General features: G+C 43.0%; 3 protein-coding genes across 5 annotated transcripts; all 3 read right to left on the bottom strand.

Moving 5' to 3' along the window:
* Window positions 1-17,805: 17,805 nt before the first annotated feature.
* On the bottom strand, window positions 17,806-70,066 carry LOC115482451 (telomerase-binding protein EST1A-like). The gene is given in 9 exon segments (XM_030222211.1): window positions 17,806-17,820; window positions 28,379-28,457; window positions 28,905-29,010; window positions 29,671-29,717; window positions 29,720-29,780; window positions 35,987-36,179; window positions 36,455-38,090; window positions 40,274-40,419; window positions 69,969-70,066. Coding segments are annotated over 6 exon segments (2,040 nt in total). The 5' UTR covers window positions 38,077-38,090; window positions 40,274-40,419; window positions 69,969-70,066; the 3' UTR covers window positions 17,806-17,820; window positions 28,379-28,446.
* A 4,656-nt stretch (window positions 70,067-74,722) lies between these two features.
* On the bottom strand, window positions 74,723-83,998 carry TSR1 (TSR1 ribosome maturation factor). The gene is made up of 15 exons (XM_030222182.1): window positions 83,869-83,998; window positions 82,360-82,463; window positions 81,931-82,147; window positions 81,642-81,776; window positions 80,084-80,514; window positions 79,511-79,670; window positions 79,091-79,245; window positions 78,556-78,761; window positions 78,235-78,397; window positions 78,032-78,142; window positions 77,814-77,946; window positions 76,969-77,085; window positions 76,521-76,661; window positions 76,130-76,204; window positions 74,723-75,211 (listed from the first exon to the last, which is right to left on the bottom strand). The coding sequence occupies exons 1-15, from the start codon at window positions 83,984-83,986 to the stop codon at window positions 75,033-75,035; spliced, it is 2,445 nt and encodes an 814-aa protein (XP_030078042.1). The 5' UTR covers window positions 83,987-83,998; the 3' UTR covers window positions 74,723-75,032.
* A 9,266-nt stretch (window positions 83,999-93,264) lies between these two features.
* LOC115482438 (fibroblast growth factor receptor homolog 1-like) lies at window positions 93,265-124,386 on the bottom strand. 3 transcript variants are annotated; one of them, XM_030222184.1, is made up of 12 exons: window positions 124,313-124,386; window positions 123,509-123,626; window positions 123,107-123,200; window positions 116,068-116,263; window positions 115,674-115,839; window positions 112,061-112,159; window positions 104,961-105,121; window positions 103,657-103,782; window positions 95,712-95,823; window positions 95,451-95,550; window positions 95,138-95,237; window positions 93,265-95,045 (listed from the first exon to the last, which is right to left on the bottom strand). In XM_030222184.1, the coding sequence occupies exons 2-12, from the start codon at window positions 123,603-123,605 to the stop codon at window positions 94,992-94,994; spliced, it is 1,305 nt and encodes a 434-aa protein (XP_030078044.1). In that variant the 5' UTR covers window positions 123,606-123,626; window positions 124,313-124,386; the 3' UTR covers window positions 93,265-94,991. The 3 variants fall into 3 exon arrangements, with proteins under 3 accessions (XP_030078044.1, XP_030078043.1, XP_030078045.1); XM_030222183.1 differs by having other exon boundaries at window positions 93,265-95,237; XM_030222185.1 differs by lacking the exons at window positions 123,509-123,626; window positions 124,313-124,386 and having other exon boundaries at window positions 93,265-95,237; window positions 123,103-123,181.
* Between the last annotated feature and the right edge of the window lie 6,445 nt (window positions 124,387-130,831).

Here is a 130,831-nt window from a genome sequence, read left to right as displayed (position 1 = left end):
CCTGCTCTGTGTAGGGGGAGGGGAAGAGAAGACAGGAAATAGGGAACAGAAGTGTCTCTCTTTAGTAAAAAAAAAAGCAGTTTTGGATTGGGAAGAGGGAGAGGACAAAGAGGGTCTCTATCTCAAAAGCAGGGAAGCAGTCTGTCTCTATCATATAAGGCAATACGTTTCTCTTCAGAAAGAGGGATGAGAATTTAACACATATGGCTCAGGGAGTTTTTCTGTCTGAGGTACAGCTGCATTCTCTCTCCCCGTTGTAAGTGGGGTAGATCCTATTTTCTTCCAAAGTACAGAAGCATTCTTTTTGCTACACAGCCCCTGCTATGCTGGCCTACAAATTCTCACATAGGTTCTAAAATAAAAAGCAGCCAAGGTGGTCTGTAGTTCTGTAGTCAAGCAACAGAAATAGTTCTCACTAGCCAAAATCTCGCTCGGCTGTCCTATCGAACAGCAAAAGTCACACACAGGTCACACCACAAACCGAAGCCTGGCTATAAGTAAGCTTGTAATGTCATGTACGAGTGCAAGAGGTCTTAAGAACAGATACACTGGATCAAACAAGTGACTAAAACTGTTCTGGTTCTATTTGAGAAGTACTAAATAAAATAAAATGTGGGTTAAGCAGAAGCAGGCCAGAGGGTGAATGTGGCTGCCGAGGTGAGAGCCAGGGGCTGATGCATGGCTTATGTCACGTCGCAGGCCCTGAGATGCTGGGAATGTGGTTTTGGTGTTTAACCAGCCCCAGCTGCACCCTGGCACCCTCTGCTTCCTCCTCACAAAACCTTTTACTGAAAGCGGAAGAAACCTGCCTCAGCTCTAGAAATGAGGCACTCGGGGAAGGAAGGCACTAAAGTGGTTTTAAGACCAAGGTCACACAGCAAATTGATGAGGTCACCAAGCAAGAAGGCAAGGGGGGGAACACTGCCACCCTGGGAACATGTTCAAAAGCACTGTAAAAGATTAAAAGCAGCAGCAGAAGCAAAGAATAAAAGCTGAGCTGGCATGAGCAAGTTTGTTAAAGATTGTTATACACATCTCCTGACCCCATCACCAGGCAGAACACCACTTGCTGCTGAAATGACCAAATGAAAAACAAAGCAAGATTCCAGCACAACCCTAAACCTCCCAAAATAATAAGCAGTAATAAAAGGAGCTACTGCAGTCCCAGTCTTTTCATCCAGTACAAATACACAACTGGGTATGGACTTCCCCATTCACAGTAGAATACAGAAGTTTGAAGGCTGGTTATTTTAGATTGACATTACTTCATTATTCAAAGTCTGAGATGCGGAAAGTGATGTTAGCAGTGGCATGCCAGAAGGATTGGAGTTCTTAGTGTGGTTCTTTTTAACATCAATAAATGTATGGACAACTCCATCCTTCCTACCACCAACTTCCAGTCATCCAAAATTGAACTATAAAGTCTCAGCAGCACCAAAGACTCAAATCTATGACCATCAAAGTAAGAACAATACACTCTTGGACTCTACAGGAAATAATGGACGATTTCTATGCTTTATTTTCACCCCTCGATCAGACTGTCAATTTCCATTTAAATTTATTTGCACATTTATACCCCACGTTTTTCCCACAGTCTTCAAGAATCCACTTATCACCTAATCCGAACTACCTATGATATCTATGACACAGTGCAGCAGCAGCTATTTCTGCAGATCGAAGAGCTTGGCTAAGAGCAGCTGGTCTCAGAGACGACTTTCACAATGGGTGATAAACCTTTTAGAGAAAAAGTTGAAGATGCAGTATCTCAAGTTAAAGATCATTCTTCAACAATTAGAGAACTTTCTGCTCAACCTCAGGATATTGGAGCACAAGCTAATTAGAATCACCAATAGCAATACAGAAAACCCTTTCAATACCAGTTTTTCCAACCATTCTATCCCAGGAAAAGGTACCAGCCATATACAAAACAACAGCTTCAAAGGCAACCTCAGTAAATATATCCTCACAGACAACATTCAAGAGAGCAGAAGCTACAAAGTTCTCTCAGGAGCCCAATCGGTGAAACCTTCCCCCCTGAGTTTTGATTCTTTTCCCGAGGGGTCACAGGCTCTAACATTTGTTCAATAGTGGCAGACCATCACAATAAATTTGCTGGACTCTCACAAATTATTTTACAGGGTTACGGACTAAATTTCATCAGCAATCCTCCATCCCAAACACCCTCATGGGACCCAATCCCACTTAACCCATCATCTTGCTGTACCACAGGAGGAAATATCACCATTGTCGTGGGCAAACACAATTGAGGAAGTCCCACACTACAACATCAAAGCAAAAGATTCATCCCCAAAACGTCAGGTGGTCTTCATCCCATCCTAAACCTGCGTGACCTTAATTTCTTCCTGAAGAAGATCAAAACGAGCCCCTTTATCCTTCCTCTGCTGAATCAGAATGATTGGCTTGCTGCCCTAAACCTCAAAGATGCCTACACCCACATACCAATTCAGTCACTGGCAGTTCTTAAGAATCATTTTCCTTCAGCAATACTTCAAGTACAGAGTTTTCCATTTGGCTTATCCTCGGTTACTCAAGTTTTCATAAAACATATAGCTATTGTAGCCACAGCTCTCAGAAAGTAAGGCCACTATTTCTTTCCATATCTAGATGACTGGCTCATCTCTGCAACTACCCATTTTGCTGTGCTGTGTTCTTTAAGCACCAACATAGACATGCTTCAGTATCTAGGCTTCCTTATCAATATACAAAAGTTCACACTGAGCCCAACTCAAACTTTATTTATTTTTAGCACTTGATATACTGCAAGAGATCCCTGAGGAGACTATGTGGTTTACAATTTCTATTACAGGTACTGTGCACTGTCCCTAATGGGCTCACAATCTAAGTTATATATTGTATCTGGGTCAATGGAGGGCTAAGTGACTTACCCAGGGTCACATGAAGCTGCAGAGGGAATTGAACCTGGTACCCCAGCAAGGGCTCTGTTTGGGTGAGGGGGGGAGGGGAGGGGGTAAGGGGGGACTGAGTAGCATTACTACTGTCTAGCCTATGTTCTGGTTGTTTAGCTTTGATTGTATGTTATATTCAATTTCTTTTTTTTCAATTAAAAAAAGAAAGACAAAGAACCTGGTTCCCCAGGATCTCAACCTACTGCCAACTGTCAGGCAGCAGCGGGAATTGAACCTGTTTCCCTAGGATCTCAACCTACTGCCAACTATCAGGCAGTGGAGGGAATTGAACCTGGTTCCCCAGGTCCACAACCCATTGCACTAACCATTAGGCTACTCCTCTCTACTCCTTTACAGTTCACTGGGGACTATCAGGATAGAGTGGAAGTGAAAACCTTTTCATCAGAGGACATATTACAGACCACCACAGTCATATGCAGACGTACAACCTTGGCCCACACATTTCTACGGCTCCTACAACACATGGTGGCCACCATATATGATGCATGTGAATTCTGGCTAACTACAACTACAATGGCATCTGAAATTATATTGGAATCAGCATTTTCAGTCTCTTAACAAGAGTTTCTCTCAACAGATCTGTCCAACTTTCCCTTCACTGGTGGCTACATTGAACCAATCTAGTTTTGGAATGTCCTTTTCAGTCTTCACTACCTCAGCTAATCTTAACCATAGATGCCTCCAAAATAGGTTAGAGGAGGGCCCACTTGCTGCAATGGCGAACTCAAGGTTACTGAAGCCCAAGAGGAAGCTAATAGGCAGAGCTCTGGAGTCTCAATGCATGGATGAGGCGATGGAGCAGGGAGGAGGGTTTTAGATTTGTAAGGAACTGGGCAACATGCTGGTGAAGGGGGAGCCTATTCCGGAATGATGGGCTCCACCTTAACCAGGGAGGGACGAGGCTGCTGGCATCAGCGTTTAGAAAAGAGACATAGCAGCTTTTAAACTAGAAACTGGGGGAAGGCTGACAGTCATTCAAAAAGCGCATGGTTTGGAACAAGGTATCTTTCAAAGATATCACCAAAACAGGGATGACAGGGTATCCCGATAAAAGAGGTTGCAATAGAGACCATAGTAGACCAAGTGTCTTTAAATAAAAATCAGACAAAAAGATTGCAAATTAACACTGTCAACTAATGAGCAAGATGTAAATAGGAACAAACCATAGTTTGAAATGTCTATATGTGAATGCCAGAAGAATAAGAAATAAGATGGGAGAGTTAGAATATATTGCACTAAATGAAGAATTAGATATAATAGGCATCTCTGAGACCTGGTGGAAGGAGGATAACCAGTGGGACACTGTCATACCGGGGTACAAATTATATAGTAGTGATAGGGTGGATTGAATTGATGGAGGGATAGCATTGTATGTTAAGGAGGGCCTTGAAAACAGAACACATCTTGGAATCCCTATGGATTGAAATTCCATGTGTAAAAGGGAAAAGGATAGTGATAGGAGAGTACTACCGTCCACCTGGCCAGGATGAACAGACAGATGTAAAAATGTTATCAAAAATTAGGGAGGATAACAAAATGGGGAAACAAAATAATAATGAGTGATTTCAATTACCTCTATATTGACTGGGTAAACGTAACATCAGGACATGCTAGGGAGGTAAAATTCCTTGACAAAATCAAGGACTGCTTTATAAAGCAGCTGGTACAGGAGCCAACAAGAGGAGGAAAAATTCTAGACCTAGTCCTTAGTGGAGCGCATGATCTGGTGCAGGAGGTAATGGTGATGAGGCTGCTTGATAGCAGGTATCATAATATGATCAGATTTGATATTGGCTTTGGAGTTAATACACACACACAGGAAATCCAATACATTAGCATTTAACTTTCAAAAAGGAGACTACGATAAAATGAGAAGAATGGTGCAAAGATTAAAAAATTTACATCAGGCATGGATGCTGTTCAAAAATACCATCCTGGAAGCCCAGGCCAAACATATTCCATGTATTAAAAAAGGAGGAAGGAAGACCAAATGACAGCCAGCATGGTTAAAAAGTGAGGTGAAGGAAGCTATTAGAGCTAAAAGAAAATCCTTCAGAAAATGGAAGGATCCAACTGAAAATAGTAAGAAACAACATAAGGAATAGTAAGTCAAATGCTGATAAGGAAGGCAAACAGGGACTTTGAAAAAAAGATTGTGTTGGAGGCAAAAACACTAAGTAAACATTTTTTTAGGTATATTAAAAGTAAGAAGCCGGCAAAAGAATCGGTGGGACAAAGTCATAGCGGAGAGATTAAATGAATTATTTGCTTCGGTCTTCACCGAGGAAGATTTGGGAGAGATACCGGTACCAGAAATGATATTCAATGCTGACAAGTCAGAGAAACTAAATAGAATCTCTATAAACCTGGAGGATGTAATGGCGCAATTTGACAAATTGAAGAGTAGCAAATCGCCTGGACCGAATGGTATTCATCCCAGAGTACTGATAGAATTGAAAATTGAACTTGCAGAACTAGTGTTAGTAATATGAAATTTACCTTTAAAATCAAGCATGGTACCGGAAGATTGGATGGTCAATGTAATGTCAATTTTTAAAAAAGGTTCCAGATGTGATCCGGAAAATTATAGATCGGTGAACCGGATGTCGATGCCGGGCAAAATGGTAGAGACTATTATAAAGACCAAAATTACAGAGAATATTCAAAAACATGGATTAATGAGACAAAACAAACATGGATTTAGTGAAGGGAAATGTTGTCTCACCAATCTACTACATTTTTTTGAAGGGGTGAACAAACATGTGGATAAAGGTGAGCCAGTCGATATTGTGTATCCAGATTTTCAAAAGGCATTTGACACAGTACCTCATGAAAGACACCAGAAGAAATTGGAGAGTGATGGGATAGGAGGTAATGTTCTATTGTGGATTAAAAACTGGTTAAAAGATAGAAAACAGAGAGTAGAGTTAAATGGTCAGTATTCTCAATGGAGAAGAGTAGATAGTGGGGTTTCCCAGGGGTCTGTGCTGGGACCGCTGCTTTTTAACATATTTATAAATGATAAAGAGATGGGAGTAACTAGTGAGGTAATTAAATTTGCTGACGACACAAAGTTATTCAAAGTTGTTAAATCGCAAGAGGATTGTGAAATATTACAAGAGGACCTTACGAGTCTGGGAGACTGGGCATCCAAATGGCAGACGACGTTTAATGTGAGCAAGGGCAAAGTGATGCATGTGGGAAAGAGGAACCCGAATTACAGCTACGTAATGCAAGATTCCACGTTGAGTCACTGACCAGGAAAGAGATCTAGGCGTCATTGTTGAAGATACTTTGAAACCCTTTGCCTAGTGTGTGGAGGTGGCTAAGAAAACAAATAGAATGTTAGGTATTATTAGGAAAGGAATGAAAAACAAGAATGAGGATGTTATAATGCCTTTGTATCGCTCCATGGTGCAACCGCACCTTTGAATATTGTGTGCAATTCTGGTCACCACGTCTCAAAACAGATACAGCGGAATTAGAAAAGGTATAGAGAAGGGCGATGAAAATGATAAAGGGGATGGGACTACATCCCTATGAAGAAAGGCTAAAGCGGATAGGGCTCTTCAGCTTGGAGAAAAGACAGCTGAGGGGAGATATAATACAGGTCTATAAAATGAGTGGAATGGGTAGATGAGAATCGTTTGTTTACTCTTTCCAAAAATATTAGGACTAGGGGGCACGTAAAGAAGCTACAAAATAGTAAATTTAAAATGAATCGTAGAAAATATTTTTTCACTCAACGTGTAATTAAACTCTGGAATTCGTTACCAGAGAATGTAGTAAAAGCTGTTGGCTTAGCAGGGTTTAAAAAAGGTTTGGATAGGTTCCTAAAAGAAAAGTCCATCAGCCATTATTAAAATGGACTTGGGGAAAATCCACTGCTTATTTCTAGGATAAGCAGCAGTACTGTTTGGGATCTTGCCAGGTACTTTGAACTTTGATTGGCCACTGTTGGAAACAGGATGCTGGGCTTGATGGACCTTTGGTCTGTCCCAGAATGGCAATACTTATGTACTTATGAATGCACCTTCCACATAAACCTATTACAACTCAGGACAGTGTACAATGCTCTTCAAATTGTTTTCTCAGTGGCTTTGATCCCAAGTTCTTCTCATTAGGACAGAAAATATAGTAACCATGTTCTATATAAACAAACAAGGAAGATCAGGTTCCTCAGTCTCTTTGAGCAGGGACTGTCTTTCTTCTATGTTTGTGCAGCGCTGCGTATGCCTTGTAGCGCTATAGAAATGCTAAATAGTAGTAGTAGTAGTCTATGGCAAGCAGCTCTAAAGATTTGGAATCTAGCAGTATCATTAAAACATCAATCTTCAAGCAACATACTTTCCAGGTCAGCTAAACCAGAGAGCAGAATCACTCAGTCACATCAGTGGGCTCTAGATCCTAAGATATAACTAGCACTTTACAATCATTGAGGAACTCCTGTGATAAATCCTTTGCATCTCAGGACAACGCTCAATATTCCCTCTTTTGCACCAATCATCCAAACCCCAACAAAATAATGTCAGATGCACTCGTGATTCACTGAAAGCAGGGTCTTCTCTTAGTTTTTTCCCCCTTCCCTCTGCTGTCCAAAATCCTTTAGAAGATCTCTGCAGACAAGGCACAAATTATCCTGGTTGCTCCTCACTGACTCAGGCAAATTTGGTTTCTGCATCTTCTCTCTCAACAGATTATCGCATTCTTTCTAGGCAGTCACCCATCTCTGCTAGCACAGAATCAAGGACACATTTTGCACCCCAGTCTCAACACTTTCCTTTACAGCTTGGAGGTTGAGCAGAACTTAAGAGAAACAAAAACTTTATCTGAACAAGTACAACAAGTGCTCCTAGCATCCAGAAAGCTATCCATATGCAAATGTTATCATTGCAGATGTTGACGTTTTCCGGTTTGGGCTCAGTTGCAAAACAAAGATACCTTTTTCATGCTCTGCAACGATAAGTACATAAGCATCGCCATGCTGGGACAGACCAAGGGTCCATCGAGCCTAGCACCCTGTCACCGACAGCGGCCAAAAGAACAAGCAATTTGTCCCGCCCATCCTAGAAATACTGTATTATTCCCTCGTCCATTCAATAACATTCTATGGTTTTTTCCTCCGGGAAGCAGTTCAACCCTTTTTTGAAGTCCGCTAAGTTAACCGCCTTAACCACCTTTTCCGGCAGCGAATTCCAGAGTTTAACTACGCATTGAGTGAAGAAACATTTCCTCCGATTCGTTTTAAATTTACCACACTGCAACTTCATCACATGCCCCCTTGTCCTAGTATTTTTGGAAAGCGTAAACAGACGCTCCACATCGACCTGTTCCATTCCACTCATTACCTTATAGACCTCTTATCATATCTCCCCTCAGCCGCCTCTTCTCCAAGCTGAAGAGCCCCAGCCTCTTCAGCCTATCCTGATAGGGAAGTCGTCCCATACCCTGTATCATCTTTGTCGCCCTTCTCTGCACCTTTTCCAATTCTGCTATGTCTTTTTTGAGGTGCCGCGACCAGAATTGAACACAATACTCAAGGTACGGTAGCACCATGGAGCGATACAATGGCAGAATAATATCTTAATTTTGTTTTCAATCCATTCCTAATGATACCCAACATTCTATTTGCTTTCCTAGCCGCAGCAGCACATTGAGCAGAAGTTTTCAATGTATCATCAACAATGACACCTAGATCCCTTTCTTGGTCCGTGACTCCCAACACTGAACCTTGCATGACGTAGTTATTATTATTATTTGTTACATTTTTTATCCCACATTTTCCCACATATTTGCAGGCTCAATGTGGCTTACATAATACCGTGAAGGCATTCGCCAAATCCGGTACGGGATAGATACAAAATGTTGTATTGGGATAGGGAGGATAGGTTGTATTGGGATAGGGAAGATAAGATTCAATCAAGTTGGTTGAGGTAAAAGAGTTCATTAATGTTATAGTTTGGGTTCCTCTTTCCCACATGCATCACTTTGCACTTGTTCACATTAAACGTCATCTGCCATTTAGACGCCCAGTCTCCCAGTCTCGTAAGGTCCTCTTGTAGTTTTTCACAATCTTCCTGCGATTTGACTACTTTGAATAACTTTGTGTCATCGGCAAATTTGATTACCTCGATAGTTACCCCGATCTCTAGGTCATTTATGAATATGTTAAAAAGCAGAGGTCCCAGCACCGATCCCTGGGGGACCCCGCTAACTACCCTTCTCCATTGCGAATATTGACCTTTTAATCCTACTCTCTGTTTCCTATCTTTCAACTAGTTTTTAATCCACAGTAAGACGATTATTCTTTTCTACTTATTTCATCTCTGAGAACTGAGACTTCAGACTTCTTCAATTCGTATCAATCTAGCTGCAATCAAACCTATCACTCCCTTCATTAAGGAAATACTCTGGCTATGCTTCCTATTGTCTCCTGCTTCATGAGAGGACTCATGAATGTAAGACCACCAGTCAGATCACCACCTCCAGCATGGGGCCTCAACGCTATCCTTGCCAGACTCATGGATCACCCTTTCAAGTCTATGGCATCAGCCTCATTAAAGCATCTCAATTGGAAAGTATTTTTCCTAATTGCTATAACAGCAGCACAAAGAATTAGTGAATTAAAAGCATTAGTTCACAATCCACCCTACACACAATTCTTTCATAACATAGTAAATGACGGCAGATAAACACCTGTACGGTCCATCCAGTCTGCTCAACAAGATAAACTCATTTACATAGTATGTGATACTTATATGTATACCAAAGTTTGATTTGTCCCTGCCTCTCTCAGGGCACAGACCGTAGAAGTCTACCCAGCATTGTTCTTGTACTAAGTTCTGGAGCTAACGTCAAAGCCCCTTAAAATTTACACTTCAGCCCATCCCTATCTATTCAGTCACAAATGTACTCATCCAAACTTCATCCCCAAAATAGTTTCAGAAACTACCTATAATATTGCCCAACTTCTTTCTTCCACCTAACTCATCCAAGGCCAAGATGTTCCTTCATTCATTGGACTACAGGAGAGTGTTCTTAAATTACCTTCATCATACAAAAGACATCTGAAAAAACTCACAACTTTTTGTGTCATATAATCCAAACAATCCGCATACCTGTTTGAAAATGAACTTTATCAATTTGGATCTCTGAGTATATTTCCTTTTGTAATACAACCTCAGACCTTCCATTGCCTGGTCATATTGGTCCACATAAGCTCAGAGCAAAAGCAGCATCTATAGCAAATGTCAAAGCAGCATCCATCACAGATATCTGTAGAGCAAACACATGGGCTTCTATTCACAATCACTAAACATTACTGCCTGGACCGCTCATCAGCACAGAATGCAGCATTTGGACAAGCATATCTCTTTGACAGTATCTCAATTCCTTCACAGGCCTTTGTGCATATACAGGCTACTGATTTCCATAAATTTAGAGTGGCCCTAAGATAGAGACTCAAAGCAGAGTGTGCCTGCATTTCCCTGCCTGAATCTATGGAGAAAGCAAAGTTGCTTAACCTTAGCAGAGGCTCCCCATAGACGACAGAGAAATGCAGCCACATGCACCCTCCCCCATCTAAAAAAAAAAAAAAACCTTGCACTTCAGCTCTGTTATGGACTGAGGAGAAGAGCAAGACCAAGGCAGCGTGGGAACCCTCGAATATGCTCAGGCACCTTTTTAGACCATTCTGAGATAAAGAACTGGTCCGTCACCTGAGGCTCCTTCGATGATGTCACCTCAGAGTGCGGCTGCATTTCCCTACCATCTACGGAGAACCCTTGTTACAGGTAAGCAACTTTGCTATCTCTATAGGAGAGAAAGGGATAGGAGATGGTATGGATGGGCAGACTGGACAGGCTATATGATCTGTGTTTGCCATCATTTTCTATGTTTCTAAGTAGACACAAAGCAATGAATGTACCTAACTGTGAAATGAAGGGAAAGTGTATGGGATGTCCATGAGCCTCAAAATTTGTTGTACTACTGTTTATCTGACAAAATAACAGCAGAAGCCCAGATATCATCTACAAGATAAAGATGGTAGATATAGATGCTACATACCCTTCACACTGCTTTATCCTCTTATCATACCAACCACTGGCATGTCACACCCCAGGATGCTGTTCTCTCAGGCTTGCCAATCCCTGGCATGCTGTTTTCCCCCCTCCAACAGGCCACTCTCAACCCACAGTATTTCCTCTCTGGACTGCCTACCCTTCAGCATGCCAACCCCTGGCATACTGCTCCCTGTTTCAGAACACAAAATCTACTACTACTACTACTACTTAACATTTCTAGAGCGCTACTAGGGTTACGCAGCGCTGTACAATTTAACAAAGAGAGACAGTCCCTGCTCAAAGAGCTTACAATCTAATAGACAAGTGAACGGTCGGTCCGATCGGGGCAGTCAAATTGGGGCAGTCTGGATTCACTGAACGGTAAGGGTTAGGTGCCGAACGCAGCATTGAAGAGGTGGGCTTTAAGCAAAGACTTGCTGTTCACCAATCTGACACGCCATCTATAGAATACTGTTCCTCCCTCCAACATGCTGCTTGTCCTCTGACACATTAACCACCTAGCCTGACAGACTACTCAATCTAAAAGGGTTACATACGCAACAACAACATATTACCAAGCTGGCAGAAAACAACAAATGATGCACTGGGTTTTGATGCTTACATTGAGAAATTCTAAGACTGTTTCCATTGTTGTACCTATCTGAGCAACTTAATATGCATGCTGCTCCCACAGCAAAGACACAAATGGTAATAACTTAGCAACACAATGCAGCTATCTGCATATCCTGAAGTGACATCAGACATGTATGCTTAGAGAAACAGCACCACACAGTGGCAATATGGAGAAACACACCAATCACTGAAAGTATAGGAAAGCAGATTTCAAATCATGAAATACAATAACAGCAACTTCAAATCTAAATGAGACAATCATTAGAATTAAGGGTTAAGGGACCAATATTCAGTGAGTCTCAGTCTGATTAAAGATAACAGAATGTCTTTAGGAGAATTTTCAGCCAACTTATACACTGCTGACTCTGCATTCCTACAAATAAGTTACCTGATTTGTTACGTAAATCAGGTAACTTATTTATAGGAATGCAGAGTCAGCAGTGTATAAGTTGGCTTATATGAATTTTGGCACTATCCAATAATGAGCTTTTAGATCCTCCCTGCCCCTGGAATGCCTCCCAAACCGCCTCCATATTAATCACATAACTTTTGGATGTCCAGACGAAAGTTACACAGTTGGCAGGCTCAATAGTCAAAGACAATGATTTATGCAGTCAATTCCATATTTAGCCACATATTGACTTCTACATTTTTAAAACTCTTTATATACTGCTGACTTGTGGCGGTGCTTTGTGCTTATGCCTCTTCTTTATCTTATGACCTGTCTGAAAATCTTTCAAAATCCATTAACAACTTGAAGCTGATACCTTGGAAACTAGTGAATTAGGTACATGTAGGGTTACCGTATTTGCTCCCTCAAAAAAGAGAACACATGCCCCGCCCCACCACACCCTCCCATGCCCCATCCAGTCCCCTTTCACACCCCGCCCCTTTCACCCCTGCCCCCATCATCACACCCCTAAGGGTGTCCTATCCTCCCCTCCCCTTACCTTACTATACTACCCTGAGCGCCTGCATACTGTTCCTTGCTGACTCCAGTCCCGGCGCTGATTCAAAATGGCCGAGAGTTGAAGCGGCCTAGCAAGACTTCAACTCTCGGCAGCCATTCTGAAACGGTGCCGGGACCGTCAGCAAGGAACAGTATGCAGGCGCTGGGAGTAGGAAAGAGGGAGCTCTTTCCTGCCCCGAAGAGGTCACTAGACTACCAGGGCAGTATAGTAAGGTAAGGGGAATGGACGATAGGACACCACTAGGCCCGCCCGCCTGTTTGTCTGGAAATTCGGACAAACGGGCAGGATGGCAAAACACCCCCGGTTGCCCGGCGGACATATGGTTACCCTAGGTACATGTTACTGTAGATGAGACAGTGTGGGAACAGAAATAAGGTGAAGTAAAAGGTAGGAAGTTCCATGAAAAGAAAAGGAGAGCTAGAGAAACAGCACTGTGAGCAAAGAAAGGAAGCAACAGACAGTACGGCAATACTAAAGAGATAAGCAGGAAGAGAGATACAATTTTAGCCTTTGACCTAATGAGAGCAATGCAAAGATTATTTAAAGCATAGGTGCAAGGGAAATTAATGTAAAAATAGTATCTGCTAGTCATTTTACAGCCTGTAAGTCACTCACATCACTTGGGCTGAGGTTCCCCAGGTCATTGTCCTGATCTGAGTCCCGTCCAGAACCACTGCCCTGAGAAGAGGGGGGGTGTGAAGGGTGTATCCAGATTTCTAATCGAGTAGTGTCTTCTACAGATGGTCGAAAGGTGAATTTCTTCCCCTTCCCCCACATGCTGGGGCTGAGCTCCACTTCTCGCTGCTTCTTGTGCTCCATTTGCTCAGCCTGAAATCAAAGAAATACGGAAACGCTGTACACTGCAACAATGAAAACTATATGCTCTAGGCGCACAGTGAGGTAGACACAATGGAACCTGTGCAAAGTTAGGATGGGTCTGGACTTATGTACATACTTTTGGATTTTCAAGAAAATATTGCACATCCTACATATCAGGTGTAAATATGTACAATATTTTCAGTAGAATAATTTTCAAAGGGAAGTTATGTATGTATTTTCGCTTTGAAAATTTTAGGAAAGGGGAAGTTCTTAAGCTGGCTTCCCCATTTCTCTAGAAACTGATGAGCGAGAGGCATAAGGAAGAAAATCCTCGTTTATCTTGTCTACTTCAAGCACATTTCAAAGAAACAAAATAACCTCTCCCCCTATGCCCCGTTCTTCCACCCCCTAGGAAAGCTAAAATGATGATCAAGTTCCCATTCTGCAAAACAAAATCCACAGCAGATTTCAAACAGACTAAACCACCCCCCCACACACACACACACACACACCCGGGGCATCAGGAAGAGACACTAGATCCCCCACTAGAGGCAGAAAGCCAAGAGGATCAACCATAGGAAAAGAAGGCTAGCATTTTCTAAAGCTTTACGGTTAGATCTATAATTGGATAAGGAGGACAAAACAGTCCAGTTAAAGGAAGCAACTGAAGCTGCCATTAAATTGACAAAAGAGGTGCTGTGAGAGGACTTCTTGAGAGGAAGAAAACTTCACTGGTATTTTATTTGTAGGTAAATTGCACTTAAACTTGGGAAAGATAGAATTAAATAGGTAAATATTATCAAAGCCTAACATATAACCCACAATCTTTGGGGACTTCAGTTTATATATTCCTACGCCATTGGAAAACTTAATTAACTCACCAATACCAAGTTGCAGGCAGCAATCCAGCAGTGAGATGGAGGCTATCCAGTCTTTTGCACTGAGCATCACATGTTTGATTATATCCCAGCTGGTCAGAGGTCCTGTGTGTGTACTCAGTGCAAAGAGCTCCTAGCACTCAGGGAATGGGTCCAATCCCTGGAGGATAGGGTAGCAGACTTAAAGGAGCTGAGGCAGACAGAGAGGTATATAAAGAAGGCCTACAGGCACAAAATAGAGAAGACCCACCTCCAGTCTGGCAACCTCTGTGCTGCCACGGAGGACAAAGGTCACCTGAAGGGATAGAATCACCTTAGAGAGGCAGGAAGTGGTGGACATGTGATGAACAGAATGCCTGAACCCGTGAGAGCTACTGACCATTGCCCATTAAACAGCATTTTATGGCATACTGACTATTTGCTTGGTCGGGGGGCTGCATTGGGTGACATATTACGGAGGACACAGTGGAGCTGAAGTATTGGTCAGCTACAGCTAGTATATCCAACAAAGCACATATCACTGACTCAAAGATAGTGGCTGAGAAGAAAATAAAAGTTAAAAAAACGGTAGTTCTCCTTGGCCAGATGATCTTGCAGCCACACAAGTGAAGTGACTCTTTGGTGACGTCACTGATCCGGAATCAAAGCTAAAAAGCTTCTATAATAAAAATTAAAAGGCACATGCGTGGGGCTTCCTGCCTTAGAACATACTGTATAATGTACTGTAGTAACTGCCCCTTTCAGTTTGTAAGAGCTGGTGGCAACGACGAGAGGGTTGGGAGCAGTGGTGTGCTGGAGCAGGCTCTCACAGGCTCGCAAGAGCCAGTTGTTAAGTTTTTAAGAATTTTGGGAGCCGGTTGTTAAAGTAAGGCCCTCCATGGCTACTTTAACAACTGGCTCCCAAAATGTGGGCTTGGGCCCCCTGCTGAATTCTCTTTTACTTTGCTGGTGGAGATGCTGAGCCCTGCCAGCCAAGTAAATAGACTACTGCTGCTCCCCGCTCCTTGTTTCCAGGCTGAAACTTCTAGAGCATGTGAGAGAAGTTCCAGCATGCTGCTCAGAGCAAGACGTTGGGAGTGGTGGCTGCCAGCAAAGGTATGCCTAGCGTGCCCACACCAGGGGCGTAGCTACAGGTGGGCCTGGGTGGGCCCAGGCCCACCCAATTTCAGCTCCAGCCCGCCCACCCACTCTTCCTCAAGGCCCGCGCCAGCCCCAGCTCCCACTGCTGCTTTTCCTGATGAGCAGCAGGGCCGGCGCTACAAAAAGAAGCGCTCAGCTGACTGAGCTGAGTGCCAACGCGACGAGGAAAAAATGTTTAAAAAAAACGCGGCACCGCAGGCAGCCTCGAAGCATTGGCTGCTGGCTCTGCAGGCTCCTCCCGTCTCTTACATCACTGCCCCTGCTTCGCTCCCTTCCTCAGAATGTTGCCCAGTTGCTAACAAATCTAAAACCTTTCTCCCTGCACCATTGTCTCATCCACGCAATGAGAATCCGGACCTCTGCCTGTCTCTTGGGCCCTGTGCGTGTACCACTTCAGAAAATGCTACCCTAGAGGTTCTAGATTTGAGCTTTCTACTAAGAACTCTCTCCCTAATTTTCCTACGTCATTGGTACCCACATGTACCAAGACAACTGGCTCCTCCCCAGCACTATCTAAAATCCTATCTAGGTGACATGTGAGGTCCGCCACCTTTGCACTAGGCAGGTAAGTCACCAGGCGATCCTCATGTCCACAAGCCACCCAACTATCTATATGTCTAATGATCGAATCACCAAATACAACAGCTGTCCTAACCCTTCCCTCCTGGGCAGAACTTGGAGACATAACCTCAGAGCAAGAGGATAGTACATCCCCTGGTGGGCAGGTCCTGGCTACAGGAGTACTTCCTACTTCACCAGGATGATGCACTCCTTCTAGGAGACCTCCCTCTCCCAAGCTTGCTCACCTTTTTTGGAGAACCAGAAAACAGATCACTGAATCACAACCCGAAGGAGTCCCCTTTACCAAGTTGCTCCTTCTGGCTTGTTTTAGTTTCTTTTTTTAAGTCCTGTTGCTGGTAGCATACAAGGATCTCAATGTATCCCTTGCAATGTGAGGAAGGAAAGCTGAGGCTACCGCCTCAGCCCCACCTGGACCCAGGCAGGGGATTAGTAATGGGAGGGGGGGATGACCCACTTGGGTGTTACATCACCTGGCCAAGAAGATGTCCCCTTGAACCTCTTCCCCACCAGGCAGGTGCCTCAAAGCAAGGAAAAGAACAAAGAGAGGGAGAGAATTCTTTTTTTTTTTTTTTAATCAAATAGTGAAACATAATCGAGGCCCCCTGGTACCCCACAGAGACCCCCAGGCCCTTTAGACTAATCCTGAGTGCACAGTTTTACCATGTCCACCATCTACCAAGTGACTAAGAAATACTGACTAAACCAAGACTGCACAGGACAGCTATAGGGTAGTCAGAAGTGTATAACTCAAGTGTCTAGAGGGATGCCAAGGAAGCCACAATCTTTGCAGTAAGTGCTGCTGAAGTAAATTTCACTTTATGTAGCTTTCTTTGGTCTCCATCAGTTGTTGAGAGTTTTGACACAGATTTTGACTGTGCTTGCTTCTCTATGCTTTTACAGTGGTTTACAAAACTATTCCACGCATGTTTGGCATTATTTAAGCCCACAGGTGTTCATCTAGAGCCCCTTAAGGTATTCTCCAAATTTACAGCCAAAGTGTTTTTACTTGTTGCTATCTTTGGGTTTGACTGATTCAGAGACTCCTCTTTTTTTTTTTTAAAGAGAAAAGCAGTGAATGTCCATTTACTAGAGCAGATGAAATAGACCAACTCGACAAACACATCAGAATAAACAAGCCAGTGCTCAACTGAAAAACTAGTTAGAAACCAAGTCAGATGCACAGTTAGTCCATCATCTATGGTGCCACAGAAGGAAGGAGGGGGGGGGGGGGGTCTGAGAACATACCGCCGAAAAACACCCACAAGCTAGGCAAAGCCTGGTGCTGCCAAATTGAGCACAAAGAGAGAATGCACTGCCACACCAGAGATTTTGCTCTTTTTGTTTTGGGTTTGCTACACTGTACAAAGCTGAGGCTCACCTCCCAGGCACGCAAGGCCCTTAGGTAGCACAAGGAGCACCTCCAGAAGCAAAAAGAATCCCTCAGGGTATGATATTTTTGATCCCATCAAGCATACTCCCCATCGATTGAACCTTTCTTCTTCTCCACCTAATCATGCACACTTCCCATCCTGATGCTGCCTGCTTCCCATTCATGTCTCTCTTCGGTTCGACTCCAACACCCAGATCATGCATGCGTCTCACCCCGATCCCACCTGCCTCCCCCATTTGTCGCCTACCCTTCAACCTGCACACCAGCATTCACCAGACTACCCACCTTGCGCTTGGTTTCCTCAAATAGGCTGATGAGGCTCTCCTTGGCAGTAAGGATGGGATTGCTGGCAGCCAGGCTGCGCATATAATAATACACAGCATCCAGTTTCCTTCTCTACAGTAAAAGAAAGAGGTGGTATTAATGGATACTTTCTCACAGGATATGTACATTTATAGATTCTAATGAAGATGAAAAGCAGGACAGGGAGGCGGGGGATAGGATACCCATCAAGGGGGCCAATACACAAAGTAAACTGGGAAAGCTAACAGTGTGCTTGGTTGCATCAGTAAAGCATCATCTTCAAGATAAAGGAGATAAAACAGCCTTTGTATAGACACCACCTTCAGTACTATGGTCCGTTCTGCAGTCCATATCTTCACAAGATTGAGAGCATAGGAGCAACTCAGAAAGGAGCTACTAAAACAGGCCTGCAACACTCAAAATGCACTCACTTGAGGAAAGAAGGGGGAAGATGATAGAAACATCAGTATTTGAAAGGCTTTAACAAAATAAAGAAAGGTGAAATTTTCCATACAAAATGAAATGTAGGGACAAAGGGTCATAATATGAAATTACAGGGTAGAAGATTCACAGAATTTACTATTACATTCTTTGCTTATTGTTTGTAATATTGCATACTTTTCTTTAATTGTACTCTGACAACTGAATAATAAAGTGGAAAAAAAAAGATTCATAGAAAGCGTGAGAAAATGTTTCTTAACTGAGGTGATGGCAGATGTATGGAAAAAAAAAGGTAACAAACCAATATTGTAACAGAATGGAATAGATATAGAGGACAGTTGTAGGAAAAGGGTTGGGGGGCTTACAATATTTCAAAAGCCCAACCTTTATTTCCTCAACACCAGTCAAGGAGAGAGAGACACAGAGAAAACAAGCCGAGGATAAAGAAGATACAAACTAGTGACATCAAACTCCATGACATAGACAGGTAGGAAGCATCAAGCTATAGCTCCCCAGGAACCAACCACGTTGATTCTGGCAGGTTGATGGTGGCCAAATATCATCCAGCAAGGCCATGGAACAGAGAAGGCTCAATATCAGTGCAACAGCCATGCTAGTTTTAATAACTGTTTAGATTACAATTTTGTAGAAAGACATGGGGAATATGGAAAACTTTGGTTGTCTACCATTCCTGATAGATGAGTATAAAGAGGAAGACAAAAACAGACATCTATGAGGAGTGATAGCCTATAAGCAGTTAAGACTGTACAGCTGGAAGCTAGGATACATCTTTCACCTCGAAGACCAGAATAACTGGAAAAACTGAACTGGATGGCCCAACTAGTGTCTATCAATCATTATGTACTATGTATGATCCAAGATTCATTTCTAAACCTTCTTGAAGAAGAAGACGACTAAAGTCTGCATTGTACTAACTGAAACCCAAAGAACAGGGAATCCAATATTAAACAGTACAAAGTATAGTAGAACGACCACCCGAGAATCCAGACCCTTTAAAAATTTACCTGCTGACTGAACGAGAATCCAGACTCCTTCCCCCTCACCACATAACTTCTCTCCCTCTGTTCCCGCTACACACTTGCTTTCCTCACTCTCCCAGGTCCTCAAGGCCCCCCTGGCAACGACTCCCTTTCCCTCACTTCCTACAAGGTCCAGCGTCTTTCCCCCCACTCCTGGCCCTGCCCGTTTCCTCTTTGTTACCTTTCCTGAAGTCTTCGGTGCTGCAGCACCAGTGGCAGCCTTACTTGCTGGCTGTCTCCGGCATGCAGCAGGCCTTTCCCCTCTGACCTGTCCCACCCTTCCAACAAAAGGAAGTTATATCGGAAGGTGTCAGACGGATCACAGGGGAAAGGCCCGGGTACATGCCAGAGGCAGCCAATGAGTAAGGCTGCTGCTGACGCTGCAGCACCTAAGACTTCAAGAAAGATAACAAACAGCAAGCGCAGGGCAGGGAATGGTGGGAAGGGAGGGAGGTAAAGCCACGGGGAGAGGAGGCCTGGGAGAGTGGAAGGTGCTGGCTGCTGGGTAAATCATGGTAAAACAAATACTGCTTGAGAATCTGGAAGGGTCCCAATCCACGAGCAGTCCGGATTTTTGGACTTCTACTGTACATTCAAAAATCATTACTAGTGCAGTAAAACCAGGACAGCATAATACAAATCCTTAAAAAATGAATGATATTACTGATGGATTCCAATGCAGGAACATATCAGCTAGATTCATCTATAAGCTTCTGAGAAGGCTCACTGTGCATGCACATTACTTCCCACCTGTCGCTGTCATGTGGGACCACTTAAGTCCTTATATAAGCTTATATGAGAATATAACTGCTTGGGTACGTCGGAGGGTACATGAAGTTCTCCTACTTCCATGAAGACCTGCTACAGGTAAACTAATTTGGTTATATCTGAGGACAAGAAGGATAGTACATATATATATATATATATATATATATATATATACACATACACACACAGGATAGTTACAACATGGGACACTCTAGCAACAGACTGCCTTCAACAGAAAAAAGGGAGAAATGATCACATTCAAGATTCAAGGTGCTGCAACAAGTTAAACAGTGAGGTATTTCTGGCAGCAACTAACCTATTTTCTTCCCCCTCCCCCCAAAGGCAGCTTGGAAATTAAGAGAAAAGGGTCCAGGGGGGATGAAGTAGAATCCTAATCCTCAAAGAGATTCTGGAGGATTGACTGTTGAATCAGGAATTTCTTTCTAGGCAAGAGTGTGGTATGGACCGAAGTCCAAGTTGCAGCTTTGCAAATTTCCTCCATGAAGGTTAATCTCAATTAAGCTACCATCACAACAATAACTCTGACATTCTGAGATCTGACATGACCCTCAAAAGTTAAGCTTGCCTGGGAATAAGTGAAGAAAATACAGTCTACTAGCCAACTGGACAGTGTGTGTTTACTAATGGCAACTCCCAGTTTATCAGGGTCAAAAGAAAGTTGGGTGAACTTTCTAAGGGCTTTAGTCTGCACCAAGTAGAAGACTAAGGCTCTCTTGCCATCCAATGTGGGAAAGGAGAAATTAGGTCTTACCTGATCATTTTCTTTCCATTAGTCCTTCACATTATTCCAGAACATGTGGGATAGTTGTGTCCATCAACCAACAAGTGGAGATAGAAAACTGAAAACTGAGCTGAGACAACACTCTCTTGACATCTAGTCCAGCTCCTCAGTACTCACGTAGACAAGCAGTAAGAATAAACACAACAACCTTAAACAATTTGCTAACCTAACACTAACCAGACAAGCAAACATATGTGGACTTCTCTCGTCTCTGGACAACTTGAAGAGAACAAGAGACATGCAGGAAGCACCATGCAAGGTGACAGTTATTTTGATCCATTACTTCACATCGAGTAAACATCTCAGAAATCTTAGCGATCCTCTGGAATAGCAGGAAGGACTGACAAAAAGAAAATTATCAGTTAAGGCCTAATTTCTCCTTCCATTACACAGCTTTCCATTATTCCAGAACCTGTGGGATGTTCAAAAGCAATCCCTAGAGTAGGTGGGATCCTGGCACCACTGCTCCAAAGCTGGCTTCCGAGCGTGCCACAACATCCACCCAGTAGTGCTTGGAACAGGTATGCTGCGTCGACCATGTCAACTAGACCAGGAGCAAAGTACTCAGAACCAGAGGCTGAAAAGTGTGTCCATCCACCTGCTGGAGATAGAAAATACTGAGGTGCCGGACTGAGCGCCAAGAGAGATATGTCTGAGCTCACTTTTCAGTTCTTTATTTCCACCTGCTGGTTGATGGACACAACTATCGCACAGGTTGGAATTTATTTATTTATTGTGAACATGTATATCCCACATAATCCCACCAAGGCAGGCTCTATGTGGCTTACAGCGTTTGAGGAAAAGTTCAGCATAACAATACTAGTGCAAATCAGGGTAGAAAAAGTAGATGAGGGGAAAAGAGGGAAACAGCAGGGGAGAGGGATGCGGGGATGCAGAGGATCAAGCAGTAGAGGAGTAACATTGATCACACAGGTAGGTCTTTAGAGATTTCTTAAACAACGTGTGATCAGTTGTCTCTTTTAACGTTGATGGTACAGCGTTCCAGAAACGGGGACACGTGAAGCAAAAAGAAGAGGCGAAGAGCAGCTTGTATCTTAAGTTCCTGCAATTAGGGAAGTAGAGATTGAGATAGGTGCGGGACGACTTATCGGAATTCCTTGGCGGGGGGTCGATAAGGCTGAACATATAAGCTGGAGCGTTCCCGTAGACAATCTTGTGGGCAAGAGCACAGACTTGGAATTCAATACGTTCCTTGATCGGGAGCCAGTGGAGCTTCTCACGAAGGGGCTTTGCTGCCTCAAACCGCGATTTGCCAAATAGCAGTATCGCCGCCGTGTTCTGCGCTGTCTGGAGTTTTTTTAAGGGCGTGTTCTTTGCAGCCGGCGTAAATTCCATTGCAGTAGTCGAAGTGGCTCAAGACGAGGGAATGGAGTAGTGTCCTGAACAGGTCAAATGGCAAGAACTGCTTGATACGCTAAGGGACCTCATGGAAGGAACATTTGCTTCGTAATAGACAAAACTTGAAGCTCAAGAGTCAAATGGGGATCCAGAACAACCCCAAGGAGTTTCAACTTCCTGCGACAGGAATGGTGAGGTTCTGCGCAGTAACCCTGCCCAGTATAGACTTTTTGAACTAGGAGGAGCGGATGAGGCACTGCGTTTTTTCCTGATTAAGCTTAAACTTAAATATGTTAGCCCAATTGTCCATGATGGCGAGACTTTTATAAATTTCTGCTGAGATTTCGGCTACGGAAGAACGAAAGGGGATGTAAATGGTCACGTCGTCAGCATAGATGTAGGGATTCAGGCCATGGTTGTGAAGGGCCGTAGTGAGAGGAGACATCATGATGTTGAACAGGGTAGGCGAAAGGGGAGAGCCTTGAGGAACCCCACAGCAAGATCGACAAGATGGCGAAACAGAGGACTGGACTTTGACCCGATAGGATCGGCATGATAGAAATTCCCTAAACCAATCCAAGACAGTACCTCCAACACCATTTTCAGCTAGTAACATAAGGAAGAGATTGTGGTAAACCATGTCGAAAGCGCTTGACATATCAAATTGAAGAAGCAAGATGTTTTTTCCAAAAGACAGCTCCTTTCTAAAGTTGGACAGGAGGGTGACCAGTACTGTCTCGGTACTGTGGTGAGGCCGGAAACCAGATTGGGATGCATGAAGAATCGAGAATTTGTCCAAAAAATCAGAGAGCTGTGAATTCACCAAGCTTTCCATAGTCTTAACAAGCAATGGGATTGCAGCAACAGGGCGGCAGTTACTAATAATACTAGGTTCACACTTCGGGTCCTTCAGGATTGGTGTCAGGAGAATATGGCCGTGATCAGCGGGGAAGCGCCCGTGCTGGAGCATGAAGTTAAGATAGGATGAAAAGTCAGCAACAAAACAGTCCGGCACTGATTGCAGTAGGTCCCTGAGACAGATAAATGCAGAGTGACACCGCCCCCTTTTCAGTTAGTATAACAGCTGGCGGCAACTTCAGGGAGGGTTGGGAGGGATTGTGTAGCTGCAAGATCATCTGTCCAAGGAGAACTAACGTTACAGGTAAGCAACTTCTATTTCTCCCTGGACAGAGAATCTTGCAGCCACACAAGTGAAGACTCCCAAGCTACACAGGTAACAGATTAAGAATAACTCATGCATATTGAAAGAAAAACTGGTACCTGTGCGAGGAGGAGGTGGTAGTTGACGCCTCACAGAACAGAAGACAACACGGCCTGTCCGAAAACTGCTTCAGCAGAGGAAGTAGTATCGATGCAGTAATGCTTGGTAAAGTGTGCATCGTTGACCATGTAGCTGCTCTGCAGATGTCTTGCAGAGGAGTTCTTTGTAGGTTAGCCGTTGTGGCTGCCATGGCCCTGAGATTGTGGGCTGTAACATGAGGAATGTCTGAGGGATGAGATGATTGTGCCAACTGGTAGCACAAAGCAATACAGTTTGCAATCCACTGAGATAATGTTCCCTTTGTCACCGGTTGTGGATGCAGAGTAGACCGAAGAGAAGAAATAATTGAGACGGTCTATCTGTAAAGTTCTCCAAGTCTCCCACCTCACAGTCCTCCAAACCTACGCCATAGCAAGCTGAATCATTGGAAGTGGCAAAGGGAAGGTCCCCAGGGCCAGACAGAAGCAGACTGTCCTTTATCATTGCCAGTGACCCACCACAGGATTGTAGGACCAGGGGAAGGGGAAGTTGGAATAATGGGAAACTACATAATGGAATGCACTTTTAACTTTACAGGCATGAGGCCTGGGGAAAAATATTGGAATGACAACTGACTAATTAAGTTAACACTACCCTTAAGAAGGAACTCTCAGCAGTTAACTCTTCCAAAGTACCTATGGATCCTATTCCAACATCTCTGGTTAAATGTTTTCATATTTTTTGCTTCCCTTCTTTTATTCCATAATTGTCATGAGCCTTTGTATTGGAATATTCCCTCAAAATAGAAAATGGCTCCTTTATTCCATATTTGAAGAATGAAAAACTAATCTCACAGATCCTCTTCACTACAGACTTATTTCCCAATTACCACTTCTTTCCAAGCTTACAGAGAAGCTGGAGCTCATCAGCTTCATTTATATCTGGAAAAGACAAATACTTTACATCCTAGGCAGACAGGTTTCAGGCCTCATTATTGTACTGAACATGCTCTTTTGTCAAGCACATAGTAACATAGTAAATGACGGCAGAAAAAGACCTGCATGGTCCATCCAGTCTGCCCAACAAGATAAATTCATATGTGCTACTTTTTGTGTATAACTTACCTTGATTTGTACCTGTCCTTTTCAGGGCACAGACCGTGTAAGTCTGCCCAGCACTATCCCCGCCTTCCAACCACCAGCCCCGCCTCCCACCACCGGCTCTGGCACAGACCGTATAAGTCTGCCCAGCTCTGTCCCCGCCTCCCGCCACCGGCTCTGCCACCCAATCTCGGCTAAGCTCCTTAGGATTCATTCCTTCTGAACAGGAATGAATACTAAGGAGCTTAGCTTAGCCGAGATTATTTATCTTAATCAAGATCAATGCCATGATGTGCTTCCAATCTCTTTAGATGTCTCTGCAGCATTCAGCTTGGTCAACCCATAACATCCTCTTGCAGAGATTGATAAAGGGATTAAAGGCACTGTTCTGACACGGTTTCAATCATACTTGTACAACAGACTGTACAATACTCTCTCTCAGCTGATTCAGCTGTTATACTTGTGGAGTATCCCAGGGCTCTGCCCTTGGGCCTATCCTTTTTAAAACATTTCTAGCTCTGTTTGCTTTTATGGCACAATCTCTGGAAATCCTATTTTTATGCAGAAGACATTCATTATTATTACCTCTTGAAACCTGCTCTAATGCTATTCTGACATTTCCAACAAATTAGCCCTATTGGCAGACTAGATTGTATGTAATGGACTTAAATTAAATATCTTTTAAAGTCTGCAACCTTACTTTTTTCTTGACTGGTTTCTCTACTCAGCTTACCTACTATCTGGGAACTTCTATTCCACTACAAACTGTAAAAAGTTTAGCTATCACAACTGGCACTGACCCGTCACTTTTATTACTCATCTCTAAGTAATTTTTTTACACTGTGTCAGCTTCACTCTGTTTGCTAATCTCTTAGCATTACTTTACTGTGTTTGCTTATTCATTCCTCAGGTACATCCCAATTGGACTACTGCAATTCTCTTTTGCAAGGCCTGCCCAATACCAGATTAGGAGCATATAGCTGTTATAGAATACCACAATGAAGTTCATATTTGGTGCAAATGAGGAACACTGCCTCCCCCACCGCATTTTCAAATCTCCTTTAAAATTCTTATATTTGTACATCAGGTATTCTACACTGGTGTCCTATCTTTCCCTTTTAGCTCTTTGGTCACTTATGTTCCTGTTTGTTCCCTTAGGCCTTCGCAAGAGAATCTTGTCGTCGTTCCCTCTCATCAGCATATATGTTAAGATTCCACTAGCACTCTTGCTTTAAGGTTGTGGCACCCACTTTTTGGAATGCCCTACCTGTTGATCTTTGCCTAGAAAAATATTTTGTAAAATTTTAAGGCTGCCTTAAAAATCTATTATTTTACACAGGCTTTTCTCTCCCCTATAGATTATTAGCTTCCCATTGCTCAGGGCCCTGATCTCTCTGCAGCAGTTACCCCTGTTACACCGTCTTTTGCCCTTTACACTTTCTTCCTTCCTGTTGTATCTTAGGGTAATATTGAAAATATCTGTGTAATTGTAGTATAGGCATCCTTGGATAGTTCTCATTCTCCTCCCCCTTCTTGATTAATCATTGTAAAGTACTCAGATATTGTGGTATAGCAAATAAAGTTGAAATGTGATGAAAGTGCAGAAGTACCCTGTTGTAAAATAGTCTATATATATTTTTTTCACCTCCCCCACGTCACAGTCCTCCAAACGTACGCCCATAGCAAGCTGAATCATTGGAAATGGCAAAGGGAAGGTCCCCAGGGCCAGACAGAAGCAGACTGTCTTTATCATTGCCAGTGACCCACCATAGGATTGTAGGACCAGGGGAAGGGGAAGTGAAAAGAAAATATGGTGGACCTAGGAAGGGATGGGAACAGAGTAAAACGATGAAAGAGAGAGAGACTGGACCCAGAAGAGGGGAGGACTGGATCATCAGGGGAAGGGACAGAGATGCCGCACTGTGGGAGGACATCAGGGGATAGAGAAGGAGATGCTGGCTCCGAGGTAAGGGATGTAGGGGAAGGGAAAAGACAAGGGAAGAGGGGAAAAGCTGGCTATAAGAGAGATGTAGAGGATGGAGGGCGCTCAGGGACACAAGAGGAGGGAATAGAGACACAGAAGGGAGATGCTGAATATGGGGGAAGAATAGGGACACCAAGAGGGCAGATGCCTGAACATGGAGGGACAGGGACACAGAGGGGAGATTCTGAACAGGATGGATAGGGGTGCAGATGGAAGATGGACATGGAGAGAGAAGAAATGTCAAATAGCCAGGAGACCCTGAAAGAAGAGTTCAGGGGAAAAGAAACAGAAAAAAAAGCAGAAGATAACTGGGACCACAGCAAATGTAAAAAAAAAAAAAAAAAACAACCTCAGACAATAAAGGAAGACTATTTTATTCTGAAATGTATTAATTAGAATGTGTCAGTTCTGGGAAAAATGAATTTCTGATATTTTACTACTACTTAACATTTCCTAGAGCGCTACTAGGGTTACGCAGCGCTGTACAGTTTAACAAGAAGGACAGTCCCTGCTTGAAGAAGCTTACAATCTAAAGGATGAAATGTCAAGTTGGGGCAGTCAAGATTTCCTCAATAGAGGTGTAGTGGTTAGGTACCGAAGGCGACATTGAAGAGGTGGGCTTTGAGCACGGATCTGAAGATGGGCAGGGAGGGGGCCTGGCGTATGGGCTCAGGGAGTTTATTTTGCATTTCAATTTCTATTTCTCTAGTCTTGCTGTACATGCAGAGTCTGACTTCTTAAGGTTTCCAGTTCTGTTTTTTGCCTTCATGACTCTAATACTGATCTGTGGTCCCTAGTTTCTATATTTGTGAGGTGTCTGTTTTGCGGACATGACCAAGACATGATATTGTGCTAGAATATAATTTTTGTGTAAAGATCTGCAGCAGTTTTGTTTTTTTCTGTTTTCTCACTAGGTGGTGTATTAGTGTGTTACAACCCGGTATAAATTTATAGGATAAGGATGTTGCTCATTGAGTCCTGGGAGTTAGTGCTGTTCTGTTTCTCCAGAGTTGCATTACATTCAGACTTCTCAGAGTTCCCAATTCTAGTAGTAGTAGTTGCTTAGTCTATATTCTACAGGAGTGATAGAAGTGAGGTTTCTGCTAGCATTCAGTTTTCAAGAAGGGATCTTTAGCAATTTGACTAATGTTTTTCCAGCAGGAAGTATACTGGTATCCTAGGGTGCTGTCCTTTATAGGTAGGGTTGTTAATATTTGAGTTCTGGACATTGGGTTTTCTATATAGGCCTGAAATGTGTCTGTCTTTTGCAGGGTTTGGTTACTGGAGCTCTGAAGTGTCTCTCCTCCTCAGCCCCTCTACATTGGAAGAGATAGTGTTATAGGAGGCCAGATTAATTTTTCCACCCTGGGCCCATTCTGTCCTAGCTATGCCGCTGTTTCCAAGCCACCTCCACATCCAAGGACCACTAGGGTGGTTGATGTAAACAATTCAGCTCGGTGTTGTCCTTCCTGACAGGTGCATGACTCCAAGGCTCAAACCTATAAGAGACAGCCCAATTTCACATTCCATTGGTGATGGAGTGTCCATCTGCATGGGAATCCCCAGCCCAGTCTGGAAGCACCAGTCATGGACACTATTTAGAATAGTGGAATTTGGAAGAAGTGTCTTGCTAAACTCAGTTTGGGAAGCTCTGTCTTATGTGCAACTCTATGTGTAGCAAAGGACACAGTGTTCCCAATGAAAATAAAATCCCTGTCCTCACTGTCAAAGGGCCCCATTAGATTCTGTGCCCTGACAGTAGCATTTCAGCATCAGGTCTCACTTTGTCAGAGTGCAGTGTGTTCCCAACAGTCTATGTCTTGATTGGTCTGGCTCTCAGGGTGCAATGTGTTTCCACTGCTTTCACGTGCCATAAAAACAGGTTGCTGAACTTACCGTATAGATGGCCAGAAGTGCCAGCTGATTGTAGGGACGTCCATTCTTGGGGGCAATCTGCTGAGCCTTCAGATACCAGCTAAGGAGCAACAAGAGGGTGCTCATCAGAGAAAAATATGCACAATCACAGGTAGAAGCTATGTAGCACTGTAAACGGAAGCAGTGTCTGCTGATAGTGGCTACTAAGAAACCACAAAGGACCATGGTTAGGCCCTTCTTCCTTAAGACAACCTCCATGAAGATCACACCCATCCTCACACTTCTACAGGAACTTGGGTTATGCAAGCTATTAAATTTAGAAAACTCAGTTCTGTTACCCCAGAATTAGTGTACCGCTAGATCATGACTGCTGGAAGATGGAAGAGTCTGATAGAGGAAATATATAAGAAGCAGGGCTATGAACAGAGTTGGCCATCCCCATGGCGTTCTACTGTGTGCCACTATTGGAGTCAAGATGGACCTTTTGTCTAAGCAAGTTTGTTTCTTATGATGGGAAGAGGAAATGGGAGACAACTATGCAAAATACCTTCTGCTTTCCCATAATTTGTGCTGTCACTGGCCTGCTCCCGGTATCTGGCAATGTCTCCCTGGCAGATCATGCACCGCTGTGCGCTGATTAAGGCATACTTCACCTAACAACAGAAATAACACAGGTGTCAAGAGACCAAGCAAGACTTGCAGCAATATTTCATTTGAATATTGTCAACAACTCCTTTTCTGCCTCTAGCATACTCTTAATTTTATCTTACATTCTCATCAGAAGAGTGGTCCATCTGGTCAACACAATTCAACTTTCTCTCTGATTTCCTCATGCTGCTGTTTTGTTGACAGAGTGCTGCCCGTCAGAGAAGCAGGAAATCAAAACTAAGATTTCTCTCTGAATTCCTCTGCCACTTGAAAACAACAAATCAGGACCAAGCAATAAGAAGGAAAGGACAACATGTAAAAGTAATAGCAGGGATGGGTCTGAAGTATCAAGCACTGTCCGTATTCCAGGCCCAATGAACACTGGTCTGCCTTCATATTAGAGTGCCTAGAAAGATACAGCGAAGTTACTTACCTGTAGCAGGTATTCTCCGAGGACAGCAGACTGATTGTTCCCACATGTGAGAACAAGCAGCCTGCTTGTCCTCGGAGAAAAGTATATACCCACTTCAGAATATGCTAAAGCAACCTATATTACTGTGGATTCAGGCCCAGGTAGGATGTCAGAATTAAGCCAACAGGAAAATACAAGAGACGTGTTATTACAACCTCAAACTTATAAGAGAGAGAGAGAGAACACAGCATACTGTCTTCCGCAGAGGCTTGCTACGAATAGCCCTTCCATCCATGTATCCTCCAGTTTAAACTGATAAGTGACCTGCAGCTTCTGAAGTAAAGCATCGAAGAAAGTACTGCCCTGCAGGAATTAAAAAAAAAAATTAAAAAAAGAATGTTACATCAAAATATTACCAGATTACAGCAGGGTATCCCAACTCTGTCCTGGTGATCCCAAAAGTATGAAGACAATAAACCTGCATCACTGGAGACAAAGCATATGCAAATTTATTTCATGCACATTCATATCAGATAATCTGAAAACCTCACTAGTAGCTGGGTCACCAGGACAGGTTTGGGAACCTGTGGTTAGCTATATACACACAGGCTAAGAGATCATGAATGTGGTATCAGTTCATTCAGACCCAGAGTTCTACAAGCTAAAATCTGGGAAGTGGCAATTCCCATTACTTTCAAGGTCCTCCATGGACCTACTCCTATCCACTTATCATCTACCTCATCTATTGCTTCCCAACTCCTCTCCTCTTCCTTCTCTTCTACCTGTTGTTATGGTATCTTTCTGCCCTTACATGCAGCATTCTGATTTTAAGTGCAGCAGAGATGAACATTGACTTACATTCCTCTGACCTGCCGGAAGAAAGTGGTGTTGAGGATACTGAAGATTAAATGGGGTTCTTCTGTCTTGCAAGAATACAACGAAAGTATATGTTTATCGAGCACTGCAATATTGCTCCAGTACAGTATAATACTGATATGTGCTTCCAGGACTGATAACTGTATTGAAATATATGTTGTCAACTAATCAGAAGAGGAACTATACTTGATAAAAGGAGCAACAATTTAATATGATGAACGTTATAGCGGTTCTTGATAACGTATTCAGTGGAATGATATTACTTGTATTGTGATTTGATATTTTGTAATTTTGCATAATGGTGTTGTATGAATGGTGGAATGAGTGGTTTATGAAAGTGGATTTTTATGTTTGTATATCGAACAATAATGTGAAAGATTAAAAATTAGAGCTGCATTTCAATTAAAAATTTAATCGCAATTAGTTATGTTTTGGTGCAAAAGACCAATGTCTCCCTCTCTCCTACCCCAGGTCCAACTTCTCCCTTTCTCCCTCCCATGTGTGTAGTATCTCTTCTCCCTTCCCTCCACTAGCAGGACCATTATCTCTCCTATTCTTCCTTCTCTCCCAGAAGAGGAGAGAAGGAGAATAGGAGACTAGAGAGATTGAAAGAGAGAGGATAGTCAAAAAGAAAGGGAAAAGACCTGAACTCATCCGGGTACTCCCCAGGGACAAGCAGTTAGTTCCAACCCTGACCCCTGATTGATCTCAAATGAATTACCAGTTAGGGGTCCAGGAGTTCCAAACAGGCAGTCACCTATCAGAGCACCAGTATGCTCATCTACCATCCGCTGGAGACAGAGAAATACTGAGGAGCATAAGGTGGCATGGCGCCCCATACAGAATGCAGCTTACAAGCTTTTTATCTTCTTTTTCCATCAGGTGGTAGAAAGAGTTTCACCCATCTGTTCTGGACTGGTCTGATGGAAGAAAAGCAAGATTCCATAGACATTTTTAATTATTTGGAATAACAACATAGTTATATTTGTATCAAGATATCTGTTATTTAACTCACAAGTTCTTCTGTCTCTACCTTTGCAGCACTAACTCATACTGAAGGCTTGGACACTTTCCCCAGTATCCTCTGCAAGCTGTATTGTTGTAACATTCTGCAGTGTCATTGGTAGGAAGAGAGATCATTTTAGACTATTAAGTCCACTAGAGTAGTGTTCTTACAACCACACACTGCTATGGACAGCAGACTGTAGCCTGAGGCTGGGGGTTTCAAAGGATTGCTTGGGCAAGGATTCCATTGCCCTAGCGACCTTAAAGTTACCCATTCAGCATGTCTCACTACACCAAGTAAAAAATGAGAAGAGCCTAAAGTCTGTTTGAGGATTCCTATCAGAATAAGGATATTCCTTAAGTTTCTCCTAGATCTGTTCCTCCATAATATCCAGAAAACTGACTACACTGCCTGGACTCTCTGAAGTGGAGGAGAGAATGGCTATGTCCATGGGTCCACTCTGCAATGGCTCCAAGGGCAAGAAAGAGCGAAAACTCATGCTGACACTTCTGAACTGCTATTTGGCCTGGTTTCAAAATGTCTGCCCTTCATCACTACATAGTCGAATGACTGCATCCTGAGCCAACTCACAGCTGATTTCTGTGCAGAAGTAGCAGGGCAGTGCACTGAGGTATCCCCACTACCAGCATTATTTGCAGTCTTTCCCCAAGGGTGGTATAAATAGTTGAATATATATAAATATAGAGTGCACTGTTAACGTGGGTAAAAGAGCTAGAGGAAGAAAGCAGAATATTGCACAAAATGAGCAAAATCAATTGTTGGGTGTAACACAAAACATTTTGGCACATAATCTGTGAAACCCATAACAACCCCCCCCCCACCCCCCCATAGTAACATAGTAAATGACGGCAGAAAAGACCTGCATGGTCCATCCAGTCTGTCCAACAGATAAGGCATATATATAAACATATAAACTGCAAAGGACTCAAATACAAAGCAACCTAGGCAATCCAGCTTCTCCTATAAAAGCACAAAACTATGGAACTCGCTGCCAAAAGCTGTGAAAACAACCTACGATCATCTAAACGTCAGGAAATCACTAAAAACCAACCTGTTCAAAAAGGCATGTACCCTACTGACCCAACATAAATGCCTACACTCTGCAACACAGCAAAACCAAAGCTCTTAATGGACACTATATAACCTCCTCCTCTCTTCGATCCCATTGTGCCTGAACCTTAATTGACCACATCACCACCATGTATTTGTTTCTCCACTGGACTTGGCGAACGCCTTTACAGTACTACATAAGCCACATTGAGCCTGCAAGTAAGTGGGAAAATATGGGATACAAATGTAACAAATATATATATATATATATACATATATATATATATATATATATACACATACACACAGTGCACTCCATTTAAGCTCACGTCGGATAAGGGCATGCTCTGTTTAACTGCATGCTGTACTTCGGTCCCGTTTTTGGCGCCATCAATTTCTATGGGGACAAACTTCAGTTTAGCGTACCACTGATAAGTGCAAGATTTGCTTATATGCATGGTTTAAGACCACTCCTCTGCAGGAAAGACTCCACATAAGCGCGCGCACGGAATATGGAAGCCGATTGGTGCGTGACAACCAATGAGATTTCAAATTTACCGCCCCTTTAACTGCCACAGGCAGAATAAGTGAAAGAATGTTGTTAGAGTGTACACTGGGGTCGTTGCGCAACTGTAAAACTTTAACACAAGCTGAACGAATAGAAGTTCTTAAAAAATTAGAAAACAAACAAAGTCAAGCATCTATTGCTAAAGAATATGGTGTCAATCCCAGTCAAATTTCACATATCTTGAAGCAGAAAGACCAACTTCTGGAAGACTGGCAAAACAATACAAATCCACAACGGAAACGAAAACGGGCAGGAAAAGCTGAGGAGGTAGAAGATGCTCTTCTTCAGTGGGTTTCTCAACAGGAGCAAACAGTTTCCTGTCAGTGGTCCACTGCTTATGGAGAAAGCTAATCAGCTAGCTGAAAGTCTTTGACTAACTGAATTCAAGGCCACTGTGGATGGTTGGAAAGATGGAAGGAGAGGAACAACATAAAATTCAAGAAACAGCATGGTGAAAAAACAAGACGCTGATGACTTTTGTGCTGAAAATTGGGTTGTTTCAGTTCTTCCTACTATCCTGAACAAGTTTGCACCTCGTGACATTTTCAATGCTGATGAAAACGGTCTCTACTGGCGAGCGATTCCTGATGGAACACTTGCATTCAAACAAGCCGAAACTACAGGAGGTAAAACGTTGAAGGACCGACTGACAATCCTCTTTTGCTGCAATATGGATGGGAGTGAGAAGCTGCAACCACTTGTCACTGGAAAGAGCAAACAGCCCTGTTGCTTCAAGAATGTTAAGCGACTTCCTGTGTCATACGAGGCTAACGCAAATTCATGGATGACTGGGGAAATTTGGAAGCAGTGGCTAAAGAAGTTAGACACTAGAATGTGGGCACAAAAAGCATCAGATTTTGTTGCTTTGTGATAATTGTGTTGCACACAACGATGATGTCAGGCTGTCTAACGTCAAGGTGGTCTTCCTGTCATCAAACACTACCTCTCTGATCCAACCTATGGATCAGGGCATAATAGCCAATTTCAAACAACATTATCTGGCTCTTGTGCTACGTCATCTGATGAGCGTTATGGATGACCAGACTGGCAAGGATAAACGTGCTGTTGAACTGACTCGTAATCTATCACTGCTGGATTCCCTACATATGCAGAAAGAAGCCTGGAATCATGTTACACAGGCAACCACTGTGAACTGCTACAAGCGGGCAAGCTTTGTTAGGGATGTGGAGAGGGACGAAACAGATGCAGCTGTTGCAAACGTGTAAGATGAACAGGCTATTAACATTCCAGCCTGTGTTACTGAAGGGAAGTTTCATCACTACGTAGCTGTTGATTACGAAGAGCTGATGACAGCACTGATGTCCAGATATGTGCCTACACGCAGGCAACGGCTGCTGCTGATGAAACAGATGATGAAATGAGCAGCGAGGCACATGCTGACGAAATTCAATAACCTCCTGTCACTTTTGCAAGAGCGCTGGAGAGTCTCACTACCATGCGGGCCTATCTGGAGGCCACTGGATGTCAGTGCTATGACAGTTTTTACTGTCTGGCAGACGTAGTCTATGGAACTCACAGACACAAGAGTGTACAGAGGACTATGACTGATTACTTCAAGTAAGCCTAACGTCAGTTAACGGAGACTGTATACTATACGTATAATAAGCAGTACTGTACATATATTTATCAGATGTCAAGCTTCTTTGTGTCACAACGGTCAAGTGCACGCTCTGGTTAACTGCATGTATTTCTTTGGTCCCAGACCCTTGCACTTAAGCGGATATACACACACACACACCCCTTTTTTTTTTTTTTTTACAGGCTGCTTCTTCGGCTTCACCTGGTCAGAAACCTAGTGCCTTCTTATCAAACCATATTGCAGTCCCATCCTACACCCCTACTGGACTGTTGACCTGAAGCCTCTTTGGACTTCAGCTAGACTCACTGGAGATCTGGGGGGAGGGGAGAGTATCAAACTCTATCCCCAGCCTCTTTCCATCCTGCTGCACTAGCTCATCTGTTGAAGTCAGAGAAATACCAGCTAGATTCTGAGCAGCACAAGTCTTATGAGGAGAAGACAATAAGGAGAACAATCAATGAATCTTCAAAAAAAAAAAAAAAAAAAAAACACCCTTGAATGTTTAACAGATGTTAGAGAGAAATTAAGGAATGAAGCAGGACAGAGCTGGAGTGTGATTTTTCTAAAATTTTGATCTGAGCTGTTCAGTTAGGATAATAATTGCAAAACTGTCAAAACATGAAGTGAAAAATTTCTCCCCCTGCAAATTTAACATTGGGGCCAATATTCACCCTGTGGCAGTAAGAACCTTATAAGCCGCTTCCAGCTGTGGGCAGACCGAACACCAGATATTCACTGCCGCGGACAAGCGCAGCTCCCAGCACTGAATATTCGAGTATAACTGCTGACCAAAGATGTTAACCGGGCACTGGCTAATATTCAGACCGGTGCTCAGTTAACTCAGCACATAAAATTAGGACAACCCCAACCTAGTGAGTTAAGGGATGGTTGATTAGTGGTGATATTCAGTGGCACTACCCAGTTAAGTGTTGCTCAATACTGGCAGCCAGCTAGCTCAGCAGGGTTTAACCAAGCAGGCATCTCTCCTGCTGGTTAAAACCTTTTGAATACTGACCCCATTATATTTGCAATAAGCCATGCTGGCTCAAAGTTAACACATACTGTGTGTAGGAAACTACAGTATACAGTCAAGTACAGACATAGTACCCCACCCACATCTACTCTAACAGGCATAAGTGTAGCAAGGTGGGTCGCCAGGGGAGCAACCACTCCCCCAAACGGACTTCCAATGGCACCTATTTTTGACACGATCTATCATGTTTAAAATATGTGCCGGCGCCATTGGCAGTCCGCTCTCTGCTCCCCCCATGCCCCTAACCTGGCTACACGTCTGCTAATAGGAGGTAACCCACCAATCCATCCCTACTAGGCTAACAGACTGCAAGATCTCAAGATTATCAAATGAATAATGTTTCTAACTGCAGAAATAGAAGAACTCTTCTCCATTAGCAGGCACCAAAAAATGCTCCCATTTAATTACTACTTACCTCATCCAAGAGCTCCAGAAGTTTCCTGCGAATTCCCTCCGCATTCTCACTTGCCGGATCCTTCAGGAACTGACGGAATTTCTCAATCACCCGATAAAAGGCATGTTTCCAAAGAATTTGATCTACATTCTGGGAATCTGAGAATTCAATGTCACTCAGGATGCATCGTTCATACAACTGAAGAAGCTCCACTCTGCAAAAAGACAAGATCACTGGCTAACCAGAGAAAGGGATAGTAATGAACAGGTAAAACAACCCTGTCAGGGGATGCCAGGGGATATACTTATTTTATTTAAAAGTTTTAAATATCATTTTACTGATGAAATGTCATTCAAAACAGCTCACAAAGTAATAAAAACAATAAAAGATTGAAAACAAAACAAGAACCAGAACTAACAGCAAATAATACTGTGGAACGAGGACAGGGGTTTCACCCTTATGTTTCCCTCCACCTTGGATGATTCCTACCTGAGTAGGGTCATCTTCTCCAGACCTTCAGGGCTGATCCTGTCCCTGGAAAGCAGGTTACTGAGCTGCAGTTCCTGGTTATCTGCCAACCGCAAAAGACGTGAAAGCTCTTGCTGCTGCATGTTCCGCACCTGCTGTTCCATCTCCTCAGGACTCAAGGGGCTGCTAGGAAAATAGTGTCCTGCAGAAGGGGGGTACCCTGGATAACATGATCCTGGGTATATGCTATTATTTGGCCCCATTTGATACTGCAGGGAATAAGCTCCATATGGATACTGGGGACTGGAATTTGAGCCAGTATTCCTGTGATAGTAATATGGGTTGTCAGAGCTCTGAAACCTGTAGAAAGGGGCAGAGGTGAGTCGAGGACCGGACTGGGAGCTATCGCCTGGTGTCACAGGGCTTGTTTCATCATCTGTATCCAGAAAATGCAGTGCATGAGCTGCATTTCTCAGAGCAGGCTTTTGTTCTGGATTGTTTGGGTCCCAGAGGCGGCGGTTCATGCCCCCACGGCCTCTTCCCCAAGCTGCCTTGCTGGTAAGTTTTGGTGCCGATTGGACAGTTTCTGGTATTCCCCCAGAGCTGGCACAGAGATCAGTATTCGCAGGGAGAATCAGTATCCCGCGACCCCTCCGCCCACTTTCCTGGCTGCTGAGATTTGAGCCTCCCCTCTGGGTACTGTCACCGTGGGAAGGGAGAGAAGGGCTGTCCTGGTTTTCTTTCACACTGTCCCCTTTGCTTGTCTTGTTCTTGCGAGTATAATAATGCTGGTGCTGCTGCTGCTGCTGTCGTCTCTTGCCTGGGCTCCTGAGAGGTGCTGAATGTTCAGTTTCTGCCCTTTGTTCATCATCTAGAGAGTCAGTGGAGGAGTCGCACATCTGTTTTTTACTGCAGTTCCTCTCCTGCCCTCTCATGTCCCCTTCAGCTGGCATCAGGCCTTCGCTGCTGTTACTGCCAGCTGAGCTGCTGCTACATGTGCGAGCTCGAGTCCTGCGTTTGTCCGAGTGGGAATAACGCTTTGTGGAGACCAGCCTCCTTTGGTCCTTCAGCAATCTCCCCTGATTTGTATCCTCACTGGCTTTTCTGCTCCGTTCTCTCTCTGCCTTCCTCCCTTTATCTCCTTTCCCAGATTTTCCTCCTTCACTTGTTGGAGCTCCCTCTCTACTTCTTGGATCTTTGCCGCTGGTTTGGTTTCTTTCTTTATCTCCCACAACGCTCAGCTGCTCTACTTTCTGGATCAAGTCCTCGCCTGCTCCTGGGCTAGCTGGCTCCTTCAATGAACCCCACAGTCGTTTGCCAGGCTCATAAATCTGCCTGTCTGGTTTCTTAATTCTCCTGGTGACCCTGAGGCAGCCATCTGCCTCATCACCCAAGGAACCATCTCTGCTGGCCACCTCTCCATTTTTTGTAGACATGCCATTCCTTCGGCAATGACCATCACTAGAGGGAGTCAGCTCCTTGTCACTAGTGGCTTCATCCCGGGACTCCTCAGATTGGTTCCCCTCACTCCCTGAAGTATCCTGTTTTACTTCCTTATGTTTGTTTCTCAGTCGTGAAAGCCGGGGTTTGTAGAGCTCCAGATCTGGTCGCCTGTTATCTCTCCGCTGCCTGGGCTCCTTCATCTCTTTCAGATTCTCTGTGAGGAAGGGGGTGGGGGGGGGGGGGGGGGGGAGAAAAAAACAAGCTCAGGAAAAGAGAAGCAAGCAAATAAGCGCATACTCTCTCAATGAAAATCAGGAAATTTGACGTTTTAGCCCAGAACAGTGTATTTATCATGCTATGTTCTTTTTTCTTTTTGAATGTATTATCCCTGGACACATATCTATAGTAACTAGCAACTCCAGAAAAAGGAGCTACACCCAGTGGTGTGCTGGAGCCGGCTCGCACCGGCTCGCAAAAGCCGGTTGTTTAAATGTATTGGCATCTTGCGAGCCGGTTGTTGGCCCCTGCGAGCCGGCTCGCCTCTGCTCCCCTGGTCATCCATCATCCGTCTGCAGCTCTGCGAGTCCCCGATAGCCGTTTCCTTCTTACGCCGCACCCCTACCTTTAAAAATTTTATTTTCCCTCGAGGCGCACCGGCGTTGAAGGCTTGAAGCGAAGGCAGCAGGCTCAGCTTGGTTCCAGGCCTTCCCTTCGCATCATGGCTCCGCCCTCGCCTGACGTATTTCCTGTTTGCGCGAGGGCGGAGCCATGATGCGAAAGGAAGGCCTGGAACCAAGCTGAGCCTGCTGCCTTCGCTTCAAGTCTTCAACGCCGGCGCGCCTCGAGGGAAAATAAAATTCTTAAAGGTAGGGGTGCAGCGTAAGAAGGAAACGGCTATCGGGGACTCGCAGAGCTGCAGAGGGCATACGGATAATGGACGACCAGGGGAGCGGGGGGGCTGGAAGAAGGCAGATGGAGGGGAGGAGGGCAGGGGGGAGACGAGGGTTGCTAGACATTGGTGGGTGGATGGAGGGCAGGGGAAAGCAGGGCTGCTGGACATGGGTGGGTGGATGGAGGGCAGGGGAAAGCAGGGCTGCTGGACATGGGTGGGTGGATGGAGGGCAGGGGAGAGGAGGGTTGCTGGACATGGGTGGGTGGATGGAGGGCAGGGGAGAGGAGGGTTGCTGGACATGGGTGGAGGAGAGGGAAGGGAGAGAGAAGACATACTGGACATGGATGGAGGGGAGGGAAGAGTGAGGAAGGAGATGAGAAGAAGGAAAAGGAAGAGAGGAGAATAACTGCACATGGATGATAGGCAGAAGCTGAGGACCAGAAATGAAGAAGAAAGGAGGAAAGAAAGAAATGGAAAGGAAGCCCTGGAAACGGAGTTAAGAGGACAGATAGCAGCAGAATCGGATACTGGGCCAGCATGATCAGAAAAACAGTCACCAGACAACAAAGGTAGAAAAAAACTCATTTTATTTTCATTATAGACAGTGTTTGGAATATGTTCACTTTGAGAATCAGGTGCTCAACATTAGAAGTTTATATTTATTTATTTATGGCATTTTATCCCACATTAAACATGAATTAGATTGGAACCTGGGATCATTTAATAGTTTTTTCCTGGAGAGAGTAATGCATTGCCCCCCGCCCCCCCCCCCCCCCGGGTATAGCCAGCTCTGCAATTTTGGGGGGGCGCAGAGGTGGACCGGGGAGAGAGCCTGTTGTTAAAAATTTACCAGCACACCACTGGCTACACCCAACAGGTAGAGTGCGCCAGTCACTTTGCAGGCAGAGTACGCCTGTCACTTACCCTGAAGAGCTCAGGATCCTTCAACCAGAGGGTCTGAGCGGCTCTTAGGTGCTACATTAAAGACAGCACAGATTATGTAAACAGTTTTGTTCTCTGTGAGATCCATGGATCTGCTGGTTCTGGTGTTCCTTTAAGAATTCTGTACCCAGTGTTCTATAGAATCTTCTTTATTTGCTCACACTAAGTTTCTTTCAAACTGTACAGGTAAACAATAGAACCTAGGATCTGGACCATCTTTCTGACATGGAGTAGCAGCTTAGTGGTTACAAAGGTGGGATAAGAAGCAGGGAGCCAGAAATCAAATCTGGCTTTGCACACTGATGCTTTTTGGGACCTTAGGCAAGTCACTTCACTTTCCACTGACATAAATGAGTAAAAACAGACCACATCATCTACTACTCTGGAGGACCAGATGCTAACTTCAGATCAGAAACATCTGCAGCCCCAGAGAGAGGGACAAAGAGACAGGCAGACTAGGGTGACAGGGCACAGAAATGGGCTCTAAACTCAAAGGCATATTAAAGTAGAACGGGTAATTTTTTTGCAATTAATCTGGTATATGAAGTGACATTTGGACTTACCTGTTTCCTTTCCTTGAATCCTGCCTAACCAGTCCGACGACGAGTGGGGTTATGTCCTCCTGCAGATGGAGGCAGATAACTTCTACCCAAAGCCTGAAGTCCTGGTATAATACAGATTGCAGCCCAATCAGATATCCAGTATTCGTCTGTCAAAGGTAACATAAATACATTAAGTAAAATCTTTACATGTAGTTTCAAACCCTTTTTTAAAATCACTCCCCATTAATGATTCTTTCCCCCACTTATCATGCTCATTGTGTTGATTGAGGGGGAGAATCACTTGAGCTGAAGAATATCCCAGAAAAATGCCCCATTCTTACTCTCCCTAACCGAGTAACTGCCCCAAGCAGACAATCTACAATCACCTTGAATAGTAGCAAAGAGCCCTTTTCGAACCAGCACTTACTGAACCACTAAATGTATGCTGGCATTCCTGAGCTGGGCTGGCAGGATTCAAAGAAAGAAAATTAACAGGTAAGTCTAAATTTCACCTTCTTTATCATGCAAGACATACCAAACCGCCCTAATCTGGGGGCTCCTGTCTCAAAAGAAGGGTAGACCTGCAATGTTTGGGAAGACCAACACAGAAAGGCCCATGCTGTCACCTTGTATGTGTCTTCCAGAGCCAGACCTCCACTTTCTACTTTATTTTACAAAATTTGATTTCTCACTTCACCAATTAACCCCAAGTTTCAACACAGTAATAAACATACACTCTTCATAACAACCCAGAAAACATCCAAGTTACTCAAGGTAGATCAATATATATGCAACCATGATAGCCCAAAGACCACCTGACCAATCCATCTAATCACTCCCCTTTTATGAGAATATTAAAATCCTTTTGATAAAATGTTTTAAAACATTTATTAATGATAGAAAAGACTAAACTTTTCTTATATTAAGAGGGATTGAATTCCATAAAGTTGGACCTATAACTCTGAATGCTATAAGATGCGTAATTTGTAGTTTCACCCTAATCAGTATGTCTAATAATTCCAACTAAGATTATCTCAGACTTCTATAAGGTACATAAGATTTAAACACTCTAATAAATATACAGAGCCTTCTTGAAGTGTTAAAAATAAATACGTTACTTATTGAACAGCTAATTCAGTTAATAATTGTCTCATATGATCCTGCATCTTCTTCTTTCCCAGCAACAATCTAGCAGCTGTATTTTGGATCAACTGAGTAACTGGAAGGCTACTATAGAATGAATTACAATAGTCTATTCTCAAAAAAACAAGTACATATCTAAATCTTTGTGATCTAATAAAGATCACAATTAAAAGAAATATTAATTAGTAAATGCTGCAAGCAACTCAGCTAAAATTTGGTCATTGAATGACAAATCCTTATCAACAATGATCCCCAGATTCCTAACAACTGACATCTCTGTTATTAATAGCCCATCAATAGCAGGGTCATGTTCAAGTTTTATTCCTCCTAGTAAACCACATATACTATGTTCAGCTTATTCTTGCTGTATACCGCCTTGGGTGAATTTCTTCAAAAAGGAAATAAAAAATCCTAAAGAAATCTACTATATATATTATATTTTGTATGTACGTGTGTCTATATGTCCGAAGTTGGCTCCTGAACTGTTGAAGCTAGGGAGATGAAACTTGGTGCACAGGTATATTATGGTCCAGCAGTGGCTCCTAGATAGGTTCCAACACCGGTGCCCTGAAATGGAGGCATATCCAATTTGCATACACTGAATAGAGTGAAAAAGACACGTACAGAGGTGGTAGGCAAAAAACAAACACAGCACAAACAGATTATTAGTAGCTGACCAAATTAGGCACACAGAAAATCAAAGACGCAGAGAATGAAGAAAACAGGAATAGCAGCTAACTGTACACAAAATACTGAACATCATGAGGTGGAGAATGACAGAAGTAGGGCAAGACGATTAGAAGCTAATGGAACACGAAATACAGAGTACGGTTATAAAATGCCTCCACTTAAGAGGCAGTCAATTGGAAGACGAGCAAGTGACACCAAGAAGGTGAAGAAAACCTGACAGCATAAAAGAAGTAAAAATATTTATACTATTCAAAAACATTCTGGGAAACACAATACTACTGAGTATGCAGAACTTCAGAAGGGTCACTTGAACTACTCTAAATGACCTAGCATAATTTTATAAAATGCTTGTAGTTTTTCAAGTTTTAGAAAACACTAAGTTTTCATGTTGTTGAAAAACGCCATTAAAAACATCAAGATGTGTTTTCAACTTATCATAAAACTTAAAAAAATGGTGAGGTTAGAAAAAATGATCTTGAAAAATATTGAAATTCTGAAAAATAGATTAATAAAAGTGTTTCTGTATTATATCACTAACAGAAATGGGCAGCACAGCTGGTTAATAAAGTCTTATTCAAATTCAATTTTAATTTGACTAGCCAAAACTAATCAGAAATCTCACACAAACATTGGTCCATGGATAAGACCTTACCATGATCTTCAACCACTTCTACCCACAGCTGATCATCAGCATATAAGTGATATGAAATTCAAAATTTACTCATTACAGGAACTAAAGACCTTAAATATATAAGGCAACTCGTCTTAAATAGTTGAAAGTGTGGATATAAATCATTTAATAATAACAATAAGGGCTTGGCCACTGTTGGAAACAGGATACTGGGCTTGATGGACCTTCAGTCTGTCTGAGGTGTCTTAGCAATGTTGTGTGTCCGTAAAAGAGATGAAGTGCCCTCACTTCCTTCCACTACCCAACTTACAAAAGTAAGGGGCCAAATCCCTGTTTCAAGTGCGACAGTGATGATACTGCTTGGATAGAGAGACGGTCCTCAGGCACCCAAGATATGGATCACCGAAGAAAGGGCTTGCAACTCCAATATCCTTGGAGCCAAACCAACAGCCCCTATAAGACACAGTCTTCAAAGCTAATTCGTTTATTGATGCATGACTCAAGGGCTCCAAATGGCTTGAGGGTGGGAGGGCCTGTAGAACCAGCCTTAGGTCCTAAGATGACATGGCTTTCCTGGGAATGACCTCCAGACTATCACAGTTCCAGGGCAAAGCTGAATGCGATGATCCATGGATAAAACACCAGAGAGGAAAACTTCCACATGTTTTCATCATGATTTCTACAGGGAAATAGTAAGCCTGGTCCATGGTCTCCCAGTCTTTACAAACCTGTTAGGCCTCTCTCATTACAACATGGTCAGGTTTTGGATGGCTCTGCAAGGGCGAAGGCCCTGGTGAACTTTAGTATATCTGCCAGAAGCGACAATTTCTGGAAACTGTTTAGAACATTGGTTGTGACTTTCATTAATACTACTGATAGAAATATGTTACTTAAACATTATTTTAGATCTAAAGAGAAGTCATTTATGGGAAAAAGAGACTTTGGTTTTCCTGGATGTATCATGTAAAACATAGAAAAGGCAAAAGCAATTTTTGCTACTTAGACCAGAAGTGCTTCAGTTGGGCGCCTACTTTTATCTAAAGTTTCCTTGCAAATGTATTGTACACTATCAGTCAAATAAATATATTTTCTGGGAACCATCTCATTTGACTTCATTTTTAGCAACTAAGGGATTGTCTATAAAGGGCTCCTTGGGTGGGTCTGCTAAAGGGGTCTAATGGAATAGTTGTTCTCCATAATCTTTTCATAGTCTGCTAAATTCTTTAATGTTATAGACTTTCCTTTTTTAACCTCCATTGTCAGTATTGGATTTCCTTTGTTGTGGACTAAAGCTGGATGATTATCTTGAGAGAGAGATTTATTTTTCTCAGTTTGTTTCTTCTTAATTTTTAACTTTTACAGCTTTCTGTACAAATAGATTTATTTAGTTGTAATTTGAAACATAAATAAAAAAATAATAAAAAGTGCACACCTTTCATTCTAAAACAAAATATACCATAAAATAGAAAAAATAAGAACGGAAACAGAAACAAGACCAAACAAGGAAGTAACAGAGCTAACAAACAAGTTGCTATTTTCTTTTATAAAACTTATTTCATACCGACAGATGGTGCATATCTCCACCAGTATACAGTAATAAAGATGAGGTAAACAAGGCAGCATATCAAGAGACCCAATATAATTAGAGACTGGATCAACAAAAGGTTTACATAACTCACATACTCAACTATGAGCCTTCTCTGCATTCCCGATATGTCCCACACATAGTTTTCATTTCATTTCTTTCATGGCACACAATTTTCTCTTAAATATAGCACTAGACGCAGATATATATCATTGCAAAAATCTTCTTATCAAAACATGTATATGAATGTGTCCTACTCTTTAAATCTCACAAATCAAACATACTCACTCTCACCACTCACACATAACTGTTTAATCTTGCATAAATATATCAGCAAATCATCAATAGATGTTATAACATCATTTAGGTTGCATCATGTCATTAACGACGTTCCTGGTCAAAAAGTTGGTATTAACCACCATAGCGATCTACCAAACATTGCTTTCATAGAGAGCTAATAGCAGTCTGTTGCCAAAACGTTACCACTTCCTTTATACGTTGATGACCTTGTAAACAGCAAAACAATCCAAATGTCAATGGCGTTAGTGTTCTGTCTCTCTTGAAAAATTCCACCAGCTATCTTTCTTCCTGTGAAATTTTCTCTACTGCCAGTGTCGTATCTACATGAATTCTAGTTGCATTCAGAAGCTTGTGCAATTCTTCTGATAATTGTATCCCATATCACTCACTTTGACCCTACATGGTGCCACAACGGAAGGTATGGCAGGTGCAAGCGCCCCTAATACCGATGCACACCACTGAATGAGGCTTTCAGCAGCTCTGGAAGCAAGGGCCAGATGCACTCATCGAGGGCCGACACCAGGAAAAGCTGGGGTGCCGGCTGAGGTGCAGGTTGCAGAATTGCTGGGGTCGACGTGGGAGCAGAATCTCGGCTGCTTGGAGACAGGTGCATCGGCACCTCCTGTATGGAAGAAGAGTGATCCTCCCGGCACCGACACTTCTCAGGTGCCAAATCCTTCGATGCCCCAGAGCTCCTGGCACCATGTGTCAAAGGTGACTGATGACTATGCTTCTTGGCCTTCACCCGGTGTGTCATCAAGGCTCCTCAGTGCCAACGAGGACAACGTTGAATCCTCTCATCGCCTCAGGGTCAGGTCCGACGATGGATGGTCCCGGGGAGCCTGAACAGAAGGAGGCCTCGAGACAGGTGGAGACCCACTCGATGCCTCACTGCTCCCAGTGTCTAAGGGTCTAGCAGCAGCCATGCTTACCGATGCTCCCGATACCGGTGCGATGCTTGACGTCAATGCATCTAGAACCGGACCTGACTCCAAAAATCCTCTCTCGTTGATCCTCTTGAGAAACCTGGGTCCTCTTCTTCATACGAAGACAGAGAACACAGTTGGGCCCAAGACACTGCAGACAGCAAGAATGGGTGTCCTTTCCCGAGATAGTCCAAATGCACCGAGTACAGCGCTTGAAGCCACTGGAAATCTTCGTTGACATGGACAGAAAAACTTTGTCGGCTAAATTAAATGACTCGATGGTGCCGGAAAAAGGGGAAAGGCCCGGAGAAAAATAAAGGGAAAAACCCAACCGAAGTCAGGGCCTAAAAACGGCCTGATGATGTCGGAAAATAAAAAAAAAACTTAAACCTAGGCAAAATAAAACTAAGTAAAATAAAAGACAGGTTTGTAAGGCCCAAGAAAAGAAGTAAAAAAAAGACCGAAAGGCACTAACAGCTCTCAAAAAAAAAAAAAAAAAACAGATGAGTGAAAAGAGGACAAAAATAAGCACCTTCTCACATGGAAAAAAGAGAACTGAGGAGACTGCGTCTGCACGACGGGCAGAAAGGCACTCGTGTATGCGCGGCGGAGCGCGGCCCACGCTTCACAAAGCTCTCTCTTTTTTTACAATGGCAAAAGCCGAACTGGGCAACGCGGATCGGCGTCACCCACTTGTGAGAAGATAGAAGCCTGCTTGTCCTTGAAGAATGTAGAATACATGTTTTGAGGAAACTGAACTCCACAGGACCCAATCTCTAATCTTCGAGAATGCTTGCCTAACTTGAAAATACGAACACTATGACTTCATCCCAATATGAAACTTCTCCTGCAGTTGGGAGAAGGGGACTCCTTCCACAACTGCCACACATGCTGCAACCCATGAGTCTTCTAATGTCCAATCTCAGTGAAGAATATTCAGTAAGCAGCTTTATTTTTTTAAATTAAAATTTTAATCTACAACAATGCCACACATTCAGGAAGAAAGGAAAATATACCAAGTTACAGAAAATAAAATCTTGAAACAATCTGCATTAGAAATAAGGTATAGCTCAAGTCAAGAGAAGAAAAGAAAAATACAATAAAAATACCTTGAAACAGAAATTAAGCAAGAGGCAATTCCTAAATCTCACAATATTATAGCCAAATATATCTTCAAGGACTTGAACCCCACTAACCTAGCTTATAATCATACTGATTTATCCAACAAAAATCTTTCTAAATGAGATGGGTCAAAAAGACAGTGCTTTCTTTGCCAAGTTATCAAACATTTATGGGGGAACGTTAAAAAAGGGTACCTCCTAATGTTAATACTTTAGAACGCAAAGCAAGAAAAGGTTTCCTTCTTAACTGTGTGGCAAGAGCCACATCAGGAACACCTGAATTTTTTGGCCACAGAATAAGTATCTTTGTTCTTAAAGTAAGACTGCAACACCAACAGTTTATCTTTCGGTGAAGGTGACATATAAGGTGGCTCTACTTGAGATATATTATCAGAGGAACTCTCTAAGAAACTAGTCCTCCTTCCAGGGAGTCAAGGGCTCCCTCAGTCATATTCTCAACACAAGAGCAATTTGGAATATAATAAGATGAAGAAATATGAATATCTTCAGAATTTGAGAGAACAAGAACCTACTTAAAATATTTTAATAACAGAACCTCAGAAGAAAGCAATCAACATAAAATTTAAAAACCTCAGACTTCTGGACCTCTGTGAATTTTTAAGCCTCTCAATCTATAAACAGACTAAGACTATCTTTAATCACTAAGGGATCCTTTTACAAAGCGGCGGTAAGCCAAACGTGGGCTTACCACTCGCTAAAAGAGAAGTACCGCTGGGCTACTGCAGCAGCCTGGCGGTAGTTAACATACCCAGCGTGCGTCATATCTGGCACAACAAAAATATTTTAAATTTTGTGAGTACTAGGCGGTAATCGGGCAGTGCCGGATGCTGCATTATCAACACCTCAATGGGGAGTGCTTCCTCCCCCTCCCAAAATGGCCACGCAGCAAGCGTTTCACTTGCCGCATGGCCATTTCCTGAAAAAACCCAAAGACCTGCCTTTTACCTGCTACAGTAAAAGGGGGTCTCAGTGCGCATCAAACACATGCACCGATGCCAGTGCAGGCCCCCTTTTGCCGCAGCTTCGTAAAAAGGGCCCTAAGGTACCAAAAGTCTGCAAGGAGGAAATTTGGGGCTCCACACACTGGAGGGTTTTTTTTTCCATCAAAGAAAAATACTTCTCTACCCAATCCAAAGCCTTCACCATTTCCTGGCATAAAAAGGCACAGCTGGCTCACTGTCTTCTTGATCATGGCTTCAGTTTGGGTAACAACTGTCCATATGTCTTGTATATTAGTACTACAGCTATGAGCCTTGGTTCAAGGTCTGACTTTGGTTCAGGATCCAAAATGAGAGAAAACCTTGCAGGCCTGTGACTCTGACTTGAACTCCAGTGTTGCTCAAAGGCTCATGAGCTATTGAGACACTGCAGAGGAAGCAGACATCTGCAAGAATAAGGAAGGGCGAGGGTCTAGCTTGCAGAGTTGCATGGATGTGGCAATAGATGTTCAGAAATACAGAACTGGATAATTCCACAGGAAGATGACCAGGTGCCACAGAAAGTGTTTTGAGAAAGATATGGTCAAAAATATAGAACTGAGTGGTCTTGCAAGAAGATGACTTAGATTTCCAGTAAAAGCTAGTCTAGTCTATTGTTGGCCTTTCCAGTAAATATTAACCAACTCATTAGAATAGCCAGTGTTAACCATTATATTAGCATAGATCCAATAAGATGTGATTACTGTCATATTACATGTATCCTGAATGGACATATAAAAATGAGTGTACTTCCTACTTCAAGCCAGAGAGGCAGCCACAGAGCTGCTCTCTCATGAGAAACCAATTAATTGTATCCATGAATTGGCAAGTAACCCAATTGCTTTCTCATAAGTAACTTTGAGTCTTTTATATCTACTAATTGGTTTTTGAGTTGTAAAACAAAACATTAAAGACTCAGGGCCAGATGCACTAAACTTAACGAGCTATCAACAAGCAAGTAGTAAACCCTGGCATGCACTAAAGGCTTCTCCGAGCCATTTTCCAACGATGGTAACAGCTAATGAAAACGGAATGCAGATGAGCAAATTGTGTAGAAACTCTATTGTAATGAGATGCACTAACGTTTTCCCGATTGACTTAACGCTGGAAAATCTAATGAGAGGTCTGTTCCTCTTGTTGGGGCTGCGCAACAATGCCCAAGTGCTCATCAAAAAAAACAAACAAAAAAATAGCACTCCACTTCAAAAAAGGCGTCCTTTTTGGCCGTCATTCCCCCCCCCCCCCCCCCAATAATAAAAACGTCCTTTTTGGACGTGCTTAGCAGCAGCGCGCAGCTCCTCCGTGCGCTTGGTATCCAGTGGATTTATTTACAAACAGCAAAAATATTTAGGATACGCTGCTTACTTACAAAAGCATAATAGCATCGGAGTGCTGGAGGGCGGTTGCTTCTCTTTTCTACGGCTGTGGAACACATTCGCCTCGCTTGTGGGGGATGTCCTCTAGCTCTTCGGTCTGTCAGCCAATCACAGCGCGTTTAGCTGTGATACGCGTGCTGTGATTGGTTGAGAGACAGACCGGGACATAAACAGAAAATAAACAAGGTTCCCACGAGGGGAGAAGGGCTCCGATCGCCTGTGTGAGCTGCGAAGAAGTTACAGGAGATGTTTCTTTTTTTTTTTTCTTTGCAGCTCATCCCGGCAGGCAGGCAGTCTGAGCAACTACCTGGGGGGAGCTAACCATGCTTCTGGGACTTTTGAAAGGCTTTGAAACGGATCGGGTGAGTGTGTCCTTGTTTGAAAGGCTTTGAAACTGATCGGATGAGTTTTTTTTGTTGTTGTTTTTTGAGTGAAGGACGTCCATTAAGGACGTCCTTGGCATGCGCAGAGCAGCCAGTATAACGCTTGGTTGCTCTGCGCATGCTCGACCGGCCGACTGGCCGAGACCGATAGAATAGAGAATGCAAGTGAGCTACAACGAGCAGCTCATTTGCATTCCCTTTCCTTAATGCATGCCCGTTCCTTACCGATTCGCTAAGGGAATCGGTAAGGGAATGGCTCTAACGATTTTTTAGTGCATCTGGGCCTCAGACCCAGAGAACACTTATGTGTAGCTGGGGTATTATATTCCCATAACCAATTGATTGCACATGTTACTTGCATAGTCTTTGGAGTCTCAGATATAGAGATAATTTTATGTAGCAATATTCTGTACCCCCAGTGAGATATCACTGATCTGTTAATTGTACAAATACTTGATGAGGTATCTAATAAAGAACAAACTGATGCAGCCTTGGGTGGTTTATTTCTTCCTAAGTATTAGTGGGTGGTCCACTATATTGGGAGGGATAAATACAAAGTAAAAGTAATATCATGTAGAGTCCACTGCTAAACTAGTTGCATCCAGAGCTGGGCAGTAAGACCTTAGAACCCCCAACCCAAAGAGGGTACGGGAGTAATAGCTGCCCTACTTATTGTCCCCATCCAGAGATGCCTTGTTTGAAGATGGATCAAAGGAGGAACTAGGCATAGGAAGGGGAGTCCTTTCAGTGGAGCTTACTGACATATGCTTGTGAGGAGGAGCAGTTCCTCCAGGAACAAGATGTTTGTCCATGGGACCCAGAAGGGGGTGCTAAGAGCAGGAGCACTTTTGGGCTTAGCTTTCCTTTTCTCCATTACCGGGCGATAATTCAAAAGAGAAAGAAAAGGAAAGTAACATTTACAAGTCCAAAGGAGAGAGATCATATTTCCAATAAGTTCTCATCTGCTGGGCAAGGTATGTCCTTTGGTGCTCCAAGGGATTCCCAAAGGGACTAGCATGCCCCTTAGGGCTGCTCTGCAGTTGTTCCGGGCAGAGTGTGATAATGTCAGACGCTGTGACCGGTATTCAGGGCTCTCACTGCCACTGTTCTGGCAGGGGTGCTTGCTTCCACCTTTCTCCCGGCACCAATAATAAAGTTTGACATCAGGGAGATCCATACCCCAATAGATATAGGTGCACAAACTGTCTTCAGGATTAATAAACTTCACAGGACCCCTATGGTGCCAAACAAAGCTAGATATCATTCTATTAAATAAATTAAACACCGACAAAGGAACGTTGTATGGTTCCCCACAAATTCAAACTTAGTGGGTGTGACCTGATTCTCTGTTAGAGGGGCAGCCTTCTATACCAGTTTTTCTTGAGAAATCCATCTTTTTTACAGATTAACTGGCTGTGCTGCAGCTCTGTCTGTACATTTTAGACTTAGCAGCTCTGTCTCTGAATCTCCCCCACAAATTCAAACTTAGTGGGTGTGACCTGATTCTCTGTTAGAGGGGCAGCCTTCTATACCAGTTTTTCTTGAGAAATCCATCTTTTTTACAGATTAACTGGCTGTGCTGCAGCTCTGTCTGTACATTTTAGACTTAGCAGCTCTGTCTCTGAATCTCCCCCACAAATTCAAACTTAGTGGGTGTGACCTGATTCTCTGTTAGAGGGGCAGCCTTCTATACCAGTTTTTCTTGAGAAATCCATCTTTTTTACAGATTAACTGGCTGTGCTGCAGCTCTGTCTGTACATTTTAGACTTAGATCCCTCCCACCCACCCCTCTACCCACCCACCCCTAGGGTGATAGTTCTTATATACCCTCCCAAGCAACCTAATCTGCCTGCAGATAACTGCTCTGTCTCTGTGTTCAGGCTCTTCACCTCCTTTCCTCCCACATTTTTCAAACATAGTGGGTGTGACTTGTTCTTACTGGGCAGTGCCTACCTGCCTGCTGCCTACCATTCCAGTTTTAAGCCTCTAATCCAGCTCTGCCGTTCTATCTATCGCTTAACACCTCAGTCACTACATATATACCCATAACACCTCAGTTACTACTTATGGCCCCTTTACACATTCTCTTCCTTGCCCTGTCCCTTCCTAATCTTTTTCCCCTCCCCCTACCGCTGTCTACCACTGGAACTCACTGCCCACCCATGTCCTCTCCCATCTTGCTCACTACTGCAATACCCTACTCACCCCCGTCCCTCACCACCTCACCATCTCTCCTGTCCCCCTCCTCCTTCCTAGCTCTCAACCTTCAACACTTCCTTCCTGCCATTAACCCATCCCCATTCCTCCTAAGCGCATCCCGTCTTCGTCGCCTTCGTCGCCCTACCTCCCCCACCCTCCTCCGCACTCTCTTGCTCCTCCTCCTGCTCCTGCTATCCGCAGGAGACATCAATCCCAATCCAGGTCCCCCACACCTGTCTTCGTCCTATCCATGCAAACGTTTCCGGGATGTCTCCAATCTCATATCTATTCCCCTCCTCCCCCCCTCTTCCCTCCCCTTCTCATGTGCACTGTGGAATGCCCACTCGGTCTGCAACAAACTTCCCTTCACCCACGATCTCTTCATCTCTCATTCCCTTCACCTGCTTGCCCTAACTGAAACCTGGCTCTCCCCTGACGACTCTGCCTCAGTTGCGGCTCTATGCCATGGAGGCTATCTCTTCTCCCATACTCCCCGCCTATTTGGCCGTGGAGGAGGCGTCGGGTTACTACTCTCGCCCTCCTGTAGCTTCCAACCCCTCCTCCTACCACAGTCTCACTGCTTCTCATCCTTTGAAGTCCACTCCATCCGTCTATTCTACCCGTTGCCACTCAGAGTGGCAGTCATTTACCGCCCCCCTGATAAATCCCTCCCTTCCTTCCTCACCGACTTCGATGCCTGGCTTTCTGTTTTTCTTGAACCCTCATCTCCATCCCTCATTCTCGGAGACTTCAACATACACGTTGATGACCTGTCCAACTCTCACGCTTCTCAGTTCCTCACTCTAACATCATCCTTCAACCTCCAGCTTTGTTCCACCACCCCTACTCACCGTGATGGCCATTGCCTTGACCTCGTCCTCTCCTCTTCCGGCTCACCCTCCAATTTCCACACCTCAGCTCTTCCTGTCTCTGATCATCACCTGATCACCTTCACACTTCTTCACCCTCCCCCTCAGCCCCGCCCAACATTAACCACTACTTCCAGGAATCTCCAGATTATTGACCCTCCCACCTTATCATCTAGTATTTCTAATCTCCTCCCCTCCATCATGTCCTCCGAGTCTGTTGACGAGGCTGTCTCCGCTTACAATGCCACTCTCTCCTCTGCTCTGGACACCCTTGCACCATCCACCTCCCGTCCCACAAGGCGTACTAATCCCCAGCCCTGGCTGACCCCTTGCATCCGTTACCTTCGCTCCTGCGCCCGATCTGCTGAACGCCTCTGGAGGAAATCTCGCACCCATTCAGATTTCCTTCACTACAAATTCATGCTATCCTCCTTCCAGTCCTCACTATTCCTTGCCAAACAGGACTATTACACCCAATTGACTAATTCTCTCAGCTCTAACCCTCGTCGTCTCTTCGCCACCCTTAACTCCCTCCTCAAAGTGCCCTCCGCTCCCACCCCCCGTCACTCTCTCCTCAATCACTGGCTGACTACTTCCGCGACAAGGTGCAAAAGATCAACCTTGAGTTCACTACCAAGCCACCTCCTCCTCTTCACCCTTCAACCCTCTCCCTCAACCAACCAACCCAGACCTCTTTCTCCTCCTTTCCTGATATCTCCGAGGAGGAAACCGCCCGCCTTCTTTCCTCCTCAAAATGCACCACTTGTTCCTCTGATCCCATCCCCACCAACTTACTTAACACCATATCTCCTACTATCACCCCCTCCATCTGTCATATCCTCAACCTCTCTCTCTCCACTGCAACTGTCCCCGACACCTTCAAGCATGCTGTAGTCACGCCACTCCTCAAAAAACCATCACTAGACCCTACCTGTCCCTCCAACTACCGCCCCATCTCCCTCCTACCCTTCCTCTCCAAGACACTTGAGCGCGCAGTCCACAGCCGCTGCCTTGATTTTCTCTCCTCTCATGCCATCCTTGATCCGCTTCAATCCGGTTTTCGCCCTCTTCACTCGACAGAAACAGCACTTTCTAAAGTCTGTAATGACCTGTTCCTTGCCAAATCCAGAGGCCACTACTCCATCCTCATCCTCCTGGATCTATCCGCTGCTTTTGACACTGTCAATCATGACTTACTTCTTGCCACACTGTCCTCATTTGGGTTCCAGGGCTCTGTCCTCTCCTGGTTCTCCTCCTATCTCTCCCACCGCACCTTCAAAGTTCACTCTCATGGATCTTCCTCCACCCCCATCCCCTTATCTGTTGGTGTTCCCCAGGGATCGGTCCTTGGACCCCTTCTCTTCTCAATCTACACCTCTTCCCTGGGCTCCCTGATCTCATCTCATGGTTTCCAGTATCATCTCTATGCTGATGACACCCAACTGTATCTCTCCACACCAGACATCACCGCGGAGACCCAGGCAAAGGTATCGGCCTGCTTATCCGACATTGCTGCCTGGATGTCCAACCGCCACCTGAAACTGAACATGTCCAAGACCGAGCTTATCGTCTTTCCACCAAAACCCACTTCTCCTCTTCCTCCACTTTCTATCTCAGTTGATAACACCCTCATCCTCCCCGTCTCATCTGCCCGCAACCTCGGAGTCATCTTTGACTCCTCTCTTTCCTTCTCTGCGCATATCCAGCAGATAGCCAAGACCTGTCGCTTCTTCCTCTTTAACATCAGCAAAATTCGCCCTTTCCTCTCTGAACACACCACCCGAACTCTCGTCCACGCTCTCATTACCTCTCGCCTGGACTACTGCAACTTACTCCTCACCGGCCTCCCACTTAGCCATCTATCCCCCCTTCAGTCTGTTCAGAACTCTGCTGCACGTCTCATATTCCGCCAGAACCGATATACTCATATCACCCCTCTCCTCAGGTCACTTCACTGGCTTCCGATCAGATACCGCATTCAATTCAAGCTTCTCCTTCTTACCTACAAATGCACTCAGTCTGCTGCCCCTCACTACCTCTCTACCCTCATCTCCCCTTACGTTCCCGCCCGTAACCTCCGTTCACAGGATAAATCCCTCCTCTCAGTACCCTTCTCCACCACCGCCAACTCCAGGCTCCGCTCATTCTGCCTCGCCTCACCCTATGCTTGGAACAACCTTCCTGAACCCTTACGCCAAGCCCCCTCCCTGCCCATCTTCAAGTCTTTGCTTAAAGCCCACCTCTTCAATGCTGCGTTCGGCACCTAACCCTTACCGTTCAGTGAATCCAGACTGCCCCAATTTGACTGCCCCGATCGGACCGACCGTTCACTTGTCTATTAGATTGTAAGCTCTTTGAGCAGGGACTGTCTCTCTTTGTTAAATTGTACAGCGCTGCGTAACCCTAGTAGCGCTCTAGAAATGTTAAGTAGTAGTAGTAGTAGTAGTATATACTGATGATAAAATTAAAGCCAAGAGAAAATATTCATCTAAATTATATTTATATGCCCAGCATATGAAACAGAATTCAACCAATCAAATTTCTTTTAGTCTTAGTTATTACATGGTTGTTAATCACCTTGAATAGATTCCACAAACCTGAAAGAATAGCAATACCACACAAAACCCTCCTCCAGCCAAAAATCTCCTATTATTACAGCAGTATGCATAACAAGGCCTGGTGAATACTAGCATGATTCATGCCAGAGCTGCCCAAGTGCTCAGGATGTTACTGGCATAAATCGCGACAAAGAGAAGGGTCCTGATTGGCACGAGACACCCAGCAACAGGGGAGGAAGAAGGAGCAAGTGCCTTGGATGTTTGCCACACTAGCACGCACACAGGACTATACAAACTGAGAGTCTGTAGGCAGCATGGATCAAGCCGTTGTTATCGTGGCTGCATAAATTAATGCTTCAGTGCACTGACAAATATTTGGGAAGGCAGAGTAAGAGCAAGATACAGTTCAGTGGAGCAGAAGAGAGAGAGATGGAGGTACTGGTCAGCTCAGGAGCAAATCATGCTAGCGTTCACTGGTCCTCTCTACCCTATCATGCATGTGCATGACTGCTAATTGCACAAATGTGAATGGCAACACTTCCACGGAACTGAAGACTGCCGTGGTACTGGACCTCACCAGTGCTTTTCCTCCAGCACTGAGGAGTCAGCATGAATCCCGGAGTGCTTCCTATTAAAACACGGGAGTACTTCCGGGTCACGGGCACCCACAGCTCCACCAAACTCTGCCAGCCCCCCCTGTGAACATAAACTTGTTTTTCAGCCTGCTTACATATGTAGACCTAGCTGTTTCAAGTATAGCAAAATATCAGCATACAAGCATAATTTATACTTTAAAAAATAAAACACTAGTATTTAATTAATTTCACACTTTTTCTGCCAGTGGTTCCACTGCAAAGTCAAACTGCAGTGGTGACAATAGGGTATCCTTGCCTCATGCTACTAAAGAAGGAAGAAGTGAGTGTGCCATTAAGAAGAATACAAGATGGGAAGCCAGAACACCAAGCTGTTATGCAGCCTGTAAATCCTCATGGGAATCCTTACCTATCTAGAATCACAACGAGAAATGGACTGATCAACTTGGTAAGGACCTTATTAGTGTCTAAATCGAAAAATTAGATCTTACCTGCTAATGTTTTCCTATAGTCCCACCGGACCAGTCCAGAACCCGTGGGCTGTGTCTGCCAACCAGCATATGGAAACTGAGAAAGTAAAAAGTCCTGTGTATTTTGCCCTATAAGGGCTCCATGCAGCATCAGATCTTCAATATTTCAAATTACAAAGCAGTGTACTACTCGTTTCCTGATTTCCGTTGAAATGTCATAACAGCAATTCCATTGACATGTCATAACAATGGCCATCCTATTGTTGATACAGCAGCATTGAGATGCCATAACAACAGGAATTCTGTGGAGATGTGATAATAATATCAGCTCTACTGCTGATACTCTAGTACTGAATGGTCACCCTGCTGGTGAAATTTCATTGTTGAACCTGAGAGAAATCATTACAAATTGCAGCCAGAAGAAAGGAACAAAATTACTACATATCAAGTGACAAAAAACTGATGATATAATAAGAAAGGGAACCTGTACTGGTCTGGTGAGACTAAAGGAAAGAAAATGAGCAGGTAAGATCTAATTTCTCCTTCCTTAGTATCCACACCAGACCAGTCCAAAATCAGTGGAATGTAGTAAAGCACTTCTCAAAAAAAGGGTGGGAATATGAATCCCTGTTAAAATAACTTTAGCACTGATCAACACTAGCAGACATGCTCATACCCTGAACGTAACCAACTTAAAAAATAACGAAAAGAGGTAGCAAGTCAGCTCTTGTTGAAATGTGAGTTCTCTCCCGAGAACTGTGCTGATGAGGCTGAAAGAGTTCAGGTATAAAAAAAATCTCTGAACTCAAAGGAAACAGCACAGTATTCATCAAGATTGTTTCTCTACGTGAGGTTGAATTATCAAGAAATATGACCTGCATTAGTCTTGAACTTCATTAAACAGTTCTAAATTCCTGCCCAAGAAACTACAGATACCCAAAAGATAAGGAATCTGAAAATATCAATTCCTAAAAAAGATAGTACCACCATGTAAGAAGTAGAGAGAAAAGTGTTGAAGGAGAACTGTAGGATCCAATAAAAGCAAAAAGTGAGAGAAAAAAAAGGCTGTAACACATAAATCTTCAATCCAAAAAGTCCATTAGGTGAAACTTCCTGAGAGAAACAAACTTAAAAAGGCTAAAAAATGATGGCATGGAGCCCGAAGCCGATGCTGAAAAACCATGCAATGAACTCCAAACTGGAGAGGAAATAATGAAGGAGAACCCGTGAGAAACCTCACAGAAACTCCCAACATTTGGGAAAACTACTAGAACTTTTAGAGAGATGTGCAAGATGGTTATTAATCACAAGTTGGTACCTGGGGTTTCAAGAACATCAAATATGGCCTCACTTGGATTCATTCATTCTGAAGAAAACTAGAGATAAGCATTCAAGAGAGAGAAAGGAAGAACCTTCCTCCTGTCTCTACACCTCAGGGCTCACTGAGGAGACAAAAATCAATAGATGCAGGACACCTGAGAGAGAGAGAGAGAGAAGGAAACATAGTAAGAACCTTCTACTACATTCCTAGGAGTTTCAAGCTCATATGCCCCAGAAGGAAGCGAAGAGAGACTACAATGGAAGGTTTTATAGTGGAATTAGAAAAGGTACAGAAAAGGGTGATGAAAATGATACAGGGGATGGGACAACTTCCCTATGAGGAAAGGCTAAAGTGGTTAGGGCTCTTCAGCTTGGAGAAAAGATGGCTAAGGAGAGACATGATAGAGGTCTATAAAATAGTGAGTGGAGTGGAACGAGTAGACATGAATCGCTTGTTTATTCTTTCCAAAAATACTAGGAGTAGGGGGAACGTAATGATGCTACAAAGTAGTAAATTTAAAACGAATTGTAGAAAATATTTCTTCACTCAACGTGTAATTAAACGCTGGAATTTGTTGCCAGAGAATGTAGTAAAAGCAGTTAGCTTAGTGTGGTTTTAAAAAAGGTTTGGATGGCTTCCTAAAGGAAAAGTCCATAGACCAAGTATTAAAATGGACTTGGGGAAAATCCAATGCTTATTTTTAGGATAAGCATCATATTGGCCACTGATGGAAACAGGATGTTGGGCTTGATAGACCTTCGGTCTGTCAAAGTATGGCAACACTTACGTACTTAAATCAGGATGTCCTGGTCTGCAAGGTATATCAGAATTACTCACCTGAGAGAAAGTAATATAATAGCCCAAATATGGAATTTCAAGAGAGGAGGACCTATATCCAGAATCTTTCTTAAACAGGAAGACTGTATAACTGACCATGAAACTTCTAGACAGATGGGCTTACATCCAGGATCTTCCTTAAAGGGGAAAACTGCATAACAGACAATGTAGCTTTGAGAGGTAGGCCTATGTCCAGGAGCTTTGTTAAATAGGAAGACTGTATAATTGCAGCCAGATATTAAACCGGTTTCCTCTGTGTGGACTGAATGTTTCTGAAAATTCCGTACTATTAGACACACTGCTGATGGATGTAGTATCTCCCTTCTAGCTCCAAGCCTGCAGATGTGCAGCTTACTGAGCAATATAGCGCTTGTGATGCCCTCTATAGCAGTGGTTCCCAAACCTGATCCTCAAGGCACCCCAGCCAGTCAGGTTTTGAGGATATCTACAATGAATATTCATGAGAGAGATTAGCATGCAGTGGAGGCAGTGCATACAAATCTCTCTCATGAATATTCATTGTGGATATCCTCAAAACCTGACTGGCTGGGATGCCTCCAGGACCAGGTTTGGGAACCACTGCTCTCTATACAGCAGCAGAAGCAATTAACAGCATGTGGAAACACTCCCATTGCTCTTCCCCACAAATAAGAGGCAAAGGCTTAATGTGGACAATAAATGTCTTCAGATGAAAAGAAAACATAACATACATAGTAAATGACGGCATATAAAGACCTGAACGGTCCACCCAGTCTGCCTAACAAGATAAAAACAAGAAGGAGAAGGATTCTCCAGCTGATACGAAAACTTCCATGCTGACTAAAAGTAACAGATAGCACTTTAGCCCAAAAAATGGCATCTGAAGAAGATTTGGAGCAGTTTGATGAACTGAATGTAGCATGCCTGATACTGCTGTTACAGACATATAAGATGACAGATGAATCTATGGGAGTGAGACAACTAGCGAGAGAACTGAAAGCCAAGAGATTAGACTACGTGTAGTGCTCAAAGCCTGAACTGTCCAGGACTCCTATGTGCCAGATTCTACAAATGAGATTAAGGTTTGTTATGGCCTGAGCTAGGATAGGAGAAGCATCCTTGAATTTATTTATTTCACTTAGCACGCCTAAAACCCAAGCAGGTTCCAATCTTAAAACACACACACAAAAAAATCATACATATAAAACAAACCAACAACTATTGCTACCACATATCACATACAAAAAAAAAATCCTCTCTCTCTTCACATTCCTCCCCTTTCCCCCACACATAACTGTGTCAAACTGCCAGAAAGCTTTGGCAAATAAGTTGGTTTTCAACAATTACTTTAGGTCAGATAAATTTGAATGCACTGCTTCCACTGAACAGAAGATATCAATGTTATCATCCACGATGACACCTAAATCTTTTTCTTGGGTGGCAACTCCTGATGTGGAACCCAACATCATTTAGCTATAATTTGGGCTGAAAAGAAAAAAAAATCATCTGCTATTTGGATGCTCAGTTTTCCAATCTCATAAGGTCATCCTGTAATTTCTCACAGTCAGCATGAGATTTACAACATGGCATAGTTTTATGTCATCTGCAGTTTTAATCACTTCACTTGTTGTTCTCATTTCCAGATAAGTATGTTGAAAAGCATTAGTTCCAGAACAGCCTTACGCCCTATTATACATATAACATACAAAAGGGAACCATCTCCCCCTAAAATTAAATAATTGTTACTTCAGCCCGATGGGTATAGAAAATGGGGTGCAGATATTTTGGGTTCACAGAAAAATACTCTGGCACTGAAAGGGAATGACGACTTTCCTCCGGGGATGTGTGGCATGGGGTTTAGTGCATGGATAATCAAAGGGATCCATAGGGTGCAGCATTTCAAAGAGAAGGGGCAGATGAGGTAATAAGAGCAACTTATCAACTGGAAGGTAGGGATAAATATCAGTATTTCCAAGCGCATCATTATATGAACGAGATTTTGACCCAACACTCTGCAGCATGGGATAATGAAGAATTTGATAAATTTGGCCACAGGAGGGGGGGGGGGGGGGGGGGGGAGGAAAGAGGGCTAATAGGAAACTACTACAATATATAAATATATGCTTTAGTGGGGGGGCGAGGGTAAATGCTGGTTTATAGTTTGCCAGGGAGCATCAGAAACCCTAGTGCTGGCCTTGGCATTGGGCCAGTTTTGGGGGCAGCTTAGTTCAATGGACCACATCTGGCCCATTTTAAAACCCAATGTGTCTTTCCTCTAGTTTTTCCACCATGTCAAACTTTGTTACCATTCCATTATATTTTTGGAGAATTATTTTGCCCTAGATAGAAATTCTTATGTTTCTTTATTTACTGGGATTTATTATCTACCTTTATGAACAATTTCACCTAAGATGGAGTGTATATATAATTACAGTATTTCCAAAGTTGGGTTGGAAAGAATAAAAAGAATATATAGCACCACCCTCCCCCACACACACATTCTGTGCTATTTATTTATTGGGATTTATTAACTGTTTTTATGAAGAAAACGAAAATCACTAACTACCGTCCAGTAAAATCTATCCCGTTGTTGGTCAAACTGATGGAAAGCATGGTAACCAAACAACTTACAGATTACATAAACAAATTCTCAATATTACACGAATCACAGTCAAGCTTTTGCCCCCTCCACAGCACGTTAACAGTATTACTCTTCTAGCCAAATTCAAGCAGGAAATAGCAACAGGCAAAAACATCCTTCTCCTCCAATTCGACATGTCTAATGCATTCGACATGGTAAACCATAATATATTAATAAGATTACTAGATAAGTTCAGGATTGGTGGAAACATACTTAACTGGATCAAGAGCTTCCTAACCACAAGAACATATCAAGTAAAATCTAATTCAAACACATCATCACCATGGAAAGCAGACTGTGGCGTATCGCAAGGATTGCCGCTATCACCGATCCTATTCAATTTAATGATGACCCCACTTGCCAAGTCCTTATCCCTTTCATCTATGCAGATGATGTCACAATATACATTCCTTATAATACCAAACTGACAGAAATCACCAACGAAATCAAGCTCGGCCTGAACATCATGGATTCACGGGCAAATGCATTTCAACTAAAACTCAATAAAGAAAAAACTCATTGTCTCATCCTCTCATCCCAACACAATGCTGACATCCCCACAAGTATCAACACCCCAGATCACACCCTTCCTATCTCAGACAGCTTGAAAATCCTCAGCATTACAATGGAACGTAACTTAACACTAGAGAACCAAGTGGCATCCACAACAAAGAAAATGTTCCACTCAATGTGGAAACTGAAATGAGTGAAGCAATTCTTCTCAAGGGAAACATTTCGTAACCTGATACAATCAATGGTACTAAGCCACTTAGATTACTGCAATGGAATTTATGCGGGATGTAAAGAACAAACCGTAAAGAAACTTCTGACTGCTCAAAACATGGCAGCTAGGCTTATATTTGGTAAAACACGATTTGAAAGTGGAAAACCCCTCCGCGAAAAAGGACACTGGCTCCCAATCAAAGAACGCATCGCCTCCAAAATCTGCACCCCGGTTCACAAAATCATCTACAGAGAAGCCCCAAGTTACATGACAGACTTGATCGACTTACCAATTAGAAATACATCCGAATCAACACAATCTGAAAATGACGTACGACCACCTAAACTTCCGGAAATCACTAAAAACCAACCTGTTTAAAAGGGCATACCCTACCGATCCAACTTAAATGCCTAATCTCTGCAACACAACCAAACTAAAGCACGTAATGAACATAACACAACTCTTCCGTTCTCCAATTCCCTAATGTGGGCTGTGCCACTTGAACTTGATCTTATAAGTACATAAGCACTGCCACGCTGGGAAAAGACCAAAGGTCCATCAAGCCTAGCACTCTGTCTCCGACAGCAGCCAATCCAGGCCCCAAGAACCTGGCAAAAACCCAGAATTTAATAACGATCAATGGACTTTTCCTTCAGGAATCTGTCCAGACCCCCTTTAAACTCAGCAAGGCCAGCTGCTGTCACTACCTTCTCCGGCAATGAGTTCCAGAGTCTAACCACACGCTGAGTAAAGAAAAACTTTCTCCAATTTGTTTTAAACCTACCACATTCTAATTTCATCTTGTGTCCCCTAGTTCTATTATTGTTAGAAAGCGTAAACAAACGCTTCACATCTGTCCGCTCTACCCCACTCATTATTTTGTAGACCTCTATCATATCACCCCTCAGCTGCCTTTTCTCCAGGCTAAAGAGTCCTAGCTGTCTTAACCTCTGCTCATAAGGTAGTTGTCCCATCCCTTTTATCATTTTCGTCGCCCTTCTCTGCACCTTCTCCAATTCCTTTATATCTTTTTTGAGATGAGGCGACCAGAACTGAACACAATACTGCAGGTGCGGTCGCACCATGGAGCGATATAACAGCATTATAACATCCTCATGCTTGTTTTCCATCCCTTTTCTAATAATACTCAACATTCTGTTCGCCTTCTTAGCTGCCGCAGCACATTGAGCGGAAGATTTCAACGTTCTATCCACGATGACTCCCAGATCATCACCCTGTATTTGCTCACACCGGAGGCTGCAAAGGCCTCTCCGGTACTATGTAAGCTACACTGAGCCTACAAATAGGTGGGAAAATGTGGGATACAAATGTAACAAATAAATATTCCTCAGATAAAGACAACTCGTAGAACACCAAGGGTTTATTTCACCTCCTATGCCAGACATGAAGAAAACAAAATTGTAACTGTTCAGCAGATAAACATTTTAATAGCATAGCTACTGTCATTTAAAATCTTCCCAGTACATACAAAGAAAGTTCTATTTCAGGGCTTACCAGAACTAGTCAGGTTTTCAGGATATGTACAATAAATATGCACGAGATCAATTTGCATTCAGCTAGGTCCCCCAGTCACTGCAAATTCATCTCATGTGTATTCATGGTGGGTTTCCTGAAAATCTGATTGACCTCAGGATCCCCAGAAGACATTTGGAAAGGCCTGAAATATTCTTCTATTTTATTCTCAGAAACTCAAAGCCAACCTTCAGGAACTAATTAGGTCATATAAAATTATTTAGCAAATACTTAAATTACTAAAAATTCCCATATTTGGTAGACTGACCCACCTCAGTGCATTCCAGAATGCATTGTGTGGGGTCAGGGGCCACCATTTTTCAAGATAGTGATGCAGAGGCAGGAAGGTTTAAGTTGTGGGAGGGGGCTGAGTCAGGTCAGGAGGGAGGAAGGGGGCCACTAGATTACAAGGGGTGTTGGGGTCAGTGCAAAAATCTATGTCAGAGGATCTCCTTATCCTTCTACAATATCTCAGTCCTGGCAGTACATTTCTTAGGCTGTGCTTGCCCAGTAGACATCAGCACTTAGCTTTAAAAGTTCTCTGCACTGCTGTAGATTAATAGCCTACTTACCACACTTTTTAATATGCTATGCGCTGATGTCTACCACATCAGTTAACTGAACTCAAAAGAAACTTTCTGCATCACGCGGCCAGTAACAAGTGCATAGACTTCTCATTAATCATGTGTTTCTGCCTGTGATAACTCCATAGGAGCGTCTTTCTAACAGAGGCTGATATTCACAAAAGTTATCGCAGTAACTTTGGGAGTTACCAAGACAAATCTTCATTTCTGAATTCTCCCCTCCCACCCCACCTGCATAAATCTTGTCCAGTCTACTAGCTGGCTCATAATAATTTATCCAGTTATCATGGGGTGGGTTGACATGGTTTTAGACTTGCTTGATAGTGCTGAATATCAGGGGTAATCTAAGTTAACCAGGTAAGTCAGACTATCAAAATAGGTGTCCTAAACTTATCCAGATAACTTATCTCAACAACGTTAACCAGTCACCATCCCACTGGTGACTGGTTAAATATTGGCCCCATAGTAAATGAGGGCAAAAGAAAAAGTCCATCCAGTTTGCCCAGCTGTCAATTTTGCATCCCAGCTTCCAGCCACAGGGCATAACTATCTACAAGTTATCTCCTTACTGAGTCAGTCTATGTTTTTCTCCTCCTAAACTACTGCTACTTATTTCTAGAGTGCTATCAGGCATTCACAGCACTGTATAAACACATACAAAAAGACAGCTCCTGTCCACAGAGTTTACAATCTAGTCAAAATAAACAAACATGTCAAACAAGAGATTCTAGGAAATGTATTATAGAGACATAGTCAAAATATAAAAGTAACTTTAAGAAGGAGAGCTTCTAGGCTGGATCAAGTATAAGCTCTTCCAGTTTATACATATGGCCAGAGAGGAAGCATGAAACAAAGATTCAGAGGTCTGTTCTGGACAAACCACCCAGTAAAGCTGAAAGAGCAGAGACAGGACTTACCAAGGGAGGAAAACCGCACAAACAGGAATGATTTTCCAAATGAATGGCATGCATGAAGAAGTGTGTAAAGAGAGAGAAGTAATGAAGAGCAGCAGACTGAATACATTTGTGGATAAGCCTCGATTCCATTACTGACTGGCAGAGGGCCCATCAGTTCATTTTGAACACTGAGAAAACCACTGTCTGCTGGTTCACTGGCCAACCCTTTCAACCATCCTTCAATCTTTCTATTCTCGGCACTGCAATAACCCCTATTGATTCATTTCATTATCTTACCCTCAATTATCAACTCTCTTTCCTGCAAGAAGTAGCTTCTATATGTAAAACAGGTTTCTTCATTTTGAGACAATTACGTGCTGTTTGAACTTACTTTAACCATGATTCCTTTCATTATCTTATTCTCTCTCTTTTAGTGTCTCGTCTTGTCTATTGTAATGTTGTCTACTCTGGTCTCCACCTATCCACGCTGAAAAGATTAAAAACTCTCCAAAATACGGCCATGTGGCTTTTATGCCACTTGTGTAAGTCAAATCATAAAACACCTTCACTTTGAGTGCATCATTGGTGTCCCATTGAATTTCATATTAAATTTAAAATCCTCCTTACTTTTAAAGCATTTAGAATGGGCATTCCCTAATATCTAAACTCTCTAACTATACCCTACACTTTCACGCCTCTTGAGATCATAGTAACATAGTAAATGACGACAGATACAGATCTAAATGGTCCATCCAGTCTGCCCAATAGTCACACTTACTATCAAGTCATCATTAAAACAATGAATGTGATGTAAAATACTTGACCATTGTCTCTCTTTGGCATTTCTGAGACATAGCCCATTGAAGTCTGCCCAGTTTCTTGTTCTTAGTTTCTAACTATTATTGAATGACCATTGCTTGGTACTCCCCGAACCCCGGTCTGCTCACTATGAGTTCACCTGCAAGTCAATGTTTTTGTTTATTGCTCCTCAGTTATGGAAAAGTTTATCCCTTTCTGTGCAGAGTGAATTATCCCTTAAACTATTTAAAGCTGAGACAAAGGCTTGGCTTTTTCAACAAGCTTACCCCCACTAACGTTCAACACTGAGATCCAGTCCAGTCTCACATCAGTGTTTCTGTTTGTGCCTTCTCTTTGTGTTTGACTCTTGTGTTTACTACTCATTGTGCGGCTGAGTTTTGAATAATTATCTTTACTATCATACTTTGTAGCTCTTTTCTACTATTATGTTTTAGACTGTAGATGGCCTAGTCTTGCTAGTCAGATCTGTGCAGTATACATATAGTAACATAGTAGATGGCGGCGGCAGATAAAGACCAGCATGGTCCATCTAGTCTGCCCAACAAGATAATTACATATGGTATGAAGTGATACATCATATGTATACCTGATCTTGATTTATCCTTGCCTTTTTTAGGGTATATATCGTAGAAGTCTGCCTAGCACTGGTCTTGTTCTAAAAATTCTGAAGTTGTTGTCATAGCCCCTGAAAAGCTCTCCAGTCCATCCAAGTCTATTCAGCCTCGATCAGGGCACAGACTGTAGAAGTCTGCCCACTGGCTTTCCTACCTAATCTCCCCTAAGCTTCTTTGGATCAGATCCTTGTAAAAAGGATTCCTTTGTGTTTGTCCCACGCATTTTTTAATTCTGTTACTGTTTTCATCTCTACCACCTCCAACGGGAGGGCATTCCAGTATAGTAAATTCTGAATGAATGAATGTATAAATAAATAGAAGTTTGAACTGCATGCGGAAGCATATGGGCCGCCAACATGATGACTTAAGGAGACAGCTTATAGGCCACAGTGAGAGTGAAAACCAAGTCATACAGCTTCATTTTGAACACACTGCAGTGGGGAAAGATGGCTCTGCAGGAGCCGCACAAGGAGTAGGTTGCAGAAATGTATTTTATTTTAAGTTTTTTTTTATTTATTAAAGATAGTAATCCTAGAAACAGAAATTACAAAACATTGTCCACAGGTGCTGTAAAACTGACCAATGGAGATCACCTTTCAACAAATGTATCCCAATGTCCGCCCTTTTTAACTATATAAGCCTCAAAAACAATATGTTAAACAAAACAACTTCCATCACTTTTGATAAGTAACCTGCGATAGATCTTTCCAATAGCCTAATACAATTTTAATAGCAATCAATAGTAAAATATCAAACAAATAAGAACTATAGTCATCAAGTTGCTGCTGGTATAATAATAATTTTAAAATAACCTAATAGGAAATACCTGCATGAAGCAGGAAGGTTGCAAAAACCTAAACAGAGGTACTGAAAGAGTACACGAGCATTTTGGTACCATACTCAGAAAGGAAGATGTAGGTTTTAGCAATGTTGAAAAAGAAAAAAGTAACATGCTTTAGCAATGTTATGGATATTTGTAGAGAAAGAAAGAGAAGCATCTTGACAATGTTAAGCTTACGGTGACAGCAGGACTTCCAAAAAGATATGTCAGGCAAGCAGTCTGATATCTAAGATTGGATTCTTGGAGGGTTCTGGTGTAGAGAGAAAGATCTGGGAGTCGTTAGCATAAAAATGGTATTGAAAGCCGTGAGAAGAAATTAAATCACCAAGGGAACAAAAGTACACAGAAAAGAGAAGAGGGCTAGAACCAAACCTTAGTACATAAGTATTGCCATACTGGGACAGACCAAAGGTCCGTCAAGCCCAGCATTCTGTTTCCAACAGTGGCCAATCCAGGTCACAAATACCTGGCAAGATCCCAAAAACGTACAAAAAGCAGTATAAAAAATACAAAACATTTTATACTGCTTATCCCAGAAATAATGGATTTTTTCCCCAAGTCCAATCCACCAACCAACAGAAACGGAAGAACCACCACCAAAGGAACACTGGGAGAAATAAGAAAACTAAGGAGCAGAGTCCAGAAATACAATTTAGAACACAGTGCAAAGGAGAAAGTGATGATCAACACTGTCAAAAGATGCAGATACAGTAGGTACATGAGGAAGACGACAGGGTAAAAGACTTTTGGCTTTATCTATAAAGGGGTCAATGGAGACTTTGGCAAGAGCAGTTTCTGTGGAACATGGAGGATAAAAGAAAGGCTTCAATCTGAGATTAGAAGTCAGCAGAACAGATGTGAATGGCACTTTTGAAGAGTTTTAGATACAAATGGGAGAAGGGAGATAGGATAATAGTAAGGCTGGTAGGATTCAATAAACGTTTGAGTAAAATAATCACAGTGCGGGAAATTCTATAAATCGTGCTCAAAATTGGGCATTGGAAAAAATCAACACTAAGCACAATTCTGTAAAGGATGTGTCCTCCTTTATAGAATAGTGCCTAGTGCCGGTTTTCCGCTCAACTCTGGGTGCAAGACTTACGCCTGCTGAAAGAACTAGTATTCTGTAATACAGTGCACAAATTTTTGAAAAGTCCATGACCCTGCCCTCTTTTGGACTGCTATGGGACTTAGGCACTAAATATTATAAAACAGTGCACAGCTAGATGTGCACACAAATCCTAATCAGTGCCAATTATCAATAACTGGCTGTCAGCCAGCAATTATTATTAATAGTTAATGGCTTATTAGGCAATTAAGTTGCGCACACATCTCGGCAGCGTGACCAAATTTGAGTACCATATATAGAATCCAGGGGAGAAGGAACATTTGTAATGGCACTCACATTTCTCCCACGCCTAACCACAAAGCTCTATAATAACCTAAACAACCAGCAATATTAGCATAGCCATTTGCAAATAGGTAGCCTCCTAGGTCCCTCACATGGTCTATCGGACAAACCTAGCTGCAGTATTTTCACTATGATTTACTTTCAGTCTGACAAACAAACACCTGCTACTCAGTTCTATTATCACAATCTCAGATAACCCAGCCAGCTATCCAAGGGGTCCTTTTACCAAGCCATGCTAAAACGTGGCTGGCACTGGTGTCAGCATGTGGGTTCCACACATTCCAGCCAATTTTAAAACAGCGGTAAAACAGCCACCGTGCCATATTTTTTGGTAATGGCCATGCGCTAGTTTCTCCATTAGCCCATAGCCATTACTCCTATTTTGGAAGCAGTAAGGGCTTCCGCGCTAATCAGGTAGTGCGCATGTGCCCATGCTACCCGATTAGCACAGGCACACCTACTCTCCGCCCATGGGAGCGCCTCCCGCACCAGAAGCTAAAAAAATATTTTTCAGTGTGGGATTAGCGTGCGCTGAGCAGGAAACTACTGCGGGATGCCTCAGCACATCCCACATTAGGCCTGCCATGCCTTAGGAAAAAGGCCCCTAACTGTATTACTATTAGGATTCTAAACTGCATACTTCAGCCTTAAAGAGGCTAAACTTATGGCAAACAGAAGGCAGGTCTTCTCTTGAATTGGCCCTAAATTTTGGAATAAACCCCTAAGGGATTTGAAAGCTTGCCTTTTGGGGAGGGGGAGGGTTGTTGATAAATATTATTGGTGACCAGATTTATTTAAATTTTTTTTGCATGTATCTCAAGGCAAATTAGATTTAGGTACAGTATATAATCATTTAGAGGGTTTGTGTTTCAGTATATAAACTCATTCATGGTTTTATATTTTATTACTATGTATTTTCTCAATGTACTGTGCTTTATTACACGATTATGTTGTTGTATATGGCTTTGATTGTTTGTACACCTATACTTCTGCTTTGAAAGTCACTCAAAACCACTCTGATGAGAATATTCTAATTAAGAAGCCCTTTTACTACTAGGCATTAAACGCTAACACATGCTTGCTTAATGCTGGAAAAATGGCTTAACTCAGGATGCAATAATGCATTCTGTGTTAGTTTTGCCATTTATACACATAGTATTTATTTTTGGGGAGGGACATGTGAGGGGCAGAGAATGGTTAGTGAGTCCATAACACAAGTGTCCTTTGCGCCTCCTAAACTGGAGGCAGTAAACACTCCCATGTTAATATTTTAAACAGCAAACAGCCAGAAATTCAACAAATTGAAAATTACCCATTTTAAAGGTGCACTAGAAATGGACACAGAATACAGGAAAGCCCCAAGTTAGGACGTGCTAAGCCCATTTAAAAGTACAGCTCAGTAAAAAGGCCCCTAAGTAAATAAACCAATTAAAGCACTTCGTATACACTCCTCCAGAGCCAACACTCAACTTTTAAATGATGTTACCCTTTCCAATATGCCAAGTCACACGCATTCGGCAGTACTCACACTGTCACACACCGAACACCCCTCCTCACACGCATTCGAGGATCGGGGGACCGGTCTCCCCTCCCCATGATCTGCCATCTCTAGCTTCAACTCTCCTCCTCCCTCTCCCTCAAACATTCCCCCACCCCCCACAGTCAAACTCATACCTGAGGTCGCCCACTAACAATCTCATAGCTTTCCTTCTCCGGTGCCCCGTCCCCTTATGATATACACAACTTCTCTCTCCCTCTGTAGCCCGCCTTACCGGAAACAGGAAGTCACGTCACAGGAGGAGAGCGTACAGCGCACCACTGGTCCGAAAGTGGAGTCGAGCGGGCGAGCAGGCAGGCAGGCAGCAGCATCGATGCAGTAGCGCTCCGTAGAAGTATGCAAGGATACCCGTATAGCTGTTTTACAGATATCTAGCGGGGAAGCTCTGTGAAGATGCGCTTTTGTACTAGCCATAGTCCGAAGACGATGAGCCGTGTCATGAGGAATCTGCATTTTCATAGTTGAAGAAGATACAAGTCGCTATCTATTGCGACAAAGTACGTTTTGTGACTGCCGCTCCCGTAGAGAAAGAAATAACAGAGGTGGGGGTGGGGGGCTGGGGATGTTCTGCAAGTTAAATAAATGGTAAGTGCTCGCGCACAATCTGAAGTATGCAATCGACGTTGGTTAGCATCAGTATGAGCTGGTTTTATGGATTGATTTAGGAAGAAATGTTGGGTGTGGTCGCTTATGCAATATTTGAGTATATAATATGGCTCATAGTGTACCAACGCTTGAATCTCACCAATACAACGTGCTGATGTGATAGTAATCCCACACTTGCTTTCTGCCGGTGCTGATGCAGCGAGGCTTATAGTAGTATACCAGGTTGCCAGATGTCAAAGACTTTTCCAGCCCAAAAGTAGTGCAAAAAGGCCAAAAATAGTCCAGTATTAATAGTCAATATTTATGAGGTCAATATTGATATTGTAATCAGCATCATAATTATAATCAACATCATCCAGTGGTGTACCTACTGGGGACCTGGGCCCCCCCCAAAAAAAAAAAAAAAAAAAAAATTTGGCTCCAGGACCCCTGCCAGCCAAGGTATGTGAAAGGAGGCGGCGGTGGCAGGGGTCCACTTTAGTCTGTGGACCCCATACATGTCAAGGTCTGGCTACGCCACTGGCATAATCAGAACACAGTTTATACCTAATTATGCAACCACCCTAAGGATTCACCTTTAATGATTTACAATTAGAACTAATTACTACTCTAACCAATGAAACCAATACTTCTTCTCTGTACATCCATATGCTGTACCAGCATGTTTGAAATATTAGCAAGATCAAATAAAAATGCTACCAACAATAAAGAGCACCGTGGATAGCACAACTGGGTGAACAGGGAAGATGGCAGCTGAACACGCGGACTCTGCAGAGAAGGAAAGGAAGAAATAAAAATTGGAGAATAACTTGTGCTGCTAGCAGATACGGCAGGCCCAGGGACCCGACAGGCCTCTCACGCACACTCAGTGGATCCCTTGCACGGGCTGCTGTCTCCCGTCTGTCTCCCATGCGCTGCCCTCCAGTCCTCACTGTGACTAACGGTGGATGTGGGGCTGTGAGAGGCAGGGCTAAAGAAGAGTTAACTTCGAAAGCTAATCAAAAGATGTATTAAGTTAGTCCAATAAAAAAGGTATCATCTTATTTTCTTTTCTCTGTTTTGATTTATTTCTATTACCTTTAAAAGTGGACTAACACGGCTACCACACCACTTTACTCATATGTAGATATAAATATCATGAAGTAAAAATAATATCACTAAAACAGCTTGAAAACCTGACTGGCTGAGGTGCCTCCAGGACCAGGCTTGGGAACCACTGCTCTATGCTTTTCTCATACTCCCTTAAAAACTTAACACGCCGACTCAAAGATACCAAGTCACACACATTCAACTACGCTCGCACACAGAGCACCCCTCTTCACACACATTTGGGAACCATCCCATCAACTCCCCCATGGATCTGCCATCTCTCCCTCGCTCTTCGGCTCTCCATGATACAGCAAGTCTTCCCATCCGCGACCCTGCACCTGTCTCTTAATCTCAAGATCCCATCCCACCCTCACAGTCTACCTGAGGTCGCCCACCACTGGCCCCACCAATTTCCTTCTCCAATACTCCGTCCCCATTGATGCAACTTCACTCTCTCAGCACGTTCCGCCCAACCAGAAACAGGAAGTTGCATCAGAGGGGACAGGCCACTGGAGAAGGGGGGGGGGGTGGAATCTCAGAACGTTTGGGGCCCAGGGGAACCTCTCGCTAAAGTGTTCAAAGACTGGTGGTTTAACCTTCTTGAAAGATTTGTTCAAACTTCTTCTACTAACCTATAAATGTATTCACTCTGCTGCTCCCCAGTATCTCTCCACACTCGTCCTTCCCTACACCCCTTCCCGTGCACTCCGCTCCATGGATAAATCCTTCTTATCTGTTCCCTTCTCCACTACTGCCAACTCCAGACTTCGCGCCTTCTATCTCGCTGCACCCTATGCCTGGAATAAACTTCCTGAGCCCCTACGTCTTGCCCCATCCTTGGCCACCTTTAAATCTAGACTGAAAACCCACCTCTTTAACATTGCTTTTGACTCGTAACCACTTGTAACCACTCGCCTCCACCTACCCTCCTCTCTTCCTTCCCGTTCACATTAATTGATTTGATTTGCTTACTTTATTTATTTTTTGTCTATTAGATTGTAAGCTCTTTGAGCAGGGACTGTCTTTCTTCTATGTTTGTACAGCGCTGTGTATGCCTTGTAGCGCTATAGAAATGCTAAATAGTAGTAGTAGTAGTAGTAGTAGACCTGGGGAGGGGAGTTTGAGAATGAGGGAGAGATGCTGGACTGGGGCTGCGGGTTTGGGTTTGTAAGAAAGGAAGAGATACCAGAGGGAGAGGATAGTGTGTGAGTTGTAGTCTCTGCTTCTTTTGTTTTGCTTTTCACGTTGATACCTCAGGCTGTCTTCAGCCTTGCTGATGTCCCTCTGGTGGAGTTGTCAGGGAGCTAGTTACCTAGAGAAGGGGGCACAGGATCCGTCCTTAGAAATCCCTAAAGAGAGAGCTTCCGTCTCGTCACAAGCCACAGTTTGCCATAAGCCTTGTGTGGTCTCCTAGATTCCTGCATCACTCAAATTAACCTACAGGTCCACGGACTTACAGCCTTAGAATATGTAAGTGTGTGAAGGTATAGTGCAAAACTTTTCTATGCCCTGTGGCTTTATTTTATTGTTGTTGCAACTTGGAAAAATAATTTTCCCTTTTAACCAATTTGAATATATTTTCCATTTTCTGTGCGAGTGTTTCTTCATATGGAAATAGCTTTTATAAAAGTGTGTGGCTGTGTATGCATGTATAAGGACATGTGCCAACAAGAGCAAGTATACTTTTAAGAGGTTTGCTTGTAGGTGATTTGAGGTCTGCATTTGGGTAGAGCTGTGTGTGAGAGCATTTGTGTACTGCTAGGGATTACTGTAGGAGCTAAATGCATAACTTATCTTTATAAAATACTTGTGGGTTGATTATTTCCCACATGTATTACTTTAGTAACATGTCAGACAAAGGTTGTCTCAATCTGTAAAGGACGTTCCTCCTTTCTTGATGGGCTTAATATATTTTCTTCTCTTTTATGATGTGTTAGAAGTTTATTACTATATTTGTATAACATTAGATGTTGCCTTTATTGTACACCACGCTGAACCCTAATTGTGGGAAAGCAGTGGTCAAGAAGTATAACATTGACATGACTGCATTAACAGCTGCCCTAGTCTAGTGGAGGTGATGTGCCATGGTGAACTAGGTAAAGTCCCTGAAATGGAACAATAGTGCATTTAATAAAATTAGGTGAAATGTCTCTGAATCTTAAAATAACTGGAAAAGAGATGAATTTAAATAAATCTGAAATTTTTGTTTAGTAAAAGAGTACTCTTTGTTGTCCAGTTAGACAGGGGTGGGCAAAGCTGCAGCCCAACAAAGAATTTTACGTGGCCTGCAACCAGATCTCCCTTTTTCCTTCCGGTCCTGTGAGACTTAAGAAAAGTATGTGCCCCAGCCCAGTAAGTGAATAACTTCAATGCGGAGAAACCTTGGTGCCCGCTGAAGGTAATTATTTATTTATTTATTTTTGTACCCCGCACTTTCCCACTCATGGCAGGCTCAATGCGGCTTACATGGGGCAATGGAGGGTTAAGTGACTTGCCCAGAGTCACAAGGAGCTGCCTGTGCCTGAAGTGGGAATTGAACTCAGTTCCTCAGGACCAAAGTCCACCACCCTAACCACTAGGCCACTCCTCCACCCAGTATTGCCAGTATTGGGCGGGCTGGACCAGGCACTTTTCTTCGGCCCCCATGGGACCAGAAGGGAGACAGAGGAGAACTGTGGCACATGGATGGATGGAGGGGAAGGAAGAGAGGGGGGAGCTACTGCATGTGGGTGCCAAGACTCCTCAGTGCTGAAGTTAATTGCTTTTGCTGGGCCAGGTACTCTTCTTTGCTCCCATGGGCCTGGAAGGGAGAGGGAAGATCAGTTGCAGTGAGGGAGAGAGAAACAAGAGGCAATGATGGGATCAGGGGAGAGGGCACCACAGTGGGAGGAGAGTCCTGAATGTTCCCACTAAAAAAAAAAGTTTGCTTCTATACCGCAACTGTATGGAACAGTAGTTGATCGTTATTCTTTCTGACTGATGGTTAAGTATGGCTGGAGTTCTGCCCCAGTTCATCACTAGAAGAATGGAGAATATATATGGTGTGCTTTTCAGAAGAAATGTAGAACTTCATCTAGAAGCCAGACAATGTCTTGCCCTGCCTCATTCTCTGAACCATTGTAGAGACTTTTGTGTTTATTAGCCAACAACATGAAGCTTCACTTTGCTCATAAAGTGCAGTTTACTATGATCCCATAAATCGTTTCACATAACTGCAATCTGCAGCACTCACTTCCCAAAAGTTCAGTAAAAACTTATTTTACACTGCCAGGATTGGAAATACTTTTTCTTTAATGAAGATCAGTATTAACTGCTCTGTAAATAAATATAAAAGCTGAATAAATGAAGGTCAATTCCACTGGAAACATATGGAGCTGGGGCAGCTGTACCTGTCCCTTCCCCCCCCCCCCCCCCTCACATGTCCTGAGTCCACTATAGCAGATTGGTTTCTTCTGCTTCCATTTGATTCAGCAGCCAGGTAAAGGTCACTCCATTTCTACTTCCTGAACATCCTTCAAACTCTCGCTCCTCAACCATGGCACCGGTTCCGGCACATATGGCTCATATGTCCATTTAGGAAAGACACGCTTGTATAGATTCATCAGAACAGTGTCCTGTGACTTCAGCTGTCTGTTGAAAAAGCACTTCATATGTCCATGGGTACCTGTTTAAAAAAAAACCCATAACATGCTATAACAAAAGCAAATCTTCAGCACACTCAAGTAGTTCCTCCCAACCATCCCATCAGTCAGTTGCCTCTCCATCCCTTCCCTCTGCTCAGCTACTCACTCCCCAACAACAGTCTCTCCCTCCCTTGCTCGCCCTCAACCAGTTACTTCTCTATCGTTTACCTCTGCCTCTTTGTCTACCCCTAAAAAAGAAAGATAAAAGACATAAGATCTGCAGTGCAAACACAGTAGAACAAATAGCAGACCAACACAGCTTGGAAGTATTTGCAAAAAGCTGGAGATTCTCCTGAGCAGTTGCTTCAGGATTAATTCCCTTTGCATGTTATACTAGAGAGAAGTGTATATTTAACTTTGCCTCTCAAGTTTTGCCGCTGAAGCAGCCTTTTGGCAAAACATGGCCACGTCAGGCATAAGTATTTTGGGTTTAATGAAAGGTCTTGCAACTACTTCCAGCGGGTGTTTGTCTGCTGTTTTTCTTTACCCCTGACAGACCATCCTGTCTTCTCCACCCTGCTTCAGCCAGCTATTTTCCCTTTTCCAAATCTTGCCCCTCTCTCTCCATCCTCTCCTTCCCTGTGCACTGGTTGGTGGTAAAAAGCTGAAAGAGAACTAGAGGTAAAAGAGTTCAAGTCATGGGGTCAGAGCTTAAAGTGACGTGAAGCAGGCTGAGAACCAGGGAAGCTAGCTTTCACATCTCAATGATGTTCTGTGGCAAATCACTTAAACCCTCATTGCCTCAGGTACAAACTTAGATTGCAAACTCTCTGGGGACAGGGAAATGCCAAGTGTACTTTAATGTTACTTGCCTTAAGCTACTACTGAAAAGGCACAAGCTAAATCCTAATAATATGCTGCACCAAAGACATGTATGGGAATGATGCATCCCAACTTACCTAAAGGCTCCTTAATGTGACCTCTGCAGCCCCATTTTGTTCGTAGCTCGACTAATTTAAACCACAGTATATCCTCTTACATAAGACAAAGAAAAAGATGAAGCAAGACATTAAAAAAAAAACCAAGTTCCTAGATACAAATGAAAAAAGAACAGTTTACAAATGTATAATCAGCAGTAGTAATCAAACCCTCCTGTCTTTATAGACATGGCTCTGAGTTTACAGTGCTAAAAGTTGTACCCTGCACATGTGAATTTCCCATCTCACTGCTCTGCAGGAAGCACAAAGTCACAGTATCTTAGCAGATGAAAATCAGTAAGTCTTTTGGGGTGTGGTGATTATGATGACCCCAAAGCTTTCACCTCCTCACTCTATTGCCCTCCCAGCTTACCTCTATTAAAAAACATGTAGCGGACTACTGCTGTTTTCTTTAAGATTTTGAATGGGTGTCCACTCAGAATAATTCTCTTAATGATAATCCTGTCTGGGTCCACTGTCAATAAAGAGCCGGTGGCTACCAAGTCATGCATACCTGTAGAAGAGGGGCAAATGTCATTGCATTTGTTACCTGGCTAGCAGATTCTGTCAATCACACTGCAATCAATGGTTGGGGAAGCAAAGATAAAGCCAAAGTAGACTCTGCAGTATTAAGGGAATCCAGTAAAATGGATGGACCTGAAGGTCATTATCTGCTGTCATATTCTCTTTCTATTAATAAAACATCCTTTTTGTGGTGCTAGTATAAAGACATAATTATGCTGTAAATCTCACTCTGTCATAGGTGCACATACACAAAAACAGCAATTTCAGTCTGAACTGCAAATGTCTGCTGTACTCACCATTACTCCGCTGCCTAAACATCAGCACTGAGGCAGGAGGAAACATAATAGGGGAATACACTGTTGCAACCACAGCAGTGTCAGGGCGCAGGAAGCATTCAGCCTTGTGCTTATCAGCTGAAACAGAAAAATCACCAAACAGATGCTGAAGTAGGATTCTCCTGGTATGCTTTGCTTCCCAGACAGTTCATGGCCAAAATATGGCCCTGAAGAAGCAGATGTACTAGAGATGCAGTTTCTTTAAGAGTCAATAAGCAACAACAATCCAAATCAATAAGACCTTTTAACTTGTTCCAATGGATCTCTCAGTCCTATGGAAGGAAGTATTTGTAAAGTTTCTGACTCATCCTTTCACTTTTGGGAATGCTTAGGCAGAGCCCCCTTGTCTTCTGCAATTCTGAAGCAAGGGCAGCAAAATTCAGCTGCTATAGTGGATCTGCAACAACTGGGGGCCTTTCAAAATTACACTGATAAACAAAGCATGAGAAAATGTGCAAGTGATGAAAAAACTTGGAGGGAAATTTTACAGATCAGGATCTGAAGTGCACAGTGAAAACAAAAATAACAAACAAAGACAAAAGTGAACAGAAATGAAGCAGACAATTTGATAGCGTTGAAAAAGGGATCTGGCACCAAAATAGAGTATGCAGGAATACAGGATTTCAGCTCGCTCCCAGTTGTTCTAACCTGAAGATTTTCTGGAATTATAGAAAAGGGGATGGAAGGGTACTTTGCTCACGGCAGTGCTGACCCAGGGTTTGCAAGGAACACAGAAAGCCTGGTTTGCTCTAGTACTAATTCCAGAACATTGGTATTACAAGAAACTATTTCCCTACAATATTCACCTGAGGTATGCTGGGAGTACAGGGGTTTAGCTTGAAAACGTCTGAAACCACAGTGGACTATCATCTCTTCTTTGGCTTTCACTGGTGTGCTATTCCCGAGATGTCTTCTTACCAGCAAATTCAATACAGACATCTGCAGAAATAAAGTGTCAACATCCCAAACCCTGGAAATCAACTCATGAGAATCTAGGAACCAATCAGATGGCTAGGATATGTACCTTCTGTTCATACGGGAGCAGAGAGAAGAGGACTAGAGGTGCTCCCCGCTGAAAACTCTCCAGCACAGAAATAGGAACAGCACAGACATGAACTGTAACATACCAACCAACCTGAATAGGAAAAAAAAAAAAAAAAAATAGTTATCACTTCACAACCTCCCCCAAAAAAGTATAGACAGGGGTAACCTATGCAACATGGGTACCATTGCGCCTTCCATCTCCTCCACCTCCCGCTCTCTGAGGATACGCTTCCGGGTTCTTGAGAAGTTGTGGAACTGGAAAATACGAGCATAATCCGTGGGAAGATTTTCTTTTGCATCCCATGGAGATGTACGGAAACTCTGTAGCCCCCGATATTTCTGGAATCTGAACAACACGGAAATTCATGAAAGAGAGTCATCCCAAACAGTGCTTAAGCATTCTGTCAACTTTAGTCATACTTATACTGTCACTCCAGGCACTATCCAACTCTGCATTCCTTTGGAGCATTGCTATATCACTGGGTGGGATGGGCTGACACTCACCGGACTCTGCAAAGCCCATCCTGAGGTGTGTCCACCTCATCTGGGAACATCTCATCCTGCCTTTGTTGCCTGTATTTCTCCAGCATCTGCTGATCCTCTCTCTCATCAATATTCTCATCATAGCGTTCATCACATGCACTTTCAACAATGCTCATAGCCTCCAAATCTTCCTCTTCCTGCTCTTCATCATCTTCCTCATTCTCATCCTCAAAACAGGACATTAAACAAAATTGCATAAAAAAGTGTGTAAACTTGTGTACATACAATTTGCATATGAAATACAGATACATAAGTTAAAAGTGTGTATTCACCCATAAGGCACACCCTAAATCACACCACCTACTCAAAATGTAAAAAGTAGCAAAACAAACATAATTACACATCCCTTTCCCTTTTATACTCATGCCTCATTTCTGAATGCACACATGTAAACAGTTACTTTCCAAGGCAGATCAGGCTTTGCATATGATGCAAACTGCTTCCAGGGATCAGACACAGGTTTTTTTCCCTCCTGCATAGTATGACCTGCACTTACCCCAGAAACAGATTCATCCATCATATCTTTCTTTTCCATGCCATCCTCGCTGTCTTCTTCCTCTCCACTTTCATCATCCACAATCCATGCAGCCTGGTAACTAGATGTTCCTTTTGGGACCTTCTTGACTACCGTCCCCTTGTTTGTCAGGGACTCTACAAAATGCCCATCATAATGAGAAAATGAAACACTTGGACTCAGCAAAGGGAGCCCAGACCATCAGCATGCACACAGCAAGGGCAGAATGTGGAAACCTCAGTTCTGGCTCTCTAAAGTATAATCAATACATTTGTGTTGAATTTCTCTCTTTTCCCAATAAACTCAGGTAATCTACCTGTGCCAATATCACAATAGCAGTGAAAAAAAAATACATGCATTAGCCACTGAACCAAACAAGCTATAGATCTGTAATATACCCACCTTCAGCCTCTTTGAGCTCCTCCTCACTAGGCCATGTCTGCTCGCCTTCCATAGGGTCTGGAACCACTTCTGACTGCAGAGATTCCTGTACTCTGGGATCTGCCTTCATCAGTACCTTCAGGTCTTGCTCCATCTCAACACCACCGTCTTCCAAGCCATCCTGCGTGGCAGAAGTGTCAAGCTTTAAATCCAGCTCTCTCATCCAAGAACAAAGACTACTCCAAAAAGCCATCTGATGCATACCCAATAACTGCTCCACATATCAATAAAACCTGATCCTACCTAACCATAGTCATTATACTCCCATTATCTAAATTCCTTCTCACTGTGATCAGTTCATTATAGGGTGTGTACACCGGTTACCTGGTATTTAATTTGATTTTGGCACAGGTTGCCTTTATTAAATTGTATTGGGGTTGAAATGTTATACTGCTTTTATGGACCATGTTTATGATTGTATATGATATCTTGTTTTTGTAAAGAGTGGGATATTAAATTTAAGCAGGTAAGAATCCATATTTAAAAATAACTCCACAGACACCACATTCATTGCTACCCTATACAAGGCCCTACCTGTGTCTGCATGTGTTCACCTTTCTTCACTTGAATTTTTATTATCCTGGGATTCAAAGGAAAGGGGTCCGCAGGAGCATCAATCTGACTCATCTGGAAATCCCCATGTCCCACAATATGCACCAAACTGTTCACATTCAGAGTTTGTCCTCGGATATAACCAGATACTTTCAGGTTCCCCACTAAGGCTGTTTCATCACTGGGTAGAAAGTCAGCTTTCTGGGCCAAGAGGTATGTCCGCTGATCCCTAAATGCAAGGTGATGCTGTTTCTGTGTGGCCATCTGCCTGAGCAAGACAGCTGCCTCCTGCTCTGTGTCCAAGCTGAAGACTTTGGCATCCGGAAAACGCTTCTTGATGGTTTTGCTCAGATTTTTCTTGGCGTCATTTTGTTTCTTCAGGGAAAGTGTATGAACCCCTTGCACTGCCAGAGCTGTAAGAGTGGAGGAAGGGAACACACTGGCTGATTCAAGTGATGAAATGAGCACATTTTCATGCTTCACTAATGACCCAAACTAAGATGCATAAACACAAACCCACATCCTAAACCACACAAAACTAATGGCACAAGAAAAATCAGCAGAAAGTTTTCATTTCCATGTTGAGCACAGAAAAATAATCTGGTACGGAAGAGCAGTACTACTAACATGACACTCATCAGCTGTAACCAATACAACAAACAGCGGACCTTTAATTCACATAAATGTCATTAGGTGGGGGGGAAAGGTCTCAGACATTAACTGGATCAAAAAAAAAAAAAACATCCTGCTCTTTGGAACCACGTCAATGAATAAAAACCCATTGGTGACCATTATAATCATCGACCAAAAAATGCCCCTCCTTCCTAATTAGCTCTTATTTTAAATTTTTATATTTTTCAATATTTTTCTACAAAACGTTTAAGGAAAGTGACTGGCAATCGTTAAAAAAATCATCAATATGAAGAGATACTTATCTGTAGCCTACTGGATCCCGACAGGCGCCAGTTTCGCTGCTGCTTCCTTGAGGGATCAAGGCCAGTTGTCACATCATGACTCTGTGCATAACACTGCTGCCAGCGTTATGTAGAATCATGATGTGACCGCTGGCTTTAATCCCTTGAAGAAGTGGCAGCGAAATGGACGACTGTCAGGATCCAGTGGTCTACAGATAAGTGTCACTTCATATTGATGATTTTTTGCCGATTGCCAGTCACTTTTCTTAAAAGTTTTGTAGAAAAATATTGAAAATATACAAATTTAAAACATGAGCTAATTAGGAAGGAGGGGTTTTTTCGGCTGATGATTATAATGGTCACCAGTCGGTTTCATTCATTCACCTGGTTCCAATGACCAGGGCATTTTTTGACCCGGTGACGTCCAAGACCATTTCCTCCTATCTAATGATATTTATGTGAACTTAAGGTCTGCTGTTTGTTGTATTGATCACATTGAGGAAGTGGACCTATGTTTAAAGTCTTTTTGAGTACTAACTCATCACTTGCACACCAACCACTCACTCTTCTTCCACAAAGTTATTCTTCCCTCTGTTTCTCAGTGACCTACAGATCCCTATACATACCATAAGTGGGAAGTCCCTGTGCAAACAGACAAGATAGGCAGTAGTCTCCATAACTGTCCCAGCCTTCCTGAGCATCCACCAAAAATAAAAGGGTGTCTGCTACTTTTGCCAGATCTAGAAGAGCATGGAAATCCCCTACAGATACAAAGCAAGAAGCAATATTCAGTTAGGAGGAAAGTTCTCCTTCAACTATTCCAGCACTCTTAAGGCCACACTAAATATTTTTTTTAAGTAAAAGCATTATAAATGACAAACGATTATATAAAGAAAGAATAGGCAGTTTTCTTACCCACAATTGCTGAAATAAAGATCCACCTCTGTTTAAATCGAGGACATATCAATGCAAAAACATCATTGTGCTGTTCACTTTGGTGGACAATCGCAGCTGCATCACTTTTAATTAATTTCAAAGCACTCTGTATATCAATCCCAGTATGAAGTGGGACCAGAACCACTAGATGTGGAGGACCATCCTTGCTGCCCAGATTCCGCTTTTCAGAGAGAACCTGTGAGATGAATAAGATAAAATTCACTACAGAGGAACAAAATCTAGCCCTAGTTGTCCCTTACCCCACCTTGCTAGAATAGAATACATGCAGCTCTGCTCTGGGTAGCAGAACTTTGGTGCAACATGGCTGTCACAGCACTCAGGCTTTCTAATTTTTCTTTTTGTTGTTTCTCAGTATTTAAAATCAGAAGTATGATTTACAATACTCACTGCATCTTTGCGCTGCCTCCGGATTTGGTTCAACTTGTGCTTCCTATCCAACTTACTCAGATCTTTTCTTATTCTTTTACTCAGGATTTTTGCAGACACTCGCCCTAAGACAGGAAAGAGAGTCTTCATATACTACACATATGTCATTTACATTTTTTTTTTTGTTACATTTGTTCCCCGCGCTTTCCCACTCATGGCAGGCTCAATGCGGCTTACATGGGGCAATGAAGGAGGGTTAAGTGACTTGCCCAGAGTCACAAGGAGCTGCCTGTGCCTGAAGTGGGAATCGAACTCAGTTCCTCAGTTCCCCAGGACCAAAGTCCACCACCCTAACCACTAGGCCACTCTTCCACAGTAATCACACTATATATTATTGTCTTGACTTCATTAAATTTATAAATAATTTTTTATAGATAAGTACAAAATGATGTAGAGGTCCACCTACTGCAACTCAAAAATAAGCTCCATAAAGCAGGTAATACTACTTAAGCAGGGTTTAAAATTCCATTAGCCTGTTTGTAAAATGTGGATGTTCTTGACTGAGCACAGAGGGAGGCTCAGAAGCAAGCAGTAGCATCTTTCATCCTAATAAAGGCTCAAAAATAGTGAACAATAGCAGGAGGTAATGGCTTTGGCCCAGATTGGGGTACCAAAAGGAAGGAAGTAGAAAAAATCTTGGCCCTCCTCTCCTCCTCATTCGGGCCTGGCAGTAGAGTGAAATGGCTGGGGATGTAGGAAAAGCAAAGTGGAATGGTTGCACCTAGTGGGGCATCTCTGGCATCCATGGAAGTCTAAGTAGAGACAGAAGACTGAGTGGTGATGATGAGAGAAAATTGCTTTAGGGAGGGGGAGTGAATGGCAGTAAAGAAGTGAGGAATATAGGGAGAAACTGGAGGAATGCACCTGAATGCGAACAGAATTGGGGTGGCAGTAAGGAGAAGTGAGAATACTGCCATCTATCAAAATGGGGTGGGCAAGTGTCCACTCACTATGTATGCCATCAGCCTTTCTCTATCATACACAAGTTATTACTTTCCAAATAATGCAGAGAAGCTGTGTGGGTCGAGTGGGCTCTGGCAGCCTCACTTATCCAAAAATAATTAAATGATAGTCTTAATAGAACAGCTGACTATGAAATTACACAATACTGGAAGGCTGATGCCTGCCATTCATTTCCATAACCCCGCTGGGATAAAGTTAAAGGTAATAGTAAATTTGACAGTAATCTGCAGATACAAAACAGTTTGATCCCTCTTGGAAGCCCAACTGCCTCACCTACGTCTACCTCCAAACTGTCAGCAGTACACGCTTAATGGCCTGCACAGGAAATCAACCCTTCTCCAGTTCGCCCTTAGCTGTGAAATATTAAATCAGCCTATTATAAAGACTAGGAAACCTTATTCACTTTCCCCACCCAACACGTATCCAAGTCCTTCATAGGTTAATCAGACAGCATATTAAGTGGTAAAAACAAAAATTGCAACCCCATGCCAAGTCCCACTCCGTTACCGCGGCTCTCCCGCTCCAGTTCTCCTTTGCTGCGGTGTTTTCCCTGCTTGTGTTGCTTGTTCTGCTGTTTCAGAGCTCCGGCTCGGTGCACCACCTGCTTCTTGTCCGCAGCCATCATTCTAGAGAACCACTTCCAGGTCATAGCATCTTCCTTCCGTTACCAGCCGAAGAGGTACTTCCGGGGTAGGCCGTCTTGAAAGAATATTGTTGCCGCCGTGGTTCTCTAGCTGTCGGAGTGCGGGGGTCTTTGCGTAAGGAAACCACAGCAAAACGGTTATGGTACAGGTATAGTAATAACCAGTCTAAAGAGTACACTTATTGTTTTGCTTCAGGAGCAAGGTAGGCATGATTGCCTTTATGTCTTGTTTACTGGGTTGTACAATACAGGGTGCTTCTTTCCTCGTGCTCTGCTTAGCAGATTTTCCTCATGATATGCTTTGGAAGTAGACCAGACAAATTAACCCTTCATTACCTTGTTTTCCTGAATTTCTTCAAACGGGGGTGCCTTTCACTTAATAAATTCCCAATCCGTAGGGTTACCATATTGTGGAGACAAAAAAAGAGGACACAACAAAAATAAAGTGTCCCCCTTCCCCCCACTGCTGCACAGTCATCTTATTGACCCTTCCAGAAAGCCAAATTCTATAAGCAGTGAAAATACTAGTCAAAGTAACAAAAATGCATTTTCTTCTGTACACTGCAAGCAAACATCCATGAGCAGCATGTCCTCGCCTCTCCATCCCTTTCTATCCATGTGCTGTATTTCTTCCTTTTCCCTCCCCTCCCATGTAGATACCCTTCATCAATGTCTTTTCCAGCCCCCCTCCCTGCACCCACACTATCTTTTTTACAGCTTCCCTACCGCCATCCACTCCACCCCCCCCCCCCCCCCCCCCGATACCCTCCGGCCCTGAGTCAGGGTGTCCTCCCCGAATTTACCATAATGTGCTCTGGTGGTCTCTTCGTGGCAGGAGAGAACCCCACTGTTTCCTGCCACTGACCTGCTTGCTGCAGCTGCTTCCTCAAAATAGCTGCTGAGACTTCAAGCGATGGCCTCGCAAGATACAGGTAGCAGTGGCACGGTATCTGCATGGTTCAAATTCTATTTATCAGACTACAATCCATTCTGTTCTACAACAGCACATCAACATCATGGGCACTGGACTGTAAGATACCACGGGGATCCATACTGTCACCTATTTTTATATGTTTCAATCCTTTAGCTGTGCTCATTTGATGTAACCCCAATTTGATGTCTGTGCCAATGATATGCAGTTATTCATACCTATTGAACCAGATCTACCCACAACTTTGAGTAAATCTGAACTCAAATAAAACAAAGATTCTGGGGGTTCATAACACAAGTGGTCAGGAACCTGTCTTCCAAATACCATTTGAGAAGTATGAACCCCCACTGAAATCAGAGATAATGAATCTTGAAATACTGCTAGACTCATCACTTAGCTTTGATCCCACAACGATGATGTCATACACTGGTTATGTGAAACTGTCATGAATATGCAAAAATAAGAAAAATCAAGCCAAAAGGGGCAATGTTAAAATAGTGTAAAAAAGAAAAGCTGGTATATGTATGACAGCATCATTGATGTCATATCCTTTCTGTTTCTTTTCTGATGTGGCGTCCTGTTGAGACTCCATCACACATTGTGATTTTTTAGCACCATTTTTGTCTTACCATTTCCTGAGGTAAGTTCCAGTTTTAGCTACATTATTAGATGTATCACTACACTGCCCTCTTGTTCACCATGGTCAGTTTTATTGTTTTCATGTCCATTCTTTTCCTGCCTCTTCATCTGCCTGTCCATCGAACACAGGTTTCACACATCTTTTTACAGCACTGTTGCCGCATATTTTAAAACAATGTCACTTTTTTAAAGTATACATTACCTTATTTTTAAGGATGGCTTTTATGATGTTAGCTCATTTCAGTTTTTACTTTCTTTTTGTCAGGTTTTTCATTTTTTTTAGTTTTTTTTTTTTTTAGCGATTATCTGTCTTTGATGTATCTAATGCATTTCAATGTCATATGTTTTTTCCCTCCTTTATGCACCCACTATATTTTAGCCTTATCACCTCCCCACTCTTAAGTGTTTCTTTCTTCTCTATTTTGCTAACGTACCTCCATATACCTCTATGATGCTTATATTTTACTTAGTTCCATTCCCCTAGTCTTATTTTTTGTTTTTTACTACACTGTTTCCCCGTGCCTTTTCAAAGCAACATCTTTTTATTATGTGTGTGTATAATATATATACCTTTTTTTCAAGAATGTTTTTTTATGATAATTCATAGCAGCACTTACTGTTACTTTCCTTTATGTTCCCGTGATATTTTAGCCTATTAATTTCCTACTCTAGACATTTTGGACTTTTTTGTTTGTTTAGCCAACTAATCTCCATATATCTCCCTGGAGCTCTTTTTTTACTCAATCCCGTCCCCAGTCTTATTTTTTATTTATAACCATTTAAATTTTTACAAGCTTAACTTGCTGGAAATACAGAGAAAGTAATATGTAGGAATTATTTCAGTCAGGTAATTCTATTCTCTTCCTTAGACCACTAAATAGGGAGAGTGAAACAAGATAAGGAGATCAATTAAACAGTAAACAGAAAAAAAACCCCGTGGTATTAACCTGATTATCCCCAGATATTACTCATCCAATTCATTATTCCACATTGATCATCTGGTTGGCTTCTTCAAGGCCAATACGGTGTATAGTCAAATCATTTCATTGTAAACATACTTATTGTCCAATATTAGTTAGAAATAATACATCTGATTACATTCTCTCTCTTTTAAAAAACAGAAATTATTTAACAATACTTATACTTAAGTCTCTAATTCAAATCCCACTGATTAAAGTAATCCCAGTCTTCACAGGCTTCACTCCTTTTAAAGTAATAATTTGAGGAAATCCAGTCTCTTTTTTTTTTTTTTTTTCTGTCCCCTTCACACATTTTTTGGATTTTTTTTTCTTTGTTTCATTGTTTGTTTTTTGCTGCTGTTTCTCTTGTTCTTATGGCTTTCACTTTTTTTCCAAGAACAGCAGGGTCTACTCTCCAGCATGTTTCCCTAAACGTTTCACCAATAGTAGACTTGACTATAGTCTGTTTGGTATATGTATTTAGTAGTGCTCATGTTTTCTTCCTTATTTTATCTCTATTTTATCTGTGAACATCGTATTTTCATGCCACATTCATTCAGTGCATATTTTTATTTAGCATTGTTCTTTTCATTCATTTGTATGTTCTTATACTCCATATAGCTTTTACTTGCCCCTGTTGTCACCTCTGTGTACATTTTTATATATTTGTTTTGACATGCCTTCTGTTCCTTTTTTTTTTTTTTTTGTAAGTCTTTTGTGTATTTTGTCCTTTTATTGTCTACATTTATATATAGTACTCACTGCAGATTTTTTTGACTATGCTGATTTCCAACATTCAGCAGGCCAGAACTTCATCTCATGTTATTTGCATAAGTGATGCACGTGATATACTTAGTTCTTTATTTCAGATACATATAAATATTTTAATAATTGCTTTAAGCTATGTATGTTTTCACGTATTTTCATACGAGTTGAACATACACATAGTACATTATATTGCATTGACTATTTGTAGCAGTTTTTGCACTTTTTTTTATATAATACAGTAATATCTGTTAAATAGAACTACAGCAAGTTGTCACGGTCCATTGCAAGATTAGTGTTGTTTTTTAAATCTTTATATTTTTTAATTTTTTATATTGTGTTGTAACACATTATTCTAAATTTTATTGCTTTGTTTGTAGTGTCTCTACAGCCCCTGAGGCATGCGCATTTGCCCTGCTGAAACACGGTCCCATGTCGGCTCCATACTAGTACAAATAAAGCTTTTTTTCCTGGACAGTTACCTGCGTGGGATTTTTTCACATATGCTCTCAGAGCTGTTACTCTTCTCCTCTACTTTGTTTTATTGCCTTTGTGTTCCGTAGCGGTGGTTTCTTGTTCTCCTCTACAAGTTCCTATCATTTCAATGAATGGCAAAGAAATAATTCGCAAAATGCATCCAAAACTATAACCAAGAGTGGATTAAAAAACAAGATTCACACAAACAAATCATTCAATCTAGAAATCAGTTTATCTCATAGCAGGAGGAAAAATACTTGAGAAGTCAAAAAAACCTCCTTCCTGCCACTTATTAATTGCTTATATGCAGGTTATCATATTCAAAATCTATATTTAGTCTAAAGAATTTGTGACCCTTATCTGTAGCGGCTGGATCCCATCATTTCACTAAGGCTTCGTCAAGGGATTGAGTCCAATAATCACCTAGGGAGCGTAAAAGTACAAGAATGATAAACCTTCATTTCAATCGTGAATCCTCATATCGTAAACATATTTTAAAGACATATTTTGCGCACAGAAGCTTACTAGCAAACATCACATCCGCATAAATGCGTGCTGCCTCCCAACTCAAGTAAAACCAACATAGTGGTGGTATTTTTAAAGCCTGCCCTTGATAGCGTCTGCACCAGTACAAAAACAGCACCACTCAAGAAAGGCTTTAATGATGAGAAACTTTATAGTCCGTGACTGCATTCACAGAAAAACAGCTCCAGTTAATGCTGGTATTTAAACCCTCATGTTCCAGAGTCTTTAGTAAAAAAATCCATTGTTGCTCCTTCAGCAGTACCAGTCTTACCAGCATTGAGCGACGTTCATTGATCCTAACACGTAGTGGTCTCATGGCCTTACCCACATGCAGTTTATTGCAACTACATCATAGGACATAAACCACATGGACAGAACTACCTGATGTAGAAAATCTTAATTGAAAATCTTTGCCATATACAGGATTTGTAAAATTGATGGTCTCCATGGTCATAGTACATGTTTTACATGCTTGTATTCCACATTTAGAAAGTCCTGAAAAGCCCTCTGTTCAACCTGGTGAACTATGTAATTCTAATTGTACAGGGCTCAGTAATTCTTTCACATTTTTCCCCATGAGAAAGCAAGCCTAAACTATTGCTGAGCAAACAGGGATATGATCTTAGAACATCCCAGTTCTTCTTTATTATGCTTGCCACCTTTCCCTACCCATCATATATCAAACAATAAAGGTATTCACTGTGTTACTACTTGAATGTGTCATGTCGTTCAAAAGCAGTTCACAATTGTTGTACTCGGCCGTTCTATCTATCAAATTCTGGGAGAAAATCTCAGAATGCTTCCTACAATGTTGCTCCTCCGGCACAAATTCTTTGAAAACTTAAGAATTGTGAAAAGAGTAAGCTGTCTTTTAACCGCCTAGGATGGCAGCTTCAATTATTCAAAGGTGTTCTGTCCATGGGTTTAATAAACACGTCTTTTGTAAATCTGTTCACAGACTGTTTTATCTCGTCATCTATAAAATGTATCCTCTCACGTGAATGTATGTACATAAATTGGTTCGCTTGATGGCAAGTGTTGAGCCAAGTCACAAACAATGTTTCTTCATTCCCATTCCATGGGACAAACACATTGTCAATATAGCAGTGCCATAGAGAGATCTTCCCCCAAAAAGATGAAGGCACAATCCATTTTAATTCAAACTCCAACATGTAAAGATTAGCTATTGTTGTGGCACAAGTCGCCCCCGTATCTACGCCCGATGTCTGAAGGTACAATTTATCCAAGAATAAAAAATGATTTTCACATAAATCCAACTGCGTTAATTGATGTAAATTGTAGAAGGAACCTCATGAGGTCTAGGTCTACACTCGCTAAACAACTGAAAGGGCTTCATCTTGAGGTATCACTGTATACAGGGACTTAATAATCAACGTAGCCATGATATTCTGTTGATGGTCGAAATGCTGCACTTCTGCAATAATTCTTTAAAAATTAGTGGTATATTTGATGTAAGAAAAACAGCTTGGAACCAAAGGTTTAAAACACATCTTTAAATGAGGTCAAGGGTTCCAACAATGAACCTGTAGAAGATAATATGGGTTTTTGTCAAGTGCTTAAGAATTTTAGGTAACTCGTATAACACAGGAATCACTGGATGCGAAGGATTCAAAAATCAAAATTCTTTTGCAGTAAGATATCCTTCTTCTTCTACTCTAGTCTGGGTTAAAAAGTTTGATCTCTTGTTGCAACTTTGAAGTAGGATCTAAATCTAACCTGTAAGTGTTGTAATCTGCCAAATGGGAATTAACTTCCTGTATATATGATTGTCTGTCCTGCAGAACTACAGCACCTCCCTTGACAACTAGTTGGGCATTCTTTCTTAAGGCTTTTAAAACATCTCTTTCAGCTTAACTGCAGCTGTTTTTTTGTGAATGCAGTCAGACTATAAAGTTTCTCCTGATTAAAGCCTTTCTTGATTGGTACTGTTTTTGGATTGGTGCGGACGCTATGAAAGGCGAGCTTTAAAAACGCCACCACCATGTTTGTTTTTACTTGAGTTGGGAGACAGCACGCATGTATGCAGATGTTTGATAGCTTCTGTGCACAAAATATATCTTTAAAATGTGTTTAAGATGTGAGGATTCATGATTGAAATGCAGGTTTGTCATTCTTGCACTTTTGTGTTCCCTAGGTGACTGCTGGGCTCGACACCCTGACAAAGCCTTAGTGAAACGATGGGATCCAACTGCTACAGATAAGTGTCTCTAGGGGATGTGGATTATGTAGAGCTGTTTTATTCCCCTACAAAAATTGATAAAAAATTTTACAAAATTTTGAGACTAAATATAGATTTTGAATATGATAACCTGCATATAAGCAATTAATCAGTGGCAGGAAGGAGGTTTTTTGACCTGTGTTTGATGCATCGCTTAAAGATAGTTATTCCCAACCCATGATTCACTGGGTGGGTAAAAATTCTGTGTGTCTTCTGAGGTCTTTTTCATCCTGCAATTAGATAATTGATTTCTAGATTGAATTAATGATTTTTTTTGTATGAATCTTGTTTTTTAATCAACTTTTGTCTCTACAAGTTCCCATACAGCAGGGCTTCTCAACCCAGTCTTTGGGGCACACCAAGTCCCAATAGGTTTTCAGGATATCCACAATGAATATGCATGAGGTAGACTGTTATTCATTTCCTCATTGATATGCAAATCTATTCATGAATATTCATTGTGGATATCCAGAAAATCCGATGGGACTTGGTGTGACCTGATGACTGAGTTGAGAAGACCTGCTAAACAAACATTCATTAGTGCATGTCAACTCTGGTCACAGCATGGATGTACTTAGCACCATAGCCATAGCGACCTACATGTGGGCAAGGGAAGCTGGGCATGAAAATCATGCCCCTTCCATTGGCTTCCCTTGCAAAGTGGGCAAGGTGGAGGTGCGTTAGCAGTGTTTGAGGGCGTGTCGCACAGGGCACCCGCTGGAATTGCTACACTCCTGCTTAGCATCTCCTATTGAGGAGGCAGTAGGTGAACCTATGTTAATTGTACAATTGACAGTGAACAGTATGTACCCAGTGCTAAAGTGTAATATGCTATTTTATGCCTATTCTCCCATATCCTGCTTAATTTCCAGCTCTAACGCAAGATTCAGGCATGAATTAGCATGTGCTAACTGCTAAGCCACCACTGAAACAATGTGCAGTAGCATGTCCTCAGTTGTAAACTGTTCTCCCAGTATATTCTATAAAAGTAGCTGTAAAATCCTCCCACTCTGGCTGAGGGAAAATCTTGGGCATGTAGTTAGTACAGTGAAACCAGGGTTCGGCTTCATTTCCTCAGGTTTAATTTTAGTTTGTAAGCCCTCTGGGGCAGGGATATAATTATAATATCTAAATTGTTATTCACCTTGAGCTTAGGTTAAAGAAAGTCAAGTAATTACATTTAAATTCCAAATTCTTTAATAAAACTTTCCCAACATGTTCTCTGTCAAGAAAATGGGCAGCCGTGGTCATATATTTTCTAGGTTAATTGTTGTTTGAACCATCTAGAAACTAGAGCTTATCGTGCAGTTTTGTTTCCTTCATTTTGTTCCATTTTCTTTTTGGTATTTTCTCTACTTAAAAGTACAGGGCCCAATATTCAGACTGCAGGAGTTAGCTGGGCTAACTCCCGTAGTCAGTACTGAGCCCAGGTATTCATTGCCGAGCCATTTCCAGTGACTGGCGTTGAATAACCAATTTATTTTTAGCCAGTTCAAACTTAACTGGCAAAGCCGCTATTCAGTGCTAGCTGGTTACGTTTGAACCAGCCAAAGATAGGCCTGGTATTCACGCAGCCAAATATGGCCACCAAACTTTCACTGAAAAGCGGCAGATATTTACTTATATCACGCAATATAACCCGCTAACCATGAATTTTCAACAGGCCATGGCCGACCATGTCCCACTGAAAATTTACAGTTAGCCGCTTATGGGAAATTTAATCAGCCAGGTGCTGATCCTGGCCATGTAAATGTTTTTGAATATGGGGGGGGGGGGGGGGACAATTTTTGATCGTCAGCTTCTTTCAAAATCTTTTTTTTTTTTTAAATTTTCCAGCAAACATTCTTCCAGTTCCTTGCACTCATTACTAGCTAGGCATGTGGCCTTTGTGCATTTAGCTTCCATTCCCAGTTTTCTCATGCCACCAGAACAGCAGGGAGTGTCCCATGACTGGAGTAAGGTGCACTGACAGAGCTGTATGTGGGTCTTAAGGACCAATGCACAAAGCTTACCATGCTAGGAACATTTGATTTTTGACTGGTTCGATCCATTTTAGCGTGCATGTTATTTGGCGAGTAATGCACAAATCGCAGTAGCAGGCAACAATAATACTATACAAATGTATTAACAATTAGCTGATTAGTATTAAAATGAGCATTCTGAGCAATGCACAAAAAGGAGTTCCTAGGTTTAACTTGCAAAATTTTCCGTGAGGTCTGGAGTTGTCAGTGTGTGAGGGTGACTTCTGGGAGAAGCACTCTTGGGGGCGGCCTGACCATTAAGCCACCTGAGGCAGTACTCTACAGGAGTGGTATCTCAGGGAACGGCTTTGCGGCATTTTACCTAGTCACAGTAATGTTCCAAACCTGGCAGCGATTCCCATAAGCTGCCCTTCCGCCACCAGCAACCCTCTTCCCTTTACTGCGGCCGCCTCTCTGAAGTAACTTTCTGATTCGTCAGAGGCTCAGGCAACCACAGTAAAAGGAAGAGGTGGGTGTCGGCAGGGCAGCGTAAGGTAATTTATAGACTGTTGTACGCCACATTGAGCCTCCCATGGGTGGGAATATTGCGGGATATAAATGCTATAAATAAATAATTTGCTGCCGCATTTGGAACATCATTGTGACAAAGTAAAATGCCCGGGGAAGGCGGCATCTTGCCTTGAGCCGGCCCCGAGCACTCTGCTTGGCATTTTTCGATTTCAAAACTTGTCTTGGAGTAGAGAACAGCTTAGGGGCAGAGAAACAAGTGGGGGGGGGGGGGGGGGGGGGAGGGGGGCTTTCTGCAAGGCAAAGTTTTCTTTTTCAATAGCAAATTGCTCTGATGCTGGCTCCACCTTCCTCCTGCAGTTTAACTTTCCTTCCCTCAGGCTGCCCCTGATGGTTTTGCTTGGGAATCTTATCCTTGCTGAACCCCCTCCCCCCGCTGACATCATAGGGTCTGCCCCCAGCTGATTGACTGCTTGTTTCTCTGCCCCCTCCCAGCTGACATCTTAGGGGCAGACAGCCAGTTGGCTGGGGGAAAGCCCCTATGATGTCATCTAGGTGCAGAGAAACAAATAGAAGCCAACTGAGTGGGGAAAGTCCCTATGCTGTCAGCTTGGGGGGGGGGGCAGAGAAACAAGCAGACAGCTAATCGGGGGGGGGGGGGGGGAGGCTCTCAGCAAGGAGGAGATTCTACCGTGGATCTAAAAGGACACGGTTTTTAACGGGGACTTTTGAGCATCGGCCCCTTAGTACTGGAATAACAGGACTGTTTCAGGACAGAAATGTGTTGGAAGAACTTCCAGGCTGTTTATCATTTTGATATACAAAATGGGTCAGATTCAGTAAACGGCTCAGAAAATTAGACGTTGGGGAAAATCAGCGCTATTCTCTAAATAGTGCAGAGTGCCAATTCTCACGCCCAGGACTTACACCAACTGAAACCTGGTAGAAATACTGGTGCACAATTTGAGTGTGGATCCCCCAAGTTCTACAATACTTTGCACCTTGTGAGAATTCTCCTGACCATCCGATGCTCCTCCCATGCTCATGTCCTCTTTTGGGTTGCAAGCTATGGGTTTTTGGCACGCAGTGTTATAGAAAAGGGTACAGTTCCCAACGGATGCCAATAATTGATCATTACCATTCAATTAGTGGCATTAATTGGCTCATTAATCAATTGAGATGCACATGCATCTTGGAATTGTGCCTAAATTTGAATGCAGAAAATTGGGCACCCTTTACAGAATGCGGGGGAATATGTTTGTTTTGACAGGAATTAAAAGCAGCCTCCTAATAACCAATGAACTCATGTTAAAGTAAAACAGGTTTGGTTTTTTTTTTAGGGGGGGGGGTGTTTTGTAAGTGCTAGTTACTCAGCTAAAATCTTTTGAAAACTACCCTCACAAAAATATTAGAATACAAACACTGGATTTAAATTCTGTGTACTAAAATAAATAGAACCCCCCCCCCCCACCTCACTGTGGAACCAACAAATTGGGACACCTGCACTCTGGTTGCTTCTGAAAACCAGTACTAAGCCTTACTACCAGTAATGCAAGCTACACTGAGGTCCCTTTCTAGGGAATTTGGTAGCAGGCTGCACAAGTATAAAGAGAAATGTCAACCTGATAACCCTTCACCTCTAGTACAGAAATCCTTCCTGCTACACTGATCCCCTTTTATGAGTAAAGGTTAACTTCTGGCTCCCCTTTACTCATTTGGATTTTGCTCATATCTTTTCAGTAGTTCAAGATTAGTTATTTCCCTGTCCCTGGAGGGCTCACAATCTTAAGTTTGTGCCTGAGGCAGTGGTGGGTTAAGTGACTTGCCCAAGATCACAAGGAGCAGCAGTGGGATTTGAACCCACCACCTCCGGTTGTCGACCGGTGCTGCCATTCCTCCACTCTTACATTATCCCTCCAGGGGCGAATGGCTGTCCTGAGGGTGTGACTTTGAGCTGTAGAGATCACCCCTGCAAAGGGTGGCATATTGTCTTGCTTTCTTCCACCTGTATATAATCCTGAGCAAGAAAACAAATCTAATCAGAACCTTCATTTCAGCCATGGAGACATCACACTGGTGCAAAATATGTAGCGTCACTGAATATCTCACCGCATCCTCTTCTACAATATCCTCCAGGTACTTGGCAATCTCTGAGAAGGAAGGACGCTGACGTGCATTTTCTGTCCAGCATTGCTCCATCAATTTATATCTGAAAGGCACAAGACCAGAGGATGGTAATGGCAAAATCCCCAAATGACAGCTTTCTCTGTATTATCGCAACTCTGCAAAATCACCTCCAGCAAAGCCACACCAGCTGATACACTCAGAAGAACTTCTGTCCCTGTCAAGGCCTGCAGTTACTTGACCCTCCCCCCCACAGAACAGAGACAAGGAGGAATGAAAGTATTAAAATGTCACTCACATCTCATCTCTACATCCTCTGGGTTTTCTCATTCTGTATCCATTGCAGACATGAAACATAACCTCCTCGGCACTATCCAAGTCCGGGTATGGTGAGCAGCCTGCAGGATACACGTAAGCAATTAGCAAATCATGAAACATTTTCTGAAAAATGGCTGAGATTCTGTTCAACCTGTACACCACGTAGGGTGAATGTATTTAAAAAGAAGGCAGTAGATAAAGACAAAATAATTTTTTTTTAAGATTTGAGCTTATCATTTACCCAGTGTTTCCATTTCCCAGAGCAGAATGCCATAGGACCACACCTCACTTTTCAGATGATACGCTTTTTCTCTGAAGTACTCAGGTGGATACCAGCGCAAGGGAACCTCAGACTATACAAACACAAAATACATCCAAGTTAGTGTGTGCTTGGAGCAGAATATGCAAGGGGGGGTCATGTGTGCTCTGAGAAACTTGTGTAGAGGGTAAAGTATCTGTGTAAGCACACACAAGGAACTGGGTGCACTTGAAACAGTATATGCAGGGGCTGCTGTGTGCTTTAGGTGGTGTATATTGGGGTTAACAGGAGCAAAGCACATTGGCAGAATCGTATGTATATGAACTAGTAGTTTGTAGTGCAAGGTGGCAGATGGTTCTCTGGGGCAGGAATGAGGTGCATGGGCAGAATGTGTGGTTTTCTCTAATGGACTAGCAGAGAGGTATTGCAAGGCAGGATACAAGTGCATTGGCAGAGCTGTGTGGGGGAGGCCCAGTATTAGAATATCAGGGAGTGCTGCAGTGCAAGAGTAAAGTGCATTAGCAGAGCTCTATGGGAAGGGTGGAAAGAGGGGGATCTTAGGGAGAAATCCTAGGTAGTTTTTGAAGAAATATGTTAGCCTTGCTAGCCCCTGCTCTCAGTAAAATACAGGCCAATGGCTCATAATAAGAGCTAGGCCTCTTAAAATCAAAACCATCTCCGATATAAAAGAGAGCTAGCTTGTAAAAATCAGAGATCACCTTTGACACAGTTACGTTTCACTGTGGCAAGTACTGAGATGAGGTAATTGAGAACTGGTAAGGGTGGGGGCAATCTACTTTATAAACAATCCTGAGACTGGCACCTGCAAGACGTCATGAGCAAGAGTTGCTATGGTTATGTAGAGATAGTACTGGGTCAGCTGCACCCCGGGTGAGAACATCCAAAGGGGGGGGGGCTAGAGGAAGGTTTGGGAACATGTGAAGTCATTCTGATCAACTGATAAGAACCAAGAGCCCTGGTGAAAGAAACTGGGGTCCATTGAAATGAATAGGGCCAAAATTGTATATAAGCAGCAATCTGAGGGGTATTAGATCAGAAGAAGAACGACTCCAGAAGGCTAGAGAGAGAGGACGTGCCATGATATGTGGTTCCATTATGTGAATGCTTGACTTGCCTGTACTGCCATTGGTAAGATTGTAATAAACTATCTTATTATATCTACTACATACTGGGTTCCTTTCTAATTACTGGGGTCTATATACTGCCTTGACCAAGTAACACTGCCATGAGCAGATACCAGGTTGGGGTAATTAAGGATCTAGAGGGGATACGAAGTTCTTTCCAGGATAGTACAGAGAGCCCATGGCTTCCACTGCCCAAATGGGTGAGGCAGATCTAATTATATACATTTTTCATTTACCTCAGCAGTTTCCTCCTGCTCCTTTGTACCTTCTCTTAACTTGAAAATCTGGGCTAGAATCTGGCATCATGAGCCTTCATTAACAAGGACAGGGAGTTCCTCCCCCCCCCCCCACCCCCAAGCAAACTCACTTTGCACAGTCAGAGGTGGAGGACCAGCCAAAAATTATTATGAACCAGGGACATTTTATTTTTTATTCTTAGTTTTGGATGTTTTACTCTTTATTTTTGTCTCTTTTTGCATTTCCTTTAAATGTACTTGTTATTCTCCTTTTTAGTCTTCTCCAAGCACTCGCCTCTGACCTTCTGGCACCATTCCTTCCTCTTTCCCCTGCTTCCAGGTACTCTTCCCTTGAATGGCACCAGTTCTTCCCCTCTCTCTAGGTATTTGCCTATCCCCCTTCTATCCCAGCATGCTTCAGTTTGTGCTCCAGTAATAGGGTACTGTGGGTGGTAACCTCTTGCAACTTTTTCTCCCTTGGTAACAGCTGCCATAACTCATTCCTCAATTTGGGCATACTACTCTCTCTTTCATAGGGCTCCAGGCCCTGAATTTTAAGCATCTAGGATTTTTCCAATTCTGCATATTAAAGTGCTTTCTAAACTCTGGCAATTGCAGGTTCTAAGTTTGGCCACTGTGTCACCATTCCACAATGACTGAGACTTCCTATTCCCCAAGGCTGTAAATGTTGCATCTACAGTATTCCCAGTCCCACCTGACACAGGAAATGGATCATAGTCCAGGAATTTAAGCCAGATCATAGGTGATGTAGTGGAAGATTGAACAGTCCCCAATGTTGAACTCCTTCATTGTGTCCGTAAAGGGTTAATTTGGGTTGAGTTTAGTATCCCTAGGGGGCAATGCAGAAAGCAACTGCAGGGTTCCCCAGGCTAAACACTGTTGTATGAGCCAAGCAATGCACAGAGGAAAGGTGCATAGGTGTTGGCTCACATGGGTAAACACAGCACAGGTTGTGTTAAAATATATGCTAAGAAGCTAATTAAGGTATCCTTTGCAATGCAAGAGTATGCTGCCCACTTGTGATGCATGTACTATGCAAGAACTTCTGTGATGGTCCAGAGTAATGTAGAAGTTTTTGCAGAGACAGTTTTTTGTCAGTCACATTTAAGTGCTGGTTTTCAGGGCCGCCGAGAGACTGAGCTGGGGCAAGGCCGCCCCCAGCTCCCCCCCCCCCCCCCCAATCGCCACTGCTGCTGTTGCCTCCCTCTCCTATTCCCAGGCCACCGGCACCGCAGTCCCCACCTACCTTCCCTCAGTTCCCTTCTGTTTGCCATTCGACCCCCTTCATTTAAAAAAAAAAAAAAAAAAAATCAAAATCAGCAGTGCAGCACCTTCTATGTGAAAGCAGCAGATTGCCTCTGGCGAGCCTTTCCTCACTGTGTCCTGACCTTGTGGTCATGAGGTCGGAATGCAGTGAGGGAAGGTCCGCCCAAGGCAATCTGTCGCTTTCACGCAAGGCGCTACGCTGCCGATTTCAAGATTTTTTTTTTTTTAATGAAGGGAGCAGAGGGAAGATAGGTGGAGACTGGGGACTGCAGTACCGGCAGCCTGGGAGCAGAAGGCGGCGAGAGACCCCGGGGCCGGGCCCTCCTTGGAGTCCCGGGCCCGGGGAATTTTGTCCCCCCTGCCCCTCCCTCAGCAGCCCTGCTGGTTTTGTCTTCTTATACAAGCAGAAGGAAGCCTGTGCAAGTTTTAAAGGCAGACAGTAAGTAATAAACATGCAACTGTCCAAACAAAACTGAAAGTGAAAGCATCCATCTGATACCTGTTCTTCTGCACCTAAATATGAGCCTTTCAAAAATTTGAGGTGAAAACAATTTCTGCAAGGCTTATATTTAGGTGCAGAAAAACAAACGCTGGTGTGTGCCGCTGCTTTTGTGTTTGGTTTGGACAGGCACACAAGAAGCTGAGCTTACCACAAAACCTTGTGCATTGTCCAGGATACTCTCCCTGCATTTGCCACAGGTTTGCTGTGCATAATATTTGCCTGCAGTTTGCTTCTTGCATGCCACGCTATTACACTTGCCGTAGAAGCCACATGCTCAGACATCTGCACATAGCTCTATTGCAAGCCTGTTTCAAGACCCTAGTCATTTTTAGAAACTAGCTCCTACCACCCAGCACTGTCACTAGGCCACCAGGCTGATCGTACCCAGTTGTATTTTATTTCTCAGAGATAATGCAGTGGTCTTTATTCATTTTTAAGCTGGGACCACTTTGGATTCTAATGAGCTAAAGGAGAGCCATTAACCAACAGATTCTATATATCGCGCCTAGCGTTCTGCACCTAAATCTAAGCATATTCCATAATAATGCGTGTAGGCTTAAGAAGCCAATCAGCATTGTTAACTACACTTAATAGTGAGCACTAATTGGCAATAATTAGAATTTACACACATTCGTTAAGTGTATGCTGTAACTCACTGCACCTAAATTCTAATGCACACATCCAAAAAGGGGCGTGGTTATAGGAAGGGAAATGGGTGTTTTCGTGGGCATACCCAAATTTACACACATTATTATAGAATATGGCCCAGTTTATGTTAATCTATTCACAGATTTATGCCACATTTTTGTTGGTGTAAATGGATGCACATATTTTTAGGCGCTGGGATATCAAGCATATTCTTTATACTGCACCTAAGTATTATAGAATACGCTTAGGCAAAAATGATTTCTGCGTGGATTTTCCAGGCGCCATATATAGAATCTGCCCCCCAAAACATCTTCCCATGTGTGGGTATGACACTGCTGACCAGTGTGTGTCAAATGACATCCATTTCCACCAGCCTACCCTTCAAACTTCATTGGATGATATCCTCAAGGTTGTGAGCATTTCCAAATGCATTCTCTTTTGTCTATTGAGAAATGTCTTATCTTTTAAGCATGCAGCTCTTCTTCCCCCTCCCCCCACTCAGTTCACTTTCTCCTTTCTGTCCTGAGCCTGGGTAGTGCACCCCGTCTTCGTCACCCGACCTCCCCCACCCTCCTCCGCACTCTCTTGCTGCTCCTCCTGCTATCCGCGGGAGACATTAACCCTAATCCAGGTCCCCCTCATCTGTCCCCGTCCTATCCACGCGAACGATCCCGGGACGTCTCCAATCTCGTCTCTATTCCCCTCCTTCCCCCTCTTCTCATGCGCCTTGTGGAATGCCCACTCAGTCTGCAACAAATTGTCCTTCATCCACGATCTCTTCATCTCCCACTCCCTTCAACTGCTCGCCCTAACCGAAACCTGGATCTCCCCGGATGACTCTGCCTCAGTCGCAGCCCTTTGCCATGGTGGTTCTCTCTTCTCACACACTCCCCGCCCAGTTGGCCGCGGTGGAGGCGTTGGGTTACTACTCTCGCCCTCCTGTAGTTTCCAACCCCTCCTTCTACCGCAGTCTCACTGCTTCTCATCATTTGAAGCCCACTCCATCCGGCTATTCTACCCGCTGCCACTCAGAGTGGCAGTCATCTACCGCCCCCCTGATAAATCCTTCTCTTCCTTCCTCACCGACTTCGATGCTTGGCTCTCTGTTTTTCTTGAACCCTCATCTCCGTCCCTCATTCTCGGAGACTTTAACATTTATGCTGATGACCCATCCGACCCTCACGCTTCTATGTTCCTCACCCTAACATCCTCCTTCAACCTCCAGCTGTGCTCTACCACCCCTACTCACCGTGACGGCCATTGTCTTGACCTCGTCCTCTCCTCCTCCGGCTCACCCTCCAATTTCCAAGCTTCAGCTCTTCCCCTCGCCGATCACCACCTGATCACATTCACACTTCTTCACCCCCCCCCCCCCCCCGCCCAACTTTAACCACCACCTCCAGGAATCTCCAGGCCATTGACCCCCCCCCCCCCCCCCCCACCTTATCCTCTAGCATCTCTAATCTCCTCCCATCCATCATGTCCTCCGAGACTGTCGACAAAGCGGTCTCCGCTTACAATGCCGCTCTCTCCTCTGCTCTGGACACCCTCGCACCATCCACCTCCCGTCCCACAAAGCGTACTATTCCTCAGCCTTGGCTGACCCCTTGCATCCGCTACCTTCGTTCCTGCACCCGATCTGCCGAACGCATCTGGAGGAAATCCCGCACCCACTCAGATTTCCTTCACTACAAATTCATGCTATCCTCCTTCCACTCCTCCCTATTCCTTGCAAAACAGGACTATTACACCCAATTGACCAACTCTCTCAGCTCCAACCCTCGTCGTCTCTTCGCCACCCTTAACTCTCCTCAAGGTGCCCCCCGCTCCCACCCCCCCCTCACTCTCTCCTCAATCACTGGCTGATTACTTCCGCGACAAGGTGCAAAAGATCAAGCTTGAGTTCACTACCAAGCCATCACCTCCTCTTCACCCATTAACCCTCTCCCTCAACCAACCAACCCAGGCCTCCTTCTCCTTTCCTGAGATCACCGAGGATGAAACCTCCCGCCTTCTTTCCTCCTCAAAATGCACGACCTGTTCCTCTGATCCCATCCCCACCAACCTACTTAACACCATCGCCCATACTGTCAACCCCTCCATCTGTCGCATCCTTAACCTCTCTCTCTCCACTGCAACTGTCCCTGACACCTTCAAGCACGCCGTAGTCACACCTGTCCTCAAAAAAACATCACTTGACCCTACCTGCCCCTCCAACTATCGCCCCATCTCTCTCTTACCCTTCCTCTCCAAAATACTTGAGCGCGCCGTTCACAGCCGCTGCCTCGATTTTCTCTCCTCTCATGCCATCCTCGATCCACTCCAATCCGGCTTTCGCCCTCTCCACTCGACAGAAACAGCACTCTCTAAAGTCTGCAATGACCTGCTCCTGGCCAAATCCAGAGGCCACTACTCCATCCTCATCCACGATCTTTCCGCCGCTTTTGACACTGTCAATCACGATTTACTTCTTGCCACTCTGTCCTCATTTGGGTTCCAGGGCTCTGTCCTCTCCTGGTTATCCTCCTATCTCTCCCACCGCACCTTCAGGGTATACTCTCATGGATCTTCCTCCACTCCCATCCTGCTATCTGTTGGAGTTCCCCAGGGATCTGTCCTTGGACCCCTTCTCTTCTCTATCTACACCTCTTCTTTAGGCTCACTGATCTCATCTCATGGTTTCCAGTATCATCTTTATGCTGATGACACCCAGCTCTATCTCTCCACACCAGACATCACAGCAGAGACCCAGGCCAAGGTATCGGCCTGCCTATCCGACATTGCTGCCTGGATGTCCAACCGCCACCTGAAGCTGAACATGTCCAAGACCGAGCTCCTCGTCTTTCCATCTAAACCCACTTCTCCTCTTCCTCCACTCTCTCTCAGTTGATAACACCCTCATCCTCCCCGTCTCATCTGCCCGCAACCTCTGAGTCATCTTCGACTCCTCCCTCTCCTTCTCTGCGAATATCCAGCAGACTGCCAAAACCTGTCGCTTCTTCCTCTTCAACATCAACAAAATTCGCCCTTTCCTCACTAAGCACACCACCCGAACTCTCGTCCACGCCCTCATTACCTCTCGCCTCGACTACTGCAACCTACTCCTCACTGGCCTCCCACTCAGCCATCTATCCCCCCTTCAATCCGTTCAGAACTCTGCCGCACATCTTATATTCCGCCAAAACCGTTATTCTGATATCATCCCTCTCCTCAGGTCACTTCACTGGCTTCCGATCAGATACCACATACAATTCAAGCTTCTCCTCCTTACTTACAAATGCACTCACTCTGCTGCTCCTCACTACCTCTCTACCCTCATCTCCCCCTACGTTCCTGCCCGTAACCTCCGCTCACATGACAAATCCCTCCTCTCAGTACCCTTCACCACTGCCAACTCCAGGCTCCACTCATTTTACCTTGCCTCACCCTATGCCTGGAACAATCTTCCTGAACCCCTACGCCAAGCCCCCTCCCTACCCATCTTCAAATCCTTGCTTAAAGCTCACCTCTTCAATGCTGCCTTCGGAACCTAACCTTTCGAACATATAGGCTGCCCCAATCTGCCTGACCTATCAGATTGACTGTACATTTGTCTTTTAGATTGTAAGCTCCTTGAGCAGGGACTGTCCTTCCATGTTAAATTGTACAGTGCTGCGTAACCCTAGTAGCGCTTTAGAAATGTTAAGTAGTTAGTAGTAGTAGTAGTAGGAGTAGTAGTAGAGAGTAGCAGAAAATAACAGAAAGACAATAAGGACTGCCCCAGAGGTTTCCAGGGGCCTTACACTGAAGAGCACTGCACTATCCTCTCCTTCCTGTTAGTTTAGATTACTTTACAACAAAGCAGTTTACAATACCAAATAATATAAAGAAGGAAAGGAAATAAAACAGGGAAGGGGGATTTGTAACCTTTCTGTGGTTACAATCAAAGTTTACATATTAAATACAGATGCTAATTTGAGCCTGAGGCAATGGAGGGTTAAGTGACTTGCTCAGAGTCACAAGGAGTGGAAATCACTGAAGCCACTGTACTAATCATTAGGTACTCTTCCACTAAAATCAAACAATACAAATCAAAGGAAATGAAAGCCTTTCTTTTATTTATTTATTACCTTGTAATGTTTCCAGCTGCTCCTGTAATTGAACAAGTCACTGGCCAGTCCAAACTCTGTGATTTTGCATTCATAAGGGAAAGAACCAATCAGGATATTCCTGAGCGCTAGATCCCGGTGTAGTACCTAAAGGAAATATTTGTAGCAGCATTTTCAGTTCAAGCAAGGGGCCCCAGAAAAGTCTAAGTTCACGTTTTGGGGGCAGTTCTCTAAAGGGTGCCAAAATGCAGCTTGCTAAGTGCAAATTCTGTGTGCACAGATTTTGTAATAGAATGCTAGCATAGGTTACCATTTACATGCTAACATGTAAGGCAAACCCACTTACACCACGTCAATAGCAGGCATAAATATGGTATATTAGCACATAACATAGTATTCTATAAGATATACATGCAATTGTGGGACCTGCCCCCTTGTTCTACCCCCCAGCCCCACCCATGTGTACACCCTTGCATTAAATGCTATGCAGTTTGTGCACTCAATGTAGAATACAGCTGAGTGTGTGCCTCACGTGAATGTTACATTCATGCACTAAATGCTGGTATTCTGTAATCTTTTACATACAAGTGTGTTGCTGCTTGCTGCCGGTGAAGATCTGCTATTTAAAAGGTATATGGGGGAGGGGGGATGTTTACTACAATACTACTCTGTATTTCGTGATCAGGAATTGGCAATTGCCATTACGGTACATTGTAAGCCACATTGAGCCTGCAAATAGGTGGGAAAATGTGGGATACAAGATGGCAGATAAAGACCTGAACGGTCCATCCAGTCTGCCCAACAAGATAAACTCATTTTACATGGTATATAATACTTTATATGTATATCCGAGTTTGATTTGTCCCTGCCTTTCTCAGGGCACAGACCATAGAAGTCCGCCCTGAGTTCTAACTCTTTCCCACATGCTGCCGTAGCACCTAAAATACCTATAAACCAGTAGGAATTTAATGCAGGTTATGGTCCTGTGGATTACTTCTAATTGTTGTCCACTGTTTCCTCTAAAATCCTTGCAGAGCATGGTTTTAGTAAAAACAAACAAACAAAAACAATTGAAGACGGTCTTAACAGAAACACCATCATCTAGAGTAACAAGATTATTCTATCACTTTGTAGAAATCAAATATGGGTGTAGTTCTGACCTCCAAAATCACTTTTGTGTTGGGTACCCCAGAGCTATACTATGATCTGTTGCTCAGTGCTGTGTTGAACAATGCACATTTGGGACATTAAACTTGATATTAGTTGATGCACAGACAGCTGGTGGGGGGAGGGGGGGTGTTAAGGCTGTACATATCTGTGTTTACCATTTTGTTGCTGATGTGTTCCATGCCAAGGGCAACGTGATAGGCAACCACAGTCAGCAGGCTCTGCAGGTTCTCATTGTCCGTAAGTTGCACTCGATTGATACGTAGGAATTTCCTCAGAGTTCCAAAGCTGACATTCTCAAGGAACAGCATGTAAGGCCCTGAAAGAAAGGTGGTGAAAAATACTTGGGGATAGCCATAGGAAATTGAAAGGGGGGATGGTAGATAGAAGGGACACAGGTGAAAAATCCAAGGAAGGGATCACAGGAAGCCAAAAGAATCAAAGATAGACTATTTTGGTATTTACAAAATAACCTGGCAGCTTCTTTGGAGAGAATTACATACCTTCTTAGAAATTACATTGACTAATCCAAAGAAGATATGGCAACACTTTTGGGAATTTTACCAAACCACAGCTTAAGCTGGAAACTTAAACGAGTAAAACCTTTCCTCCCAAAGGAAACATTTCGTAACCTAATACAATCAATGGTACTAAGCCATGCAGACTATTGCAATGGAATCTATGCGGGATGCAAAGAACAACTCACAAAGAAACTTCAGACCGCTCAAAACACAGCAGCCAGGTTGATATTTGGCAAATCACAATTCGAAAGTGCCAAACCCCTCCGAGAAAAACTGCACTGGCTTCTAATTAAAGAGCGCATTATCTTCAAAATCTGCACCCTGGTCCACAAAATTATCTACGGCCAAGTCCCAGGCTACATGACAGACCTCATAGACCTAACACTCTGAAACATAACCAGATCATCTCGAACATACCTAAACCTCCACTACCCAAACTGCAAAGGACTTCAATACAAAGCAGTCTATGCATCCAGCTTCTCCTACGTAAGCACACAACTATGGAATGCATTGCCAAAAGCTATGAGAACATACGACCATCTAAACTTCAGGAAATCATTAAAAACCAACCTGTTCAAAAAGGCATACCCCACCGACCCAACATAACCACCTACACACTGCAACACAGCAAAACCAAAGATCGTAATGGACACTATACAACCTTCCTCTCCTCGATCCCCATTGTAATGGGCACTATATAACCTTCCTCTCCTTGATCCCCATTGCAAGGCGCAGATTAAGAAGGCCAAGAGGGAGTATGAAAAAAAGATAGCATTAGAGGCAAAAAAACATAGTAAAACTTTTTTTCGGTATATTAAAAGCAGGAAGCCGGCAAAAGAATCGGTTGGGCCGCTGGATGACCGAGGGGTAAAAGGGGCAATCAAGGAAGACAAAGACGTAGCGGAGAGACTGAATGAATTCTTTGCTTCGGTCTTCACCGAGGAAGATTTGGGTGGGATACCGGTGTCGGAAATGGTATTTCAAGCGGACGAGTCGGAGAAACTTACTGACTTCACGGTAAACCTGGAGGACGTAATGGGGCAGTTCGGCAAACTGAAGAGTAGCAAATCTCCTGGACCGGATGGTATTCATCCTAGAGTACTGATAGAACTGAAAAACGAGCTTGCGGAGCTACTGCTAGTGATATGCAACTTATCCTTAAAATCGAGCGTGGTACTGGAAGATTGGAGGGTGGCCAATGTAACGCCCATTTTTAAAAAAGGCTCCAGGGGAGATCCAGGAAATTATAGACCGGTGAGTCTGACGTCGGTGCCGGGGGAAATGGTAGAGGCTATTATCAAAAACAAAATTACAGAGCACATCCGAGGACATGGATTACTGAGACCAAGTCAGCATGGCTTTTGTATGGGGAAATCTTGCCTGACCAATTTACTTCAATTCTTTGAAGGAGTGAACAAACATGTGGACAAAGGGGAGTCGGTTGATATTGTGTATCTGGATTTTCAAAAGGTGTTTGACAAGGTACCTCATGAAAGGCTACAGAGGAAATTGGAGGGTCATGGGATAGGAGGAAATGTCCTATTGTGGATTAAAAACTGGTTGAAGGATAGGAAACAGAGAGTGGGGTTAAATGGGCAGTATTCACAATGGAGAAGGGTAGTTAGTGGGGTTCCTCAGGGGTCCGTGCTAGGACCGCTGCTTTTTAATAGATTTATAAATGATTTAGAGATGGGAGTAACTAGCGAGGTAATTAAATTTGCTGATGACACAAAGTTATTCAAAGTCGTTACATCGCGACAGGATTGTGAAAAATTACAAGAGGACCTTACGAGACTGGGAGACTGGGCGGCTAAATGGCAGATGATGTTTAATGTGAGCAAGTGCAAGGTGATGCATGTGGGAAAAAAGAACCCGAATTATAGCTACGTCATGCAAGGTTCCACGTTAGGAGTTACGGACCAAGAAAGGGATCTGGGTGTCGTCGTCGGTAACACACTGAAACCTTCTGCTCAGTGTGCTGCTGCGGCTAAGAAAGTGAATAGAATGTTGGGTATTATCAGGAAAGGTATGGAAAACAGGTGTGAGGATGTTATAATGCCGTTGTATCGCTCCATGGTGCGACCGCACCTTGAGTATTGTGTTCAATTCTGGTCGCCGCATCTCAAGAAAGATATAGTAGAATTGGAAAAGGTGCAGCGAAGGGCGACTAAAATGATAGCGGGGATGGGATGACTTCCCTATGAAGAAAGACTTAAGGAGGCTAGGGCTATACAGCTTGGAGAAGAGACGGCTGAGGGGAGACATGATAGAGGTATATAAAATAATGAGTGGAGTGGAACAGGTGGATGTGAAGCGTCTGTTCACGCTTTCCAAAAATACTAGGACTAGGGGGCATGCGATGAAACTACAGTGTAGTAAATTTAAAACAAATCGGAGAAAATTTTTCACCACCCAACGTGTAATTAAACTCTGGAATTCGTTGCCGGAGAAAGTGGTGAAGGCGGTTAGCTTAGCAGAGTTTAAAAAGGGGTTGGACGGTTTCCTAAAGGACAAGTCCATAAACCGCTACTAAACGGACTTGGAAAACTCCAAAATTCCAGGAACAACATGTATAGAATGTTTGTACGTTTGGGAAGCTTGCCAGGTGCCCTTGGCCTGGATTGGCCGCTGTCGTGGACAGGATGCTGGGCTTGATGGACCCTTGGTCTTTTCCCAGTATGGCATTACTTATGTACTTATTGTACCTGAAACACATGTACCTATATTCAACTATATCACCTTGTATTTGTTTCTCTACCGGACTTGGCGAATGCCTTTACGATATTATGTAAGCCACATTGAGCCTGCAAAATAGGTGGGAAAATGGGGGATACAAATGTAACAAATAAAATACATTATTTTTATCTTTGTTTTGTGCTGGTATTAAATATCTATGTCTACTGATGTACTGGTTCTTCTTCAGTGTACTGTGTACATGTCTCACCTATCTCATCATTAATAATAAAAATATATATATAGAAAAAGGAGGGGTAGAATTGCACAGAATTAGAAAGTGTGATAGACAGAGCTGCGCTGAAATCATACCTATGAGGAGGAAAAAGCCTCAGAGACCCACCTTCACTCCAATAACAAGTGATAGGGAATTAAAGGCAACTACCTCACCAGAATTTTAAAAAAAAAAACCTCAATTTCTGTCAATGTGCTGTGCAATACAAACTTCAATCAATTCAAATACATTTAAAGTGACATCTACTGATTAATGTGCCGGCCACCTTGCGGTATATCAAGTGCTGTGAATAAATAAATTAATGTCCCATCGAACACACCAACAAAGGCCTGAGTTTTGCTTTTGGCTGCTTCAGGGCGTCACAGATGATCAACCTGTTCACAGGAAAACATGTGTACAGTGTACCCAAGTGTCTAAAAATTAACAAAAAGTAACAAAAAAAAGGCCTAAAAATGTAGTTACATGCATACAGTGGGGGAAATAAGTATTTGATCCCTTGCTGATTTTGTAAGTTTGCCCACTGACAAAGACATGAGCAGCCCATAATTGAAGGGTAGGTTATTGGTAACAGTGAGAGATAGCACATCACAAATTAAATCCGGAAAATCACATTGTGGAAAGTATATGAATTTATTTGCATTCTGCAGAGGGAAATAAGTATTTAATCCCTCTGGCAAACAAGACCTAATACTTGGTGGCAAAACCCTTGTTGGCAAGCACAGCGGTCAGACGTCTTCTGTAGTTGATGATGAGGTTTGCACACATGTCAGGAGGAATTTTGGTCCACTCCTCTTTGCAGATCATCTCTAAATCATTAAGAGTTCTGGGCTGTCGCTTGGCAACTCGCAGCTTCAGCTCCCTCCATAAGTTTTCAATGGGATTAAGGTCTGGTGACTGGCTAGGCCACTCCATGACCCTAATGTGCTTCTTCCTGAGCCACTCCTTTGTTGCCTTGGCTGTATGTTTTGGGTCATTGTCGTGCTGGAAGACCCAGCCACGACCCATTTTTAAGGCCCTGGCGGAGGGAAGGAGGTTGTCACTCAGAATTGTACGGTACATGGCCCCATCCATTCTCCCATTGATGCGGTGAAGTAGTCCTGTGCCCTTAGCAGAGAAACACCCCCAAAACATAACATTTCCACCTCCATGCTTGACAGTGGGGACGGTGTTCTTTGGGTCATAGGCAGCATTTCTCTTCCTCCAAACACGGCGAGTTGAGTTCATGCCAAAGAGCTCAATTTTTGTCTCATCTGACCACAGCACCTTCTCCCAATCACTCTCGGCATCATCCAGGTGTTCACTGGCAAACTTCAGACGGGCCGTCACATGTGCCTTCCGGAGCAGGGGGACCTTGCGGGCACTGCAGGATTGCAATTCGTTATGTCGTAATGTGTTACCAATGGTTTTCGTGGTGACAGTGGTCCCAGCTGCCTTGAGATCATTGACAAGTTCCCCCCTTGTAGTTGTAGGCTGATTTCTAACCTTCCTCATGATCAAGGATACCCCACGAGGTGAGATTTTGCGTGGAGCCCCAGATCTTTGTCGATTGACAGTCATTTTGTACTTCTTCCATTTTCTTACTATGGCACCAACAGTTGTCTCCTTCTCGCCCAGCGTCTTACTGATGGTTTTGTAGCCCATTCCAGCCTTGTGCAGGTGTATGATCTTGTCCCTGACATCCTTAGACAGCTCCTTGCTCTTGGCCATTTTGTAGAGGTTAGAGTCTGACTGATTCACTGAGTCTGTGGACAGGTGTCTTTCATACAGGTGACCATTGCCGACAGCTGTCTGTCATGCAGGTAACGAGTTGATTTGGAGCATCTACCTGGTCTGTAGGGGCCAGATCTCTTACTGGTTGGTGGGGGATCAAATACTTATTTCCCTCTGCAGAATGCAAATAAATTCATATACTTTCCACAATGTGATTTTCCGGATTTAATTTGTGATGTGCTATCTCTCACTGTTACCAATAACCTACCCTTCAATTATGGGCTGCTCATGTCTTTGTCAGTGGGCAAACTTACAAAATCAGCAAGGGATCAAATACTTATTTCCCCCACTGTATACATGCATACACAACAAAACTAAAGTACGCAATGGACATAACACAACTCTTCCGTTGTACGATTGCCAAATGTGACTGTGCCACTTGAACTTTATCTTACCACAACATCACTTTGTATTTGTTTACACTGGAGTCTGCAAATGCCTCTCTGGTACTATGTAGGCCACATTGAGCCTACAAATAGGTGGGAAAAATGTGGAATACAAATGTAACAAATAAAAAAAAAATACCTTTTTTGAGAGAATTAGAGATTAATAATTAAAATGTTCAAAAGCAAATATAAAAAAAAACTGACCAAAAAAAGGCAAGTTATTTTCTCATTTGTAGTTGGTGTCATGATGCTGTGTGATCTTTAATTAGAAAAGATCAGAGCCTTCTACTAGATATGAATTCATTAGACAAATTTGGGAGACTCATATTATGGAACAGTTAACAGAGTTAAAGAATATTCCCCCAGATGCAGCATGGGAACCTTTTTTGAAGATCTTTCATGATAAATGTGCTAAGAATGCTAAATTGGATCCATATAATGAAAGGGGACTTCGAGAGAGGTGTATTATCCTTCTGGAAGTCTAGTTATATATTTAACTTGGTTCTTTGTTTTTTTTAAATGTATGATTTATCTTTTAATAGTGATATTCTAGTACTAGTATATACCCAGTAAAATGTTAAATCCTCTTACTTAAGATGTATTATATATTTTCTGTCATCAAACAGGATTGAGCCAGGCACACAAGCAGGTTATGTCATTTGATGAGGCTACTCTCCTAGAGCTCAGAACTTTAGCTTATCTCTTCTTATAGGACATGCTGCATCACTACAGCAAGGATTAACAAACCATAGACCAGACACTGCTTCAGTGAGAGAGAGCTCAGACAGTCATAGGACTAGAGTCAGTCTTATATGCAGGGTATTTTTAGATAACAAGATAATGGTAAGGTACAAGTTGAACTTAGTTTGACATAATGGTGTTTTGAGAGATGCACACACATTCACTTTCTCCCCACCCAGACAGAGAGATGCACACACTCATTACTTGCAATATGGTGCTAGAATGCATCTGTAGTTCTAGGATTCAGGGAGGAGACACTACGGAAAAGGTGGAAGGAACGTGGCTGAGTGGGGGGCTGGAGAGGGTAATGTGAAGACCCCAGTAGCTTTAGCTCCTACTGGCCCAGGCATTCTGTATGATGACTGTTAAATTCTGCAGGGAGGGCAATATGTATAAATTCTGCATTGAATGGTAGTGCAGAATTCCTTCCAGAACTGATATTTTTCTCATTATTTCTGTGATCCTGTATCACACTTTCACTCTAAGAGACATAGGTCCTCATTTTCAAAGCACTTAGACTTACAAAGTTACATAGATTACTATTGTTCAGTTTTAGCACTGGTCCCATTTTATGCAATGAGACCTTGTTACTAATAACTGGGGTTAAAAGTAAAATAACACATCTTAATGTTAGCCCATCTTGATAACTCCCCCCCCCCCCAAGTATCTCTTTCCCCCCATTAAATGAGCAGAGAATCCATATATGACATACAGCACAGTTGAGAGATAAGCTAAGACCAGCTCTGACCATCATTTTGAATTACATTTTTGACTACTTCATCCTGTAAATGTAGTGTAAGGTAAGAAACTGGGAAGAATGTGGAGAAAGGGGCAGAGAAGTCTGTGAGAGCAGAAAAGCTGTTATTGCCTACTTTGCGCCACTTCCCAGTCTAAAAGCTGCAGCACGTGTTTATGGTATCCAACTTTCTTCAGGATTGAAACCTCCAACTCAAATCTCTTCAAAGATACTCCTAAAAGGAAAAATAAAGCATGGTGAGAACCAATAATTGACTGTGACAAAACAGTGGGTTTTAAGCCTGTAAAACTGTATAATTTCTCAAAGTGTATTTCTCTAGTTTGGCCAGCAGGTGGTGCATGTTTATGTTTAAAGCTATTAGAGAACTGTCTCTCTGTAGTTAACACAGATAAGAGATAACTTGCAGTGATGTGGCCAGCTATTTCTAAAACTTCTTGTTCTGGGCTCTAATTAGTCCAGGAGCTCAATTCATTTAGAATGTACTGGCTTCTTCTCCAGTCTCATCTTGGAAGTAAAGAGGAAGGACCTCTTTACTGAGACCCTTTTAGCAGTTATATTTGATAACTTGTAAGCAGCTACATTTCCTGTACTTCCCAGTACTATTTAGATAGTAAACAAATGTTTAGTTAGTTCTATAACTGATCCATATTCAGTTACCTGTTATTATATGCTATTTTTGTTCCATCTGTTTTTATAGTTCACTGTTCAATATTTTTTCATTACAATAATTTAGTTTATTGCCTCTGCTTGCCTGGACTAAGAATCCTGGTGGTTTCTGTGTTGGGTCAGTGAGTGCTTTCTGGGAACTTTGGGACCACTGGGAGTGTGGTTGTGGCCCCAAGTAACCTAGAAATCACTGGGGATAATTTGAGAGCGGGAAACTTGCCCACAGGTGGTTGGGACCCAGTCAGTGGGAGGAGGGTGCTAGTATAGAGTACAAGTGACAGGTGCAGCCAGACCTGAGCTGTGCTGGGGATAGTCCCTCAAAGTGGCCATGGGGTAACCCCAGGCGGGTGGCTAGGCATTTTGTGGCATTGTCTGAGGGGAGAAATACAGAAACTAATAGTGTCATTCTAGGAAAGAACTCTAACCATTGATAAAGCTCAGTAATAGAACAAAGAATCCATCTAAAAATGGAAATAAGTGCCTAATTTAATGAAAACATTTCTAAATAAATCTTTAGAACAGAGAATGACATGGAGGTGGGGAGGAGACTGGAACAGAGCCCGTGGGGTCGGGGACAAACTTTGTCCCTATCCCCTTGTCATTCTCTAATGCAGATAATGTTTTGATGTTTTGGAAAAATAAGCAACAATGCTGACCAAAACTTGCACAGGGGGGATCCTGTGCATTCTTCCTACCAGCACATCTTCTGAGAGCACATTTTCTATTGTGGGAAGGACTGTGGAAGACAGGAAAGCTGGACTAAATCCTGAGATTTTCGATGTCTTACTATTCATCCACAAATTAAAAAATCATAACAGTGCTTTATAGGGCATATTTCTCCCTTAACAGGGCATACACAGCGGGTTGTATTTTGTACCCCTGGGTGGATTAGGGTTCCTTGGGATAATAGAAGTCTGCTATTGTTGAGTTTGTAAGAGTAGAGGATGGCTATTGTTGAGTTTGTAAGAGTAGAGGATGGCAGTGGCGGAGGGAGGGGGTTATTATAGTTACTTTTTGCTGTTCTTGTTTTCTATTTGTGATTTATAAAAAGTTGTACAGAATATTGTTCCTTTTTATACTTTAATAAAAAGATTTAAATATGAAATCATAAGTATTTGAGGCTTGTGCAGATGAGGACAGAGCTGATGGGGATGGGGCAGGGACAAACTTTGTCCCCATGTCATTCCCTACTTCAGACCCCTCTTGAGATTCAAGGGGTAATTTTATTTCGCTTTTTTTGCATGTAAACAGTATTATACACACTGAAACAGGTACTTTTTACAATTTTTGATTTAGTGTACATCTTTTCAGTAGTAATTCAAGGTGAGTTACATTCAGCTACAGTGAGTATTTTCCTTTCTATAGGGCTTACTATCTAAGTTGTATGTAAGGGAACTGGGGAGGGGGGTGGTATTGAAATGTTCACAGACAAGGAATAATTCCGCTTCCCTTCTATAAAGCAGATTCATTATAAACAATTCTTTGATTTTGATGCATCTTTTCATTATCAAACAGTTAAATAGTGGAATTCTCTTCCTGTGGAGATTAGATGTGAATCTTATTTAAAATTTTGTAAACTGTTAGAAACTTTAAGAATTTTTAAGGTATGATTATTTTTCTCTCTGTAAATGGTTTTATATAATGTATTCTTCAGAGATTAGTAGTTGTAATCCACACTAAACCTTGTCCAAGTTGCGGAATAGAAATTCCTTGTGTTTGTTACTTGACTTGGTAGCAAGGAGCACCAGTAGGATTTGAACACTGGCTTCCTTCATTCTTAATCACTATTCTAACCACTCTGTTTCTATGGAGCTCCCTTCCACGTTACATTCAAACTAAATCTTCCCTGAAATTAAAATCTGTTTTTACTTTTCATGCGAACACAATTATGTTAATTAATACGTTTTGGATGTTAATTCTGTTATTCTGTATCACTGTATTTCCAGTTTTGACACAATATACATCATCCAAGGACAAAATATAAGAAAACCAGTAGACTGCATTAGGGGTTTATAGCCCATTTAGTTATGTTTAAAGAAATGAGAGCTCTGCATGAAAGAAAATATTTATTTTTATTATTTTGACTTATGAATCCCACTTGTCCCTGAAGTGAAACATGCTCAAAACAGAATAATCTATTTGTACAAAGGAGGTTAGGTGAAGATGTGATTCCATGTGCCCCAATGAAAGGAGAGTTTAATTTTATAACACCAGGCTTCCCAAGGCAGATTACAACAACAGTTAAGATGAACCCATCAGTAAACAGGATATCCTCAGTGAAATTTGGCCACGTATTTACTGTTTGATAGAAAGGTGTAGACAACTGAGCACAAAATACAGCCTTTATTAGTGATGTTTCTACCAGCTACAATAATTTTTTAAGCTGTTTTGGTGATAGCTTTTATTTCATGATATTTATATCTACATATGGGAAGCTTTCAAATAAATTAAAAAGCTGTTGAAAAAGTAAAAAAAAAAACAAAATCTTTTGTCCTCCACCTTTTAAGGCACTGCCTATCCAACTGGAACAACTTTTGACTTTTTACAGATGGACCACGCAGATAACTCCCCCCACCCACCCACTTTTTTTTTTTTGGCTGTTGGGTTATTTTCAGCGCTCACTTTACAAACATTTTGCACGCAGCAGGTCACTCCTTAAAGGGAACACTGATGGTAAGCCATTCTGAGTTGCAGTAAGCAAACGCTAGTGCTACCATAGCTTAGTAAGGGGACTCCTATATAATTCTATTTGTTTAAATATTGGTGTGCAAGGGCATGGTGGAAAGAGAGACTGAAGAGGTGGATGAGAGGGGAAGGGGCTAAGGAGCACTTCTTTCCTACAACAGGGCTGAAGCAACCAAGTAAGAATATACAGAGGAGAGGGTTTCAAGTGAAGGGTGGGGTTTCTTTGCAGACATGTCAACATTAATATTTGCAAGTTTATAACAAATACCCTGTGTTCCTCTGAAGTGTGTTATTCCCAGCCAGTAGATGCCTCGCCCCCCATCACTCAAAATTCCATTATACCCATTGTACTGATGTGACTGTGAGTTAAGACTCACCTTCCTTGATAACCTTGCAAGTGATAAGTTTGTGTCCCTTACAGTTCCCGTGGCTCATCTTGGCTCGGTAGAAACGTCCTTGCTTTCCATCCTTTATCATCTCCAGCAGGGACACATCTTGCAGGCTATATGAGGGGGTCTGTGAAAATGATGAAGACCAGGACCTCTGTACAAAGAGAAGAACAAAAGAGTAGCCACTGTAAGATCATAAAAGGAAGGTAGACATGTGCCATCTCATGAACAGTGTGTCATTTGCTCCTTCCTGGACCAGTAAGGATACTGAAGCTGTTCTAGCTACATGTAGTTCTAGCAAGCATCTTTGGAAAAATGCAGTTCTTACTGATGTAAGAATAGGAGAAAGTTTATAAGACAGTGTAGGTCCTCAAGTACTCACGAGAACACTCTGTTTTTGTCTCCAGGTTCGGACAGATGAACGCATCTCCTGCAATGGCTGCCACCTGGTTTGTGGATCAGGTTTTGTAAGTAGAAGTGGCTGACTGATGACCAGTGTTGACTGCGGAATATTTTCCTCTCTTTTAGAGACAGCCATCTGTCTCCTGTTCTGCAATGTGAGGTTGTGTTTTTTGACTCTAAAAAAATAATATATGAAGGTATTACAGGACCCATCAGGGCCCTCTAACATCTTTTCTTGGATGATGGTCATTTAACAACCTGAAATGCATTAATGCTCATAAAGTAAACTACATTAAAGAAAAACTTTTATTGATTTGGTTTCAGTCTCTTCGTCATTATTTTAATGGAGTGTCCCCTTGTTTTTGTGCCGTTTGACAGACTAACAACTGTTCCCATTCTAACCATTCCACCCCACTAGTAATTGTAAGAACTTTTATCATATCCCCTCTGAATCACTTTTTTTTCAAGCTAAAGAGCCCTAACCTCTTTAGCCTCTCTTTATGACAGAGGTTTTCCATCCCATTTATCTGAACCTCTGGGGACAGCTTTCAAGCTACCTCCATAGCTGCAAAGTACATGGATACTTTTTACACACAACCTTTACACTACAAATATGCAGTGGCGTACCAAGTGGGGGCGGTCCGCTCCCGCCGCCTCCTTTAAACAAAAATCGGCGAAGCAGCATCGCAGGCAGCGCCTCGCCTGCCCTGCTTGTGAAAAAATCAAATCTCCTTCTCCTCGTCTTGACGTCGACTCGGGCCTTCCAATCAATCACTATGTCCCGCCCTCCTCTAAGGTAAATTCCGCGAGGGCGGGCAGGACATAGAGATTGATTGGAAGGCCCGAGTCAACGTCAAGACGAGGAGAAGGAGATTTGATTTTTACAAGCAGGGCAGACGAGGCGCTGCCTGCGATGCTGCTTCACCGATTCAGACAGTAGTGAGAACGGGACTGAGGTGGGGAAGGAGAGGGGCGAAAGGGACTCGGGTAGTAGTAGTAGTAGTGGGGGTGTTCAGAGGGGAAAAGGGAAAGAGAGAGAGGGGACAGATCCTAGATGGAAGGGGGAGCAAGAGGGAGGGCAAATGGTGGATTGAAGGGGCAGAGAGAAAGGGCAGACAGTGGAGTGGATGGAAGGGAAAGGGCAGACAGTGAATGGAAGGGGCAGAGATAGAGGGCAGATGTGGATGGAAGGGGCAGGGAGAGAGGGCAGACATTGGATGGAGGGAACAGCAGAGAGGTCTGACACTGGATGGCAGAGAACGAAGACAGATGCTGGATGGAAGGAAGATGGTGAAAAGAAGATGAGGAAAGCAGAAACCAGAGACAAACTGTAAATAAAATATATATTTTTGTTTTTTGCTTTAGGATAAAGTAGTATTGTAGCTGTGTTAATAAATGTTTATAATAGAACATGTAAACAAGGTAATCTTTTTATTGGACTAATTTTAATACATTTTGACTAACGTTCGGAGAACAAAACCCCCTTCCTCAGGTCAGGATAGGATACTGTAATAGCACTATACTGTACTGACCCGAGGACGGAGGTTTTGGCCTCTGAAAGCTAAATGTATTAGTCCAATAAAATGGTATTATTTTACTTTCTATATTTGTTTTATTTCTATTTGTTAATTTGTAAAGTGGTGATTGGTACTTGTTAGTTTTTTTCAAATTTACATCTGCTGTCTTTATATTTTGCACAGTACTAGGGGACAGTTTCTGTTTCTGTGGTGTTGCATTGTATGCAGAGTCTGGCATTGGGGGTTCAGTTTAATTTTTGTCTAAATAGAAAGTTTATGATTACTTATCCTATAGTGGATTAGGGTGTATCTGTGTTTGTGAAAAAGACATGGCATTGACTGTGCAGGATCTACGACCTGTACTATTCTGTCTGGTTTCGTTTTACAATAGGTGAATTGATGTTCTAGTGCTCACTGTAGTGTTTAAGATGCTCTCCTTTTCCTTGTGTGACTCGTAGAAATGACTGCTTTATGGTATGGTAGAATTGCTCTAAAGGTCCTGAGTGTTTTGTATTCTCGGCATGCCTAGTACTGGATTTTTTTTTTTTGTGGGGGGGGGGGGGGTGTTAAAAAATGACCGGCCCCGGGTGTCAACTACCCTAGGTACGCCACTGCAAATATGTGTATACTTTATATATAGAACATTGGCTAAAAAAGAAATTTCACACGCTTGCATCTCCCTTTTGTGTTGATACCTCTTTTGATTAAACAAAAAAAAAGCATGGATACTTTTAAAAATATGGATACTTTAAAAAAATATACACATGTTTTCACTCTATATGCCTGGAACTACGTTGCCCAAATGGAAATAAAAGTACTTAGACTGTACTGTGTACATGCATTTACTCACAAGTAGGATGGGCAATTTTCAAAGCAATCTCTGCAGATTAAAAGCATTTTAACTACATAAACTAGGCTAACTGAAAATTGTCCTCTGAATGTCAAGATGCTACAGTAGCTGATAAGATGAATCTAAGGCCTGTGTTTCATATGGAAACTAGAAAGGACAAATTTCTGGCTTTGTCCTATGCTTAATATAAAATAATCCTCAAAGACTTGGTGTTTGTTTGACATAAGATGGGACTAGATGTATGCTGAATATTTCAAACTGCTGCTAATGGTTTGTAAGCTCTGACCCCAGTGGTTGGCACTGAACTGAGAGAACGGAGTGATATCGGTGTCGAGGCTACAGGTGGAACCTCAGATGCACAGGGCTGCCGACGGCCGACCGACGCCAACCTCGGAGTGAGAAGAGGTTAGGAGAGACCTCTCCACGAGGAGCATGAGGGGCAATGGAAACGGAGATTAATCAAACGGCTTCCCTGCGAATATTTGACTAGACAGACACACTTCCACTCAAGCCTATTAAACCTCCCCACAGTTAACCAACTCAGTTTTACTTGCCGTGCTCTGAGTGTACACCAGTGATGGCTGCGCGAGGCACTGGAAACAGAGATTAACCAAATGACTTCCTTCCTTACAATGAACTAGATAACCTCACTTCCACTCCAGTCTACTAAACCTCCCTCAAAATTCGCCAAGAGAAGATAAATGGAGAGCCGAAGCGATGAGTAAGACCAGTGATCGCTGCACACTGTAAGTAGCACCGATGTCAAAACAAAAAGCACACGTTCTGTCACTAAACTTTTATCCTCCTGCGAATCACTTGGTCCTGCTAAATCATGCCCCTATGACATAACGCTACCATCTCATGAAGGGGGCCGCACAACTTTCAAGAAGGACAAGATTGCTACGCTAATATGAAGGTCCGGGAAACTATTCTTAAACGCTGAACTATTGCATAGAAACCATAATGAACATCGCCAAACTATTCCTAGCAAACTACTTATCCCTGACCCACCTAACGATGAACACCCCACCTGCAGAAAACAACAACATACCCATACTATGCAATAACCGAATAATGACCAAGCATAACACATCACACCAAACCAAACCGACAGTAACCAAATCAAAGGAAGAGAACCAACAGGCTTGCAACCTCAACAACAAGGAAAGAAAGGTCATAAAAAACACAAACCAACAAAAGACAACTACCAAATGGCCACATAACACCGAAACTAGAAAACCCAGACCAAAAAATCCAAATAGGCTACGTCAACGCCAGATCTGCAGTAAACAAAACAACAATACTAACAGACTGGATTACGTCAGAGAAACTCGATCTACTATTCATCACTGAAACATGGATCCATGACCAGAAGGACCCTAAACCTATGTCCCCAAGGATATAAAATCACCCACTGGACCAGAAAAAAAAAGAGGAGGGGCATTTCGCTTATGTACCGATCTCATCTCATGATTGAAACCACCCCGGAATCCATAACAACCCACCTCGAAATAGCAATCAATCAGAATTCACCATAAAACCCTGATCGACCACCTAAATTGTGTACTATTCTACAGGCCACCATGCAACTGTTTCAAGGTTTGGTTCCAGTGTTTATATTCCTTAACACTTCGATTGTCTTGTATAACTCTTCACAATGTAATCCATAACCAAGTTGTAACAAATTGTATTTCCATCATTCATATCGTATTGTAAGCCACACTGAGCCCGCAAAGAGGTGGGAAAATGTGGGATACAAATGCAATAAATAAATAAAACGAATGAAAGTCAGACGGACTTTATGGACTTCGTTTCAAATGTATGTACATCCAACTCCAATACACTAATACTAGGAGACATTAACCTTCACCTTGAAGACCCAAACTCTACCAATGCACGAGAATGCAAGGATTTCCTTCATCTATGTGATCTTACATGGCCACACACGCAAACAACCCACGTGAAGGGTCATACACTAGACCTCATCTCATACAAACTGTCCACCGACCAGAACATAACCATAACACAAACCAGAAGGACAGAAACACCATGGTCTGATCACTACAAATTAAATCTTTCTCTAAAATGGCGAAAAAGGGGCTTGCTCAACACAAGAGAACACACAACTCACACCACAAGAGGCCAAATAGACCCGATTACCTTCTGGCAACAAATATACAACAATTGGACAGCACAAACAGAATCCATATACTACCTTTCAGAATGGGACAAAAGATGCAGACACATACTAGACGAAATAGCACCCCTACAAACAAGAACTTCGCGTAGACACAGCTCAATACCATGGTTCAACGAAGAACTAAAAACACAAGCAAGGAAACTGGAACGCGCATGGAAAGAAATAAAAGACGAACACACACTCAACGCATGGAAACAACAACAAAGAAAATAAAAAATACGCAATAAGACAGACTAAAAAAAAAAAAAAAAAAAAAGGACTACAAAACCAAAATTGGACCCGACTACAAAAACACAGAGAAATTATACAACCTCGTGAACAAACTACTAGACACAATGCCAGTCACTTCAACCAACACCGACATCCCATCTGCTGACAACATTGCTAAATATTTCAATGAAAAAATCGTAAACTTACGCAAAACTCTACCTCAGAACAACACAGACATAGAAAACTTCATAAATGGTCTAGACCCAACCCCTGGTGAATACCCTGCCGACCGAATATGGTCAAACTTCGCTATCCTCAACACCAATACAGTTACTCAGGCGATTAAAAAATACTCCAACAGCCACTGTCAACTGGACACCTGCCCCAGTTACCTCATACAGTCTGCCCCTCACCATTTCATAACAGATCTCACATCCCATATCCTTCAACAGGGTAGCTACCCTAAAGAGAAAAGCAACATCCTACTCACCCCAATCCCAAAAGACACCAAGAAAAAAAATCAAATGACATTACAAACTATCGCCCAGTAGCATCTATCCCATTAGTAGTCAAACTAATGGAAGGACTGGTGACCAAACAACTCAACGACTACATAAATTCGCTATACTTCATGAGTCACATCGACCCCAACACAGCACCGAAACAGTACTACTCACTCTCCTAACCAAATTCAAGCAGGAAATAGCATTAGGCAAGAGCATTCTCCTCCTCCAATTTGACATGTCAAGTGCATTCGACATGGTTAACTATAACATACTGCTAAGAATCCTATAATACTTCGGAATCAGTGGCAACACCCTCAATTGGATCAAGGGTTTTCTAACTACAAGAACATATCAAGTGAAATCAAAAACAAACATCGCCACCGTGGAAACCAGGTTGTAGAGTGCCGCAAGGATCACCATTATCACCAGTCCTTTTCAATCTCATGATGACTCCACTAGTCAAGGCCTTATCCACCCAAGGCCTAAACCCATTTATCTACGCTGATGATGTTACACTATACATCCCCTACAAACATGATCTGGCAGGAATCACCAACGAAATCAAGCGCAACTTAAACATCATGAACTCATGGGCAAATGCATTCCAACTAAAACTCAACACAGAAAAAACACACTGTCTCACCATATCATTCCAATACAATACATACAAACCCACAAACATTAACGCCCCAGGCTACACCCTCCCTATCTCAGACAACCTGAAAATTCTCAGAGTGACAATCGACTGTAATCTATCACTAGAGACCCAAGCAAATTCCACCATAAAGAAAATGTTTTTAGCAATGTGGAAACTTAAACGCGTAAAACCATTCTTTCCGAGGGAAATGCTCCTTAACCTGATACAGTCAATGGTACTAAGTCACGCTGACTACTGTAACGGGATCTATGTGGGATGCAAAGATCAAATCATAAAGAAACTTCAAACAGCCCAAAACACATCAGCCAGACTAATATTTGGAAAAATGCGTTTTGATAGCGCCAAACCACTACGAGAAAAACTGCATTGGCTACCAGTCAAAGAGCGCATCACTTTCAAAATCTGCATGACTGTTCACAAAATAATTTACGGCGAGGCACCGGGATACATGACCTGCCAGCCAGAAACACCACAAAATCTACACGATCATACCTAAACCTCCACTACCCAAGCAACAAAGGACTCAAATACAAATCCATCTATGCAACCGGCTTTTCTTATTTAAGCACACCACTATGGAACGCACTGCCAAAAGCAGTAAAAACTACGCTTGACCATCTAGACTTCCAGAAAGCACTAAAGACAGACCTGTTCAGACGAGCATACCCCACCGTCTCAACATAAAATACCTGGACACCTACGTCACAATGAAACCAAAGACCTTACTGAACATTACCCGACTCTTCCGCCCCTCTCCCTCTCTAAGACCCCCCAATCCAACCTACCATACATGTACTTCATTCCACCACATCACTTTGTATTATTCACACCATGTATTTGTTCATACCGGAATCGGCTATCGCCATTAACAATAATATGTAAACCACATTGAGCCTGCAAATAGGTGGGAAAATGTGGGATAAAAATGTAACAAAAATAAAATAAACCAGATCTTATAATGGGATAGAACAGTGCTTATGGTTAAACTAGGAGGCTTAAGGGGAATTGTGGAATATGACTATACAATCTTCTGAAAAGACAGTGGTTGGGATGGGACTGTGGTTATTGATTTACTTACTTTTTGCACAGTACAACTGCAGTGATGATTATGATAAGACCAAGTATAGGACACACAGAGAATAAAGAGATATGAGGGATATTAGAGGGTGAACCTGTCAATAAAGGAGAGAGAGAAATATATCATGCACAAAGCTGTGTTTATTTAGTTTCCCGCTTAGGCATTGGACTATGTATCTCTGCTCACTCCACTGTGTGTGTCAGGCTGCCCACACCCTTAGCTTACTCCATTACATAATCCTTAGTTTACAAATTCCTTTCTTTAAATGCTTAACAGTATGTAAATGAGTCTATTTGTCTTTCAGAAATGTGGGAAAATAGTTATGCGACTGTGGTATTAACTGAATGAGTGTTAGGAGTCAGAATAGAGAGGTACTGGCTGGCTCACTCTGAAGGCACTTACTAGTTGAGGTTGACAACAAGCTGCTCCCCTGGGTTGTCACTAGTGTCATTGTGGGTTCTGTAGTTGAAAGGTTTTGGGTGCTGTTTCTGATCGCCATGTCCACTGTTCAGCCTGGCACCTAAAAGAATCAGGAGATAATTGTGACATGCATACTCACTGCTACCCAAGAGCAGTTGTAGGAAGAGTCAACATGGCTGCGAATCACCAGCCAAACTGTAGCCTACAAGTAAAAACCACTAAACACTGCCCAATTTCCTATGGTGCAGCAGAACACAAAGGGTCTTATTCAATAAAAACTTTTCCCCCTTACTAATACAATTCCTGTTTTCTTTCTTTAATAACGTTTCCTGTGTGTTATAGTGAAGCATCCTCCTGTTATAACGAAGCCGCTCCAATTCGCACGAGTTATGTTAACAGATTGCAATCTAAACACTCAAGAACTGAATTTGAACCTGCATACTAGAAGTAAAAACTGAGACAAATCTCTAGATTTATGCAACCAGTCTCCTTGAGATGGGTCAGTGGGAAATCAGCAATGGACCCTGTATTACATTTAGAACTAATGCAATTAGGCTTGATTTACTTAGCTTTATTCCCACTGACAGAGAGCAGGGAAAAAAATTGCAGTAAATCAGCCTTGTAGTAGCATAACACTTAAATACGAGTAAACTCCTTTGTCTTCTAACTACTAAAACTATTTTGTGTTACTTTCCCACTTAGTGATGTATCCCAGCCCCTGCTGCATTTCCTCCTCTTCTACAAGTGAGACTCCAAGAGTGGAGTGTGCCACGTTCCCACACATACCAATTGGTGCTCTGGGATTCTGCTGGAAGATAGAGTTGAGGAGGCTTTAGAAACTCACGGCAGTGCTGTACCCCTCATTCTCAATGTCTTCTCAGAAGCACAGAGGAAACAGCTTGTGGTTTTTGACCCATCCTCCCGCACTGCTACAGCGGAAAGGTTGCAGGATGCAAACAATTGTCTTTCTGTTTATTGTCAATTTATTTCAACAGACAGATCTGTCATTTCAAAACTCTTCATGGAAAGAAGACACATAATAGCCAAGCAGGGAGCAAGCAAGTAGACAAGAGAAAAGGGTAGATATCTGAGGTACCCCTGGAAAGCTGCAGTGTGAGATTGATCACTCTCATCTGTTGCCAAATACTCAACACTTAGCATTGGAAGTGGCCAAAATCTCCTCTCCCCACTAAATAAAGACTTAAGGTTGTGTTCTGAGTTGGAACTTGATCATTTCAAGGTGTGCCCTAGAAATCCCACTGTGATAGCAGAACTCTTACAAGGGATTGCCATAAAGAGAATTGTGAGACTTCCATAGAAGTAGTACAAAAATTGTACACCAGTATTTGTTTTCCCAGTTCTTTTAAATAAAGAGTATGCCTTACTGCAATGGTGGTCTGAGATGATTTCCCTTTTATCTGTTGAGAAGGGGTGGATGACCTAACTTCATGTAAAGGAGTATCTTTTCAGTATATATTCAAAGGTATTGATAGAGTGTGGAGGGGGAGGGGGAAGGTTTGTTATTATTGTAAAATGCAAATGAAAAACTGTTCTAATTCTGTATTACTGATCATGTTTGATCTGTTTCTTTTGTTCAATGAAAATATTATAAAACATAAATCAAGAGCATGCTGGAGAAAGAATATGAAGTCAGGTTATGATCTCACATTAACATAGCAAGGAAGTCATGTTAGAAATCTTGTGTGGTTATCTACATGTGTAACTGGTGGCATTTCATGTATAGAGTGCCAGTTTTAGCATGCTGCTATTTACATATTTAGATGGCACAGGTTCAAAGGGAGTGATGTAGGTAGTTCAAAATCTTACCCCCTTCCCCTGATATTTAACTGCAGTTTCAGTGATTTTTATTTTTATAACACCAGCTGCTGGAGCTGTATATCCAGATACAGTGCTGACCAACAGGAAAGCAATGGGATTTGATGTACTGCCTTTCTGTGGTTGCAAGCAAAGCAATTTACATACAATATACAGGTACTTATTTTGTACCTGGGGCAATGGAGGGTTGACTTGCCCAGTCATAAGGAGCTGCTGTAAGAATTGAATCCTGTTCACCCCTCTCTCTCTCTCTCTCAACTTTATCTGGTTATTTATCCAGTTAGGGTACTGAGCAACTGTAAGCCCTGCCCTTGGATGTTATTGATTATCAGGTTTACTCTTTTTCTTCTTCCATGTGAGAAGTTTGGGTGTTCTTTTGGACTCAACGCGTTCAGTGCATTGTCAAGTGAATAAAATGGTTCAGAAAGTTTTTTTTTTCCTTGTGTGTAAATTATGCTGTATTCTTAAGTATTTTAGAGAATATCAGTTTTGGTTCAGGCTTTATTATTGAGTTCTTTGGACTACTGTAATCATAGGCGCCCGGTATAAGAGGCTTGGGGAGGCTAAGCCTCCCCAGCCAGAAGTGCAGCAAGGGCAGGGCAGACTGGACCACCCCGGGTGCAGCTCCCGCTGCCTTGAACATCTCCCTCCCTCCCTCCCTCCCGTGGACCGCGCGATCATTACCGCCCCCCCCCCCCCCCCCCCGACTACTGCAGTATCGCTCTCCCCCTCCGCTCCTGTCCTGTCACGTCGTCTTTGAATGTCAAGGATTCCTTCCGGTAGCATCAAAATTGGCAATGATGTAAGCGCTGCTTTCAGCCTGCCCCGGAAGCACTCTCTGTACAGTTTCCCGCGTAGGAAGGACGCTGTCCAGAGAAGGCTTCTGGGGCAGGCTGAAAGCAGCGCTTACATCATTGCCAATTCTGCTGCTACCGGAAGGAATCCTCGACGTTCAAAGACATGACAGGAGCGGAGGGGGAAAGCGATACCGAACTAGTCCGGGGGGGGGGGGGGGGGGGTGAGCGATGCATCATGCCAGCCAGCTGCTAGACCAAAGGGAAAGGGGGTGGTGAGAGGAGGATGTGAGGTGCCACATCTAAGGGGAAGAGGGAGGAAGGAAAGCAATGGCAGGGAATAGGAAAAGGGGGGTGGAGAAAGGAGTGAGAGTGATGGGAGCAAGAAGGGGAGGGAAGAGAAAGGTGGGATGCATGAGGACGCTGGAGGAGAGAGAGAGAAAGTGGAAAAGTGCAGGGGAGAGCCAGGGACATGCAAAAGAGCAGGGGAGAGTCAGAGAGAGATGGGGAGAGAAAGAGGGGACATGGAAGAGAGCAGGGGACAGGCAGAGAGAGATGGGGAGCGAAAGAGGGGACATGGAAGAGAGCAGGGGAGAGCCAGAGAGAGATGGGGAGAGAAAGAGGGGACATGGAAGAGAGCAGGGGAGAGCCAGAGAGAGATGAGGAGAGAAAGAGGGGACATGGAAGAGAGCAGGGGAGAGCCAGAGAGAGATGGGGAGAGAAAGAGGGGACATGGAAGAGAGAAGGGGACAGCCAGAGAGAGATGGGGAGAGAAAGAGGGGACATGGAAGAGAGCAGGGGACAGCCAGAGAGAGATGGGGCGCGAAAGAGGGGACATGGAAGAGAGCAGGGGAGAGCCAGAGAGAGATGGGGAGCGAAAGAGGGGACATGGAAGAGAGCACGGGAGAGCCAGAGAGAAGATGCTGGATGGAAGAGGAGAGAGAGAGAGAGATTAGTGGAAAGATGGGGAGAGAGAGAGAGAAGCTGCTGGGGAGAAACTGGGGCAGACCCTAGCTGTCAGACGGAGAAATGCTGAATGAAAGGAGGGAGAAAGAGGGAAAATGCTGGAAGGAGGGGGCAGAAAGAGGGAAGACACTGGACGTAAGGGTAGGGAGGGAAAGAGGAAAGACACTGGAAGGATGGGGATAGAGAGGACATGCTGAATGGAAAAGGGTCGAGAGAGAGAACTGTTTAGAAGGAAGGGAGATAGAGGGAGACAATGGATGGAAGGAGAGGGAGACAATAGACGGAAGGATTGGGAGAGGGTAATGGGTAGAAGGATGGAGAGAGAAAGAGGGATGACACTGGATGGAAGGGTAGAAGAGAAAGACATGGATGGATGGAGGGGAGGGAAGAAGGAGATGCACACGGATGGAGTAGAAGGGAGAGAGGAGAAATGCCGGACATGGATGGAGGGAAGGAAAGACAGAGGAAGTTCATGCACATGGATGGAGGGGAGACATGCTGGATTTGGATGGAGGGGAAATTGCTGAATTTAAGGGCTGGATTGGAACACTTTGAGGGCAGATGCTGAAACTGGAGAAAGGATAAGGACAGGGCTACAGATGGTAGACAGGACGCATAAGGACACAGGAGGATGGTGGACATGTTGAGAGAAAAAATATCAAATGGAAAGAAGACACTGGGACCAAAGAATAGAAAAACTAAATGATCAGACAACAAAGGTAGAAAAAAGTATTTTATTCAGAATTTATTAACTGGAATATGTCAGCTTTTGGAAATGTGCATCTGTGATATTTTGCATGTAAGTTTCAATTTTTCTAGTATTGCTGCATGCTGAGTCTGACTTCTTGAGGTAACTTTCCAGTTTTGCCTTCATATCTGTTGTGTCATGTGTTTTTCATGTGTAATCAAGGTGCAGTATTCTACTAGTGTGTAGTATTTACAGCCCTTTTTTTGTTTGTTTCAATAGGTTGTGTACTGGTGTTTTAGAGCCCGGTGTAATTACAGTGCTGCTTTTCCACACATAAGGTTGTAGCTCATCCTGTCCTTGGAATTAGTGCTGTTATGGTTTGCTAAGGTTATGAATGTGTTTTTGCACAAGTTTGTGTATAGTGTTTTGCAGTGGAGAGATTGTGTATTGGCATTACTGAGGTGGCACCAAAACATCGGAAAGGGTTTTAGAGCCTAAATCATGACACACTACCTCTTGAAGGATCTATATATAGTTGTTAATAAAAGGAGCTCATTGTGAACACTATCCACCCTAAAAGGGTGTTTTGTGGCTCTATATGAGAATTGTGATATTATGATCCCTTGTTTCATATTGTTGACGGTCTGCATTTTCTATATGGGTAGTATATTGGTGTATTAGGGTCTGCCTAGTGTTATGGTACAGTAAGGTTTGAGTATGTTTTTGCACAAATATGTGCATAGTGTTTTGCAGTTGAGCGATTGTGGTTAGTATATGCTTTGAGCAACCACTTTATTCTTTGACATATGATACATATCTAATATCTAAATTTAACAAAAGGTATTGTGACTATTTTATTTTTACTTATTTTTTTTCTGTGTTAATTGTGGCTATAAGCTCCGCCCCTGGCTCCACCCCTAACCCCGCCCCCTTTAGCCTCACCAAACAGTTGGGCCACCGACCGCCTATGCCCCTCTCTCTTCCTCCCTCCCTCCGGCGCAGGCAACAGTCTTTTCCAGCGTTCCTGGCAGCGGTAGCGTTGTACACGCTGCCTTTGGCTCTGCCCCGAAGCCTTCTCTTCAAGTTCCTGTTCCCGCATAGGTGGGAACAGGAACTTGAAGAGAAGGCTTCCGGGGCAGACCGAAGGCAGCGTGTACATCGCTACCGCTGCCAGGAACGCTGAAAAAGCTGAAGATTGTTGCCTGCACCGGAGGGAGGGAGGGAGGAAGAGAGGGGGTAAACGGAGTCACCATCTTGGACCTCGCGGGGGGGGGGAGCAGAGGGAAGATGGATGGGACTGGGAGGGGTGGGAAGCAGAGGGAAGGAGCAGGAGATGGATGGGTCTGGGTGGGGTGGGAAGCAGAGGGAAGGAGCAGGAGATGGATGGGACTGGGAGAGGAGGTGAGCAGAGGGAAGGAGCAAGAGATGGATGGGACTGCGAGGGGTGGGGAGCAGAGGGATGGACCAGGAGATGGATGGGATTGGGAGAGGTCAGGCACAGCAGAGGGAAGGAGCAGAAGATGGATGGGACGGAGGGATGGTGAGCAGAGGGAAGGAACAGAAGATGGATGGGACTGGGAGGGGTGGGGAGCAGAGGAAAGGAGCAAGAGATGGATGGGACTGCGAGGGGTGGGGAGCAGAGGGATGGACCAGGAGATGGATGGGATTGGGAGAGGTCAGGCACAGCAGAGGGAAAGAGCAGAAGATGGATGGGACGGAGGGATGGTGAGCAGAGGGAAGGAACAGAAGATGGATGGGACTGGGAGGGGTGGGGAGCAGAGGGAAGGAGCAAGAGATGGATGGGACTGCGAGGGCTGGGGAGCAGAGGGATGGACCAGGAGATGGATGGGATTGGGAGAGGTGAGGCACAGCAGAGGGAAGGAGCAGAAGATGGATGGGACGGAGGGATGGTGAGCAGAGGGAAGGAACAGAAGATGGATGGGACTGGGAGGGGTGGGGAGCAGAGGGAAGGAGCAAGAGATGGATGGGACTGGGAGGGTGGGGAGCAGAGGGAAGCCTACTAGAAAGAAGACACTGCATAAAACAGAAGACACTGGGATCAAAGCGAATAGAAAAACTAAATGATCAGACAACAAAGGTAAATAAAAGTATTTTATTCATAATTTATTAATTGAAATGTCAGCTTTTTGAAATGTGCATCTGTGATATTTTGCCTGTAAATTTCATTTCCTTCCTCCATATTAGCATATTCATTTGCATATGTATATATGCAAATGATATGCTAATATGCTCCGCCCATTCTTTGCCCCCCCCAAATGAAACAGTCAAACTACGCCTATGCTTTATGAATAAGCAGAAAACCTTTCACTGATAGCTGTCCAGTCATGTATCTGTGGATGTAAAATGGTGAAATGTGTGATTCTGGCTGGGAAACACTGGAGTACAAGCATTTTTAATGGTTACTTTTAACCAGTACATTTGTAGGGGCACATTTTTAGCAGGTACATTTGGAAAGCTGTATCCTTCTGGGTATTTAGAATTGCAAGTCTTAGGCAGAACCAAAATCTACACATGCATTCTCCAATTCAGACAGAAAATGCACATGGATGCCTAAATTTATCAACTTCAGGATTTACAGCTGCTCTCAGTTTATTTTATCTCAAGTCGCAACAGCGGTGGTGGTGGCAGTGAAAGCAGCCAGGCTCGGCTCACCTCCAGCCTTCCTTTCCTCTCCCACTCTCCTCTGACGTAATGTTTTTTTTCATTATAGCGTTTGGAATATGTCCACTTTGACAATCAGGTGCTCAACATTAAAAGTTTATATTTATTTACTTATTTATGGCATTTTATCCCACATTAAACATGAATTAGGGTGTTTTGTGGCTCTACATGAGAATTGTGATGATATGATCCCTTGTTTCATATTGTTGACGGTCTGCATTTTCCGTATGGGTGGTATATTGGTGTATTAGGTTCTGCCCAGTGTAATATTTGTGGTACAGTAAGGTTCTGAGTGTGTTTTTGCACAAAGTTGTGCATAGTGTTTTGTAGTTGAGCGAT

Source organism: Microcaecilia unicolor, chromosome 13 (assembly GCF_901765095.1).
Source record: "Microcaecilia unicolor chromosome 13, aMicUni1.1, whole genome shotgun sequence".
Classification (NCBI taxonomy): Eukaryota; Metazoa; Chordata; class Amphibia; order Gymnophiona; family Siphonopidae; genus Microcaecilia; species Microcaecilia unicolor.
Note: the sequence above shows the minus strand (reverse complement) of the source record. Positions and strands in the feature narration are given on the sequence as shown.

Coding starts and splice junctions, on each gene's coding strand:
- TSR1 (XM_030222182.1), bottom strand. CDS start 83,986: ATGATGGCTGCGGACAAGAAGCAGGTGGTGCACCGAGCCGGAGCTCTG. Junction 81,777..81,930: donor CTTTATTTCAGCAATTGTGG/GTAAGAAAACTG, acceptor TTGTATCTGTAG/GGGATTTCCATGCTCTTCTA. Junction 78,398..78,555: donor GATGGGCTTTGCAGAGTCCG/GTGAGTGTCAGC, acceptor CGTGTTGTTCAG/ATTCCAGAAATATCGGGGGC.
- LOC115482438 (XM_030222183.1), bottom strand. CDS start 123,605: ATGGCGATCAGAAACAGCACCCAAAACCTTTCAACTACAGAACCCACA. Junction 112,160..115,673: donor TTGCAAGGTTATCAAGGAAG/GTGAGTCTTAAC, acceptor TTTTCCTTTTAG/GAGTATCTTTGAAGAGATTT. Junction 95,551..95,711: donor CTGGGAAATGGAAACACTGG/GTAAATGATAAG, acceptor TGTATCCTGCAG/GCTGCTCACCATACCCGGAC.